The sequence below is a fragment of the Capra hircus genome, chromosome 24 (assembly GCF_001704415.2).
Source record: "Capra hircus breed San Clemente chromosome 24, ASM170441v1, whole genome shotgun sequence".
NCBI lineage: Eukaryota > Metazoa > Chordata > Mammalia > Artiodactyla > Bovidae > Capra > Capra hircus.
The window spans coordinates 25,536,882-25,672,358 of NC_030831.1; the positions used below are offsets into that span (position 1 = coordinate 25,536,882).

Consider the following 135,477-nt stretch of genomic DNA (forward strand, 5'->3'; position numbering starts at 1 on the left):
AGCTGGAAGATAAAATGGTGGAAATAACTTCTGAAGAGTAGAATAAAGTAAAAAGAATGAAAAGAACTGAGGATAGACTCAGAGACCTCTGGGACAATATCAAATGTACCAACATTCAAATTATAGGGGTCCTACAAGAAGAAGAGAAAAAGAAAGTGTATGAGAAAATTCTTGAAGAGATTATAGTTGAAAATTTCCCCAACATGGAAAAGGAAATAGCCAATTAAGTCCAGGAGGCACAAAGAGTCCCACACAGGATAAACCCAAGGAGAAATGTGCCAGGACACATACTAATCAAACTAATAAAGACTAAACACAAAGAAAGAACAGTAAAAGCAGCAAGGGAGAAACAACAAGTAACATACAAGGGAAACCCCATACGCTTAACAGCTCATCTTACAGTCAGCAGAAACTCTGCAGGCCAGAAGGGAAAGGCAGGATATATTTAAAGTACTGAAAGGGAAAAATCTACAACCAAGATTACTGTACCCAGCAAGGATTTTATTCAGAATTGATGGAGAAATCAAAAGCTTTTCAGACAAGCAAAAGTTATGAGAATTCAGTACCACCAAATCAGCTTTATAACAAACATTAAACGGACTTATATAGTCAAGAAATACAGGAGAAGCAAAAAGATCTACAAAAGCAACTCCAAACAATTAAGAAAATGGCAATAGGAACATATATATCAACAATTACTTTAAATGTAAATGGATTAAATGCTCCAACCAAAAGACACAGACTGACTGAATGGATATAAAACATGACCCATATATATGCTGTCTACAAGAAACCCACTTTAGACCTCAAGACACATATAGACTGAAAGTGAGAGGATGGAAAAATATATTCCATGCAAAAAGGAAGCAAAAGAAAGCTGGAGTAGCAATCCTCATATCAGACAAAATAGACCTTAAAATAAAGAAGATTATAAGAGATAAGGAAGGATACTACATAATGATCAAGGGATCAATCCAAGAGGAAGACACAACAATTGTAAATATGTATGCATTCAACTTATGAGCAGCTCAATACATAAGACAAACACTAACAGATATAAAAGGAGAAACTGACAGTAACACAATAATATTAGGAGACTTTTAAAATCCCACTCACAACAATGGACAGATCATCAAAACAAGAAAATTAATAAGGTAACACAAGTATTAAATGATACATTAGATGAGATGGACCTCATTGATATCTCCAGGACATTCCATCCAAATGCAGTAGAATACACCTTCTTCTCAAGTGCACATGGAATACTCTCCATGTGGATAGACTACATCTTGGGTCACAAATCAAATTTCAGTAAATTTCAGAAAACTGAAATTGTATCAAACATCTCTGAGCACAATGCTATGAGACTAGATATCAATTACAAGAAAAAAACTGTAAGAAACACAAATACATGGAGATTAAACAGCACATTTCTAAATAACCAACAGGTTACTGAAGAAATCAAAAGGGAAATCAAACAATTTCTAGAAACAAATGACAATGAAAACATAACAACTCAAAACCTATGGGATGTGGCAAAAGCAGTCCTAAGAGGCAAGTTTATAGCACTACAATCCTACCTCAAGAAACAAGAAAAACATCTAACAGACAGCCTAACTTTACACCTAAAACAACTGGAAAAAGAAGAAGAAGAAGAACAACAAAATTAGTATAAGGAAAGAAATCATAAAGATCCAAGCAGAAGTAAATGAAAAAGAAAAGAAAGAAGCAATAGTAAAGATTAATAAAACTAAAGCTGGTTCTTTGAAAAGATAAACAAAATTGACAAGGCTTTAGCCAGACTTATCAAGAGAAAAAGAGAAAAGAATCAAATCAACAAAATTAGAAATGAAAAAGGAGAGGTTACAACAGACAATGCAGAAATACAAAGGATTATAAGAGATTATTATGAACAATTATATGGCAATAAAATGGATAACCTAGAAGAAATGGAAAGATTCTTAGAAAAGTTCAATCTTCCAAGACTGAACCAGGAAGAAATAGAAATTATGAGCAACCCAATTATAAGCAATGAAATTGAAGCTGTGATCAAAAATATCCCAAAAACCAAAAGCCCAAGACCAGATAGCTTCATAGAATTCTATCAAATATTTAGAGAAGAGCTAATGCCTATCCTTCTAAAATGCTCTCAAAAAATTGCAGAGGAAGGAACACTTCCAAACTCAATCTATGAGGCCATCATCACCCTGATATCAAAACCAGACAAAGATAACACACACCAAAAAAACTATAGGCCAATATCATTGATGAACATAAATGCAAAAATCCTCAACAAAATTTTAGCAAACAGAATTCAGCAACACATCAAAAAGCTCATACACCATGATAAAGTTGGGTTTATTCCAGGAATGCAAGGATTCTTCAATATACGCAAATCAATCAATGTAATACACTGTATTAACAAACTTAAAGATAAAAACCATATGATAATCTCAGTAGATACAGAAAAAGCCTTTGACAAAATTCAGCACCCATTTATGATGAAAACTCTTCAAAATGGGCATATAAGGAACCTACCTCAACATAGTAAAGGCTATTTATGATAAGCCTACAGCAAACATTATTCTCAATGATGAGAAACTGAAAGCATTCCCCCTAAGATCAGGAACAAGACAGGGGTGTCCACTTTCATCACTGTTATTCAACATAGTTCTGGAAGTCCTAGCTACAGCAATCAGAGAAGAAAAAGAAATAAAAGGCATCCAGATCAGAAAAGAAAAAGTAAAGCTCTCACTCTTTGCAGATGACATGATACTGTTCATAGAAAACCCTAAAGGTAGTATCAGAAAATTACTAATCAGTGAATTTAGGAAAGTTGCAAGATACAAAATCAATACACAGAAATCATTTGCATTTCTACATACTAACAAAGAAAAATCAGAAAGAGAAATTAAGGAATCAACCCCATTCACCATTGCAACAAAAATAATTAAATGTCTAGGAATAAACTTACCCATGGAAACAGAAGAATTGTACACAGAAAATTATAAGACACTAATGAAAGAAATCAAAGATGATATAAACAGATGGAGAGATATTCCATATTTCTGGTTAGGAAGAATCAATAGTATGAAAATGACTATACTATCAAACACAATCTACAGATTCAATGTGATCCCTATCAAATTTCCAGTGGCATTTTTCACAGAACTAGAACAAAAAATTTCACAATCCATATGGAAACAGAAAAGACCCTGACTAGCCAAAGCAGTCTTGAGAAAGAAGAATAGAGCTGGAAGAATCAACCTTCCTGATTTCGGATTATACTATAAAGCTACAGTCATCAAGACAGTATGGTACTGGCACAAAAACAGAAATATAGACCAATGAAACCAGACAGAAAGCCCAGAAATAAACCCATGCCCCTATGGGTACTTGATTTTTGATAAAGGAGGCAAAAATACACAATGGGGCAAAGACAATCTTTTCAATAAACGGTGCTGGGAAAACTGGACAGCTACATATAAAAGAATGAAATTAGAACACTTCCTAACACCACACACAAAGATAAACTCAAAATGGATTAAAGACCTAACTATAAGACCAGAAACTATAAAACTCTTAGAGGAAAACATAGGCAGAACACTTGATGACATAAATCAAAGCAAGATCCTCTATGACCCAACTCCTAGAGTAACAGAAGTAAAAACAAAAGTAAACAAGTGGGACTTGATTAAACTTAAAAGCCTTTGCACAGCAAAGGAAACTATAAGCAAGGTGAAAAGACAACCCTTGGAATGGGAGAAAATAACAGCAAATGAAACAACTGACAAAGGATTAATTTCCAAAATATACAAGCAGCTCATACAACTCAATACCAGGAAAACAACCCACCCAATCAAAAAGTGGGAAAAAGACCTAAACAGACATTTCTCCAAAGAAGACATACAGATGGCTAACAAACACATGAAAAGATGTGCAACACTGCTCATTATTAGAGAAATGCAAATGAAATCTACAATGAGATATCACCTCACACCAGTCGAATGGCCATCATCAAAAAGTCTACAAAGAATAAATGCTGGAGAGAGTGTGGAGAAAAGGGAATGCTCTTGCACTGTTAGTGGGAATGTAAACTGATACAGCCACGATGGAAAATGGTATGGAGATTCCTTAAAAAACTAGGAATGAAAACAACCATATGACCCAGCAATCCCACTCTTAAGCATATAACCTAGGAAACCAGGGTTGAAAAAGACAATGTATCCCAATGTTCATTGCAGCACTACGAACATGGAAGCAACCTAGATGTCCATCAACAGATGAATGGATAAAGAAGCTGTGGTACATATACACAGTGGAATATTACTCAGCCATAAAAAAGAATGCATTTGAGTCACTTCTGATGAGGTAGATGAACCTAGAACCTATTATATAGTGAAGTGAGTCAGAAAAAGAAAGATAAATACCATATTCCAATGCAAATATACAGAATCTAGAATAATGGTTCTGAAGAATTTATATACAGGGCAGCAATGAGAAAGAGACATAGAGAACAGACTTATGGACATGGGGAGAGGGGAGGAGAGGGTAAGATGTATGGAAAGGGTAACATGGAAACTTACATTACCATGTGTAAAATAGATAGCCAACGGGAATTTGCTGTATGGCTAAGGAAACTCAAACAGGGGCTCTGTATCAACCTAGAGGGGTTGGATGGGGTGGGAGATGGGAGGGAGGTTCAAAAGGGAGGGGATATATGTATACCTATGGCTGATTCATGTTGAGGTTTGACAGAAAACAAGTTTGACAGAAAACAACAAAATTCTATACAGCAATAGGCTGCTACAATTATCCTTCAATAAAAAAATAAATTAAAAAAAAAAGAGTATTTGTCACCATGGTTGTGAACTAAGCCAATAACTATCTTAACTGACATTGAAAGAACACAACACCTCATAAATACAGATTTCTTTTCCCCAACTGTATCTTTTTAAAATTAAGTAATTAATTTATTTTTGGCTGTGCTGGGTCTTTGTTGCTGTGTGGGCTTTCTCTAGTTGGGGCAAGTGGGGATACTCTTCAATGTGGTATGTGGGCTCTTGTTGCGGAGCGCAGGCTCTAGTGTGCACGGACTGCAGTAGTTGCAGCTCCATGCTCTAGAGCACAGGCTCAGTAATTGTGGTTCACAGGCCTAGTAGCTCTGCAGCATGTGGGATCTTCCCAGATCAGGGATCAAACCCAGATCTCCTGCACTGGAAGGCAGATTCTTTACTACTGAGTCACCAGCGAAGCCCCTCAATTGTACTTTTTAAATTTTCAAATTTCCTTTAAAATTTATGTTGACTAATGGATATTGACTCAAAGATGCAGACTACTTTAAAAAAGCTAATGAAAAAAGCCATAATCATGTAGAATATGTTATTTCACTACAACAGGATTAAGTTAAGAATCATGAAAGAGGCATCTTTCATGTAATGAAATATGTAATAGGCTGCTACATGTAATAGGCTGCTACAACAAAATACCACAGCCTATATGCTAAAAGTGCTGAAGGGGAAAAAACTCTGGAAAAACTGTCCTACAAAAATAAGAGTGAACAATCATAAAAACTAGCATTACTATAAATTAAAAAAAAACAAACACAGCATAGGTGGCTTAGGCAACATAAATTAATTGTTTCCCAGTTCTGGAGGCTGGAAGTCTAAGATCAAGGCATCAAGTTAGTTTCTCATGAGTGCTTACTTAGTGGCTTGAAGACAGTCACTTTCATGTCACTATGTTTTCTCATGGTCTTTTCATGGTGGGTGCATGAGAGGGGAGAGAGAACGAACTCTGATATTACCATTTATAAGGACACTAATCCCCATTTGTTGTTCAGTCGCTAAGTCGTGTCTGATTCTGCAACCTCATAGTCTGCAGCATGCCAGGCTTCCCTGTCCTTCACTATCTCCCAGAGTTGGTTCAAACTCATGTCCATTGAGTCGGTGATGCCATCCAACCATCTCATCCTCTGTTGTCCCCTTCTCCTCCTGCCTTCAATCTTTCCCAGCATCAGGGTCTTTTCCAATGAGTCAGTTCTTAGCATCAGGTGGCCAAAGTATTGGAGCTTCAGCTTCAGCATCAGTCTTTTCAGTGAATACTCAGGGTTGATTTCCTATGATCTTATTTAAACTTAATTACTTCCTTAGAGACTCCAACTTCAAATACAGGCACACTGGCATCTAGGGTCTTCAACATATCAATTTTGGTGGGGCACAATCAGTTCATAACATGTGGAAAACTTCAAATATTTAGAAGTAAACTTCTAAGTATCCGTAGGTCAAATGAGAAATAACAGGGAAAATTGGAAAAATATTTCAAACTAATGACAACAAAAATACAAGATATCCATTTTATGATGGATGCAACCAAGGCAGTGCTCAGATAAAAATTTATAGCTTTAAATTCTTAATAAATTAAATAGAAGAAAGTTTTAAGATCAGTGATCAGAGATTCTACCTTAATAAACTTTAAAAATGAGCAAGGTAAACCTCTAAATGTAGAAGGCAGGAAATAAAGCTAAAAGCAGAAATCAACATAATAGAAAACATCAAACACTAGAGAAAATTAATAAATGTAAGAGCTGATTTTCATATTATTTACAAATTATCCTATAAAGATTAGCACAATTAGTAAAACTTTAGAAAAACTAATCAAGGGGGAAAAACCCCCACATATTACCAAGGAGTTAAAACCACAAATCCTAGAAATATTAAAATAATAAAAGATATTATTAAAACATTTCACCAATTTGATACATTACATGAAATAGAAAACTTCCTAGAAAAATATAACATATTAAAATTGGTAAAGATGAAACAAAATCTGAATAGCCCTGTACCTATTCAAGAAACTGATTTTTAAAGTTTTTTGGCTGCATGGTGAGGCATGTGAGATCTTAGTTCCTTCCCCAGGGATCAAACCTGCACCCCCAGCACTGGAAGGGGAAGTCTTAATCACTGAACCACCAGGGAAGTCCCAGAAACTGATTTTTAAACCAGATACATTTTGATGGAAAAAAAACCCAGTTTCAATGCTAAATAATCAAATATTTTAGTTATAAATAGCACCAACCTTGCATAAACTCTTTCAGAAATAGAGACAAAAAAACTGCCAGCTATGTGACCAACATAGCTACAAACCAGAAAAATATATTAAATACAAATAATTTAAATTACAGACATTAGTATGGCTCATGAGCATAGACTCAAAAATTAAAAATATTAGTAAATCAAATCCAACAATATATGTAAAATGGAAAATATATCATGATAAAGTAGGATTTTACCCTGGAATGCAAAGCTGATGAAACATTTGAAAATCAATCAGTGTTCACCATAATAACTGAATAGAAAATAAAAGAAACATGCCTTTTTAATAGATGCAGAAAAAGTGTTAGACAAATCTCTATACCCACTCATGATTCAGTTAACACCTAAATCATGAGCATAATCAATGGTGAAATGTTCAATGTTTTCTTTCTAAAGTTCAGGTCCAAGTAAAAGACACTCGAACAATTTTTTTAAAGTATAGTTGAGTTAAAATGCTGTGTTAGTTTCAGGTGTATAGCAAAGTGATTTAGTTATACACCTCTCTCTCTATATATATATATTTATTTCAGATTATTTTTCATTATAAGTTATTATAAGCTATTGAATATTCCGTGGCATACAGTAGGTCCTTGTTGTTTAAGGATACCCATGGTAATATTTTTATTCAACCTTGTAAATAGTCATTGCAATAAAAAAGAAAAATAAATGCAAAGCATAAAAATAAAAAAGGAATAATCCTATGTACTTGCAGATGATGTATAAAAATGCTGCGCCATGCTATGCTTAGTCATTCAGTCACGTCCTCCTCTTTGCGACTCCATGGACTGTAGCTCACCAGGCTCCTCTGCTCATGGGGATTCTCTAGGTAGGAATACTGGAGTAAGTTACCATGCCCTCCTCCAGGGGAGTCTTTCCAACTCAGGGATCAAACCCAGGTCTCCCGCCTTGCAGGCGGATTCTTTACTGTCTGAGCCACCAGGGAGCTTTTAACCTGGTTCCCAGGAAACCAGGCAGGATTTCTACTTGAGCCTAAATTTTATTAATATGACCTCTGATCATGTAACCCAGCATAAATTTCTGACTGCAAATAAAAATATTAGAGCTCAGTCTAATAAAATGTTAGAAATGATAAAATGCTAGAAACCAACTGCTAGAAATAAAGAATTTAAGCAAGATCAAAAGGTACAAGGTCAATATACAAGTCATTATATTTTTATACACTGGTAGCAAACAATTGGAAATAAAAAAGATTCCATTTACAATATTACACAAAATGTTAAATACCTAGGAATAAATTTAACAAAAAACATATTAAATTTCTTTTCCGAAAAGTACAAAACATTGCTGAGAGAAATGAAAGGACTAAGTAAATGGTGAAATACACTATGTTCATGGGTTAGAACATTCAATATTGCTAATATCTCAGTTCTCCCCAAATTGATTTATAGATGCATCACAATCCCAATGATCATTCTAGTGGGGTTATTTTTGTAGAAATTGATGAGCTCATTCTAAAGTTTATTTTAGATGTGACCTAGAGTAGCCAAATAATATTTGAAGTTGCTCATTCAAGAAATATTTATTGGTAGATGATATAAGATGATTTAAAATAATTTTAAAGCAAGAACAAATTTAGAAGACTTGACCTGATTTCAAGACCTACTGTAAAGCTATAGTGATCAAGATGGTGCAGTGCTGGCAGAAGGATAGACATAGATCACTGGAGCAGAATAAAAAATACAGAAATAGACCTTCAGCTATAGGGTAAATTTTCTAAGAGGTGCCAAGGCAATTCAATGGGAGTGAAAGTTCTTATAACAAATGATGCTATGATAACTTGATATCTGTATTAAAAAATTAATGTCAACTCAGTCTCAAATCACTTACAAAATTAACTTGAAATGGATAATAAATCTCAATCCTAAAACTATAAAACTTCAAGAGAAAACAGAAAAATATCTATGGCACCTTGAGGTTTTCTGAGGGGAGGCAAATTTTAAAAATTAAGGCACAAAATATTAATATAAGTGTACAAATGTAAAACTTACAGATCACTGAACTTTTATAAATGAATACATCTACGCAACCACTCCCAAGATCAACGTCTAGAGTGTTACCAGTGCCACAGAAATCTCAAGCTCCTTACCAGTCAATATTCCTTCACCAAAGTTAACACTATCCTGACATATCATTATAGCTTAACTTGCTTGTTTTATTTTGCTACTTGGAATCATATAGCCTATCTTTCCACATGTAGCACTGGTTTACTCTCTTTGAATAGTATTCTATGAACATACTCTAATTTATCCACTCTATTGTCAACAGGGTTTTTCTAGTTTCGAGCTATTGTCAATAAACTGCTATGAACTTTCTTGTACAAATCTTTTGGGGCATATATAGTATATGTGTTAAGTGTGTATTTGAGTGGAATTGCTGGGTCCATAAAAGATTGTTTGGCTTTAATAGGTAACTGAGATGTGACTTATTTGTGTTTCTGAGAGTCTTGGTGTACGTAAGGAAGCCAGTAATGGGTTTATTTAGTTCCCAGGATTCTAGTGTAAAGAGTAGCTGAAGCCAATTGGACTGAATCATTTTAAACTTCCACCAGCAGCATATGAGAATTCCTGCTGCTCCACACTTTTGCCAACACTAAGTATCAGCAGTGCCATAAATTTAGCCATTATGTTGGGGGATAAATGACGTGGAACACACTTACATATGCTTATTAGGCATCTGGATGTTTCCTTTTGTGAAGTACTACTACATGTCATTTGCCTACTTAAAAATTGCAGTTTGTCTTTTTCTGATTGATTTGTAGAAGTTACAAATATATTCTGGATACAATTTTTATCATATATGTATATTGCAAATATCATCTCTTATTCTGTGACTTACCTTTTCATTGTCTTAAGAGTATATTTGTTAAATAAAAATTTAAATTTTAGTCAAGTCCAATTCAGCGATCTCTTTCATTATGTATCTTGTGTTATGTTCAGAAAGTCTTTACATATTCTAAAGTCTTTGACACATTCTCCTATGTTATATTTTTAAAGTCTTTTTTTTCCCCTTTCATATTTAAGTCTATGAGCATCTGGCATAGAATTTTGGTGTCTGTTTTTGAAATTTTTATTCTTTTCCACTGATCCATTTGTCTGCACTTGAATCAATAGCACATTGATTTTGTACTTTATTTAGAAATGTTTTGGTATCTGATAGTGTGAAACTCGGGCTTCCCTGATCTCAGTGGTAAAGAATCCACCTGCCAAGCAGGAGATGCAGGTTTGGTCCCTGGGTTGGGAAGATCCCCAGGAGAAGGAAATGACAACTAAGGAAGTCCCTTAGACAGAGGAGCCCGGTGGACTACAGTTCATGGGGCCACAAAACAGTTGGACATGACTAGTGACTAAACAACACCACCAGTGTAAACTTTCAGCTTTGTCCTTTTTTTTCAATATTGAATTTGTTATTCTTATTCTTTTACAGTTTGACATAAATTTTAGATCAGTTTCACTAAATTCTCAATTTCCGCAAAAAAGTTTTTTTCAATATGGGAAGACTCATCATCTTTAAAATGCTGAATCCTCAAGACTTCTCTGGTGGTCCACTGGTTGAGGATGCCACAGGTTTGATCTCTGGTCCAGAAGGATTCCACATGCCTCAGAGCAACTAATCCCGTGCGCCACAATTATTGAGCCCAAGCACCCTAAAGCTCATTGTTGTTCAGTAACTCAGTGTCCAAATCTTTGCAACCCAATGGACTGCAGCACACTAGGCTTCCTTGTCCCTTACCATCGCCTGGAGCTTGCTCAAATTCATGTCCATTAAGTCGGTGATGCCATCCAAATATCTCGTCCTCTGTCACCCTCTTATCCTCCTGCCTTCAATCTATTCCAGCATCAGGGGCTTTTTTAATGAGTCAGTTCTTCACATCAGGGCTAAAGCAGCTTCAGCATCAGTCCCTCCAATGGACATTTAGGGTTGATTTCCATTAGGATTGACTGGTTTGATCCCCTTGCTGTCCAAGGGACTCTCAAGAGTCTTCCCCAACACCACAGTTCAAAAGCATCAAATCTTTGGCCCTCAACTTTCTTTATGGTCCAACTCTCACATCCAAACATGACTACTGGAAAAACCATAGCTTTGACTATATGGCCCTTTGCCAGCAAAGTAATGTTTCTGCTTTTTAATACGCTGTCTAGGTTGGTCATGGCTGTCCTTCCAAGGAACAAGCATCTTTTAATTTCATGGTCACCATCTGCAGTGATTTTGGAGCCCAAGAAAATAAAGCCTGTCACTGTTTCCATTGATTCCCCATCTATTTGCCATAAGCTTGTAATCTAAAACAACAGAAGCCACTGCAATGAGAAGTCTGCACATCACAACAAAGAGTAGCCTCCACTCATTGCAACTAGAGAAAAGTCGCACAGCAATGAAGACTAAGTGCAGCCAAAAATAAAGATATAAAATTTTAAAAAGCACCACTGAATCCTCAAATCCATGGACATGGCATACACCTTAATTTACTTGGGTCTTCTCTAATTTTTCTCAGTAATATATTGTTGCTTTCTGAGTACAGATCTTACATATCTTTTATTAATTTTTTCCTTAGGTATTTGATGTCTGTCAATGTTGTTATAAGCTATATTGTTTTAACTTTTATTCTCTATTTTTTTCTAGTGATTTTAAAAAATATACTGATTTTATATGCAGTGACATTACTAAATTCACTTACTGATCCTAGTGGTTGATCCAGACTCTCAAAATGGCTATACCTTTGTAATGATCTCCATTCCTCTGTCTTCTACATTTCTTTCTTAACAGTCTGTCTTCCCTACTCTGTTTCACAACTCTGGTGTCAGCTTACACAGGCGATATTAGTGAACTAAACTTACGTCTTGGTGGGCAAGAATCGTTCAGAACCATGGAGAGCAGCCCACATGGTTCAAACTTTTCTTAGTCTTCATATGACAGCTCTTTGTGGGCTTTGTTCTAAACTCTGGAGTTTAGAGTATTGTCTAGTCTATAAAAAGTAGTCAATAAGTATTTAGTGAATGAAATGAATCTTCCATGGTGAAATCAAATTCATGTAAGACTATAAACATTTTCATAGCTCTTGATGTGCTGTGCTAAGTCACTTCAGTCATGTCTGACTCTTTGTGACCTTGTGGACTGTAGTTGGCCAGGCTCCTCTGTCCATGGGATTCTCCAGGCAAGAATACTGGAGTGGGCTGCCATGCCCTCTTCCAGGGCATCTTCCCAATCCAGGAATCAAACCTGCATCTCTTTTGTCTTCTGCATACTTCCCTGGTGGTTCAGATGGTAAATAATAAGAGATTTTTCTTTCTGATCTATAAACCACATATATCTTTTTTCTTGTCTTATCATGTTATCTAGGACTCCAGTATGATGCTGAATAAGAGGAGTAACTGACATTCTTAAGTAAAAGAGTTCATTCAAGAGAATTTAGCAATACTAAATTTAATGTACTTAATGAGGAACCTCAAATTACATGAAGCAAAAATTGATAAGAGCTGAACTGAGAGATAGACACATCTCCAGTTATTTCTATACTTCTCTCAATAATTAATAGTAGTACACCAAAAATTTTAGTCAAAATTTTAATCTAAAGATATAGAGGGATATCCTTCTATGAGAAGGGATCTAAGGATATAAAGCTAGATATAAGAATGGTGTCATAGGGAAGTTCCCTAGGATTCCAGGCTTTTGCTACCGTGGCCTGGAGAGAGTTCAATCCCAGGTCAGGGATCTGAGGTCCTGCAAGATTCAAGCAAGACATGGACAAGAAAAAAAGAATAGTACTGTAGTTGAATCGTCCCCCTGAAAAGATATGCTGAATTCCTAATCCCTATGACTATAAATGTGACCTTATTTGAAAACAGGGCATTTGGAGAAGTAATCAAGTTAAGTAAGATGAAATTCTACAGGCTTAGAGTGGGCCCTAAATACAAGGATTGGTGTCCTTCTAAGGACAGAGAGAGAGATTTGAAGATACAGACACACAGGAAGCAAGCCAAACAACAACAAGCAGATACTGGAGCTTCCACAAGCCAAGGAAGGCCAAGATTTGTTAGTATTCACCACAAGGTGGAAGCGGGAAGAGGATTCTTCCCTAGAGCCTTCTTAAGAAGATAGTTTGATATTTTGCTGATATTTTTATTTGGGGCTTCTAGAATCCAAAACTATGAGAAAAGAAATTTCGGTTGTTTTAAGCTCCTCAACTTATCACCAATTTGTTAGAGCAGCCCTAAGAAACCAATGCCTCAGCAGTAAAGAGTCCATCTGCCAATGCAGGAGATGCAGGTTTGATACCTGGTATTATAGAATTCATCACTGTTTTTTCAAACATGCAAAGAGCATTTACCAAGAGAGACCATATTCTTAAACCAACTCTCAATAAACTTAAAATAATCCAGTTATATCAAGTACCTTCTGATCACAGTGGAATTATAAATCAGTAACAGAAACATATTTGAAAAATCCCACGTTTGAGAAATGAATAACAAGCTTCTAAACAATCTGTAGGTACAAAAAGAAATAGCAAAGAGAATTTGGAAAGTATTTTGAACCAAACAAAAATGAAAAACAAACATATCAAGTTTTGTGGGATGCATTTAAAATAGTGCTTATTAGGAATTTAACTTATTGTAGCATCTTTACAGGAGCATCTAAGGGATTTTACTTTTGTCATCTGTGGCTGTTAAAATTTTCATGGGTTGAGATAATCTACTAAGTCAGGAGAATGGATTTGAATGTGTACCTTTAAAAATATTTTGTAATTGAATTATTCTTGTTCATTGCTACTGACTTTATGAATTTAGAATTCTTTATTGAGTACTTTTTATTAATTTTCATGTTTTCAGCAAATTTGTCTGGCCTTTCTGAATGGATCTGAATGTGTACCTTTAAAAATATTTTGTAATTGAATTATTCTTGTTCATTGCTACTGACTTTATGAATTTAGAATTCTTTATTGAGTACTTTTTATTAATTCTCATGTTTTCAGCAAATTTGTCTGGCCTTTCTGAGTACATAATAATCTCCTTTTCTTTTCCAATACTTATTTTTATTTCATTAGCCCCAAATTTCAGAATTAGGATGAAATAGTAATAGCAATTATTAGTATCAATGCCTTATTTATGATTTTCACCAGAGTGCTTCTGATGTTTATCAACTTCTCAAAGAGATCTGTGCCTGGAGAATCCCAAGGATGGCGGAGCCTGGTGGGCTGCAGTCTATGGGGTTGCACAGACCGACTGAAGTGACTTAGCAGCAGCAGCAGCAGCAAAATCTGTAATTCTGAAAATTAAGAACCATTGTTTAGAATCCTGGGTTATTAGCATTCATACAATATTCTATAAGTGATGATTCTTGAGATCAGAAAGTTTAAATGACTAGTTCCAAGGTCTTAAAGTAGGCAGTGGAAGAACCATGACTAGAATTCTCTTTCATTTATGGTTTTGTTATCAAACCTTACAACACAATTGTAAAAGTTTTCCTCATCTCTGATTTTTTAAAAATTGAAAACATTGCATTTGTATCCTTTTTGGTAACAAATTTATTGAGATACAATTCACATACAATTCACACATTTAAATGATATAGTTCCTGGCTTTTAGCTCATTTACCAAGCTATACATCATCATCACAATCATTACTAGGATATCTCCATTACTCCAAAAGAAACCTTCCAACTCTTCCATTCCTCCTGTCTCACTCTTTACCTCTAGGCCTAGGCAAGCACTCATCTGTTTTCTGTCACTATGATGTACCTACTCTTAATATTTTTATACAAATGGAACCATATGTGGTCCTTTGTGACTGGCTCTTTCACCTGGCATGTTTCATTGTTTATCCATGTTGTGGAATGTATCAGTACTTCATTTCTTGTTATTGCCAAATACTATTCTATTGCACACCTATAAAGTGAAAGTGAAGTCACTCAGTCACATCTGACTCTTTGTGACTCCACGAACTGTAAGCCTATCAGGCTCACCTGTCCATGGGATTTTCCAGGCAAGGACACTGGAGTGGGTCGCCATTTCCTTCTCCAGGAGACCTTCCCGACCTAGAGATTGAATCTGGGTCTCCCACATTACAGGCAGACGCTTTATCATCTGAGCCACCAGGGAATTCCATTGCATACCTATAGCACTTATTTATCAGTTGATGAATATTTGGATTGTTTCCACATTTGGCTATTATGAATCTCCTGTTATGAACATTCAGGTGCAAATTTTTGTGTGCACACGTTGTCATTTCTCTTAGGAGTGAAACTGCTGCATCATATGGTAACTCTATGTTTAACATAGTTAAACACAGGAAAACAGCTTGCCTTCCAAACCAGCCGCACCACTTTACATGCACACCAGTGGTACATGAAGCTTCAAATTTCTCTACATTCTTGTCACATTTGTCATTGTTTTTGGATTACAGCCATTCAGTGGGTGTTCAGTGGTATTTTATTATGGCTTTGATTTTCATTTCCATGTTGGTTAATAATGGTGAACACCTTTCCATGTGCTTACTGCCTATTTGTATATATATATATATATATTTTTTTTTTTGAGAACCATCTATACCCATTGCTCATTTTTTAAAACTTTGAGAATATTTAAAAGTATATTGATCATTCAAATTTCCTCTTTTGTGAATTTCTGTCACTTGCATAGTACTGTGTTGCAGTCTGGCACTTATACAGTATCAACTGTATTATTGCCTTTTTCCTTATTAACTATAGGAGCTCTTTAGGGTAGAGATGTTTCTTTGTACATTTGTAGCTTGAATTTTCACTACTTTGTGATCTCCTGATAAAAGACCTTAAATTTAATATTTTCTGTTCAATTATCAATCTTTTCTGCTACCGTTTGCAATATTTGAATCTTGTTTAAGAAATATGTCCTTATATCCTTCATGAAAGGCAGGCAGTGTAGTGTACTGGTTAAAAGGGAGACTCAGGATTTCCCTTGTAGTCCAGTGGCTAAGACTCCCACCTCCCAATACAGGGGGCCCAGGATTGATCCCTGATCAGGAAACCAGATCCCACATGCTATAACTAAGACCTGGCACAGTCAAACAATTAATTAATTAAAAATAAATAATAAAACAGGAACTCAAGACGCAGTTTCAGTCAGTTCAGTCGCTCAGTCGTGTCCAACTCTTTGCAACCCCATGAATTGCAGCACGCCAGGCCTCCCTGTCCATCATCAACTTCCAGAGTTCACCCAAACTCATGGCCATCCAGTCGGTGATGCCATCCAGCCATCTCATCCTCTGTCGTCCCCTTCTCCTGCCCCCAATCCCTCCCAGCATCAGAGTCTTTTCCAATGAGTCAACTCTTTGCATGAGGTGGCCAAAGTATTGGAGTTGCAGCTTCAACATCAGTCCTTCCAAAGAACACCCAGGACTGATCTCCTTTAGAATGGACTGGTTGGATCTCCTTGCAGTCCAAGGGGCTCTCAAGAGTCTTCTCCAACACCACAGTCCAAAAGCATCAATTCTTCGGCGCTCAGCTTTCTTCACAGTCCAATTCTCACATCCATACATGACCAATGGAAAAACCATAGCCTTGACTAGACAGACCTTAGTTGGCAAAGTAATGTCTCTGCTTTTGAATATGCTATCTAGGTTGGTCATAACTTTCCTTCCAAGGAGTAAGCATCTTTTAATTTCATGGCTGCAATCACCATCTGCAGTGATTTTGGAGCCCCCAAAAGTAAAGTCTGACACTGTTTCCACTGTTTCCCCATCTATTTCCCATGAAGTGATGGGACCGTATGCTGTGATCTTAGTTTTCTGAATGTTGAGCTTTAAGCCAACTTTTTCACTCTCCTCTTTCACCTTCATCAAGAGGCTCTTTAGTTCCTCTTCACTTTCTGCCATAAGGGTGGTGTCATCTGCATATCTGAGGTTACTGATATTTCTCTTGGGAATCTTGATTCCAGCTGTGTTTCTTCCAGCCCAGCATTTCTCCTGATGTACTCTGCATAGAAGTTAAATAAGCAGGGTGACAATATACAGCCTTGACGGACTCCTTTTCCTATTTGGAACCAGTCTGTTGTTAAATGTCCAGTTCTAACTGTTGCTTCCTGACCTGCATACAGGTTTCTCAAGAGGCAGGTCAGGTGGTCTGGTATTCCCATCTCTTTCAGAATTTTCCACAGTTTATTGTGATCCACACAGTCAAAGGCTTTGGCACAGTCAAGAAAGCAGAAATAGATGTTTTTCTGGAACTCTCTTGCTTTTTTGATGATCCAGCGGATGCTGGCAATTTGATCTCTAGTTCCTCTGCCTTTTCTAAAACCAGCTTGAACATCAGGAAGTTCATGGTTCACATATTGCTGAAGCCTGGCTTGGAGGATTTTGAGCATTACTTATACTAGCGTGTGAGATGAGTGCAAGTATGCAGTAGTTTGAGCATCCTTTGGCATTGCTTTTCTTTGGGATTAGAATGAAAACTGACCTTTTCCAGTCCTGTGGCCACTGCTGAGTTTTCCAAATTTGCTGGCATATTGAGTGCAGCACTTTCACAGCATCATCTTTCAGGATCTGAAATAGCTCCACTGGAATTCCATCACCTCCACTAGCTTTGTTCGTAGTGATGCTTTCTAAGGCCCACTTGACTTCACATTCCAGGATGTCTGGCTCTAGGTGAGTGATCACACCATCGTGATTATCTGGGTCGTGAAGCTCTTTTCTGTACAGTTCTTCTGTGTATTCTTGCCACCTCTTCTTAATATCTTCTGCTTGTTAGGTCCATACCATTTCTGTCCTTTATTGAGCCCATCTTTACATGAAATGTTCCCTTGGTGTCTCTAATTTTCTTGAAGAGATCTCTAATCTTTCCCATTCTGTTGTTTTCCTCTATTTCTTTGCATTGATCGCTAAGTAAGGCTTTCTAATCTCTCTCTGCTATTCTTTGGAACTCTGCATTCAGATGCTTGTATCTTTCCTTTTCTCCTTTGCTTTTTGCTTCTCTTCTTTTCACAGCTTTTTGTAAGGCCTCCCCAGACAGTCATTTTGCTTTTTCGCATTTCTTTTCCATGCAGTAATTGGATGCAATCTCAAAAACGACAGAATGATCTGTTCATTTCCAAGGCGAACCATTGAATATCACAGTAATCCAAGTCTATGCTCCAACCAGTAATGCTGAAGAAGCTGAAGTTGAATGGTTCTATGAAGATCTACAAGACCTTTTAGAACACCCCCAAAAGATGTCCTTTTCATTATAGGGGACTGGAATGCAAAAGTAGGAAGTCAAGAAACACCTGGGGTAACAGGCAATTTTGGCCTTGGAATACAGAATGAAGCAGGGCAAAGGCTAATAGAGTTCTGCCAAGAGAACACACTGATCATAGCAAATACCCTCTTCCAACAACACAAGAGAAGACTCTACACATGGACATCACCAGATGGTCACCAAAATCAGATTGATTATATTCTTTGCAGCCAAAGATGGAGAAGCTCTAAACAGTCAGCAAAAACAAGACCGGGAGCTGACCGTGGCTCAGATCATGAACTCCTTATTGCCAAATTCAGACTTATATTAAAGAAAGTAGGGAAAACCACTAGACCATTCAGGTATCACCTAAATCGAATTCCTTATGATTATACAGTGGAAGTGAGAAATAGATTTAAGGGACTAGATCTGATAGAGTGCCTGATGAACTACGGACGGAGGTTCATGACATTGTACAGGAGACAGGGATCAAGACCATCCCCATGGAAAAGAAAAGACGCAGTTTACCAGAGTACAAATCATAGCTCTTCTACTTTATGGTACTGTGGCCTGGGGAAACTTAGTTAACCTCTTTTGCCTGAGTTTCCTCATCTATAAAATGGAAGTGATATTAGTAGTACTTACTTCACAGGGTTGTTATGAGGACTAATTGGGATATGTAAAATGCTTAAAATTGTATCAGCACATAATAAACATCAGGTAGTGTTATTACTGTTTGCATCTTTATTCCACGTGACCTGATTAATTTTGCTGGGATGTAGAAAACTGATTGGACTTTTGTTCCATATAGATAACCAATTCTTGAAGCACTGTTTATTGAATAATCTGTCCTTTCTGCATTTTTTTGCTCATGTTTCAAGTTGGTCTGTCCCACACCTCTCCATTTTATTCCATTGGGTTATTTGTCTCTTCCTGACTTTTAAAAACTTTAACATACCTTGCTTGCTGTTCAAATTCCTCTACCTTTTAATTCATCTTCAAAATTATCAACTATTCTTACACCTTTGCTCTTAAGTATGAATTTTAGGTTTACTCTGTCAAATTCCATAAAATCTTTGTGGCTATTTTGATTGTAACTGCACTGGATCTCTGGTTAAATGCTGGTGGAACTGATAGGTTTATGGTGCCTCTGTCACTACCAATGAGAGCATAACTGAAAGCTCCCCAAAGCGTTTCCTCACATAACTGACTATCAGATAGGATTCTTGCACATATGTCTAGCTGACAAAACCCACAACAAACGATGATGTCTTAGGTATAAGAGATGGTGAAAACATGAATTCTGTCTCCTAATTTGGGGAGGGCAACTGAAGAGATGGAGAGTTACACAGATATGATAAAAGTGCTCTCTCTAGAATTTCTAAATAAGTAGTTTTGTTCTTTTTGAAATCTTGAAATTTTATTTTTCTTCTCCAGCTGCTTTTGTAAGGAAACTACAATATTATTGAATAGAAAGAGTGATAATGAGACAAGATAATTTTTGTCTCAATCTGATTTTAAAGGGAATGATTCTTACATTTAATTATTAAGTGTAATATTATGAATCTTTGTTACATAACCTTTAATTGATTAAGTTTCCTTTTATTTAGCTATAATTGACATAAAATAGTATATTACTTCCAGGTGTATACGGTAATGATTCAGTGTATATTGTGAAAGGTCACCACAAAAAGTCTAAAAAATGTCTATACATTTAAAAGTTGCTGAGAGAAGAGGTGTGAAAAGTTCTCATCACAGGAAGAAACAATTTTTGTAACTATATTATGGTGATAGATGTTACCTAGATGTTACACATTTTTGATTGGATAATTTATCCTTTTTATTGAGTTATAATAGTTCTTTACATATCCTAGTTTCTTCCCCTTGTATCACTATACTTTGGGTATCCAAATCCTGTTTTTAGCCATATTTACGTTTATCATATTTTCACCAAATCATTTTAGATATGTGATTTGCAAAAAACTTCTCCTATACTGTTGGTTGTCTTTTCACTTTCTTAATAGTGTCCTTTGAAGCACAGTTTTTAAAATTTGGTGATGTTCAGTTTGTGTCTTTTTGTAGTTGTTTCTTCTGCTTTTGCTGTTACAGCTAAGCAACCATTGCCTAATTCCAGGTTATGAACCTTCATGCCTATGTTTTCTTCTATGGGTTTTATTGTTTTAGATCTTACATTTAGGTCTTTGAGTTAATTTTTATGTATATGGTGCGAGGTGGGGGTCCAACATTATTCTTTTGCATGCAGATGAATTGATGTGTTTGAACTGTGGTGTTGGAGAAGACTCTTCAGAGTCCTTTGGACTGCAAGGAGATCCAGCCAGTCCATTCTGAAGGAGATCAGCCCTGGGATTTCTTTGGAAGGAATGATGCTAAAGCTGAAACTTCAGTACTTTGGCCACCTCATGTGAAGAGTTGACTCATTGGAAAAGACTTTGATGCTGGGAGGGATTGGGGGCAGGAGAAGAAGGGGACGACCAAGGATGACATGGCTGGCTGGCATCACTGACTCAGTGGACGTGAGTCTGAGTGAACTCCGGGAGTTGGTGATGGACAGGGAGGCCTGGCGTGCTGCGATTTATGGGGTCGCAAAGAGTCAGACACAACTGAGCGACTGAACTGAACCAGCTGACCCAGGACCATTTGTTGAAAAGACTATTTTATTTTCCTTTAATTGCCTTGGTGCCCTTCAAGAAAATCAATTGCCCTTAAAAGATGAGGCCTTATCCTGGGACTCTCATTTCTATTCCATTGACCTACATGTCTATTCTTATGCCCATTATCACACAGTCTTGGTTACTGTAGCTTTGCAGTAAGTTTGTAATTAGTTGGTCTGAGTCCTTCAACTTTGTTTTTTAAAGATTATTTTGGCTATTCTGGCTCCCTTGAATTTTGCCAAACTTTACCATCAGCTTGCCAATTCCTACAAAGAGGGCAGTTGGTAATTTGATATGAATCTACAGAACAATTTGAGAAGTGTTGACATCTTAATCCTAAGTCTTTTGATCCATGAACATGTCCTTTCATGTGTTCAGGTCTTCAATTTCTTTCAAACTCAGTCATGTCTGACTCTTTGCAACCCCATGAACCACAGCACACCAGGGTTCCCTGTCTTATCACCAACTCCCAGAGTCCACCTAAACCCGTATCCATTGAGTTGGTGATGCCATCCAACCATCTCATCCTCTGTTGTCCCCTTCTCCTCCTGCCCTCAATCTTTCCCAGTATCAGAGTCTTTTCAAATGAGTCAGCTCTTTGCATCAGGTGGCCAGAGTACTGGAGTTGCAGCTTCAACATCAGTCCTTCCAATGAACACCCAGGACTGATCTCCTTTAGAATGGACTGGCTGGATCTCCTTGCAGTCCAAGGGACTCTCAAGAGTCTTCTCCAACACCACAGTTCAAAAGCATCAATTCTTTGGCACTCAGTCTTCTTTATAGTCCAACTCTCAAATCCATACATGACCACTGGAAAAACCATAGCCTTGACTAGACAGACCTTTGTTGACAAAGTAATGTCTCTGCTTTTGAATATGCTATCTAGGTTAGTCTTAACTTTCCTTCCAAGGAGTAAGCATCTTTTAATTTCATGGCTGCAATCACCATCTGCAGTGATTTTGGAGCCCGAAAAAATAAAGTCCGACATTGTTTCCACTGTTTCCCCATCTATTTCCCATGAAGTGATGGGACCAGATGCCATGATCTTTGTTTTCTGAATGTTGAGCTTTAAGCCAACTTTTTCACTCTCCTCTTTCACTTTCATCAAGAGGCTCTTTAGTTCTTCACTTCCTGCTGTTAAGGGTGGTGTCATCTGCGCATCTGAGGTTATTGATAGTTCTCCTGACAATCTTGATTCCAGCTTGTGCTTCCTCCAGCCCAGCGTTTCTCATGATGCATTCTGCATATAAGTTAAATAAGCAGGGTGACAATATATAGCCTTGACGCACACCTTTTCCTATTTGGAACCAGTTTGTTGTTCCATGGCCAGTTCTAACCTGCTTCCTGACCTGCATACAGGTTTCTCAAGAGGCAGGTCAGGTGGTCTGGTATTCCCATCTCTTTCAGAATTTTCCACAGTTTATTGTGATCCACACAGTCAAAGGCTTTGGCATAGTCAAGAAAGCAGAAATAGATGTTTTTCTGGAACTCTCTTGCTTTTTTGATGATCCAGCGGATGTTGGCAATTTGATCTCTGGTTCCTCTGCCTTTTCTAAAACCAGCTTGAACATCTGGAAGTTCACGTTTCACATCTTGCTGAAGCCTGGCTTGGAGAATTTTGAGCATTACTTTACAAATTAGCTAACAAGTATTCATTCATGGCATTTGAGGACTGCTTAGCAGCTGTAACTATTCCTTTTATTTTTATGTAAAATCATTGTAATGTGTTGAAATTAAAAGAACTTATAAAGATGTATGAAAACAATATATGTTACATTAAATAATTTCTGAAATAAGCAAGGGCAAGTAAGTAAAAATCTTTTCGTTAATATATAAACTACGGAAGTATAATGAAACATGTTTGAGACTGAAAGTCAGGAAATTGGGAAGCTTTTTCCAGCTCTGTGGTTAACTAAGCATATGACCTTGGGGAAATTATATCTCTAAGATTGTTTCTTCACATTTAAAATGATATTGTGATTTTTCCTAAATGGAAAGTCATGGGTCTATGCAACCAATCTACAACATAGCATGCAAATTATTTTTAGCCTAAATCTTGAGGATTAATGTTTATAGAATTGTTTGGAGTTGAGATCTTCAACATTCCCATCCACTGCTTCCCCCATCTATATTTTTCTTATCCAAATCCAGTTGTTTTTAGAAGTATTTACACATGATTTAATACCAGGTACTAATAGTATTCCTTATCTTAGAAGCCTAAAGGAGAAAATATGTATAAAAGATTTTTACTTGTTGCAGATTAAATTAGAGGAGGATTTATATGGGGCTTAAATACCTATAATAAGTATAAAATAGAATTACGAGCAATATTGTGGCTATGATTCATCATTAAAATAACCAGGAAATGGATGTCATCTGTTTTAGTCAGAATTTTAATGATAATAAGCCTACTTAAAATATCCAGTACAGTAAATAAGATAACAAGTGTGGGCCAATATGTGGATTATATATTTAAACCTTTCTTTTTTTAGGGTTTGAAAGTATCCTAGCATAAAATTCTTTAAGAAACTTTTTTAAAAAGTAAAGTATCTTTAATACTGTGTTAGTTTCAGGTATACAACATAGTGATTGGATTTTGCAGATTATATTTCTTTATAAGTTATTACAAGATATTGCGTATAACTTATGTATATAGTAAATCCTTGTTGCTTATTTGTTTTACATAGTTTGTATCTGTTACTGCTATACTCCTAATATGTCCCTCCTTCTCCCCACTCTCATAGCCGTAAGTTTGGTTTCTATGTCTGAGTCTGTTTTTGTTTTGTATATACATCCATTTTTTTTTAGACTCTACATAAGCCTAGGAAACTTTTAAAGCACCACTTTTCTCAGCATCCCTGGACCTCCAATTATCTCCCATGTGAGATCCTGTATTGTACTCAGGAATTGTTTCAGTGGCTAATTAGAACCAGTTTTTTAATTGGCTTTTGAAGCCAATACTCAATAGCACCATCTACTGTTAACACAGTGAAATTTAATAATAGTGAAAAGATCTTCACATTGGAATGAATACAAGAAAGCATCTAGTTCCAACTTCATAAGCTCACAGGTAAAGAATGTGAGGCTCAGAAGACGCATAACTTGTTAAGTCACAGATTTATTGCTAAAACCGTACTGCAAGCTATTGCAAGTTAAAATTTCTGTAGGTGCTCTCCAAGTAAGGAAACACATGGAAAAGCAATTTATCCTAGTGATCAAGTCTCTACGGTTAAGAATCAAGCTGGTTCTGCACCAGTGTTATCCTGGGACAAGCTAATTAACTTCTCTGTGCTTCAGGTGCCATATCTGGTAACTGGCTACACATGTGCTTCTCAGGTTTGTGTAAGAAGCAGAAGTAGTAGTCAGTATACATAAAGTGTCATGCTTGCTTGATGTATGGTGATGGACAATGGTGATACGACTTTTATGCACAAGTGGTGGAGATACGTTTGAGTCCAGGCCTCTCTGATTTCAGTGTCCATGTTTCTGATCACAGCAGATATCAGAAGAGACTGGCCACTATTTTACATACAAAAGAATTCATGGGCATTTGATAACACACTATTTCAAAATATATGCCTACTGGCATAGCATATGTTTTATGGGATTCTTTGATTTTGGGAGTCTAAAAAGTTGGGTCTCATCTTCAGTACTTGGAAAAGAGATCCTTAGTTGTTTGTGTTATTATCATTTGGCCCAGCAAGCTTCCTCTCTTTTAGTGATAGATCTTATCCTCCTGGCCTTGAGGGTTCTGCAGAAAGTAAATGGTTCAGAGGACAAGTGATGGAAAAAGGGTCCATGTCCAGGGGAGTCAGAGAAATCAGAGAAGTGTCATATCTTAGAATTCAGGCAAATACATCTTGCGGGGTACCTCATTCCTAATCAAGTGGGGAGGAGAAACTTGCCCTGTCATCCCACTTTCATTCTCTTCATTTAGCAACAGAACTCTCAGGCCTACACTTTCTAGTCTCCTTTGGAGACACTAGAGCCAGTGATATAAGAGTGAAATTGCTGGATGCCATTTTTAAATTTGATCTGAAATCATAAGTCATTTACTTTTCCATTCTCCTTTCCCCATTCCTGTAGGCTGAAATGCAAATATGGCAGTGACTCAGCTTTAATCTATACGGAAAGAAAATACCTTAGAAGATGAACATGTGAGGTAGTTTAGGATAGACTAGGAAATAGATATTAACAGTGCAGTCACTCACTGGAAACTGTGCATGTGGTGTTAGATAGTAAATTCAATGCATAAGCTAACAATCCATTTACGCTTAAAGAGGAATGACATACTGATTCATGCTACGATATGGATGAGCCTTGAACATTACTCCAAGTGAAAGAAGTCAGACACCGAAGGCCATGTATTGTATGATTCAATTTATGTGAAATGTTCAGAATAGGTAAATCCATAGAGACATAAAATAGACGAGAGATTTCCAGGGGCTTAGAGGGGTGCTCTAGGGACTTCTCTGGTAGCTCAGACGGTAAGCAGTCAGCCTGCAATGTGGGAGCTGCTGCTGCTGCTAAGTTGCTTCAGTCATGTCCGATTCTGTGCGACCCCATAGACGGCAGCCCACCAGGCTCCCCCATCTCTGGAATTCTACCAGGTTCAATTCCTGGGTTGGGAAGATCTCCTGTAGAAGGAAATGGCAACCCACTCCAGTATGCTTGCCTGGAAAAATCCCATGGCTGGAAGTACCTGGCAGGCTACAGTCCACAGGGTTGCAAACAGTCGCACACGACTGAGCGACTTCACTTTAGAGGGGTGCTGGGGTGCAGAGTGACTGATAGTGGGCAATAAGCTTCTTTGGGGGGTGATGAAAGTGTTCCAGGATTACCAGTAATGATTGTGCAACTTTCTGAATACAGTAAAAACCACTGAACTGTACACTTTATAGGAGTGAATTTTATGATACGTGAAGTCTATCTCCAAATATCCATTTAGAGTAAATTACACTTGAGAGTCCTTCTCCCTGAGTCTAATACAGTTAGTTTACCTCCAATGTAAAAAACAAGTTGCCTTTTTAACTTCTGAGTTGAGAGCTAAAGTAGCATGCTTGCACTGAGGCGCCCTGTTACAAAAAATGTATCTTATAACTTGAGTCACCCGCAGTTACATAAGATTCTCACATTATAAAGCGTAAGGGACATATCAAAGGTATTCAAAAGGGAGTATGTATACTCCAAGGGATAAAAGACTTTCCAAGAGGTTCTCAGGCACAGATGGTTCTAAGGAAATGAATTTCCAGATCCCCAACTTGCATGTGTAATAGTTTCTAGACTGATCTGTGGCTAAGTTGCCATGTCATTAAGTTCCTATTGCCCTTTCCTACTTCCCATTTTTCAATTTATAGGAGAAAGGCATACTTACCTGTCATGAATTCTTACCATGGTGGAAACTTCAGGGTGCCAAACAATCCGACAGTTTGAGATACTCTTGTTTGGGGAATGTGCTTAGTCGCTCGGTCATGTCTGACTCTTTGCGACCCCATGGACTGTAGCCGGCCAGCATCCTCTGTCCAAGCCATCTCCTGTGTCTCCTGCATTGCAGGTGGATTCCTTTACCCACTAAGCCATCAGGGAAGACCCCTTGCTTGGAGAAGCCTCCTTTAAACCATGGACCATAAAGCCATGATACGGAGTTGCAGTTTTCTGTCTTGTATTTTTGACATACGACTCAGAATAAGTCCAATCAGTTGAATATTTTAGTAAAATTCCTTTCATTCACTTCTACACGTTTAGAAGAAAAATCTATAAAAATGAAAGCTAGGAAGAGAAGAAGCCAATTCAGGTCTTCATTCGGTACATGATTACTGGCTTCCCACACCTTCATCCCTAGGAAGTAATTTTTCCAGCAGAGTGTGAAAAGGAAGCGCCCGAGGATGATGAAAAGGTCGGGAGCCAAGGCTTTCCCTGAGACCAACGAAAATGCAGGAGTTTCTCTTACACTGGTTAACTGCCACATATTTACGTGCCACAACGGCACATACTTAGGCCCGCTGGTTGAGTCCACCTTCGTAGCAGCCCTTTCTAAATGGTTGTGTTCAAACGGTACGTGGGCGGTTTAAACCGGCTCCAGACAAACCTCCAAGAATCCGGCCGGCAGCTAGCTTTCTACGGAGACCTGCCCCTAGTCATTCCACCAGAAGCGTGGGAAAGGCGGGGCGAGATGGCCGGAAGCTGCGAGAACAGCCACACAAGGTTTGTCCACCGTTTCCAGGGAGGACCAACTCGGCGTGGAAGGCGAATGGGCACCTCCCCACTGTGACAGCACCGACCACGAGCGTCATCCTATCTACTCCCTCGTCACACCTCTCTGGTCTACGCGCTGAGAGAACCAGGCCGAACGTCGCGTGCCTACCGGCCTGGCTCCGCCCACCACGCTCGTAGCCCCGCCCCAGACCCGCCCAACAGGAGGTCCGCCTATCGCACTTCCGGCATCAGCCGGCCGACCAGCCTCCTTCCCTCTTCCAGGCTCTCTTCTCCCGCCCCTATCGACTTTAACACTGTCACGTGAGGGGCGAACGCGGGGGCTGCCGGGATAAGTACGCCGGTGGGTCAGGGTTCGGCCTCAATATGGCGGTTCCAGTCCGGCAGTGACCAAGGCTTTGCCGTCGAGAGGACTAACTGGCGACTGCCGGCGTCTCCACCTATCAGGGTGGAATGCGAGGACGCCAGGGCGAGCGTTGAGGAGCGGCGGTGACGGGGAGGGGTCGGTGGCGGGTGCTCTGGGAGCCAAGGCGGCAGCGTCTGTTCGTTCTATTGGTCTCAAGGCTTCAGCGCCCGGCCCCGCCCGGCCGGGCCAGGCCGGCGGGCGGCGGCGGTAGCTGCTGCAGCCGCAGGATCAGCCTCCGAGAGTGGGCCGGAGGGCGGACGCCGCCGCTGCCTCTGCCGCGGTGATGGCCCAGTGTGTACAATCAGTGCAGGAGCTCATCCCGGACTCCTTCGTCCCCTGTGTGGCCGCGCTGTGTAGCGACGAAGCCGAGCGGCTTACTCGTCTCAATCACCTTAGCTTCGCGGAGTTGCTTAAGCCCTTTTCTCGCCTCACTTCCGAGGGTATGTGCTCTCCCCTTTGCACTGAGCTCCTGCAAAGCCGGGGCCGGGAGAGGGAAGTTGGGGGCGGGCGGGGAAGAGAAGGGCGGTGTTTACATCTTGGGAGCCGGGAGAGTGGCGTCGGGCTGGGGCCCCGCGGTGTCTTTAGTGGCCGCAGGAGGAGGTTCCGTAAAAGAGATGGTCAAGACAGCAGCGTGGTTCTGACGTCCAGTTTTTCGGGCACTTCCCGGAAAAACCAGACTGTTGGGTAATTAAACGTGAGCCGCAGAGAAGGGCATTGAGCCTGTTCTCAAGGGCCGTAGGGAGGGAATTAGGAAGTTGCAAGGAGGTCAGGCTAAGAAGATGCTCGTTGTTAGACCAATGAGGTCTTAGTAAAGAAGACGAATCGTCTTCCCCTGAGAGTTAAACTGGGTTTTCAAAGTTGCCTTAAGTATTATATTTAGCAGTGAGGCGTATCCCTTTCAAGACTTAACGTTTACTTTAGTTTTTTCTTTTGAAAATATTTCTCTAGGTATCCAGAATTTTACTTTACCTCTCAAGCAAATAAAAGGTATTATAAAAGTAGTGAAACTTGGAACAGCCTTTTATTTGGTCTGATGGATGAGGAAATAAGGACAAGTTGTAGTTATAATTTAATCGAGTTAGTGGCAGTTATCTAGATTTATAGGGTTGGAAAAGTCCTGAAGTCTGTGGGTGTTTTTTTTTTTTCAGATAAAAATTTAATCAACAGAAGAAATATCTTTTATTGAAGAGTTGCCTGTTTTCTCCAGCTTTAGATTTTTATTAGGGAAAAGTAAGCGTAATAATAGTATAGTGTGTTTAATCAGTATCTTTACCTGTACTTTGCAAACAGAACATTGAAAAATATGGGTAAGATTTTTTTGTTACAGACTTTAAAAAGGTTCTATAATAAAGGTTGTCAAGACAACGACCATGATGTTTATTTGGTTATGATGACTTCTTCACACACACAAATGCTGTGCCATAAGTTTTATGCATTTACAGGCCACACGTGTGTATTCTTTGGGAGAATACCTCCATTATAAGTTCACTTTTGTATTTAAAGGAGACAAGGAGCTATCCAAAATAAACAGGTTGAGAACTCTTGAATTTCCTTCAGCCTGTACCTTAGCCATCCATCTCATCTCCTGCAGTATTTTTTACTAACTCAACAAAAACGACAAAGTGCTCTACATTCTTAAATATTAAAAAACAAAACAGAGGAGCAAGTTTGCCTGTGATTGGAGTGCTCTTTCCTTCTCTGTTAATAAAGAATAGTAACACTAACTGATGTATATACTTAGCGTTTCTCTTTTAGTCTGTCTTGAGTCCTATGAGAAAGGTACTATTAACACCATTTTAAATTTGAGGACATCCAGGCATGGAGATACTAACTTGGTCAGTCCTGGACAGGTGGGAAAGATTTAAAAACAGGCAGTGTGATTCAAGACAAGGTGTTCTTAGTCAGATCATCTTATCTCCTGATAATATTTAAAATCACTTGTTCACAGGCAGGAGCGGTGCCATCCAGTAGTAACAATGTGACTCACATGCATAACTTGAAGTTACTTTGTAGTCACATTGTAAAAAGATAAAAAGAAATTGGTGAAGGAGCTTAAATAATATTTTATTTAATCCAGTATTTCCAAACTTGTCATTTCAGCAGGTAATAAGTATAAAAAACTTAATGAGATAATTTGCATTCTTTTTTTATCGCTAAGTCTTTGAAAGTTGGTGTGCATCTTACACATATATCAACACCTAAGTTTGGACTAGATGTATTTGAAGTGCTCTGTAGACACTTGTGCCTGGTGCCTCCTGTATTGGACAGTGCAGTGAATAGAGGCTGAAATCTACTTTTTTCCTTGTGTAGACTGCAAAAGATTTAGGGATGGAGTATAATGAGATAGACTTGAATAGGTAGATGTTGGTGGAATGGAAGAGGATGAGCATTCGCTTTTGAGAACAGAGATGAGGTTAGAATGGTATGGACTAAGGTAGAAATGATAATTGAGTGGTCGGGGAACAGTGGGAAAACTCCCTTTTCAGTACAGGGTAGTAAGGAAAAAGGCCTAGATAAGGAAGGATCTTGAATTCTGGGAAAGGAATTTTTTATTTTCTATCTTGTGGATATGTGATAGTCAAAAGATTTCTTGAGCAAGGGCATGGAGTTTGGGGGAAGTTGTGTGGTTTGTAAGCAACTGAGGTTTTCTTTTTTAATAACAGTAAAGTTTTATGTGTTGTGTAAAGATAAAAGATGTCATTATTTTTCAAAATACATTCTGTAGAACACCAGTTATGTATGTTTCCTGAAAAAAATTTGTGATCGAGTTTGCTTAAAAAGCATGTATTTGGGAGAATTAGTGTCATTTAGTGTATTAAGAGCTCTGGGAACACCTACTACTGTCAAGAGACCTTTTAAAAGTGTAATCTAGTTTCCCAAATTTATTTGAACATGAAGTTGAGTTTTCAGAAACAGTTGTCTTGAGCAGCCAGTAATCTGTGGGCAGCACGTACTGGGGAATGTTGCTTCAAGGAGCTATATGTGGCAGTCTATAAAAGTAAGGCAGTGGTGGAGCCGAATTTCACCCTGAAATTGAGATGTTATATGCCATATAAAGTCACCTTTTGTGACGTTATAATCTTAATAAAGCCTTAATATAATTATTTAATTTTGAAGCTTTTGGATTTTTTGTGTGTGTGATTTAAGAGCTTTTGTCAGTCATTCTTAATTCTTGCCTTTCTCTTTATTAAGCTGATTTTGTGCTACTCCAGTGTATACGTATCAATTGTTATGTAATAAATTGCCCTGAAACTTAGCACCTTAAAGGCATTTTTAAAAATTAATTTTATTTACTTATTTTTGGCTCTGATGGGTCTTGGATGCTGGGTGGGCTTTTCTGTAGTTGTGGCAGGGGGCTACTGCTGTTACAGCGCAGGCTTCAATAGTCACGGCTCCTGGGCTCAAGGGCACACACTCAACAGTTGTGGCACACCGGCCCAGCTACTCTGTGGCACGTGAGATCTTCCTGGATTAGGGATCGAACCTGTGTCTCCACTGGCAGGCAGATTCTTTACCACTGAGCCACCAGGGAAGCCCCCAAAGCATCTTGTATCCCTCAGTTTCTCAGGGGTCTGGGAGTGGCTTAACTGGACTATTGTCTCTTGAGGTTGCCCTGGAGCTGTCAGCAGGGACTGTGGTCATCTAGGGCTGGAGGATCCACTTGCAAGCTCACTCCTACAGTTGTTGTTTCACCTCTTCACTGGGTGTTGACCTGAGACCCCAGTTCTCTGCCATATGGGCCTCTCTGGAGGTTCCTTGAGTGTCTTTATAACCTGGCAGTAAATTTCTCCTAGAGGGAGTGATCAGAGAGAGAACCCAAGATGGAAGCCATACTCTTAAAACCTTATCTCAGTAACCTTATCTCTTATAACCTTACCGCAGTAGTTTTTGCTGTGTTCCAGTGGTCACACGTGGACTTCCCAGGTGGCTCTAGTAACATATCCACCTGCAATGCAGGAAACATGGATTCGAATCCTGGGTCAGGAAGATCCTCTGGAGAAGGAAATGGCAACCCACTCCAGTATTCTTGGCTGAGAAATCCCATGGACTGCAGAGCCTGGTAGGCTACAGTCCATGGGGTCCCAAAGGAATCAGATATGACCTAGCAACTAAACAATAAGAACATTGGTCACACATATCCATCCTGGGATGTGGGAGAGCATATACTGGGAAATATCAGATCATCAGGTGCCATTTCAGAGGCTGGCTGCCACACATTGACTCATTTCTGGATTATTGATAAGATTACCCAATAACTAATGACCCATTCTGAATATAAGACACAACTCTTAGTAGAATAACTTTTTTGTGTTAACACTTAAGAATACCAGAGTCAATTTAAAATTTTAAGAGAGGTTTAATATACATAATAGTTGCTTATATTATTTGACAATTAGGGATCAACTTCAAGGAAACTGCTTGTATCCTAAAAATACCAGAAATGTGTCATAGTATTTTGATGTTTTTTTGGTTTCTCTGTTTCATAGACCAGCTGAGAAGTTTAATTAAGGAGTTTGTTTATTTAAATCATTTAGAAAACAAGCAATTACAGATGAGTGCAGAAGAATGCAAGAAGCATCCAGCTCGCCACTACCTAGAGCCAGCGAATCTTGTCATATTTGCTTTGTATCTTTTTCTTTGCTTTAAGAAACGAAGTTGAATTCACCTTTTTACCCTTCCTTAGTCCCATTTCTTTCCTGCTTTTACCATAGGTAGTCATTATAATGGAATTTGTGTGTATACTTTCTGTACATATATTTAGTTTTAAAAGTACACATATTCATGTCATGTATTTTTTAAAGCTTTTTGTCTTATATTTTTTAATTGAAAATTTAGACGTCAGCTGAGAGAATACACTGGAAATTTAGGAAGACAGTTTTTAATGGATGTAACTTTATTTAAGACATAGGCGGACCTGAACTTAAACATTTATTAAAAAGCATGTCCCATTAGGAGGAAATGTCATGTTTTAGTGGGTAGGTACGCAAAGTCAGTTTTCTAAGAATTGCCCTGTGTTGGTGTATGATGATTCATGACGTACTTGAAACAGAAGATGTTCTGTGTGCTGCCACCATCCTAACTACTCGTGTGTTAGGCCTGTGCTGAGTGCTTTGCACTTACTATGTCTTCTAACAATATCTCATCTAAATTCTTAAAATAACCCTGTGAAGTAGGTTATTTCCTTCATATGTTATAGGTGAAGAAAAAAAAATGAAGCTGGAAAAGGTTAAAAGTTATTTAGGATAACCCAGTTAAAAGTAGTGGGTTAGTATTTCAAGTAAAGTCTGACTCCAGGATTTGGATCCTTAATCTATACAATGAATTGCTTCTAGTGCTACCATGGAAGCTAATCATCTTATCTGATTATAAGAAAAAAATATACTTACATTTCCTACTGTGCACCATGAGCCCTGTCTTACTACAGTTGCCTGAGAACCTCTTGCCTGGCCTTGACGCTCTGAGCCCTGGTTATAAATCATCTAGACTGAGACAAAGCCTGTAGTAGGGAGGAGACCAGAGGTATTGATTAGGTTAGGAGAAGGACTATGGGCACTGATTTTTATTTTCTTCCTTTTTACTAGACTTTGTTGTTTAGAGCCGTATTAGATTCACAGCAGAATTGAGCGGAAAATAGAGTTCTCGTATACCTCCTGTTAGGATATATGTGTACAGCATCACCTACTATCAGCATCCCACACTAGAGTGGGCATTGATCTTTATGATAGTAGAACAGGGGCCGAGAATGCAGGCATCTCTGTCAGGGAACCAGAGGAACCCTGCGTGCAGCATTTAATGCCTTTTCTTCCCTGATTTTCAGTTTTGATAACCATAGATCTCACACTGCCTTGGACCAGCTTTAAGGTAAAGTGAGAATCAAGAGATTTGGTATGGATGGTGGTTGGGCTTCCCAGGTGGCTTAGTGGTACAGAATCCGCCTGCCAAGCAGGAGATGGGGGTTTGATCCCTGGGTTGGAAAGATCCCCTGGAAAAGGAGATGGCAACCCATTCCAGTGTTCTTGCCTGGAGAATCCCATAGAGGAGCCTGGTGGGCTGCCGTCTATGGGGTCGCACTGAGTTGGACATGACTGAAGCGACTTAGCAGCAGCAGCAGCCAGTATTCATGCCTGGAAAATCCCATGGACAGAGGAGCCTGGCCGTCTAAGTCGGAACCAACTTAGCAACTGAACCACCACCGTGTGGATGGTGGTTATGTACTGCGTGGTCAGTCGCTTCAGTCATGTCCATCTGTGACCCTGTGGACTGTTGCCCGCCAGGCTTCTCTGTCTATGGGGATTCTTCAGGCATGAATACTGGAATGGGTTGCCATGCCCTCCCTCCTCCAGGGGATATTCTCAACCCAGGATTGAACCCACATCTCTTGTCTCCTGCATTGGCAGGAGTTCTTTACCTGCTGGTGGATTCTTTACCGCTAGCCACCTGAGACACCCTCCCTGTCAATTCCAAAGGTAAGAGGAAGGAAAAGACCTATGGTAGAGTAGCTGTGAGCAGTAGCGTTACTGGAGAGGAAGGATAGACTGTCTAGCTAACCCTTTGGTGTGTAATGGAATGTTGTGTTGTTCCTTTGCTAAGTCCTCTTTGGGACCCTGTGGACTGCAGCACACTATAAGTCAGTTGTATTTTGGAAGACTTGTTACACTTGGAATTTCTGATTTCCAAATTGAGCATCCTTTGTAAATCATTAACCCAAGTTTTTTTCTTTTTAATTGTCATTATAATTGTTGGCTTGTTATACTTTGTGTAGAATTAATTTCAAGTGTTTTTTTCTTTTTTTAAGTTCATATGAGAGATCCCAATAATCAGCTTCACGTAATTAAAAACTTGAAGATAGCTGTAAGCAACATTACCACCCAACCACCTCAGCCTGGAGCCATTCGGAAACTCTTGAATGATGTGGTTTCTGGCAGTCAGCCTGCAGAAGGATTAGTAGCTAATGTGATAACGGCAGGAGATTATGACCTCAACCTCAGTGGTATGTAATAAGGTTTATTATTATTTTTAAAATGATATTTCTTTTGTTAGAAAAGGTAATTCTGTAACTTGGAAATCATTCAACACACACTTAAGTACTTGCTGAGTGCTCAAGCCTGAGAATACAATGTGGAAGACAAGTCCTTGCTTTTTAGGAGATTGCAATCAAGTAAGCAGGCAGCCATTCAAATAACTACGAAATATGTGATTTCACTTTTTCATAATGAAAAAATTTTTTGTAGTTCTACTTGTAAAGTTAATGCCTAGAACACGTGCATAATATTTCTTGAATGAAAGAGCCAACAGTAGACAAAACTATTCTTTTGTGGCATTAGTAATACAATGATTATGTAAAAGCATTCAGTTTTATTGTATCTTTTATCTTGCTTAGTGTTAAATAGAGGAAATGTTTATAGTATGTAAATAAATACTTATCCTAATCTGATGTGACTCGTAAATGTTTTCATAATAAAATTGTTAGGTGAAACTATGTAATAATATGTAAAGTGAGTTAGCAGTATTTGGTGTGACTCTTTGCCAGTGTAGAAAAGACTTGATGGGGGGACATAGGATAGATTTTTAGAGGGCAAAGATGAAAAGTACATCATCTAGGGATTTTCTGGTGGTCCAGTGGTTAGGACTTCAGCTTCCACTGCAGAGAGGCATGAGTTTGATCCTTGGGCAGGGAACTTAGCTCCTGCATGCTCCATACATCATCTAATTAGGCTATTTTAGCTACCTAATAATCATCTCAGATCAGTGTAACTTATCATCTATTATATTAATGCCTCCTAATTGCATAGTTGAAACATACAAAGAGAAATTAAGAGGTATGTTTTAGATCATGAAGTTACTTGGTTGCACTTGTATAGCTAAAAATATTTGTAGATTTACTTTGTTTAAAAATTAACAATTTTTCTTGTTTTCTATGTCATTTTAATTCCAACAAGATAAGTTACCTTGATAAGATTAAGTTTAGAAAATTTTGATTATCTTTAAATCAAAGGAATCCATTTCAGGATATGTACTTTAAGCAGTTCCTGGCATAACTTATTTTCATGAGGTGAGATTTGCATATTTTTGGGAGAAAGTGATGGAGTTTGAATTATTTCTCTCATCAGTGGAAAATTTGAAGTGTGAAAGGCACTGAATCTAATGCCAGAGTGTCCAGGTTTTTATATTACCACTGCCAGGGTTAGTTATAGTTAGTTGGATAATCTGAATAAGTTACTTACTCAGAATCAGTTCTGTTCTCTGAAGATGAGAGAATTTGACTAGATTACTTCTTAAGGCCTCTTCTAGACCTTTAATCCTGTGATTCTGTTTTACAGGGACTTTAACGTTTTTATTACTCATGCAACAAATATTTATTGATTTCTTACTATTATGCTTTGCACTGAGATAAGATGCTATTTGTAACTTCATAACCTGATCAATAATTAGACATTCTAATTTATAGTATCTTAAAATACGTTATAATAGAGATATAGCATATCTAATATGCCAGAGTGCTGAGGGGCACAGAGAGAGGAATAAACTATCATATTTTTTCAAAATTATCTTTTTTTATAGTGCAGATAGTTTCCTGACCTCCAAAGCTCGTATACCTTTTATTTTAAAAAAATTTGTTAAAATGATACATGCACAGAAAAAAAGCAAAAGTGTCAGTCAGTCGTCCAGGCTCCTCTGTCCGTGGTATTTTCCAGGCCAGAATACTGGAGTGACTTGCCATTTCTTTCTCCAGGGGATCTTCCCAACCCAGGGATTGAACTCTCATCTCTTCTGTCTGCCGCATTACATGCAGAATCTTTACTGTCTGAGCCACCAGGGAAGCCCAATAGAGAGATAATGCTGAACAGACTTAAGAGAAAAAAGCAACAGTAATCTGCTCTCTGTACCCCTGCCCCACCAACTTTTAGTGGTTTTCTCTGGTATTCATTTTGTGTTTCTAAGTAATATTTTTATGTGGTTGTTTATGGCAATGGCACCCCACTCTAGTACTCTTGCCTGGAAAATCCCATGGGCAGAGGAGCCTGCTGGCCTGCAGTCATTGGGGTTGCTAGAGTCGGACACGACTGAGCGACTTCACTTTCACTTTTCAATTTCATGCATTGGAGAAGGAAATGGCAACCTACTCCAGTGTTCTTGCCTGGAGAATCCCAGGGATGGGGGAGCCTGTGGGCTGCCGTCTATGGGGTCGCACAGAGTCGGACACGACTGAAGCGACTTAGCAGCAGCAGCATGGCTTAATTAAAATTATTATTTATTGATTTCTCATAATTGATGAAGATTTAGCTTAAGTACTCCCCTTCTTCCATCTCCCTAATGTGGTTTTTTATAATTTTTGGTTAATACTCACTGTTGGCAATACTGAGTATTCACTTCTTCACTGCTGAGCCAAATATTGGGCTTTCAGTTCATTTTTATACAGCATTTTGTTTTTTTTCAGGATTTAGTTAATCACCTTTTAAAAAACAACTTGCCCAGAGTTCTTCGTATTTTTTGCTAGTTTCTCAAACTTCCAATAGCCTCTCAGTAAGATTTTCCCCTTGATAGATTAATTTATGAGATAATACATTTATTAAGACCTTCCTAACGTCTTCTCTCTTTCTACTCCACACATTCTCAGTAGGGAATGATAAGTATCCTTCAAGGGGGTGAAAACTTGGTAGTTGGGGGACAAAAAGTATACAAAAGCAGCAGCAGCAGCATTCTGTGGGGAGAAGGAACAGTTGCTGCTGCTGCTAAGTCGCTTCAGTCGTGTCTGACTCTGTGCGACCCCATAGACGGTAGCCCACCAGGCTTCCCCGTCCCTGGGATTCTCCAGGCAAGAACACTTGGAGTGGGTTGCCATTTCCTTCTCCAATGCATGAAAGTGAGATGTGAAAAGTCGCTCAGTCGTGTCCGACTCCTAGCGACCCCATGGACTGCAGCCCACCAGGCTCCTCCGTCCCTGGGATTTTCCAGGCAAGAGTACTGGAGTGGGGTGCCATTGCCTTCTCCGGAAGGAACAGTTAGAAGGATATTTTAAAAAGTGTACCAGGCGGGGTTGAGGGGTTGGAGGGGAGAGGGAATATAATGAAATGGAAGTTTCAAACACTGTTCTACTCTGTCATGGTTTGGCTGTACTCCAAAACCTGCTCCATAGCTGCCATCCTGGAGATTTCCTCCCCTTCTCTGTAGCCTCTCATTCATATCTTTAGGTATATTTCATTGATTTGGTAAAGGACATCTCCAGTATTTTCCTAAAAAAAGATTTATGGTTTGGAAGGTAAAATTTTTGAGGAATGAATGTCTGAAACTCCTTAGTGAAGTGAAATCACTCAGTCATGTCCGACTCTTTGCGACCCCATGGACTGTAAGCTACCAGGTTCCTCCATCCATAGGATTCTCCAGGCAAGAGTACTGGAGGGGGTTGCCATTTCCTTCTCTAGGGGATCTTCCCGACCTAGGGATTGAACCGGGTCTCCTGCACTGCAGGCAGACGCTTTACCATCTGAGTAGGCAGACTTTAAAAAAGAATCTCAAGTGGTTAGGACAAGCTTCAGAAGAAAACAGTTTCTTTAGCTTCTTTCTCTGCTACTTAAGGCACTTCCCTGTAGCTTTATTGTTTTGTTGGTCTTGAAGACTGAGAATGTGAGATGCTGAAGTACTGAATTTATTTTAATAAAATTATGTTAGAATAATACTCTGGAGATTTGAGAATGTGAGATGATGAAGTACTGAATTCATTTTAATAAAATTCTGTTAGAATAATACTCTTCGGAGATTTGAGTGGTTTTATCCATTTTAAGTAAGATTAATTCTTTGTCTAGAAATACTCTCGTTTTACCATTAATGTGAGTCATCATACTTTTCACTCATTCTGTTTATGAAATACATGTTAGATACTTCACTCATAAGCCTAGCTTTCACCGTGCAATTTCTTCATCAGATTGGTCAGTTAAAGCTAGTGTTCCTTCATACAGTAATTGGAGAGACATAATGATGGAATTGAAAGAATCCTCATTATATACAGGTATTTCCTCTGGTGGTCTCAGTTTTCCAGATTGTTCACAAGCTACTCCTTGTCTATTACTTTTTTTTCTACTCAACTACTACTTTTTTGTATTTGTTTCAGTTAACACGTCTGTTTAATTTTTCTAAAACGGAGATAACTTTTGTAATCTCTTATCTATTACCTGTTGTATTTACTCTTGATTTACAGTATTATCTGCTAAACTCAGGCATTGACCTTGAAAAGTATGATTTGGGCTGCACCTTGTTTTGGTAAGAAGGAAGAACATGTTTTCCACCCTTTTTCAGTATGTAGTATACTTTTTTTCTGATTGCCTTTATGTTAACTACTAATACTCTGTAAGATACCATGAGACTTCAGTGAATAGTGAAGTGTAAACAGTGTTTTAGGAGATTGTTTAAATATTCTTTAATGTCTTTCCAAAGATTTTTACTTAAAAGCATGAAGAACCCTTTAAAAAAGTGGTTATTATTTAAAATGTGAGTAGTGCCAATTAGGAAATTATTGTTCTTATTTTTCTAGTATCTTGAAGTATTTTTCTGTTTTTCGTCCTGGGAATTGTTTATCAATACCAGTTACTTTGAACCATGAGAAAGTCCAGAAATAATGAAATTCTCTAGGATGATGCAATAGTGAACAAAATCACTGTCATATCATCCTTCAGTTTGAAATTTTGTATTGCCCTAAGTTCTAAATCTTCTTTCAGGAAGTTATGAAAGAAGTTTGGAGACAACATCTTCATAGTCGTCATCTTTATCTTTTTTTTTTTCTCCATTAAACACAGCTGAGACTTGGGGATTTTTAGTCCATTTTGACAAAGAAAAGAAAATTGACAGTGGAATACATAATTTTTCACCGTTACTAGACAAATTAGAAGATGAATGCAGTGACATATGGCAGTTCAGACTAACTCTATCTAGTAGAAATAAATGAGCCACTTAGGTTATTTTCCATGTTCTGTAGCTACAATAAGGAATTAAGAATAGGAAATTCCCTGGCCGCCCAGTGCTAGGACTCTGTGCTTTCACTGCCAGGGGACCCAAGTTCAATCCTTGGTCAGGGAACTAGATCTCACAGACTTTGTCACATTGCCATGAGGGGAGAAAAAAGAATGTAGAAAGAAATGAGTGAAATTAATTTTAATAATATGTTTAATTTTAACCTAAATATTACCATTTCAAATGTAATCAATGGAAAATTTCTTTTGTATTATCTTCAAAATTTTATGTGTATTTTATACTTAACAGCACACCTCAATTCAGACAAGCCACATTTCAAGTGCCCAAGAGCCGCATATGGCTAGTGGTTACTTACCTTATTGGACTCTGATGACAGTGGTGAAATTGATCATATATAGAAATCCTAGTCTTCTGAGTCTTCAGATGACAGTATCTAGGACAGTTGTCTTCAAACTCAGGAGTTGATGAATGAGCAATGTATTTCTAAAAACAAAAAGAAAATATAGTATTTCACCCAATTTAACAGGAAGGACTTAATTTAACAGGTAGGGCTTCATATAATATTTTGAAATGCTAACCTAGACCATTCCATTTTGTTAAAGGACATGTGACCATATTCTTTCATCTTTTATGATGTTTGTGTAAATTTACTTAATATAGTTTGTTAGTGTCAGGCATGTGTATGAAGGTAATTGGAAGGAATCAGATGATGTAGAAATGAAAATTCATTAACTTAATCATTGTGTTTGCTGTTTAGAAGTCTAAAGAATGAAAATGCTTTGCAGTGATGGAGAAAAATAAAATGACCTTTTTGTTTTCAGCAAAATTTTGAGCCATCACGTTTTTCCAAAATGTTGCACCTTGGCTGTGCAAGAAAAACCAGAAATAATCATAAACTAGAAGTTGTTAGACATGTGTTTAAATCTGGAATCAGTATTTACACTGTGAATGTGTTCTAGGTTTGTGCATAATAGTTGATGGACATTCAAAAAACATTGCCTAATTGAGGCACATATATTTGAAACTGGAAATAGATGGAATACAATTTGAGATTGCTTTATTAAAATTTATAAAAAGCTTGTTTAGGTTTTATTCTTAATTCTGTGAATAATTTACAAAATGAATTAGAAATACAATAAAATATCAGGCGTCAATTAAATCCAGATAGTAAATGCAATGACTATTTTTCTTGATTTTCATGAGGGTTAAAAGGAATATAGTTTCAGAAAAGAATGATCTGTTTTTAAAAAAAATCTGGTGTATGAGAAATTTAATTATTGGGCATAAGTAATCATGGCTTTCACCTCTTTAGAATACTTTGATTTTTGCTGATTTTTTTTTTTAGAAAACACTTGATTAGAAATAGTCTCTTCAAGGATAGTTCTCAAGGGTGTTGTTAAAATGCAAGGTTAGTATTTCTTAGCTCTTCATATTATTTAAGATTATTTGATTTACAAAATGCTTATAAATTTTATATAAAAGTTCTGGTTTTAGTTTTTTGGAGCTTTTGTTGAAGTCTTCTGAATTAAACCATATATTTTGATAATCACTGTTATAAGTGTTAAGTATTTTTGACTTGAGACTCTTATTGAATTACATAATTATACATCTGATTATCATATTTCTTTCCCTTGAATATTTTCATTCGGGAAGATATTATTTTGCGACTACTGTTTATCAAAAGTTAAAGTCTTAAGTGCCAACGTTATGTGGAATTTGTAATATTTCTTAGTGCCTTTTTCTTTAGTCTGAGTGGTGGTTTTCTGGTACTTTCAACGTTTGTGAATGATTAGAGAGGGAAAATATGTGATTTACGGGTAATGTTTATGTTTAGGGTAGCCAGTCTTTTTCACTTGCAGGTTTGGGATCACTGATGATAGTATTTGGTTTCAATAGAAAGAAGACCAGAGTTGCTGTAGGTCTATCTCACTGCCTGCAGCCCTTGTTAGATATGTATTTGAACACTAATAACTTCGGCTTCCCAGGTGGCACATTAGTAAAGAATCCACCTGCCAGTGCACGAGACGCAAGAGACACGGGTTCAATTCCTGTATCCGGAAGATCCCCTGGAGTTGGAAATGGCAACTCATTTCAGTATTCTTGCCTAGGAAATTCCGTGGACAGAAGGGCCTGGTGGGCTACAGTCTATGGGGTTGCAAAGAGCTGGACACGACTAAGCATGCACACACAACTCTGTTTGCCAAGTTACTGGCACTAAGAAGGGAACAAAGAAGAAATGGGGATAGAGAGAGAGGGCTGCCTTTTGTAGAGTGGAGGATAGAGCATTACATTTTTTTTTTTTTTACTTCTTGGCTGCCTTCTTTCCTTTCTTACCAGGGGAAGAGTACATTCTACATAGAGAAACTTTAACTGGTAGGATATCATGGTTGCTGTTTCAGTTCCAAACAAAGAACATGTAGAGAGGGAAAGGAATGTGAGCAAAATACTAATTTCATCCCAAAACATGTACAAGAGAATTTTTAAGGGATGAGAAGTGTCACTAAATGTTAGTCTTATGTTAACATTAAAAAAACCAAACACCTTTTTTCCTGCTACGTTCTGCAAAAATGTTGCTTGAAAAAGCAGAAAGAGAACGATGCCCTAGTCAATTAGCCCTTCAAGGAAGCATGTGGCTGAAGGAAAAAGTTACCTCATCAACCTGAATGTGACCCACTTGAAGGATAAAACCCACTTCTGCCATATATATTTAGAAAAGTTTCCTTTGTTCCTATATTCTTTGTTGAGTACACAGTGTTTTCTTGTACCAGTATTTAGAAAGTATTATTTTAGTTTAAGAACTCCTACATGTGTATGCATGCTTTTTTCTTGTTTTTGATTTATTTTTTGTTAGGTCTTGTTATCTGGAACATACAGTTGCAGAGTCAAAACTGTAAAAGAAGGTGCATTCACAGAGGCCTAGCTTCTCTTCGAGCCCTTCCCCTTTCTCATCTCTTTTTTGTCTTACACATGGTGGCATTTGTTAGATTCATCCTGTCATTTCTCTTTGACAGAGTAAACTAATACACGTGTGGCTCTCTTTCTTTTTTCCTTTCTTTCACAAAATTGTATACTTTTCTGCTGTTGTCTTTTTTCACTTAATATATCCTGGGGGCACTTCATAGTAATCATGTGGAGATTTTCCCCTGTCTCTTAAAACTCCATAGCACATCCAGTGTGTGTACCATAGTTTACTTAACCAGTCCCCTCCTGGTGGACACGTGCATTTTCTAGTCTTTTATTACAGGAAATGTTGCAATGAATAGCTATTTTGGAAGGTCTAATTTGTTTATTCAGAACTCCCCAACCCACTGTGAAACAGACCCCTTGTCATATGTCTACAACTTACCTGTTATTTGTTAAATTTAAGCATGGTTGAAGCAACAAGGAAAATAGAAAAATAAAGTTGATAAGGTCATTTCTCCCACCATCTGTGGTGATTTCTTATCTAACCAAATTTTTCATTATTATTTCTATTTTATTTTCTCTTCATTGGTACTGAGTGAAAATAAAAACTAATTTTCAAGGTAGAGACTCATTTTGACTGATTTAGGGGAAAGATATGTTTACTGGTTAGTAAGAAAATTGGTTTCCTGTTGTAACAGACTAGTCTGTGTCATTCTCCAATTATGCCACTTTTCGTGTATGTATGTATGTGTGTGTGTATATATATTGTACTATTTCTGGGAATGTTTTTCCTCTTCTGTAGCAAGAAAACATGAAATTTTTGTAGTACTAATCCTCCTAAACAATATGTGGGTTATTCTCATAATCCATTTGTTGGAATTAAAGTTTTTTTGTATATATGATACTGGGTTGGATATGCTACTTGGTTAAGAGGAATAGTTTATTATTTCACCCTTCCCAGTTTAATGTGTATTACAGTGTAAACAGAAAATATACTTGCTATGCTTTCAGTGATTCTAAGAATAAAACAAAAAGTACATAAGGTTTTATAGTCAACATAAGTAACTAGGAATACAGTGTCCTTTTAGTAAAACTGTGATTTAGATTAAACCTAATGAAATGACCAAGTTTAAGAAAATTCAAGTTTTTAACAAGTTAGAATAGTTGTAATGTAAAATGCTTAGCATGGAGTGAGAAAGATTTGACATTTTAAGAATCACATCACATACATGTATACAAAAAGTAAAAATACACGTCTTTGTATTTGATTGTGAGGTAAGCCTGTTTTGAAATTCCATTTGGAGAGGTTTAGTTGCTGTCTTACTCGAGTAATCAAATTATAAAGTAAGGTTTGTCAGCCTCACCACTGTTGATGTTTTGAGCGGGGTAATTCTTTGCTGGTGTTGAAGAGGGGTGTGTGTGGGGTATTCTTAATCCTGTTTTCCTAAGTGTAGGATGTTCTCATTATTCCATCGTTCCTGACCTGTTTCCCTAGATGCCAGTAGCACACCTCCTTGTTCCTATTTGTGACAACTCACAGTATCACCAGACAGTGCCAGATGTTTCCTGGGGGTCATGATTGCTCTTGGTTGAGGACTGCTGTTCAGAAATAATGCCATTTATGAGAAAGAGCTACTTATAACAGCGTGACTAGTGGAAGGGAAAACTATAGTTCTAAAATCTGGTTGTTCACATAGGTAATATTGAAAGCATTAATAAATAAACTGTGGTATCATTGTGTAGGTTGGGAATAGGTCAGTTTTATTTTTGCAAGTACATGTACTGCCATCTATGAATATATTTATGTGTATGGCTCATGTATGTATTTCAATATATATATTAATTAAAGCACATGTGAAAAATGCTTGTTTATTGCTAGAAATGATGTTTTATACCTTTCAGGAATATGAACTTGAAATGTGGTCTGTTGTAAACTAATTCTACTGAACAGTTTTAACTTTTTCTTTATTAATTTTAGCTACTACGCCATGGTTTGAGTCTTACAGAGAGACCTTTCTTCAGTCGATGCCAGCGTCAGATCATGAATTTCTGAACCACTATTTAGCATGTATCCTTTGACTTTTATGTTCTCTTAAAATATGTGGAAGTTACTAATCTCAGAAAGAGTTACATAAACGCAAAATTGTTGAGAGGATGTAAAAATTATTTTTTATTGATATGCTTCAGATTTTCTTGTCCTTGTTAAATGGCATCCTAGATTCAAGACTGGTAGAGCTAAGTTTTGATTAAAAAATAAGAATACTAAGAGCCTGCTTAGTTTTTGTCATCCAACTTGCACATTTCATGCTTAATATGTTTTTAAGCTATTTTAGGAAGAAAAAATGTAAACTGTCAGTGTTAACTGCTTTTGCTGATTGTCTCAAAATTCCCTGGTGGTTCAGATACTAAAGAATCTGCCTGCAATGCAAGAGACCCAGGTTTGATCCCTGGATCAGGAGAATCCCATGGAGAAGGGAATGGCTACCCACTCCAATATTGTTGCCTGGAGAATTCCGTGGCCAGAGGAGCCTGGCGAGCTACAGTCTATGGGGTCTCAAAAGAGTGGGACACAACTGAGCGACTAACCCTTTTACTTTCAAAATTAACTGCTTATGCAAAAGCTCAGATTTAGAAACAGCTTTCCACCCTTTAGTAACATGTTTTATAGCTGTTAACCTCCTTTCACAGTTGTGACTTTAATTTTTTTTAACGTGGTTACAGAGAAAAGTTGAGAAAGGGACAGAGTATGAAATTTCACTGAGATGGAATGGAGAGGATCAAGACTCAGCAGAAGTTTTCACGATGTTGATAGTTGAACAGTTTTCATATTGTCCTTTTTTATGTTCATGGATTTCCTTATTGTATATATAAGTGATCTAAACAGCTGTCAACAAGATATCTTTAGTACTTAGAATCTTGAATTACTTAGAAATTTCGAAGAAATTATTTTATGCTTGCAGGAAAAACTGTAAAAATCAGATTTTGTTTGTTTTAGCTTATAAAATACCTCCCTAAATTTATTTTTAAAGAATAATATTAATTATTGGACTTCCTAGATGGCACAGTGGTAAAGAATCACCTGCCAGTTCAGGAGATGCAAGAGACACAGGTTCGACCTTTGAGTTGGAAAGATTACTCTGGAGAAGGAAATGGCATCCCACTCCAGTATTCTTGCCTGGGAGATCTCATGGACAGAGGAACCTGGCGGGTTGCAAAGAATTGGACACTACTGAGTGTGCACGCATGCTTGCAGTTTATTTTAACAGGATAATAGTTACTATTAAATGATAAGTGATAATTACCTTAATGTGGTTTACAAGGTATGTTGGTGGCATCCTCTGGTGAAGCTGAACCTGTGGAACAGTTTTCAAAATTGTCACAAGAACAACATCGAATTCAGCACAATAATGACTATTCCTACCCCAAATGGTTTATACCAAATACACTTAAATATTATGTACTTTTACATGATGTAAGTGCAGGAGATGAACAGAGGTAAGTTTATTTTTTTTAATTTTAAAATATTTCCTGTCAAATGAGTTAACATTTTGACATGGCTTAAGTTTTTGATATATTTTTCATCTAAGAAAGTAAAAGTTTATTAATAAAATAGCTCGATCTTTTATTTGAAGTTATATTCAGCAGCTACATCATTTTATTTCATATGCTTATCCAAACTTTTCCTTCAATGTATATGTCTATTAATCTTTGTTCACGAGTACTTGCCATTTTATATTTATAGATCTTAGCTGTATTTCTTAGCTGTATCTTACTTTGTATATTATTGCTCATTTTTTTCTCTTGTCCCTTTCCTGGTTTTCCTGTAACTTTTCGTTTCCTGGTTTATAGGCACTTCTTTTTTCACTCTTCACTCTTATCATTTTATATTTTTAAACTTGATGTTTTTCACAGTCTCAAAAAACATCCAAACACTTAATTTCTTATGTCCCCTTTAATGTTCTTTGTTAGTGATTTACCCTAGTCCTTTTATTTGGGATAAGAGAATAGCTTATCATTAAAGATGAGTTCTTGGAAAAAGATAATATTAAAACAGTTTTACTTTTGTGGCTTTTTCTGGCCAGTGCGGACTGGGGAGAAGATGGGACACCTGATACTTTTTTGTTAAGAGGGAAACTTAAATGTCCAAAAAAGGTTAAAAATAAATGCATTAAGACTTTTTCCTGCTTTGCAGTTTATTTTGATTTTTGGTTCAAGATATTGATCAAAATTAATCTTTTGTTTCAAACTATTGTTCTCTTATGTCAGTGCTGTTTAGAATATGCAGTTAAATAATTGTTTTTGTCCTTGTCCTGAGCACATGCCATTGTTTTAAAATAAAGTTTTCTTGATAAAACCAAAGAATTGTTCTGAGGATTACTAACCTTTATAATTTTTTTGATATCATAAATAATCTGTAAAGTGTATTTTATAAATAGAAATAATTTGAACTGGCTTTTATTAGTTTCAGTCATTTGAATATGGATACCTTCCATATTAAATGGTTATAACGTGGATATTTAAGTGGTAATTAAAGTATTAGATCAGTGGTTCTTATGCTTAAGTGTCATTGGTAAAGCAAGTAGATGTTTAGTTTATTGTATGTGAGTAAATATACACACACATATACTTTATGTGTTTATACAAATTTATAACTGTTTTACTTAACCAGCCTTAATTTTACAGTGTGTAATAAGATTTAATTATTCGTTAGGTTTGTCATTTGTATAGTATTAGTATCTGCATTTGAATGGGCTATATCCACATGTTTTTTGACACCAGATAGCTGATGAGTTTAGGGAGAAAATCTAATTAGGTTAGTTCTATGTACCAAAATTTCATTTCCATTAGAATGATTCTTAGGTTGACTTATTTGAATTATCTTATCTCTTTACCAACTAGCAAGTCTAGTTAACTAAAAGTAAGGAAATCACCTGCTTTTTGTTGCATCTGAGATTAGCTTATGGGTCCAGCTGATAATAAACTTAGCAAAAAAGTTGGATTTTTATATAATAAGTATTTTGACTGCTTTTCTTGTGTTTTCTATTTTTTTCCCCTTCTTCTTCTAAACTGTTTTCTTTGGAGACTGCTTAGGGAAGGGTAAACTGTAGCAGTAAAAGATGATTTTTGGGGGCGGATGCTACAGTTATCTATTTTAGCAATTATATTTTTTGGTAAGTTATCTGTTATCTAAGGCAGAATTTCCCAAAGTTGTAATTCCTGAAGGCTAGTCCACATAGTTGAGTTTCTGATTTATAAGTTTGAAGCCACTCTTTGGAAATTCACTATACACAGTAGCAAATGGAAGACTCAGAGGTGGTCTGCTGCAAAGAAACTGGTTGGCTTGATTACTGTAGTTCCCCAAACTAGTTTGACCACTGAAACTTTCTTTTTTAACAACATGGGTATTTTTGCAAAATTTATTCCATGAGACGTACTTTGATAACTGTACTTTAAGGTGATAACCAAGCTAGCTAAACTTCAGTTAGAATCATGAACTTCGTTGTAATTTTTAAAATTATGCTACTTCTAATGTCTTTTTTGGGAACTATCTTTTTTCATGGTTTTTGTATTATTTTAATATCTGTTATTGTCTAAGATCCTGTCTTCGTTGGCTACAAACATTTCCATTTTTTATTTTAGAGCTGAGTCAATTTATGAAGAAATGAAACAGAAATATGGAACTCAGGGTTGCTATCTACTTAAAATTAATTCTCGAACATCTAATCGAGCATCAGATGAACAGATACCAGATCCTTGGAGTCAGTATCTCCAGAAAAATAGTATTCAAAACCAGGTATATGTAAAAAACAACAATGAAGCAAACCACAAAAGCTGTATTTCAGTTTTATGGCTAATGGCATCACTGTAGAATTTGTAGAATTACTAATAGTTATTTTATGGAATCTGGCTAGTTTTGATGCACTACTATGTGAGCTCTTAATGTTTCAAAAGCTGTTTTTAACTGCAGTAATCCCTTCTTCGTATACCTTTCAGGTATAAATATCAGTGTTAATTGTTTTCTTGAAAGAAAAGTGGAGACTTCCCTGACAGTCCAGTGGTTAAGACTCTGCGCCTCCACTGAGTGGGGAACTAAGATCCCACAAGGCGCATGGTGTGGCAAAAAAAAGATGAAAAGTGAATTATACCTTAAGAATTGAATTAGATTGACTAAACACGTAGATAATAGAATTTTTGGCTTGCACATTAAATTCATTATGAATGCTTACAGTCAATTCTTTATTATCCACATGCTCTGGGGGTTGCCTTCCTTCATTTTCAACATGCTGTTCTTATGGCCACCTTTTGGAGCTCACACTTTTTAGGTGGGTGGGCTTTTTTCCCTAACTTTCCTTTGATTTCCTTTTCTTTTGAATTTCCAGGAAGTTTTGTTTCTTCCTAATCAACGTTTCTAATGTTGATTTCTAGACTAATGTTAATTGCTGTCTGTTGGCTGGTGTGTGGTGGGTGTAATGTTTTACGTTCTGTCCAACTTTTAAGATAGAATTTTATGCCACTTGGTGCTAGTCGAATGCCAGGTTATACGCTTAGTTCAGGTAATCAAGAGTTGACTATTTTTTGTTTAGAAGGAAGATTTCCAAAGTAAATGGAAAATATATTTTGTATAATTAAGCTGCATTATATACTTTATGTGATACTATTTAAAAATATGAATTAGAAAGTATATACATTTTGATGTTCTAATAGAAATAGTTTAATCTGTTTATATATGAAATTTTAAATCCAGTTTTACTCACTTTAATTTTATAATGCTGGGGAAAAATGTCTGAAGAGAAAACGAACCAGTTGGAGGTAGAAGAGCTTTAAATAGTGTTTCAGGGTCATTCTCAGAATAGGAATAGTATTGAAGTACTCAGTTTAAAATCTAACCATCTAAGGTTGGGAAAGGGAACATAATAGGTCAGATTGTGCAGTTGGAGAACTTTTAACAGAAGACAGAGTTATAGATATTCTACAGCTTAGAATTCTAGAAGTCCAGGATTGGAGGATAGTTTAAAGGTTGGCAGATCCAGTCGTTGTCGTGATGCTTTCAGTTCAGTCGCTCAGTCGTGTCCGGCTCTTTGAGACCCCATGAATCGCAGCATGCCAGGCCTCCCTGTCCATCACCAACTCCTGGAGTTCACTCAGATTCACGTCCATCGAGTCTGTGATGCCATCCAGCCATCTCATCCTCTGTGGTCCCCTTCTCCTCCTGCCCCCAATACCTCCCAGCATCAGTCTTTTCCAATGAGTCAACTTTCCTCATGAGGTGGCCAAAGTATTGGAGTTTCAGCTTTAGCATCATTCCCTCCAAAGAAATCCCAGGGCTGATCTCCTTCAGAATGGACTGGTTGGATCTCCTTGCAGTCCAAGGGACTCTCAAGAGTCTTCTCCAACACCACAGTGCAAAAGCATCAATTCTTCGGCGCTCAGCCTTCTTCACAGTCCAACTCTCACATCCATACAACACTACTGGAAAAACCATAGCCTTGACTAGACGGACCTTAGTTGGCAAAGTAATGTCTCTGGTTTTGAATATACTATCTAGGTTGCTCATAACTTTTCTTCCAAGGAGTAAGCGTCTTTTAATTTCATGGCTGCAATCACCATCTGCAGTGATTTTAGAGCCCAAAAAAATAAAGTCTGACACTGTTTCCACTGTTTCCCCATCTATTTCCCATGAAGTGATGGGACCAGATGCCATGATCTTCGTTTTCTGAATGTTGAGCTTTACGCCAACTTTTTCACTCTCCTCTTTCACTTTCATCAAGAGGCTTTTTAGTTCCTCTTCACTTCTGCCATAAGGGTGGTGTCATCTGCATATCTGAGGTTATTGATATTTCTCCCAGCAATCTTGATTCCAGCTTGTGTTTCTTCCAGCCCAGCGTTTCTCATGATGTACTCTGCATAGAAGTTAAATAAGTAGGGTGACAATATACAGCCTTGACGTACTCCTTTTCCTATTTGGAACCAGTCTGTTGTTCCATGTCTAGTTCTAACTGTTGCTTCCTGACCTTCATACAGATTTCTCAAGAGGCAGGTCAGGTGGTCTGGTGTTCCCATCTCTTTCAGAATTTTCCACAGTTTATTGTGATCCACACAGTCAAAGGCTTTGGCATAGTCAACAAAGCAGAAATAGATGTTTTTCTGGATCTCTCTTGCTTTTTTGATGATCCAGCAGCTGTTGGCAATTTGATCTGTGGTTCCTCTGCCTTTTCTAAAACCAGCTTGAACATCAGGAAATTCACGGTTCACGTATTGTTGAAGCCTGACGTGGAGAATTTTGAGCATTACTTTACTAGTGTGTGAGATGAGTGCAGTTGTACGGCAGTTTGAGCATTCTTTGGGATTGCCTTTCTTTGGGATTGGAATGAAAAGTGACCTTTTCCAGTCTTGTGGCCACTGCTGAGTTTTCCAAATGTGCTGGCATATTGAGTGCAGCACTTTCACAGCATCATCTTTCAGGATTTGAAACAGCTCAACTGGAATTCCATCACTTCCACTAGCTTTGTTCATAGTGATGCTTTCTAAGGCCCACTTGACTTCACATTCCAGGATGTCTGGCTCTAGATGAGTGATCACACCATAGTGATTATCCGAGTTGTGAAGATATTTTTTGTACAGTTCTTCCATGTATTCTTGCCACCTCTTCTTAGTATCTTCTGCTTCTGTTAGGTCGTGATGCTTTAATTTCCTTTAAATCTATGAGTGACCTCATCTATTGAAAGTACTTACTGTGTTTTTAGGTGACCTGCTCTATGTTTAAGCAGCTTGAGGATCAAGCTTGTACTCAATCCTATAGGGATCATGTCAGTTTTTCGTTAAAATGACTTTCAGAATATAGAACATAACTCTCATGTCTTTTTGAAATATTTTTCTAGGCTAAATGTACCAGTTTTCAGCTCTTTCTTAAATGTTGTTTTTAGTCAATTTCTTGTCCTGATCACCTTTCCCTTATTAAGTTCTAAGTTATATATTTTTCTCAAAGTCTGGCACTCAGAATAATACCTCATGATATTAGTGGGCTCATGGAGTAGTCTGGACATTTTTTAAAGTTGTTTTGGTGGCTGAAACCAATACCCTTTGTACAAGTAAGCATTGCATTGGATATTTTCCCAAAACTTCTGTGTATTCAGAATGCACTCCAGCCTATTAATACTGCGTCCATGAGCCAGGGGATTCCATACCATCCTTTTTTTAACCCCTCCAGTAGTCCATCTGTCTTGCCATTATTCCTTACATAGTTGCATATACAGGGATTCATATAGGCATATGCATATCACATATAAATAGATAAACTGAGATAGAAGTAACTTGAATTCAGAAGAATTAGGGTAGTGTGCATGTGAAACAATAGAAGGATATAGTAGGTGTGGATTTAAGTGATAGAATATGATACATGGAAGAAGTTAAGAATTTGGAGAATTAGACATTTTTTGCTGTAGCAAAAAAAATGAGGTTTACTGTAGTTGATAAATTTGGTGATATCTTAAATATGATTAAGTATAACTATTAATATTTTTTATATTTTATTTTGATAGGAATCATATGAAGATGGCCCTTGTACTATAACTTCCAATAAGAATTCTGATAGTAACTTGCTTTCATTGGATGGATTAGATAACGAAGTCAAAGGTCTTGATATACTTTCTCTTAAGTTTGGGTCTTTTGATCGAAAATAGCACTCTTGTTAAAGCATGCTAATCTTTATATGTAAAAGATGGGGGAAATTTTCATAGTGAAAAGAGATAATGGTCAGATTAGCTTTTCCTTTGAAGATTTTATTGAGTTATTTGAGTTGATGTTTTTTGAGATTTAAAAATTTGTTTTATAAGAGTAATAAGTCAAACTTCATAAAAATTTTTTTGGTAGAGCGCAAGGGACAGTATGATATGTAGCATTAATTAATCCCCTGTTCACGTGATTTTAAGAGTTTTATTTTTGTATTTTAAATAACAATTTGGATAGTGATAGCTTTAAAATTTTTGCTATAATTTTTCTCATTGGTTGTGCTATTTAAAAATAATTTTTGTATTTAACACTATTTTTCTTCATTTATTTACATGAATTAAAAATTTTCTATTACATGTAATAAGTATTAACCCAAGTACTGATTTTAGGGGGAGATTTGAATGCTGTTGTCTTAGACTTCTAAGACATACAGTAAGAGAAAGGGTTCCAATACTGTTTCTTTTCTTTAGCAGTATAGTAGTAATGCCACAATTTTCTGTTGCTTTCTGGGTAAAAGAAAGATTTGTTTTTCAGTAGATGGCTTACCAAATAACTTTAGAGCTCACCCACTTCAATTGGACCCCTCCAGTGACTCTTCTAATAGCATTGATGGCCCAGATCATGTAAAATCCACTTCATCATTACACGAAACAAAGAAAGCAAATGCTGGAATTATTCATGGTGCATGTTTAACCCTTACTGATCATGATAGAATTCGACAGTTTATACAAGAGTTCACATTTCGGGGCCTTTTGCCACATATAGAGAAAACGATTCGGCAGTTAAATGATCAGGTAAGATTTAATTATTTGCATTAGTATTTTTTAAAATTTCAGGAAATAGTAAACTTGGGAATATAGTAGTATAACTTTAAGAGTGTATGTTTTTATTTTTAAAATAGACCAATATTAGTATTTATTAACTTATTATCAGTGATGAAATTCTAGTAAATCCTAGAAGAGGCTTATTTATTTTTATTAGGGATTTTGGATAATTTTCTTTAAATCATTGTTATTAAAGTACACATTTGCTTACTCTTAAAACTTTTTAGTTATTTAGACTTTTTTCTTTTCTATGTAAATAAAGAAAACTAAACTCATGTTTGTCAACATATTTCATTTGTTTTCTTAGCTAATATCAAGAAAAGGTTTGAGTCGATCTCTATTTTCTGCAACTAAAAAATGGTTTAGTGGCAGTAAAGTTCCAGAAAAGAGTGTTAATGAGCTAAAAAATACATCTGGATTGCTGTGAGTAAAATATCACTGTTTTTAGTTTTCCTGTATTTAACTCTGATTAATGTTTAACTAATGATGTTCTGCAAAAAATGACTATATCTCTAGTTTCTTAGTTTCACTTTGGTCAAAACTCCAGTAGATAAGAATTGTGACCATAAATAAGTTATATTAAATTTTAAAAAAACCTATAAGTAATTGATATCTAAAAATAAATAAGATCACAGGGAGGTCACATTATTGGGTCTGTTTTCCTTAAAAAGATGAGTTGGATTGGGTATTCATTGGTAACTCTTCTTTATTAAAGTACTGAGGTCTAGTAATTCTAAGACATAGCATGTATTTAGAAATTTTCTCTAAAATCTGGTTTTAAGGGAAAATAAAATTCATTTTAGATTTTTTTTTTTTGACTACATAAAGGTGAGTCACCTGGAATTGATCATTTGCTTCCTAATTTGACCATGGAGAAAGTGCTTGCCTTCTGCTGAGAAGTTCTCAATATAGGGACATAAATTATATAGATACTGATGTAACAGTCTGTTTCCAGATATCTTTGAGAAATTCGACCTCCTTGGAGGTAGAATTTTTATAAGACAGGATCAGGTTTTCGTATGTTTTGGACAATTGGGCATCTTTTTAGACATTTTGTAATATTTAATGGCTTAGCGATCATAGATTCTGAATTCCATTTTTTGTTTTGTATCTACAGGTATCCACCAGAAGCGCCAGAGCTTCAGATCAGGAAAATGGCTGACCTGTGCTTTTTGGTGCAGCACTATGATTTGGCGTACAGTTGCTATCATACTGCAAAGAAAGATTTTCTTAATGATCAAGCAATGCTTTATGCAGCTGGTGCCTTGGTTGGTATTCTGTAGTACTATAATTTCTTGTTCCTGCTACCATGAATGACTTAGACATTTTTCTTCATGAAATGGCAAGCAGAATTTTCCCTAGGGATAAAGTTGTACTCAGGGAGCACATAATGCTTTATAGATTTTGAATTAATTGATGATAACTTGATGGATTTCTATTAAATTAGTATCTTCAAACATGGTCATACATGAGAGTTTCTTAGATTTGATTAATACTTTCTATTTAATTTGAATTATAGTTTGTACTGTAGTCCCAGTATAAGAACTTCTCTTTTTTAGAGGATTCTTTTTTATGTTTTGAAAAATGTTTTAAAATTGTTCAAAATGTTTTTTTCTGATCTAAGTCCATTTATTGGTTAAGAACTTGTATTTTGGTGTGTGACAAACTTTCATCTTAGGCAAGTTACTGAACATCTCTAAGCCTTAGTTTTCTCATCTGTGGAATGTGAATCCTAAATATGGTTAGACGAGGTACAAGGTTTGTAAAGTGTCTGGCACACTACCTTATATTTAGGCTGTCAATAGGCATTGGCAATGTTAGTTTTGTAATTGATATAAAACCTAGGTGTTTCAGAAAGTATTTTCTGCGCTGCCTTATAAACTTTTACTGTATTTGAAAAGTTGTCATAAATATGTTTGTAATCTACTTTCTGTGCTTAGAAAAGAGTAAACTAGCATGGTTACTTTCTACATAGTCTATTTAAACAACAGGACACATGACTTAAAGGGAAACTAGGATTCATTTCTTTTAGGGTAATTTATCCCACATAAGGACAGATTGCCCTGCATGTAACAGCTGCATATAGAAAAGTTATAAAAATTGTTCTTGGTTTTGAATGATAAATGAAAAACATTAAAATATTCCAATTGGATAAGGTATGCAAGGATTTTTATGTTCTTTTTTTATTAGAACAAAGTGAGTTGCTGGAATATAAAAATATGAGCTGAAAGAGCATGCCACTAATGGAGAAAAGGGAAAGGGATATTTTCAGAGAACCAGTATTTTTCCCCATCTCATCTCCATTTGATGTTGAACAAAGCATACCATTGGCCATTTGATTTAAAAAATAATGCAATGTGCTTGTGCACAGACACCAGTTACTTTATGTTCAGTTAAAGAATGGGGAAGGGGAAAAGGAAAGAACAGAGAAACTATAGTAGTAGTCAGGATGTGGTGGAACCAAATTGCAGCGTTCTAACTGAGAATATCTTCTTGGTCTGGAGGAACAGAATTCTGGAGTTAAGTAGCAGGTTCCCTCTTTGGTAGAAACCTCTTGTCTTCCACTGGAACACATCAGTTGTATCTTCAGCCTCCATTTCCAACTGTGCAGGTGTGTCTGTTTCATTGATTGGCATCCAGACAAATGGGAATCTGGTCTGGCTCCTTGACAAAGCCTGTTGTTCACAGTAGGCTTCCATTAGTTTACTAAGTGGTGTGTGCCTCTTGATCTTAAACTGCGCCACAGAGTCCTTCTGTCCTGCCCCCTTCACATGACTAGGATCATCATTCTCAGTCTTGACTTCTCCCTTGGGCTTTTCATTGGCCATGGCATGTGCAGGAGTCTCCTCAGCTGTTGCTTCAAAAAAGCGGTGCCAGGTCCACACCAAAGGGGCATATGAGCGAGTGGCAGCAGGAGGCGGCAGCAGTGGTGGCAGAGGCAAAGAGCACAAGTCATGTGCTCCCTTCCCCACTCTGCGTGCCTGTGTAGTCTTCTTAAAAACATGTAAGCTATAAACATCAGTGTGAAGAATAGAAATACATAAGAACTCTACTTCATTGATAATTACCATGTAGATAACCTGTTTAATAACTGCCATCTATTTTGCATTTATTTTAATACTGTATCTTTAAAAATAAGATAATTTTAACAAGTAAAGCTAAATTAGCAAAAAGTCATCCAACTTTTAAAAAACCTTTAAGAATTGAAAATGTTGATGAATAAAAGTATTTGAAAAAGTATATGGATTGTCCTTGGCTAGACAGCCTGTAGTCTGTGGTTAACTAACATAAGCTAATAGAAAATCACAAACACCTAAATGTTATTTCATCAATACTTTATAACATAAATTCATAATTTCAAAATTGTGCATAATGTATCTGCAAATTGAAAGTTTGGAAAAATCTTATGGCACAAAATTTGTATGATTTTATCGTATTTAAGCTTTTTCATTTCTGTCTACAATCTGATTAATACTGCATTTAAACCATTTAGATGGAGGCAAATTAGTGGCATATTGAGCATATTAGTAGAGGTATATGAAGGAAAAATAATTGAACACTGGAAAGTAAAGGCATAGCTACTATAATATATGCACACCTAAAAATCATTGTAGTCTATAATTACCCTAAAAATCATAAGCCTTAGAGAAAAATTGATCTGGTAGAGTCCTCATAAAAGCTATGTATCTTTGTAACCAGAGAATAAGATGTTGTGTGAGGCAGCTTAGCATGGTGGAAGTTATCCCAAGAAATAAAAAAAGTACACAAAACCAGTTTGTGAACCCTGGAGTGGGGAAAAGAACTCGTAACCAGTGGAATTGTCGTGAACGTAAGCATGGAAAGAAGTGCAGCCTGCCTTGAGCAAGAGCTGTGCAAGGCTGGGAGTATACATCTCTAGAGAGACGCCCCTTGCTCCCCAGTCACACACATAACAAGGAGTAGGCATTCATTTTTTATTTTCTTAAAGCACAGATTACAAAAGCTCCTGCTTGGGCAACAGCTAAGTTCAGAGCTTTTTCCTTTCTTGCTGAAGGTTATAAGTCTATATTTGCTATTTTTGATCCCCTTGCCTAAGAAAAACTATTTTGAATGAATGAATAAAAATTCTGTTTGTTTTGATACCACCTTCCTATTTACCATTCACATAATAGATAATTGATCACAAACTATATTGCCTGCCCTTTTTGATGAAAATTAAGATACTTAATTATTTTTAACTATAAAGGTAACTAAAAGGTACATCACAGAAAACCAAAAAAAATTTTTTGGAGAAATACAGTTTATTTTGTAGTTTAATTTGTCATAACAGCTGAAGGTTAAGCAGGTCATTCCAGTTCTTGACTAAAGTCTTTGTAAAATGTGTTAACCCATTACTGTATACTGTAAGAAATGATTTAATGGTTGATTATTGAAGATCATACAGTTTCTTGGGGGTGATCATTCTGAATGTTCTCATTGTATTCTTAGAAATTGTTAGCTTGTATGTATATTGACTAGTGATTTCTTGTAGAATTAAATTAGAAAGTGACTTAGAATTCGAAGCCTATTTTTCTTACAGAAATTTTTCCTTAGTACACTTTTATTGGTGTATGTGTGTGTGTGTGTGTGTTTGTATGTAGTATATATAGTGCATATGTAGCAAATATAATGTATTTTTATATAGTATTATACAATATATGTGGGGCTTCCCTGGTGGCTCAGGTGGTTAAGAATCTGCCTGCAGTGCAGGAGACCTGGGTTCAAGGTTGGGAAGATCCCTAGAGAAGGGAATGGCTACCCACTCCAGTATTCTTGCCTCAAGAATTCCATGAACAGAGAAGTCTGGTGGGCTACAGTTCATGGTATTTCAAAAAGTCAGGCATGACTGAGTGACTAACATTTCCACTTTCAAGCTATATATGTAATGTATTTTAGTTTTTTTGTGTAATATAGAACCCTATGTGTATTCATTATATTTATTAGTTAAAATATAAGCTAGTTAAGAAAACATGATGTTTCAGAGCCATAGAAAATTTTGTCACATGGAGATCACATATTTTCATTCAATTTCTTCAATAAATTTTTGCGCTGGATGCTGAGGATACAGATATTCTGAAACAGGTAGGGTTCATACTGTCATGGATCTTAAACAGTCTGTCAGGTTAAAGGCTTTAATCATATCCCAATTTTTACATAAATTATTTTTGTGTTTTTTCCTCTATTTTAAAAACTGTTGCAAAAAAGTGTTTATTCATCCTAAAAGTAGGTTGACATTAGCAAATTTCCCCCCGATTTATGGAAGTTTCATTTATTTCTAGTTAAATTTTTATTAAAAGTTGGTCTATATGAGACTACAAGTATGAATGTAATATAGTATTTTACTAAGAGTCCAAAACCTTCATTTTTATTTTCATTTCTTTTCTCTGTTTTGGCTGCACAGTGAGGCATGCAGGATCCCAGTTCCCCACTAGGGATGGAACCCGTGCCTCCTGCACTGGGAGCACGGAGTCTTAACCACTGGACTGCCAGGGAAGCCCCTCACCTTCATTTTTAAATCCTTTAGCACCATTGTATATTATTTGAATTATTAACAATGGAATGGGTCTTTGAAGTAAGGAGTCCTAAACAGTTGACAGATCGGTTTCAGAAATGATTTCTGTGCCTTCTGATACAGAATATGAACCCTAGAGTTTGTAAGAGGTGAAAGGTATATAGTACAAGTTGTTATGAGCTCTGTTTTCAACTATCAAAGCCAGTAGATTGGAAACAGATGCAGTCTGTTTCTCTCTCTATGGTCCTATCATTGGTCCGTTCTCTAGTCTCTAAGGAGCAGGCAGTCACGAGGAGGTGGCAGCAGAAATCTTACTTGATAGTTACAGGCCATGACCAAAAGTGTTTACTAGGTCTTCTTGCAAAACACTCACTTAAATAGTGACAGACTTTGGAATGTGATTGGAGAACTTTAAAACTGAAAGCATATAAATGTAATTATTTCCAAGTCTGCACTAGGCTATCAAATTTATATATGTGGCTACATAAAAAAACTCAGTGAACTGCATTCCAAATTTTATTAGACTCTGAATGCTAAACTGACGGCAAGAATTTTCTCGTTTTGAAATACTGTGATGTCTTTTCCTCTAGGAAATGGCAGCTGTGTCAGCTTTTCTTCAGCCAGGAGCACCCAGGCCATACCCTGCACATTATATGGATACAGCAATTCAGACATACAGGGATATCTGCAAGTAGGTGACTAGAATATTTATGTTCTATCCCTTTAGAGATAAACTTGACATTTATATTGTAACTAAATATAAGTGGTTCTTTGTTTTTTTATGTTTTAATCTTAAGCTCCCAAATCAAGTTAATATATAAATGAGGTGATCATTTAAAACTAGTGTTTTACTACATTTTCCTTTCCTGGAAGGATTTATAGTTAGGAATTAGTTAAATGTAATGTTGAACTTACTTGTTTCATTGAGGGTGATTTGTGTTTTGAGAACATTTTTAACTTTACTACTATAAAACCAGGAATTAGCTAGTTTGAACTTTTCCTTGTTAAATAGGCAGATACAGAGAGGTAGATAATGGCCTCAGGAAGAAAATGAGAAACGTTTTGTACGTGTAGTGAGTTCTGTTGAAACTCCATGGAAGTTAGAACTCTCCACCTGTAAAGGAGACTATGAAAGTTGGTCCAGAGAGGGTTTCATGGTATGTTTGAGGAATAGACCTTTAAAGAAAGGTGGTTGGGATTTGAGAACCATAAAGATATTTCAGGAATTTTGGTTGGCAGGAACAGTATTTTGGATGTAACATTATTGGAGAAAAGGAAGAGAGCCTGGGCTAGATTAGAGGGTTTTGTGTATATGGAAAGGTGTTTTTAGAGAAATCAGTGTGGGAGAACCTTAACTCTCATTTATCACTATTTTTAAGCTGTGGTTAAGATTTGTGTTTAATAAATGGGGAGTTACTGAATATTTGAGTAGAGCTTTGACATGGTTATTTTTCAGAAAGATTAATTCTAGCCTTTTCTATGTAGAATGGAAAAATTAAAAGATGAGGACACGAAGGCCGCTTTGTCTGCTATAGTGTTGAAGTAGTAGTAGTAGTCATAATAATGTGTTTGGAATACAGCACTGGTAATAAAGATTAACACTGTTAGCACTCAGCGTTTACCACTGTGCCAAAGTAACTTATATGCTCATTTAATCTTTACAACAAATGTATGAAATGGTGCATACTGTTATTACTGCATTCTACAAGCAAGGAGATTGAAACAAAAGAGTTTAACTTGCGGAATGGGTGAATTTAACTCAGATGATCATTGTATCTACTACTGTGGGCAATAATCCCTTAGAGGAAATGGAGTAAACTTCATAGTCAGCAAAAGAGTCTGAAATGCAGTATTTGGATACAATTTCAAAAACGACAGAATGATCTCTGTTTGTTTCTAAAGCAAACCATTCAATATCATGGTAATCCAAGTCTATGCCCCAACCAGTAACTCTGAAAAAGCTAAAGTTGAACGGTTCTATGAAGATCTACAAGACCTAGAACTAACACCCAAAAAAGATGTCCTTTTCATTATAGGGGACTAGAATGCAAAAGTAGGAGGTTAAGAAACACCTGGAGTAACAGGCAAATTTGGCCTCGGAGTACAGAATGAAGCAAGGCAAAGGCTAATAGAGTTCTGCCAAGAGAATGCACTGGTCATAGCAAACACCCTCTTCCAGCAACACAAGAGAAGACGCTACACGTGGACATCACCAGATGGTCAACACTGAAATCAGATTGATTATATTCTTTGTAGCCAAAGATGGAGACTCTCTGGACAGTTAGCACAAACAAGACCGGGAGCTGACTGTGGCTCATATCATGAATTCCTTATAGCCAAATTCAGAGTTAAATTGAAGAAAGTAGGGAGAACCACTAGACTATTTGGATATGACCTAAATCAAATTCCTTATGATTATACAGTGGAAGTGAGAAATAGATTCAAAGGATTAGATCTGATAGACAGAGTGCCTGAGGAACTATGGATGGAGGTTCATGACATTAAGAAATGTAAAAAAGCCAAATGGTTGTCTGATGAGGCCTTAAAAATAGCTGTGAAAAGAAGAGAAGTGAAAAACAAAGGAGAAAAGGAAAGATATACCCACTTGAATGCAGAGTTCCAAAGAATAGCAAGGAGAGAGAAGAGAGCCTTCCTAAGCTATCAATGCAAAGAAATAGAGGAAAACAATAGAATGGGAAAGACTAGAGATCTCTTCAAGAAAACTAGAGATTCCAGGGGAACATTTCATGCAAAGATGGGCTCGATAAAGGACAGAAATGGTATGCACCTAAGAGAAGCAGGAGATATTAAAAAGAGGTGGCAAGAATACACAGACGAACTATACAAAAAAGATCTTCATGACCCAGATAATCACAAAGGTATGGTCACTCACCTAGAGCCAGACATCCTGGAATGCAAAGTCAAGTGGGCCTTAGGAAGCATCACTATGAACAAAGCTAGTGGAGGTGATGATATTCCAGTTGAGTTATTTCAAATCGTAAAAGATGATGCTGTGAAAGTGCTGTACTCAGTATGCCAGCAAATTTGGAAAACTCAGCAGTGGCCACAGGACTGGAAAAGATCACTTTTCATTCCAATCCCAAAGAATGCCCAAAGTACTGCACAATTGCACTCATCTCACATGCTAGTAAAATATTGCTCAAAATTCTCCAGGCCAGACTTCAACAGTATGTGAACCATGAACTTCCAGATGTTCAAGCTGGTTTTAGAAAAGACAGAGGAACCAGAGATCAAATTGCCAACATCCATTGGATTATTGAAAAAGCAAGAGAGTTTCAGAAAAACATCTGCTTTATCGACTATGCCAAAGCCTTTGACTGCATGGATCACTACAAACTCTGGAAAATTCTTCAAAAATGGGAATACCAGACCACCTGACTTGCCTCTTGAGAAATCTGTATGCAGGTCAGGAAGCAGCAGTTAGAACTGGACATGGAACAACAGACTGGTTCCAAATTGGGGAAGGAGTATTGTCACCTTGCTTATTTAACTTACATGCAGAGTACATCATGAGAAACGCTGGGCTGGATGCAGCATAGGCTGAAATCAAGATTGCCGGGAGAAATATCAATAACCTCAGATATGCAATTGACACCACCCATATGGCAGAAAGGGAAGAAGAACTTAAGAGCCTTTTGATAAAAGTGAAAGAGGAGAGTGAAAAAGTTGGCTTAGAGTTCAACATTCAGAAAACGAAGATCATGGCATCTGGTCCTATCACTTCATGGGAAATCGATGGGGAAACAGTGGAAACAATGAAAGTCTTTATTTTGAGGAGCTCCAAAATCACTGCAGATGGTGACTGCAGCCATGAAATTAAAAGACACTTGCTCCTTGGAAGAAAAGTTATGAGCAACCTAGACAGCATATTAAAAAGCAGACATTACTTTGCCAACAAAAGTCTGTTGAGTCAAGGCTGTGGTGGTTTTTCCAATCGACATGTATGGATGCAGAGAAGGCAATGGCACCCCACTCCAGTACTCTTGGCCTGGAAAATCCCATGGACGGAGGAGCCTGGTAGGCTGCAGTCCATGGGGTCGCTACGAGTCAGACATAACTGAGCTACTTCACTTTCACTTTCATGCATTGGAGAAGGAAATGGCAGCCCACTCCAGTGTTCTTGCCTGGAGAATCCCAGGGACCGGGGAGCCTGGTGGGCTGCCGTCTATGGGGTTGCAGAGTCAGACATGACTGAAGTGACTAAGCAGCAGCAGCAGCATGTATGGATGTGAAGAGTTGGACTATAAAGAAAGCTGAGCTCTGAAGAATGGATGCTTTTGAACTGTGATGTTGGAGAAGACTCTTGAGAGTCCTTTGGACTGCAAGGAGATCCGACCAGTCCATTCTAAAGGAAATCAGTCCTGAATATTCAATGGAAAGACTGATGTTGAAGCTGAAACTCCAATACTTTGGCCACCTGATGCAAAGAACTGACTCATCTGAAAACACCCTGATGCTGGGAAAGATTGAAGGCAGGAGGAGAAGGGGATGACAGAGGATGAGATGGTTGGATGACATCATTGACTCAGTGAACATAAGTTTGAATAAGCTCTGGGAGTTGGTGATGGACAGGGATGCCTGGCATGCTGCAGTCTATGGGGTCACAAAGAGTTGAAAACGACTGAGCAACTGAACTGAAGGGCATGCAGTTAATAAATGGTTGAGCCAGTGTCAAATCTTGCCCTTTTTATAATTGTTTGAGAATATATTGGAAGTTTCTGGCAGAAGAAACAGCCTTCTGTCAAAGAGGAACCTTTGAAGAATTTTGAAAGAGTTTCAGAAGGTGGAAGAACTATGAGAGGGAGGCAGTAAGGAAGCCTGAAGTCCTTTAAATTCCTTTAAAGTCCTTTCTCCACAAAGGGCTAGAATTCTCATAAAGTCCCATAAAGTCCTTTCTCTGAGATGATTTTCTTTGTCTTCATGAAGCCCAGAGCTTTTAGGGAGATTCATGTAGAATGATGCAAGACAAAAGTGAAAATATCCATTGACCCAGATAGCTATATGACAATCTGGTTTTGTCCTCCTGTTCACAACAGATTGTATGCTTTTTCTAAATACACTCTTAACTGTCATGCATTTACCATATAATCCTCCTCCTAAGTTACCATGATTGGTAAGGTTTATCATAAACGTAATAGATATTTGGGGATAAATTAGAAACACTACATTAGTTATACATATCAATTTTAAGAATCTCCCCGATCTGAGAAATATTAAAATATAAATAAATTTTCTTAAAATACAGGAAATACAGTGTACTTTACCAGTGCCCTTAGAATACCACACACCACTTTTTAACTGATGCAGTCCTATTTATTTGGATAAATTTCTTATGAAACTTTCCCTTCCCTCCTTTATCTCTCGTATCATAATGAAAATTAGTTGTACTCTATTCATTATCTTTCTTACGTCAGTTTCTGCTTTTAGATAGGAATTGTGTTTTAGAAACGCTTGCCTCTGTAGCACTTCCACTGCCTGACACACTGAGTTTAAAATGTTGCTTAAAGAAACAGTACAGTCCTAGACTTGTGGTAGCCTTCTGACTTCATAACTGATCATATGGGGGAATATGTGAAGACAAAAATAAAACAATTGCGTTAGATTTACAAAGTTGACTAAAGATTCTCTAAGAACTGAGCGTTTTGAGCGTGTTGTACTATATGTAAGTTGTTGTTTAGTTGTTAAGTTATGTCCGACTCTTTGTGACCCCATGGACTGTAGCCTACCAGGCACCTCTGTCCATGGGATTTCCCAGGAAAGAATACTTGAGTGGGTTGCCATTTTTTTCTCCAAGGGATCTTCCCAGCCCAGGGATTGAACCCATGTCTCCTATGTCTTCTATATTGGCGGGCGGATTCTTAACCACTGAGCCACCTGGGAAGCCCAAAACATAAATACCAACCCTCTAAGAAATATCATGGTTTGTAGAAGGTTTATGGCAGATCACTACAGTAATTTTGGAAGCAATGAATTGTTTTTTAAAAGTATAACTGTTCAGAATGGCCTTCAAGTTAGTGATCTTTGGTTGTAATTTTAAGGTCAAGTGGTATTTTCATTAAGGATTAGAATGTAAAATGAGAAGAACTTTGCGGCTTCAGTTGACCCTTGATCAAAATGGGTTTGAACTCTGTGGGTCCAACTTATACATGTATTTTTTCACAAAATATGTACTACAGTAGTACTACACAATTCTAAGTTGGTTGAATCCATGGATGTGTAACTGTGGGTACTGAGGGCCAACCGCATATGTTTGACTACACTGGGCAGTCAGCAACCCCACCCCCCGACTTGTTCTAGGGTCAGCTGTATTTCTGAACAAAAGGATTCCATCTTGAAATTTCTCAGTTTTCATTTATTTTTATTCAAGAATAAATAATCCAGTTCTAGATTTTTGATGGTAGAAGTCCGTGAGAAAAATCAGCTGATTTCATATTTTCAAAAAGAAGATTTTGGTCAGGAACAGCTAGACAGCACTAGCTCCTCGATATCTCCAGGTGAAACATCCTGATGGTACTACCCCAGAGAAAATGTCTCATTATTCCTAAAAGTAATCAGTAAAATGAAATACACATAACCAGAGTTTACAGTAAGGAAAGAAAAGAAATCTGGGTGAAATGTGTACCTTCCTTTATGTCTGAAAGCAGGTTTTGTTTACTAACTGCTGGTTCTGGTTATGTTCTAGCATTTTTCATATAGGAAATGTGACTTTGTATTGTGTTCTTCTTTTTTCTTTAAACATTTGTTTATTTGACTGTGCCAGGTTTTAGTGGTGGCACATGGCGTCTTTAGTTGAGACATGTGAGGTCTAGTTCCCTGACCAAGGATTACACCTGGGCCCCCTGCATTGGGAGTGCAGTATCTTAGCCACTAGACCACCAGGGAAGCTTCCTTATATAATTATACAGTGATACAAAGTCTTGATGAGTTAAGAGAATTCTTTGAAGTTGTTTTATTTAACCATTTTTGGTAAGTGGAAAGGAAGGATACGGATTTCTTTTAGAATTGGAAATTTTTGTTGAACTCATGGTTACTGTGATATACTAAAATATCATTGTAATGCTAATTATATTTTTCTTGACTTTTTTTCTTTAGGAATATGGTATTGGCTGAAAGATGTGTATTGCTTAGTGCTGAAATCTTAAAAAGCCAAGGCAAATATTCAGAGGCTGCAGCTCTCCTAATACGGTTGACCAGTGAGGTACTAAAACTGTGTAGTACTTGTTTTAATTTGTATTGTTTCATATTTTTAAAAATATTTTCTTTCTTCTTGAGAAGGTTATGCAGAACAAAATTAAAGGGGGACCTCTTTTTTGGAATTTATAACCAGGCTACTTTAGTAATTTCTAGAATTAATTTTAAATGCAATGTTTTGTAAACAGGATTTATTTTATTTACACATTTTAAGTCTACATGATTATTAACCACAACCATCCATTGTATGTCTTCTGTGAATTAGGTTTTGACTTATGGATAACGGTATTTAAAGCAACATGCATATACATCATTCCTGATGTAAAATCAGTACTTAAGAATATTCGGGAATTTTAAATTTTGTTTTTATTCATATGAACTTGTTAAATCATCCTAAACGTTTTAAAAATTCTATATTATGAATATTTCAAAAGGAGGAAAAACCTGCTCATAGCTGCTATTTCAGGTTTCCAACAATATTAAATTGCATTGACTATAGGCTTGTAAAGAATGGCAGTAATATGATTAAAGACATGTTTTTTTAGATGAGTGCTCAAGAACAGAAAAAACAAACACCTTTGTTTGCCCCTTAAATATTAACTTAACCTAGGGTTTTAACCCTTGGACCTTTGTACCTTTTTACTTTTGTGTAATCTATTTACAGTTATGATTTTCACTCTCAAATCTCTCCAGCCCTGGAGCTTTAGATTTGAATGGCCTGGAGCTTTAGATCTGAATGACCAACTGTCTTTTAGACTCACCTACTCAAGTGTTTCCAATGCACCTTTGAGTCCACATGTCAATAACTAAACTTAATAGTTTGTAGATCATGATTTTAAATTATAGCCAAGCAGCTCCTAATTTGCTCAAGGCAGAAACTATTTGAGATGCTCCTGTAGTCTTCTATACTGTTAGTGACACAGAAGATGTTTTAACTTCTTAAATATGTGTTCTTTTTATAACTTAAAATATTTCACTTATCTTTCTCTTTTTAAAATCCCTCCTATTACTATCCTGGTTCGTGTCCTTAATGTCCTTCCATTTCATCTTTTCTTCACCTCAGTTCAGTGGTTCCAATGTCAGTCAGATCCTTCAGATAGTACCCAGGTTGTCTTCAGTGTGTTTGTTGTGCCCTCTTATATGCCATATCATATATTGAAAATTTATAAGCTGTTAGCTTCTTGAGGATAGGAAACTTGCTTTCAACGTTATTTTTCCCTAGTGCCTAACACTGGGTTTGAAACATGGTATATGATTTACAGATGTTTGTTAAGCTGAACCACTAATTATTCTAAAAAGTTTCTTTGGAATACAACTAAGTAGGCTAAGGGATGATATTAAAAATATTTTATAATTGATACTGTGTGGACACTGACCAATACGAACAGTTGTCAGACATTAAACTGTTTGGTAGAGCTGAGTATAGGTTCTTGAGTGTGTTGATGTTCTGTCTATTAATAAATAATCTTAACTTAGGTTTGAATATGTTGGCCATGTTTTTCAGCCTAGGAATTATCAGTGACTGTAAAAGGAGTTTATGGTTTAGAAGCTTGGAATAAAATTTCTTTTATTAGAGCAGATTCTTGTGTCTCATTGTAACATTATTTTTTTTCACTGTTTTTTCTTTCCAACTCTTTTTTTTTTTTTAACCCTTTTTCAAACCTGGATGATTTATTTCATCATGAAATTCTAGAAAATTTATCATTGTCTTTTACTGCTTTGGGGTGAAAGATGGGGGTGAATGTGTGTATTTTCCTGGAAGCTGTGATTTTTAGTGGCCTTTTCTACTGTGCTTTTCAGGTATTTCTTTGAAGTAACTTGAAAGTAGAGACTGCTAGGCATAATGTGTCTAAGATTATTAAATTTTAGCTAATAATTTATATTTATTGTACTTTTGTTTACTGGAAAAGCTGTATAAAATGAGAAGTGCATTTATCCTGAGGATAGAGAACTGAGTCACATAGTCTTGACACTCAGGAATTGTTTTTCCTAGTTTTTTGTTAATACCATTATAGCACTTGACAGCTGTGAGGCCTGGATGAAAAGAGTTGAGCTCTGAATTTGTTGTTTGCACTGTAAGTCTGTGGGCAAGTGGACCTTATTCTCGGGTCGTGTTCTGGGATTTTCAGCATGGCAGAGCAAATGCGGCTTAATGATAAAACATGGCACATTTATCAGCACATAGGTAGTATGTCTAAATTTGGTGCTTTAAAGCATGATGCTTTCCCTCTACTTGTGTCTGTATTTCTGTGTTGAACATTTATTTTGGTCGTGTAATGCTTTTTGTGTGTTACTCCCATTTAAATGCAAATAAATCAGCTTATCAGAGGTATAGTAATAGCAGCAGTTTTTTTTTTATAAGTTTCTCCAGCTTGGGAGGAACTGTTCTGTTTCTCTGGTAAGTTGATCAGCTGTTAGCACCTTTCCTGTTAATTTCACAATTATGCAAAGGAAAAAAATCTTAGTGCCATGCCATCCTTGAGATCTGATTCACTGAAGTTTGTTGTCTTTATCAACTGTGTTTTTATGGCAGTTTTTACTGAAGCCTCTACCCCAAATGATTTTATAGCTGGTTGTGGGCAAAGTTCACAGACTGGAGTTCTTGCTGAAGTGGCACCATGGGTTTTTTCTTTTCTCAGCTCCTCAGAGAGCATGCATGATGGCCTTGTCATAGCATGGTTGTGAACTGCCACTGAAGTAAAATCGTATACTTCAAACATTCAAAGCCCCTGCTTTCTGGATAAAACTATCCCTCTGTGACATTCTGCCATTTTTCTTCTGTCAACACTGATGATAGTTAGCATTCTTTTCTGGGCCATTTTTTGGCTTCAAAGCATTGTTTTCCTACTTAGGTGTCTCTGTAAGACAGGAACCAAGCAAAGAACAAAGTTGCAGTGACATATAAGTGCAGTGTTTGGCCCTGCAGATCAACTCTCAGCAGCTTTACTGAACGCAGGAGGCACATTTTGCTTCAGCTAAGTTAATATATGCTGTGGACTTTGCAGGTCTTTCTTGAATTGGTCAATCCAGTTAAAGTGGAGACTGCTGAGGGTTTACTGTCCTGGTTCTCAGTTGATGTACAATCTTAATAGAATCATTACACACCACCACAATTATCTAGTGTATATTCCTTATTTTAATCAGAATGTCCAGGATTGCTGCCCACCAAGTTTTGCAGGATAATGAAGCTTTGTAGAGAATTAAGATGTTTTTATGCTGTGTGTGTGCATGTATGTGTGTGTGTGTGTGTGTGTGTGGATGTGTGTGCATTGCTGGGAATAAACTTGAGAAATTTATCGGACTTAAACTGACTCCATTGAGAAACCTAAATTCCAAAATAGAATTAGAGGGTATCTACCTGTTCTAGATATTAATGATAAAGTAATAGAATAGAATGAGAATTTAAATGCTACATATGATTGGCTGTCATTGTGTCATATTAGTGGGAAATGTTAGATTATTCACTGAATGGTATTGTGACACCTGATTAGCTGATTCCTGTCTTATTCATTGCATAATATAATTATAGCTTGATTAAAATATGAAAAAACAAAACAACCTTGAAGAAAATATGGAGCTTCGCAGGTGGCACAGTGGTAAAGAATCTGCCTGCCACTGTAGGAAATGCAAGAGACATGCGTTTGGTCCCTGGGTCAGGAAGATCCCTGGAGTAGGAAATGGCAACCATTCTTTGCCTGGAAAATTCCGTGAACAGTGGAACCTGGTGGGCTGCAGTCCGTAGGGTCACAAAGAGGCGGACATGACTGCATGACTGAACATACAGATGCACACCCAAAGAAGAGAATATGGAAGAGCATTTTTTAAATTTAGGGATGATAACATTCTTTCTTAGCTTGATGCAGTATTTTGAAGCCATAAAAGTGAAGATAGTGTTTGACTACTAAAGAATAGACTCTTTTATAGTAAAACTGGGAAATACCATTTGCAAATGTATGACAAAGGCTTAATATTGATTAAGTGTACAAAGGGTTCTTACAAACTAGATAATCACAAAAACTCATTCACACATGGGCATAACAGGCAGTTTGCAGAAAAAGTACAAAGACCCTTAAACCTATGTTAGATGAACAGCCTTACTATTAAAGAAGTCTAAGTTGAGGAACTAAGTATTATTTTTCTTTTATGGAAAAGGTCAAAAATCTTAAAATTTATTTTTGACTGGGTAGAGTAGAAAATAAACTCTTACTCTCTGAGAGTTTTTTACTGATATGACCTTTTTGTACCAATATACATTATATATTGATTGGAATTTGAAGTATATGCATAGCTTTCATTAACTCAGCACTTCTATTTCCAAACACTTGTCTAATAAAAATATTTGTCTGTACAGTTATTAAAAAATATTTTTAAAAGATGTTTATGGAAGAGTTTTTTTTTGTAGTAGTAAAAATTTGTGGCAATATTGAATCAATCAAGTGGAGACTATATTAATAAATTATGCATTTATATAATAGAATACAGTGTGGCTTTAAAAGAAATGACAGATGTAGGTGTTTTGGAAGGATGTCGATGATCCTAAGGTAAAAAGTGAGATAATACTCTGTGTAATACTGTTTCTGTATAAGAAAGTATGAGTATCAAAGCTGTGGCATTTGACATATAAGTGCATACCTATTTAGAAGGAGAGAAGTGACACAGGCCGGTGCCATGCTGGTAATGGCAGTTATCCCGGAGTCAGATGAGGCATGAAGTAGGGAAGAAAGATGCTTCCTTTTTTTCTTCAAACATTCATTCTTAAAGGGAAAAATAAAGAGGCCATATTTAATAATTTTTTAAGAAGAAAGCATTTTCCTAAAAAAAATAGAGAAGTAAGCGCCCTGTCTTCCCCAAGTAATTCTGATGCCTTGGTTAACAACTGCTTGTTAATTGTACATTCCTAATTTTCCCACTCACTAGCTTTTGGATCTAATTAAGAAAATCATCTGATCATTTAGCTTTTGTTATGAGGGGGTCTGAAATAGATAGTATCTACCATTTACTGAATGCTTTTCCTCAGATGCTTCCGCTCTGGTATAATTTTATGATTGCTACGGAGATAGTTGCAGTAATCAATAGTCTATGAACACTTTTTGATGTGACTATAATTTGTTGAAATTGTTGCATTTAAAGTCAATGTTTTCTGTTTTCAACTTTCCCTGGGGAAAATAATGGCAGCAGAACACATGGAAGGGCATGGTAAGTTCAGCTTGAGAATAGCTGAAAAGTTAGAGAAAGTTTGGTGAAAGTGTTGTTGATGCTTAATCAGCAACCTTCAGTACTTTCTCAGTTATTTGTCAAGTGATGATGGCTCTGTCAGTTGAAAGATTGTCCTTATGGGCGAGGCTATAAATGTACAATGTGGTTTTTGTAGACTCTGTCGTGAGTCAGTTGCAGTGGAAACTAATTTGAGTTGTACCATTTACTAATATACTAATAGTAGGTGATAATCTTTGAAGGGGAAACCTTCTGGATGTTTTAATGAAAAGCATTTTCTTTGGCTGTTTTAAACTAGAGCAAAACTGAGAATTCCTTTTAAGTATAGTTAACCTTTATAGAAGATAAAATAACAGATTTGATTATTTAATGATCTGCACACATTCTGTTTTGGCTTTCCTCTTTTATTGGATGAATAGAAATAGGCTATTGTATGTCACAGATCCGTTTCCAGAAGAAATTAAATATGAATCTGTTTTTCTGTACTCTGTTTTCTGGTTCAAGTGTGTATACCTGTATTAAATTCTCAGTTTATAATCTTTTTTTGCCATTTGAAAAGGGATCGCATTTCTTCACAGATTTATTACATGGTGCATATCACAACCAGACTTTTGGCTTTATGTAAAGCGAAAGAAAATATTTCATGGTAGAGACTTTTTTGAACTTTTTTTAAAAATTTGTGCTTATTGGAAGAAAGAATCATCAAGACTGGATTGTCTCTTGATCTCTGTCCTCAGATACTACTAATTTATATTGGATACGCTGTATATTATTTTAAGGAAGAAAATGTTTTTTCACTAATTAACTATAATTTTTGTGAAATTAACCTTTTTCTTTAAACATTCAATAGGATTCTGATCTTCGAAGTGCACTTCTTTTGGAACAGGCGGCACATTGCTTTATAAACATGAAGAGTCCCATGGTTAGAAAATATGCGTTTCATATGATATTGGCAGGCCACCGGTTCAGTAAAGCAGGGCAGGTGAGTGCGTTTGCTTTAAAAAGAAGATAATTTGTTATTTATTTTAATTTTTATTTGTTGTAACTTGTTTATTTTATAAATGTATGTTATTTGTCAATTTTTTGATTTAAAATTTTTAAAATAAAACTAAATTTTGTTCTGAGGTAATGTGTTATATTGGTAAGGACATGAGATTTGGCTTTAAACAAATCTGAGTTTAAATCTTGATCTTGTGCTCACAGCTTAACTTTTTAAAGTTATGTCTTTGAGCCTTTTTTTTTTAAATTTGTGATTTGCCCAAGTTTCTATGAGGCTAATGATATATGTGAAGGCTAGATATACTTCCCTTAAGTAACTTCAATTCTTCTTAAAGGTGATTGAACCTTCCCTACTTCAACTCTGGTCTTCTGTTGTTTCTCAGAGTATCTCTTAATGGTATTTGCTAAATATTTAATGGGTAGAAGTCATCTATCTCTTCTCTCTGGGAGCAGCTGGGTTGGAAGAGATCTTTATTAATATGGAGCTATTCTCTGGTCCCCAATAGTCCTTTTAAACATTAGCTGAAGGGAGCTTTCTTGAGGCAGAGAATGGTAATAGCGCCTGAGATATGGTCATTTGAGTCTGTGTGTGCTCAGTTGTTTCTGACTTTCTGCAGCCCCATGGACTGCATGACTGTGACCCCTGCCAGGCTTCTCTGTTCATGGTGGTTTACTATAAGTATACGTAAAAATGTGGGCTGAATAATCATCTGTATATTCCAAGCACTCTGCCAGGAGCTGAGCTTACACTTGTAAAACTAACATGCTCTTGTCTCTTAAGGAATTTTTTAATCTAGTCAGGGAGTATGAGGATTTTTTTTTTCTTTAATTAATATGAATTTTTATGAACGTTAAAGTCTGTGATAACCAAAACATGCCAGTGTTAATTCACAGATGTAAAGAAGGAAAGGTGTTCAAAATTACTCTAAATTTCATGGAAGAATGTCATGATTTTTAAAAATCAACTTTTCAAGATTGAGTTCCTCTACTTTTGGAAAATGGGAAGTTAGAAAATATGTGAACTTGCTTTATATTAAATACAAAATTGTAAAAATATTTATGAAATTAAGTCTGTATAATAATTTTATGTACTTTATGATTAGAATTTCTCAGGTTCTGAAGTGAGGGGGAAAAAAGCTGATTTTTCACAGCCCATTTTCCATAGTTGGTACAAATGAAGCATCTGAAACGTACTATCCCATTGTTTATCTTTGCTTTAAGTGTTCTATTAAAGAAATCTACAAAATGTGTTAGGCAGAAGAAAAATTATATGCCCCACTAGAAATGGTTCTGTCATTTTTCCACATCTTTTGTCCACTTTTGTGAATGATTTCGTTTGTGGTTATGCTGTCACTGGATCTTGTATTTACCTTCTAAAGGTACAGGGCATATTGCCTCTAGGAAGTGCATGGCAGGTTAAAAATGCTACATTCTGGTAGGTTGAGATACATTTGCTGTCTGGCCTAATAGTCATCTTTAACTGTAGTTATCTTGCGGAATTAATGATTCCAAAGTAGCTGGTTTGCTGTTTTGTGACCTATATACCTTGAACCCAGAGGATCACTTTCTCAAATAGTAGAAATCTGAAATATGCAGACCTGTTAGAAAAGCAAACATATGTCCCATTGAAGTTGGTCAAGAACAGTGTCTTCCTTGGAAGATAAGGTGCTCATCGTGCACATAATTCTGACTCGGGCCAAGTTGTTTCTGAGAAGCTCCAAAACTTTTCATGACATTTCATTAAAAACAGATGTGGCTATTGACAGAGATGAGTGTGGAGCATAAGAGGAGATTACATATGTATACAGTGTTGTCATTTTTCAGTCCTCTGTGATTGCAAGTTCATGCTGAATTGCATATCTTGTCCCCAGAAATTGTTTATAGTTCCATTTTTTCCATTAAGAATATTAACAAGTAAAAGGTATTTAAAAAGAGAACCGACATAATCAGGATTAAAAAAAATTAAAGTCTGAAGAAGGTGTTCTGATTATGCCCAGTATACCCTGGTTGATCTATTACTTTAAAAGGCAGACTTTAAATCCCTCTTACCTCTTAAATCTCTCTAGATGCTTTTCCAAGAGATCCTAAAAAATGCACTTGAACTTGATACTTTTAGACACATTTTATTGTTTCTCTGTATCTCTCAGTTTTTAAGATTCAGTATTTGTGTTCCTTTACTAAATGCAATATGGAGATGGGGATTGTTTTGTTTTGTTTTGTTTTTAAGAAACATCACTTAAAAATTGAGATGATCTCAAACCGATAAAACAGTTTCAAGTACAGTTCAGAAACTTTGGTTTACCTGAGCCATTTGGGAGTTAAGTTGTCTACCTGGTGCCCCAGTACCCTCCCAATACTTTAGGATATATTGCCTCTTTCTTAGAAACAAAATTCTTTTCTCCTCTACAGCAGTAAAACCACCAGTCGAGAACTTAGCACTTAATACAGTATTATTGTCTAATCCTCAGACCCTCTTCAAGTTTTGATGGTTGTATAGTGAAGGATCCTGTTAGAAGGGTACTTTGACGTTTATGATGTTGACACTTCTGATGACTATAGGCCAATCATTATTGTAGAGATGTGCCTCCATTTAGGCTTGTTGAGCGTTTCCTCATCCTGAGATTCAAATTGGGTATATTTGTAGGAGTATCACAAAGAAGAGACTGTTCTCACTGCACGCTATCAAGTGGCAGATGATTTTGATTTGCCTTTATTACCACTTGATCAAGAAAACATTTCCAAAAAAAACTGACCAATTCTGGTTGAAAATGATACAGATTTTGTTAGTCTACCTTGGAAGATGGTGGGTATAAGAATTTACTCTGAAGGAAAAGGTTTAGCGGAGAGAAACCTTTTTCTTGGTGAAAAAGTGAAAAAAAGTTAGTTGCTCAGTCAGGTCTGATTCTTTGTGACCCCATGGACTGTAGCCCTCCAGGCTCCTCTGTCCATGGGATTCTTCAGGCAAGAATACTGGAGTATGTAGCCATTTGCTTCTCCAGGGGATCTTTGTGACCGAGGGATTGAACCTAGGTCTCCTGCATTGCAGGCGGGATCTTGAGCTGCCAGGAATACCAAATCCCGTGTTTAGAATGGAGGTTGTCTGAGTTCAGAGGGTGGCATTAATATGTAATTAAAGCCTAACATACACTTAAGGGTGTGGTAGGATGCAGCCTTAGGCAGAAGAAAAGAATACCAAACTCTGTCACTATCAAAGACCAACAAATACATGTAGACACATATACCTTCATACTCATACATGTAGAATTAGAACACACTTTACCGCTCAGTCCAGGGCAGTGGTATAATGACTAACCAGATTTAAGCTTCGCAAGATAGCTCTCAGCTACAAGTTAACAGCAAGTCTCTCACTGATCTCCACGTGCTGCTGCTCTGGAAATTCCCAGATGGTTTTTCACAAAGTCAGTATTATCCCTGACTTCTCAGACTTCTTACCCTTGGACAGAGCAGCTGCTTGTCTGCTTCAGGACCTCCTGGTTTTTAGCGATCATTGCGAAGTTTAGTTTCATTTTCTTCATGATCCCAGTCTCTGTTAGAAGAACTCATTACTAGTTACTTGATTTGTGTGTGTGTGTGTGTTTGTCCAGTCCCAGAGAAATTTGGATTGTAATACTTTGCTTTATATATTTTCTTACAGAAAAAACATGCTTTACGCTGCTATTGTCAAGCCATGCAAGTTTACAAAGGAAAAGGCTGGTCTCTTGCAGAGGATCATATTAACTTCACCATTGGGCGACAGTCCTACACTCTCAGGCAACTGGACAATGCTGTGTCTGCTTTCAGGCATATTTTAATCAATGAAAGTAAACAATCTGCTGCTCAACAAGGGGCCTTCCTCAGAGAATATCTTTATGTTTACAAGGTGAATACTTATTCTCAGAAGTGGATATTAAAATTACATTTGTCATTATTTTCAGAAAAACTCATTTTCAGTACTATCTAGTAAGAATCTTATAAGTGGTTTTATTAGACTATATATAATTATCTTTCATAATAAAGTGCAACAGACTAGGCTTTTTGGTCATAAATCTGAGTTACATTGCCCTTCTACAGTTCTCATAAAAGAGAATTGATTTGTGGCTGTATTTGGAATCTAAAAAAAAAAAAAAATACCATGAGCTTTTGGGACTGTTTTCTTCATTATGTATTTTTGAATTAAAACTGGTTTTACAGCATTTGGGTTATCGTCCCATTCTTTGGAAAAGTACATTCCTCTCTGTTTCCTATGAAAGATGAGTAGATATGGATCTGTGAGAGGTAGACATTACTTTGATGAAAGGCAGAAAAATTAATAGGAAGAAAAAATATTTCACTGAGACAGGAGGATACCAAATTTAAAGCATTATTTTGTGGACAAAATGGAAAGTTGTAATTTTTTCCTCAAGGTCCATGAATAGTAAATATTTTATCTGTCCTGCAGAATATAATTACCCGTTTTTACTTTAGTAATTTGAAATCATATGGGTAAGAATTTTGTCAGATAGAATGCTATAATGAGTCTAGGAAGTAAAATACATATAGAAATAATATTTGGAGCTTTAGCATCCAGAGAGAACTAACTTGCCGAGTAACCGTAAGGAGATTCTCTTGGACCAAAATAAATATATCTAAAGTTCTTCCTTGTAAAATTTTATGACTCATATATTAAGTAAAACTAGTGATTCTTAATATTCTTTCTTAACATGCCTTTAATAACTTATGTATTAAAAATAAGGACAGATAAGCGTTCTCTCAAAAATTCTTTTTGTCTTTTGTATGTCTCTTAGAATGTAAGTCAGCTCTCACCAGATGGCCCTTTACCGCAGCTTCCTTTACCGTATATTAACAGTTCAGCAACCCGAGTTTTCTTTGGCCATGACAGACGACCAGCAGATGGTTAGTAAAGTTTAATTTGGCTTTGTTACCTAGTGACTTTTTCTTTGAAGTTATTTCATCTTTTTCCACTAAAAAATATTGTGTAATTGTTAAAGAATATTTGAAAGTAAACAACTGTACCATATCATCTATCATCCTGCCACTTGAACCTACTACTTCAGTGCTTTTCCTTCCAGCTTTAAAATATAAAAACAGTAACAACAAAATAGCTGTACGTATAATGACTTTTCTCACATAATATGAAGAAATTCTCATACTATAAAGATTATATAATCTTGATAAACATTTTTAATGGTTGTAATTCATTCAATGGATATAAAGTATTTTAATATTTGCTATATGGTGTCCATCTTTTTTGATTATGTGACATCTAAGTTGTATTGGACATCTTTGTGGATGAATGTTGTCTTGACATTTTATTATGGAAAATTTCAAATGTACACAGATGCAACGAACAGTTGCCAATATAATTGCTGTTCTTATTATGAGACTTTTTAAAAATTCAGTATTATTTCTTTAGCATTGAGCTTTAGAATGGCAATACTGGGCCAAAAGTTTAAATATATTAAAGGTCTTTATGCATGTTAAACTTCGTAATTTTAAGTCTTTTTAATTGGAGCTTAGTATGTTTCTTTTTGAGAGCTAATTTAGTCTTTTATTTAAAATATTATCAGGGTACTTGTAGAAGCATTGTTTTTAGTAGCAAAAAAAATGAAACAGAATGAATTGATAGATTTTGGTACCTTCATATATTGGTTTCATGGTGTAGGACATGAGTGAATGAGCTCTATATATTTCAATGTGGATAATACCCGCAACATAAAGTTGAGTGAAAAAAGTTGCAGAAGGATGGATCAAAAGTTATTCCATTTATATAAATTTCAAACATATACACTAGTTCTGTGAGTTGTTTATATATACACTCATTTGATAAAGTAAAACAAAAATTATGAATGTGCATGCTATACTTTAACTTTGGAATAGCTCTGGGAAGAATTGGTACCAATGGAAGAGATGAAGGAGAGAGAATTAGGGAAGGTGAGATAGAGGAAATCAGCTCCACCTGTAACATTTATTGTATTTTTTTAAATAAAATTTGGTTTCTTATAACAAAGTTGACATTTCTTAATTTTGATACACAAGTATTTTTTATATTATTTTCCATATTTTGTCTGTATATTTGAAGTATTCATATAAAATTGTGGACACTAAGAGAATATATTCTGTCAGAGTCAGAAGGAGAAGAGCATCAGTATTACAAGTTGAGTTCCAATTAGGCTAGAATTAGTAAGAGAATATTTTTCTCTCAGATAAAATTGAAAATAGGCAAGAATGGTATATGTATGTATTTGGATACCTTCAATTTTAGTATTGATACCTTCAATTTAAAGTATATTTCCTTTGAGGGCAGGTATTAATAAATATGTGTATTTAATAGTGACACTTTTTCTTTAGGTGAAAAGCAAGCAGCTACTCATGTAAGTCTTGATCAAGAATATGACTCTGAATCCTCTCAGCAGTGGCGAGAACTTGAGGAACAAGTGGTGTCTGTGGTCAATAGAGGAGTCCTTCCGTCCAACTTCCATCCCACGCAGTATTGTTTGAACAGCTATTCAGATAACTCAAGGTTTCCCCTTGCAGTTGTGGAAGGTAATTAATACACTTGAATTTTTATTCCCCGGTTTTTTACTTGTTTGTTTTGCTTACAGCGTATTCATGGTAATTTTTTGCATGCCAAATATGACTGGAGGCTGAGGATACAAAAGTAAATTGAGTACTAGTGAGCTGCATTTATAAAACCAAGCAGTGGGGACTTTAATACAGGAATATTCAACGTGCTTTTGGAATGTAGAAGAGAGAATGACAGAGTACAGAAAAATTCTGGGGGAAATCTTCTAAGGAAGGTAATTTCAAAAAATCCTGAATAAAGGCACATTTACAAAGTGATAAAGGACAGTCTAGGCAGAAATGCAGAGCTTTGAAAGCAAGATATATTCGGAGAATTGAAGCATATGGTGATGTGTGGGGTTTATTAAAATTACTAACTTAGGCCTTTCTTTTACAGAACCAATAACAGTGGAAGTAGCCTTTAGAAATCCTTTGAAAGTTCCACTTTTGTTGACTGATTTGTCATTGCTGTGGAAGTTTCAACCTAAATATGTCAGTGGAAAGGATAATGAAGAAGTTAAAGAACTAGTAAGTTGTTAAAAGGTATTTGTAATAAGCATGTTTCAGTAATAGTCTAACAGATGCTGTAATAACATTTCAGCAGTTTCTGTAAAGGGACCTGAACTTACTCTTTTCTTATGCTTATTTTCCCTCATTACAATATGTATGATAATGTGCTTGCTGCTGCTGCTGCTAAGTCGGTTCAGTCGTGTCCGACTCTGTGCGACCCCATAGATGGCAGCCCACCAGGCTTCCCCATCCCTGGGATTCTCCAGGCAAGAACACTGGAGTGGGTTGCCATTGCCTTCTCCAGTGCATGAAAGTGAAAAGTGAAAGTGAAGTCGCTCAGTCGTGCCCAACTCTTCGCGACCCCATGGACTGCAGCCTACCCGGCTCCTCCGTCCATGGGATTTTCCAGGCACATTACTGGAGTGGGGTGCCATTGCCTTCTCCGGATAATACGCTTATTGTTGAAAATTAAAAGTATAGAATTTTTCCGTGTGATGAGAACACTTAAGATTTTCTCTCAACAACTTTCTTATAACATGCAGCAGTATTAATTATATTTATTATGCTTTACATTGTTTCTTATATGTTATAACTGGGAGTTTATAACTTTTCATTGCTTTTATCCAGTTGCCCCTCTTCCCACTTCCTGCCTCTAATAACCACACATCAGTCTCTTTTTCCATGAGGTTGTTCATTTGTTCTGTTTTTTGAAGCATAGCTGACTTACAACACTACATTAGTTCCTGATACACAACCCAGTGATTCACTATTTCTGTGCATTTCAAAAAGATCACCATAAGTCTAGTTGTCGTCTGTCACCATTCAAAGATGTTACAGAGTTATTGACTATATTCCCCACTTTGTACACTTCTTGTGACTCATTTACTTTGTAAGTGAAGGTTTGTACTCTTAAATCGCATTCACCTATTTCTTTCTTCCCCCCAGCCCCTCCCCTCTGACAACTATCTGTTTCTTCTCTGTATCTATAACTGTTTTCTGTTTTGTTATGTTGTTCACTTTGTATATTGCTTAGCACATAGTAAAAACCTAATAAATGCTAACTATAGCTATTGTCATTGTTGCTAAGTATTGATATGTAGCAGTGTTAATAATCTGATACTTTATTCGTTTGAATGTATATTTTACATAATTTACTTTTCAGGTAAAAGGTGAACCTGAAATGATTGGAACTGAAGTTATTTCAGAATTCTTAATTAATAGTGAAGAATCTAAAGTGGTAATTACTTTATTATTTTTCTGTCATATCTTTCTAAAAGTAAGATGACAACAGATTTTAAAAGCCTGCTTATTCAGTTTGTTTTCCAGTTTCCTTAAAAATTAAAATTTATCATCTTAAGAAACTGGAATTACATAGAAGAAAATAGGTTGGGAAAGTAGGTTTGCAGTGGTTTTTAGTTTGTTAATTTCCTAAGAAGCCTGGTGAAAACAGATTTTGCTTTCTTCTTGGGTTGAGTGTTGTAATTTCATATGATACTTCGTTGGCCAGAATATCTTGGTTTTTATTAAAAGTTGTGATGCCTATAATTATTGAGTTTAGAAAGTTTCTTTCGAAGAAAATGCTTTCCAGTAGGGTAAATCGAGAATTAAATAAATTTAGGTCTGAGCTTTTATCTCTGTAACATTACAGAATTTAGGTATTGCGCTATTTAAGATATTGTGAAAACAGATAATAAGAGTGACTTAAATATCTCCACAGGCAAGGCTAAAGCTCTTTCCCCACCACATAGGGGAGCTGCATATTCTGGGAGTTGTGTATAACCTTGGCACCATTCAGGGCTCCGTGGCAGTAGATGGCATTGGTGCTCTTCCTGGATGTCACACAGGTAAAGCTATAGCATTACTGAACAATTAGAAGCTAATAAGTAAATCTCCTTAGAATAAATTGAGAAATATTTTTAAATTAGGTTTAAAGTACCTTTAATAAAGACATTTAATCAGATGAAAGAATGAATAATTTGAATTATTTTTAACTCTGCCATTGGTTAAAAAAAACAACTTTATTCCCTTCTGATGTATTTTTGATAATTCTGTGGTTCTACCCTATGTATTTTTCTTCTTTGTTACTGATCCACATTTAGTAAATTCTAAATTAACGTATTCTAACCATTGGTTGAGATGTCTGCTGCCAGTACAAAGGTTGACTTAGGATAGTCTCTTTTCCTGAATATTTATAAAAACATAGAGTGAACTAAGGACCAGTGCTTTCACATCATTGAATGTGAAATGACATAAATTCTGTCATCTGTTTTGTAAAAAGAGAAGGATTTAGAGTTAAGCTGGTATTCTTGGTTCCCCAGAATTGATAAATTTTACAAAGTTTTGAAAAGTAAAACTACCAGATACATATTTAACACAGCTTGCCTTTTTTTTTTTTCCTTTAATTTCAGGAAACCATTCTCATTTTGTAATAATATGTTGCTATTTGAGTTTAAGTTGACAAGACTAGAGAGAATTTACTATAAAATACCTCTCTTCAGTCTCTTCATTTTAATAGCTATTTTTAACAAATTAATAGTCAGCAGACCTGAATTTAGCATTTATAAAAGCTGATTATTAATATTGAGAAATCTTTTGGGACCACTTGGAAAATTTGTTGGTTCTTTTAAACTTCAGTTTGAAATTTCTACTTGCTTACATATCTAGGGTAATTTAGTAAAACATTTTTTTGGAACGTATACTGAAATGGAATGAATCCATAAGAATTCAAAAATTATAAAACAAAAAATTGCCACTAAAAGTATAGTATTCTGCAGTTTAATACTACGTGTATAATTCTTGGTTGACAAACACCAGAGGAGATTCTTCTGCAAATAATATTGCTAGTTTTTAAATATTTTAAGTAAGTTAGCTGAGTGTTAAAAACTTTTTGAAGCTTCTTTACTTTCCCACTAGCCTATGATTTTAATTTTGTACCACAAAGTTATGATTGTCAATAAATTATAGCTAATTACTTCATTCAAGGTACCAAATATATGCATTAATAAATCATTTATAAATTTTTTATGGTGTTAGTTGGAGAAGACCCTGAATTAACTATTAAAATAAATTGTACCGTATAGTAGAATTTGAATGAAGTTTTAGTGTTAAATGCTAACAGGGATCTGGGTCAAATGAGGTAATGGAAATGTTACATTATATGTCTAGTCTGGGCATATCACAGTGAGCTTCAGCATATTAAAGGTTCTAAGTATTCCTGCTAAGAGGAAAATGGCAACCCACTCTAGTATGCTTGCCTGGAAAATCTCATGGACAGAGGAGTTGGTAGGCTACAGTCCATGGGGTCACAAAGAGTTTGACATGACTGGACGATAGGTCTTAAGTATTCCTGCAGGAAATACAGTTGTCTGCCTTTGCTATTTTCACACCTATGTGCAGTGTGTGGAAGCTTTTGGGGAAAAGCTCATATGCATATTAATTTTTTTTTTTTGGTTCATTTTATTTTATTTATTTTTTTTTTAATTTTTTTTTTTTAATTTTAAAATCTTTAATTCTTACATGCATTCCCAAACATGAACCCCCCCTCCCACCTCCCTCCCCATAACATCTCTCTGGGTCATCCCCATGCACCAGCCCCAAGCATGCTGTATCCTTCACATGCATATTAAATGAGTTTAATTTTGAGAAAGCTATGTATATTATAATTTTCATTGTGTAGTCTATTGAGAAGGTACAGTTAAGTCTGTTGAAAAAGTATAGTTATTTATAATCCAGAAATAATTGAAATTAGTATATATATTTGAATATGAGTAGCTATTCTGTCAGATAGATCTTTCTGGTTAATTATAGGTTTCAGAAACTTCCCATTTGATGATGTGCAGTCCTTCTGCAAAGTAGGTAAATCCTAATAAAGTGAGAAATTAAGCAGCATGCTATAGTAGATGTGGTTAAACATGAACATAAAATATGCTTAGTTCTTTGCTTAACCATGTTAATTGGTAATTGTCTATAGAGTTCTTCTAGAAATAATCTGAAACAGACAGTACTCATATATTCAGGCTAACTTGATGTCAGTTAACTTATCAAATTATTTTAGGGCATTGATTGTTTTTTATTTCAGGAAAACATTCCTTGAGTATGTCAGTCCGAGGGAGACAGGATTTAGAAATTCAAGGTCCTCGACTTAACAACACAAAAGAAGAGAAAACATCTATTAAATATGGTCCTGATCGACGTCTAGATCCCATAATCACTGAGGAAATGCCACTATTGGAGGTATTTCACTTTTTAAAATTTCATGGGCTTAATAGTTTATCTCCAAGGTGAGGATGATAATTTGGATAGATTAATTTTAGACTTTGAGATTGTTGATATATTGAAGTGCAGTTTTAAATTCTTGGTAAGCTAATGTTAAATAGATGTAATTCATAAAGACAAGATAATCATGCAAATTGGCATTAAGTCACAGTCAGGTTATAAGATATAATCCTCAAAATATTAATAGAAGTTGGGAAAAAGCTTCTAAAAGAACACTTTGGTTGTTATTAAAATCAGTGGCTCTTTCTGGGTAAGATATAAAAATAACACAGGAGTTAATTTTTATAAAATGTTTAAGCAATATAGATAGGTGTATGAATAAAAGCAATATTCACTTTCTTTGTGTCCCACACTGTCATGCCTTCATGCTGCTGCTAAGTCGCTTCAGTCGTGTCCGACTCTGTGTGACCCCATAGACGGCAGCCCACCAGGCTCCTTCTTCATCCCTGGAATTTTCCAGGCAAGAACACTGGAGTGGGTTGCCATTGCCTTCTCCAGTGCATGAAAGTGAAAAGTGAAAGTGAAGTCGCTCAGTCGTGTCCGACTCTTAGCGATCCCATGGACTGCAGCCTACCAGGCTCCTCCATCCATGGGATTTTCCAGGCAAGAGTACTGGAGTGGATTGCCATGCAGTCTTTTAGCTGCAAAAGATAGAAATTGATGCTAGGTAGTATTAAACCCGCTGCTGCCCGCTCCCCCCGACTATTATTTCTTCAAAGGATTTTGGAATAACCTCATGGAAACTATAAAGCATCATAGAACAGTAAGCTCAAGAAAGAATAAGGACTCAGCAGCTCTGGGAAATTTGTAAAACCTTTAGAAAGCATTACTTTCTAAATAACTTTTTATTTTTATATTGGAGTATAGTCAGTTAACAATATTGTGATAGTTTCAGGTGGTCAGTAAAGGGACTCAGCCATACACATACATGTATCCGTTCTCTTCCAAATTCCCCTCCCACAGCCTACTACATAATGTTGAGCAGAGTTCCACATGTATATAGGAGTAGCAGTGTGTACATGTCCATCCCAAACTCCTATTTTGATACAACTTTATTAGTCGTACAACTTCTGGTCTTTGTGCCACTTCATTATAAGATATATCAAGTGTCTAGGAGAGAACACCTTGAATCTAGGTGGCCCACCTTGAATCAGCTGTCTACCTGAGAGGCAGGCCACTGGCACGGCCATGGAGTGCAAATGTGAACCCTGGAAGGAGGTTCTTCCTCCTGTATCCTCAGATTTCCCTGGAAGGGGGGTTAGAAGCTTAGTCATTCACCTACAGCCAGTGATACCAAACTGATGTTTCTCTTTTCAGACCTTTCCTTGTATATTTGTATATATTTTTAGTAATCATACTGCACATTTTATTCTGTGACTTGCTTTTTGCCTTTATCAACAAAACCTGATCTTTGTTCTCATTCAGTAAAAATTATTTCACAGCTGCATAAGGTTTGCCTTTATTTAGACATATGATACTGTATTTTAGTCATTTATGTATCGATGGGTATGGTTCTGGCTTTTCATCGTTACTGACAGTTCTGCGGTAAACATTATGTATATATTTTGTCCATGCTCTAGTTCAGGCTGTAGACTTTTAGAAATGGAATTGTTGGATCAGTTGTGCAATGTACCACAGAATTACCTTTAGCAAGCCTCTCGGAATTGACAGATTTCCTTCAGAATGAGAGTGCCATTGCCTCCTGTCAGTGCCATACTGGATACTGTCATGTTTTTATTTATTTATTTATTTATTTTAACTTTTGTAAATCAGACTAGTGAAAATTGGCATTTCTTTGATAACTGATGAGGTTGGTTAGTCTTCATTTTTTTTGTCCATGTGATTTTTTTCTTCTGTAAGTCCATATGATGGCCTTTAATTGGATGTTACTTCCTTTTTTCTCATTGGATGATTTTATGGGTACTAATCCTATACTTGCTCCCCTGGTGGCTCATACGGTTAAGCGTCTGTCTACAATGTGGGAGACCCGGGTTTGATCCCTGGGTTGGGAAGATCCCCTGGAGAAGGAAATGGCAACCCACTCCAGTACTCTTGCCTGGAGAATCCCATGGAGGGAGGAGACTGGTAGACTACAGTCCATGGGGTCGCAAAGAGTAGGACACGATTGAGCGACTTCACTCACTAATCCTATACTTAATAGTGGTGGGATAGGTAACATGCTCATGAAAATGGTGCTGTTTGTGTTGAGCAAAAGGTATTGTTGAGCTGTATATTTTCTGCCCAGATTTTACACTTGCTTAATTATGTTGCAGACTTCCCAGGTGGCTCAGTGGTAAAGAGTCCACCACCCAAGTATGAGAACACGGGTTCGATCCCTGGGTTGGGAAGATCCCCTGGAGAATGAAATGGCAAGCCACTCCAGTATTCTTGCCTGGAGAATCCCATGGACAGAGGAGCCTGACAGGCTGCAGTCCATGGAGTCTCAGAAGAGTCAGACATGACTTAGTGACTAAACAGCAACAACAACTGCGTTGCATTTAAAGAGCTGTATGGGGGATTCCCTGGTGGCTCTGTGGTGAAGAATCCGCCTGTCAATGCAGGAGACACAATAATAATCATAATCATAATCATAATCATAAATAGTTGTGCGGGGCAAGTAGAAGACGTACAGACTGATGTCAGTGCTCATTTCTGGTTAGTAAATACTTGCACATACTTTATCTTTCATCTGGCAGTTTTCATCATTTAAGATTTTTAACTTGGTTAAGAGAACTTTTATTATATTTGGATGAGTAATAGTATACCTTAATATTAGTAAAAAATTCATAGAATATTTTCATTCCTAATATCGTATGTCAGAAATATTTTGTAGAGTTTGAAGTATTTAAGGGAGTAGTGAAAGAAGTAATCAGTCTACAACATCTGATGAAATAGTCTCTTAATCAAAACAAGAGTGAGCATGAAAATTACTGAAGCTGAGAAAAGATGAAAATTAAAGTGTCGTGTGTTAACTGTCACATGTGTGGGTAGCATACTGAAAGCATACAGCTGTGAGCTGTATCTACTGATTAGAAATGTTTAGGTTTTAAGTTCTGTTGGGGAAAAAATGGTGTCATTGCAAAACTTTTTCTTCCCTTATTAATTTTTTTTACATTTCATTAGAAAAAAGTTTTACATAGAAAAGTAGAAGAGCAGACCCTTCAGGTTCTCACTGTAGGCAGTATCTTGTGTATATGACATTTATTCAACCAGACTTGCCTATCATGTCAGATCACTTGATGTTACAGATGAAATCACAATGTAGCCTTACGTGTATCATTTTTACTCTATATGCCTATCACACATCTTGAGGATTAATTAGTGGAAGTGAAAGTCCTGGTTCTCGGTCTTACTTTCCATTAAAATTTGAAGCTGTCTAAAACATCAACTTTTTATGAGGACTTCTAGCAGAAATGCATTTGAAGTAAAGGCTAGATGTACTGGTTCTCCTTAGAGTCAACATAGTATATTTAGTAAAACCTTATTCTGAAGGTACATACACAGTATCCTACGTATGGTTTATCACTGGTCCTATCCCATCAGCCTTCCCGTTCTGCCAGTTCTGTTGCCTTACCCGTGGTATCTGGGTGTCTCTACAGCACTCTTATTTCACTGGTTACTCATGCGGTTGTTTTTGATGTAACAACTCAAAATTGATAGTCCTTCACAAATTTTAGCTTTTTTGGCTAAGCTTACTTGATACTGGCTAATTAGTACATTATCTGTGTTTTCAGTATGATGTTATGCTTAGTTTATTTTTTCCTAACTTCTTAACTTGTGTTTTGGATTTCTGTGTTAATCCCTTATTTTCTCATGTCCATTTCTGAAGCTTCTCATTTTATCTGATTTCTTAAGAATTTGGCCAGAAAGAAGTCTTATTCAAACTTAGATTGACAGACACAGATATTTCCACTGGACTTTGGTTAACTCCTTTGGGACAGCCGGCTGTACCTTTACTCCTCATACTCTTACCCTCTTATCCCTCCTTCCTGTGATTCTGTCAGAGTACTTCTGACATTTATGCTTTGGATCTTTTACATGCGAATGACTTACTGGATGATTTGGTTAGTCCATATTCCCAGCTCTTTAGTACAGGTCGACAGTCCCTATCTGAAATCCTGAGGTCAGGCAGGTGTTGAAAGTCTTTTTTTTTTTTTTTTTTAAGAAATCACGCATATACATGTGTGTTTTTATCTTCCACATTTTGTGACCCTTGTTGGGTTTGTGGCAGCACCAGTTATCAAACACATTAACATAGCTTGAATGAACCACATGAATATAGCACTAAATGGGAACGTCTATAAAAAGTCTCTGTTAGTCAGATCAGGTTTCCCTCACACGTTGGGTTATGGGAACCCTGAGCATATTCAGAGATACCAGGTTTAAAAATTATGTATATGGATTCATGCTTCTGTATGTTCTCCTCTTTTCAGACCTATTGTGCATCACTTCATTTTAATGATGTATAAATAAATAGATGCGCTACTTTTTAAGTTGACAGTGTTAAGGGCCCTTCGGCTGATAACTGTTCATGTAATCATGTTCAATGACTTAATAACTTGTCTTAACCATAATCTACACAGTTGTGAAAATTTTGCGGTGACCCTCTAGTTGTTGACATTGTACCTTTAATATGTAACTCTGAAATCTGCTACTGAGTAACATTGGTCTCTGTCTTACCCTCTCTTTAAAAATGGAGTTCTTAGTAACCACATACACAGGGAGATATCAAAGAGAATGAATAAAATACTTGCAACCCTGTAGTAAAGAAATAACAGCATCTTAAAGTGTTATTCAGTAGAGGTTCAGAATTTTTAACAGACAATATAATAATATTTTTTCCCTCCAATGCAGGTGTTCTTTATACATTTTCCTACAGGGCTCCTCTGTGGAGAAATCCGAAAAGCCTATGTAGAATTTGTCAATGTCAGCAAATGTCCTCTTACTGGATTGAAGGTTGTTTCTAAGCGTCCAGAGTTCTTTACCTTTGGCGGTAACACAGCTGTTCTAACACCGCTGAGTCCCTCGGCTTCAGAGAACTGTAGTGCTTAAAGACTGTTGTGACAGATTCCACCTCTGTGTGTACAGCACTAGTGTCGTCAGCTTCTTCTGTGGACTTTGGCATCGGCATAGGAAGTCAGCCAGAGGTGATTTCTGTTCCCCTTCCTGACACTGTTCTTCTACCTGGAGCTTCAGTTCAGCTACCAATGTGGTTACGTGGGCCAGATGCAGAAGGTGTCCATGAAATTAACTTTCTGTTTTACTATGAAAGTGTTAAAAAGCAGCCTAAAATACGGTGAGTATTATAAAATGTTTTAGATTTAACCTCTGCGTTAAGGATACGTATATATGAAAAAAAGTGAAAGGGTTAGTTGCTCAGTGGTGTCCAACTCTTTGCAACCCTATGGACTGTATGTAGCCTGCCAGGCTCCTTTGTCCATGGAATTCTCCAGGCGTGAAAACTGGGTAGCCATTCCCTTTTCTAGGGGATCTTCCTGACCCAGAGATCTAACTTGGGTCTCTTACATTGCAGGCAGATTCTTTATCATCTGAGCCACCAGGAAAGTGTATATCCATTCAAATAAACATTTTATTATTTGTTAACCTATGTCATTGTTTACTAAGAAATTACCCTTAACCAAATTATGCATGAAGTTTGTATCTGAGGTTGTCCCTAATCTGAGTAGCCAAAAGTGGAAAAAAATTAAGCTACATTAATCTTTTTCATGCTTCTTTCTGTAAACTTCATGGCTTTTTGATACAGCTAAGTACTGTGGTCAGTTACCACATAATAATGAAATTCACAGGTACCATGAATTAAGAGTGTCATTAGTATATGAAGACAGGTTGCCTACAGTCATCCTTTTTAAAGGAAATTATTTAACTTTTCCTTTTCTCTAGTGCCCTCCCCTGCCTCCCCAAATTTATGTGTTTGCAGAGCAAGTAATTTGGGTGGTGTTATGGATATCTCTGAAGAAATCAAAACACAAGGAGCCGTAGCTTGTATATTTGCATGAGAGTATTTCATGCTAATCCCATTGTCATTTTTACAGAATTAACTTGGAATAATTGTGCTACTTTTTAAAATTTATTTGACTATTTAAAATATCGTAAAAGGCTGACTGTGAGAACAAAAAGATGCAATACTTGTAAGGAAAAGTATGTTGTAGGTCCTCCGTAAATGTTAATTCCCCTTGAGAAGATGAGTCTTCTGGCCAAAGCAATTCATTAAGGCTTTGTGGAATGTAGTAGTGGTGAAATGAGCTTCCAAAGAAAGTAAAGATTTCAGAATTTGAATGTCAAAGGGTATAGGCAAAAGAGTAGTGGGTATTCCAGGAAGTAGCTGTATTTATGGATAACTATTGACAAGTTAGGAGATACAAACTGAATATAGTTAGTTTGGCTACAGTGTAAAATGTATAAAATGGGAATAAAGATTGAATTGTAAAGCTTTGCTGTGGAAAGCCTTGAATGCCAGGTGAAAGTGTGTAATTTATCAGTGCTTGGTAGGCATACAGTAACTTTGGAACTGTTATCAGAAGAGTCATAATCAAGACGTAACTATATGATGATTATTTTCAGGTCTGTTCTATGGATGAGTTTGAGCAGGGGAAAAGGAAAACTAATAGTTTTCTTTCAAACTGGGTGTAAAGAATTGAACTAAAGTTAGGCTGACTAGTTACTCTTACATTATTGTATTTGTCTTTGTTTTTTTAATAGTATAAATGGTCCTGAGAGTGAATAGGTTTTAAAAACTTTATTTGGAATTAGAGAATCATAATGCTGGGAGAGGTTCTTAGATTAAATTTGTAATTTTTACTTCTTTAGTCACAGAATATTAAGACATACTGCAGTCATTTGTACCAGTCGATCTTTGAATGTGCGAGCCACTGTCTGCAGAAGTAATTCTCTTGAAGATGAGGAGGGCAGAGGAGGCAATATGCTAGTCTTTGTGGATGTGGAAAACACCAATACTGTAAGTTAGTTTAAAAATAAACTTTGTTTTTAATAATGAATTTTTTTCCTTCACAAGACAGCATAAGCTAGGAATTTAGGGAGTATTCATTTTGAATAAAATATAAAAAATCCTACTTCTCAATTTGCTTTTGTGGTTTTATCCTTTAGTGCTTCAAATAAAAGGATCTAGTGGTATTAATATGCTGCATGCTGCTGCTGCTGCTAAGTCGATTCGGTCATGTCCGACTCTGTGTGACCCCATGGACGGCAGCCCACTGGGCTCCACCGTCCCTGGGCTTCTCCAGGCAAGAACTAGTCGTGTGGTATATAGCCATGCTGCTGCTGCTGCTGCTAAGTCACTCAGTCGTGTCCAGCTCTGTGCAAGCCCATGGACTGCAGCCTACCAGGCTCCTCCGTCCATGGGATTTTCCAGGCGAGAGTACTGGAGTGGGGTGCCATTGCCTTCTCCGTATATAGCCATACATACCAGTAATTCAACCCAAAAGAGATCTTATAAAATGCTTCCTAGTCTCACCATTGAGAACATCTTTTGATGTGATTAAATTTACAAAGTTCTATTAGGATTTCACATTCAATCATAACTTGATAACCCCTCACTTACACATTGCCAACAGTACCATTTCCTTTATATAAAGCATTTCAAACATTTTATTTACCATTCCTGTTTATGTACTCTAAAGATCAAAATGAAAATTCTTGAAGGAAGGGAATGTGATCTTATTAAAATAGAATCTTAGCTTCAGATTGATGCTGTTTAGCTACCTATTTGAATTGTTATTAATTCTGTAATGTTCTTTTTCTTTCAACTCCGTAAATTTATAAAGTCATTTTGTTTGGTGATCTTCCCAAAAATCAGTATTTGTAATAGGAAAAACGTCTGAATAATTTCAAATTAGTTCTTATTAAGGAGAATACAAAAATTGCATGCAGTTTAAATAAATGTAGTTGATTGTATTTGGAGGTTCTGTTCTTTGTTGCTGTTTTGCCTTAATAAGAATGTGATAGAAACATGAGAAAAAATAAAATGAAAGTGCTATGGTTTTGGTTAAAAATTGACAAATAATTTTTGATAAATAACTCACTATGATAGATTCTAATAACTGAATGCCTTTCAAAATTAGCCACCAGAAGTATAATTAAATCTGTTTCTTGGATAGATGATGACTTACCTGTTTTAAGAATGTTTGTGGAGGAATTTAAATAATTGCCATTCCTGAAATATGTAGTGTTAATTTATTTCAGAATAAAAATTGCATCTTATGTTAACTGACAGTGACTTTGGTAGCAGTGTCCTTCTCAGTAGAATATACTAAGTTAGTGCTTCTAAATCCTGAATGATTCTCTTACTTCTTTTTGATAGAGTGAAGCAGGTGTGAAGGAATTCCATATAGTACAAGTATCAAGTAGTAGTAAACACTGGAAGTTACAGAAGTCTGTAAATCTCTCTGAAAACAAAGGTTTGTGCTTTTTCCTTCTTCAGAATAAATTCTGCTATCTTTATTAGTTTACTTTTCTTCAGAACAGTACCAGAATATAATAAGATTATTGGTGCCTTTCTTATAATTAACTTTTTTAAGCATTAAATTGTGCATTCATTACATTGCATGATTTTTAAGGAAACTACCCATCTTAATCAATGATTTCCCATCTTTTTATTCCACATCTTTTCTATTTGTATATTCTTTTTTTAAAAATTCAGTTGTGGGACTTCCCTGGTGGTCTAGTGGTTAAGACTTCACCTTCCAATGCAGTGGGTGCAGGTTCGATCCCTGATTAGGGAGCTAAGATCCCACATGCCTCATGGCTAAAAAGCTAAAACATAAAACTGAAGCAGTACTGTAACAAATTCGATAGCGACTTTTAAAAATGATCTACCAAAAAAAAATTCAGTTATAAAATTAGTGCTTGAATACATGGTCACAGTCAAAATTCCAAATAGTACAGAAGCATACAGACTAGTTTCTCTTTGTTTCCTTTACTGTTGGTAAGCTGGTTTTTCTGTGTATAATCATACTTGTATGTTGATTGGCTTTTCTGTGTATTTCCAAACCCATATAACACTTAAAAGAACATGCACACTTGTGATACGTATTGTCTAATTGTTTTCCAAAATATTTCTATCATTTTATCATCTTGCCAGTAGTATGAGAGTGCTTAGTGCTTGTCAGAATAGATTGAAGCTGGCAAAATGATATTCTTTCTAGAAATAATTGTACATGTATTTTAAAAGATTAAAAAATGTTTTAAACCCTTACGTAGCCTCACAGTAATCCTTATTTTTGGAATTTATACAAAGGAATTAATTCAAAAATATAAGAAGATCCGTATATTCAGAGCAGTTTATTTCAGGGTTATGTTTAATAGGGAAAAATTGAATGTATCTTTAATGTGAATTAAGCTATAACTCATCTTGTCATTAAAATATATAAGCTTTTAAAATGTGTCTGTAATATAGTGGGAAAATGTATCATAGCAAACTCTGTGCATATAATAATATTGATATAAATTATCCACATGAAAAAATACTGATAGGAAATGGAACGATAGAGTGGTGGGGTTGTGTACCCCGTGGCTCCCAAATTCTAAGTTTTCAAAATTTCTGTTTATCTGTATGAACATGAATTTCAGGAAAATTTAATCTTACCCTTTTAAAGAATTGAATGAGATTTGCTTCATTGAGAGAAAAGCAAAAATGTTTTTCAGTCAGTTCAGTTGCTCAGTCGTGTCCGACTCTTTGCGACCCCATAGACTGCAGTATGCCAGGCTTCACCGTCCATCACCAGCTCCCAGAGCTTGCTCAAACTCTTGTCCATCGAGTCGGTGATACCATCCAACCATCTCATCCTCTGTCGCCCCTTTCTTCTCCTGCCTTCAATCTTTCCCAGCATCAGGGTCTTTTCCAGTCAGTCAGTTCTTCGCATCAGGTAGCCAAAGTATTGGAGTTTCAGTTTCAACATCAGTCCTTCCAATGAATATTCAAGACTGATTCCCTTTAGGTTTGACTGGTTAGATCTTGCAGTCCAAGGGACTCTCAAGTGTCTTCTCTAACACTGCAATTCAAAAGCATCAGTTCTTTGGCACTCAGCTTTCTTTATAGTCCAGGTCTCACATCCATACATGACTACTGGAAAAACCATAGCTTTGACTCTTCGGACCTTTGTTGGCAAAGTAATGTCTCTGCTTTTTAATATGCTGTCTAATGGTTGATCATAGGTTTTATTCCAAGGAGCAAGCATCTTTTAATTTCATGGCTGCAGTCACCATCTGCAGTGATTTGGAGCCCACGAAAATAGTCTCTCAGTGTTTCCGTGGTTTCTCTGTTTGCCATGAAGTGATAGGACCAGATTCCATTAAACATTATTTCTAACGATGAAATGTTTTCCAGTTTGACTATAGAAGTCTGAGTAATGAACTAGGTTTTACCATGTTACAAACGGAGAAAGATCTTTGAAATTTACTCTCTTCTTTTCCTAGACGCCAAACTTGCCAGTAGGGAGAAGGGAAAGTTTTGTTTCAAGGCAACACAATGTAAAGAAGAAGAAGGTAAATTCATTTTATTTATTTTTTAATTTTTTTAAGTATGTTTATTTATTGGTAAATTCATTTTAGTGTCACACTTTCTTAAATGGTCATTTTCTATTTCGTGCCAAGGACATGATTAGTTTGTTCTCCTCCATTTTTTAGTTGCTACAGAGGCCTCAGAAAAATACACCTTTGCAGATATCATCTTTGGAAATGAACAGGTATGCAAGTAAACCTAATAGCATTTGATATTTAAAGTTGTAATTCTGGAGTATCTTGACTGTTTTGGCAAAAATGTTAACTCTGCTAATCTCTAAATTCTTTGGTGGATGAACGTATCAGCTTTGTTGAGTTTTGCAACTGTTGTCATGCCCCAAAGCAAATAAAAATGCTATGTGTAGTATGCCATTTTAATTAGTAATTTAAAATTAGCTTTCTTTTAGATTGTAAGATACTCAGGAGATAAATTTAGCCCCTGGCATTAAAAAAAGAAACAGGATTAAATGAAAGAACCTATCTATTTGGAAAAGTGGTCACAGTGGAACATACAGATGATGATCCCCTGGATTTAGGAATATCAAATGGTTCTGAGACCCAAATAATAAGCTGTTCATTTTTTTTTTTTTTTTTTGGTAATGAGATAACTGTGAAAATTTTTTGTAATTTTTGTTATGAACGAACTATGTGAACAGTGAAAAAAGTTCATGTCTGAGGGGGTAAATCTTACTTATTTATTAATATTTAATAATTAACTTGGAAGCTTAACATCTACTTAACAGAATTTATAATATAGGAAATTAAGTGTCAAGATTCTACAGTGAAACACACTATTCTATTAACTAGGGGAAATTCTGTAGTTCTAAGTCTGTTTAAAAATCTTTTCTCTTATTCTCTCCCTTCAAGTGTAAAAGCCAAGTTAATGCCGGTAACTTCATTTGAGTTGTGTTTCATTGGGTATCACCTAGTCTTCCAAGTATTTGATTGGGAAATACTTGTTATTTTAAATAGTAAAACAAATTTTCAATAGGAAAAAATAATTAAAAATTTTTCTTTTTAACAATTTACTTTTTTAAAACTGAAGAATGGTTTACAATATTTTGTTAGTTTCAAGTGTACAGCAAATTGATTCAGTTATATATACATATTTATATATATGTTGTTCTTCAGATTCTCAACAGTTAACTTCCTATTTTCTTTGAATACTCATTTGTCTTCCCTGGATACTTGGAAGGTCCAAGTTAATGTCATTGCCATCTGGATTTAAGATTCAGGGTAATTTGTACCAAATATTTAGGGTGTTAAAGCATTAGGGTGGCCTTCTTATATTCAACCAAGTTGGTAAGAAATATGTAAGTTGTAGAAATACAAATTTTGGCAGGGTATATCTAATTGAAAACACATAGAAGACAAATGATTTTCTTTTAACAGATAGTAAGTTCAGCAAGCCCATGTGCAGACTTCTTCTATAGGAGTTTATCCTCTGAATTGAAGAAACCACAAGCCCAGTCTTCGATGCATACAGAAAAACAGTCAGTAGAGGATGTTATGAGATTAATCCAGAAGTGCAATGAGGTGGATTTGAATATTGTGGTGTTGTGGAAGGTATGTGTTGTTAAATTATTTCAGCAAGCCTTATTTATACTGGATTCTTAAGCTAAACAGTAAATGTAAGCTACTGTGTATATTTTTTTCTGCTTAAGTTTTCCAGTTTGAGTTTGAAAGCTGTTTTATAACTTTTTGTTAACAGTTCCAGATGACTTTTTATTTTTTTGCCTAAAAGAAAAAAAATTCATTCAAATTAAATAACTTTGTTCTGTTACTTATTACTTACAAGAGCTACTGAGAATATTGTAAAACATGATAAGCTCCATGAAAGCAAAGTGGTATTATTAAACTCTTTATTGTGGGCATTTTCAAACTCTGTAAAAGGGAAAATAACACCACATAACTCTAGGTACCCATTACTCAGACTCCAGCAGCCACTAATTCGCTGCTGTTCTTTTTCCACCTGTATTCCATTAGCTCCTTTACTTTATTTTTACCTTTATTTTTTATGCTGTACTGTATATTTTTAATGACGTAATATTTCACCTGTAAAAGCATTTTGTAAACTGCTTTTCTAGCAGATGACTTTCTTGTTTAATATAACCCTGCCATATGATTATCTCACTCTAATTAACAAAAATTCTTTATAATTACCTAATGGTTGATCTCTGAAATCTTTCAGATTGTTTGAAAATACCATTTTAATTAAAAAAACAGATTCAGATGCCATCTACACATACATATGGCAGACTAGAATGAGGTAATTTAGGCATTGGTCTCCCCTAACTGAGGGTTCCATCCTGGGGTTGGGAAGTTCCCCTGGAGGAGGGCATGGCATGCAACCCGTTCCATTGTTCTTGCCTAGAGAATCCCTACGGACAGAGAAGCCTGGCAAGCTACAGTCCATTGGGTTGCAAAGAGTTGGACATGATGGAAGTGACTTAGCATGCATGCAAAGTTAACTTAAACTATAATACAGAGATTTATTTTTCACAGTATACACTTTTGTATCTTAAGTATGTGTCTTTAGAAATGATTCTACACTGAAATATAGGATCTTGCCTAGGGATATTCACCTGAAGTATGTGAAGAGGTTTTATTTTGTGTTGTCTAGTACAGAGGCCTAACACTGGGACATGTTCATGGTAGATGATTGGAACATGCATTTTAAATTGGTTCAAATGTTCTAGCGTGTTCTTTTTACTAAGCTGTACATTTTTAAATAAACTTACCTGAAACCAAGCTAGCTTTACATGAGTTCCAATAAAAGTACTTAAGCAAATTGACTTTTGTTGATTATAGAAGGTGAAGATGCTTAATGCTAAAAGGATAAATTACACATTGTTATCTTGAAATCAAATGTCCTTGAAGCTTTGAGTCAAGCAAATTCTATTTTTAGCCTCAGTAGCATTGCCCCTTTATGTAAACCAACCATCCATTAAATGTATAATAGACCTTATGCATTTGTAGCTGTCACTCCACAAATGCCTGCCATGTAACAATTATAATATATCCAAGACAGGATCTTGAGTAATGTATGCTGTACTTTGTACTTATTGTTGAGCCCACAGTAACCTTGGTTGGAGGGGTGAGTTATCATTTTAAAAATCACCCTGAATGAAAATCAACTACTACTATTGCTGATCCCATTAAGAAGAAGAAAACTACCCAAGATTGTGATGCTCCTTAGTTAGGAAATGGAAGTTTGAATAGATTAAAGGATGAGATATTGTCTGGTAGTGGCTAGTCTGTGATAAGTTTATGATTCAGCACATTTGAGAAAGTGACTAGTAGATTTTCCTCAGTGAGGGCTCTGGATAATACACAAAGTATCCCCTTGACTGAAAGAAAACTTGGCAATTCATTTAAGTTGTGGAGTGGATGCTTAGGGAACATAGCACGCTAATAAAATATGATTCAGAAGAAAACTAAGACCTTGGACAACATTTTTGTTTTAACAAAATTAGTTGTAAGGGGATATAATTGAAAATGTGAAAGTGTTACTTACTCAGTTGTGTCCAACTATGCAACTTCATGGAATGTAGCCCCCCAGGCTCCTCTGCCCATGGGATTTTCCAGACAATACTGGAGTGGGTTGCCATGCGCTTCTCCAGGCAATCTTCCCAACCCAGGGACTGAACCCGGGTCTCCTGCATGGCAGGCAAATTCTTTACCATCTGAGCCACCAGGGAAAGCCCAAAGGGGTGTAATACAGCTTCTAATTATTCTTTGTTTTTTCTTCTTCTTTTTTTTTAATTTACTGTATTGGTTTTGGCATACATTGACCAAAAATAAAGGTTTGTTTTGAAAAACGAAGACTTTGTGCAGGAGAGACTGCATTGTAGGGTTATCATGATTTTTTTTTTTTTTTTTTGATCCCTACAAGACTGCTGAAAGAGATGTATGTCCTGTGTCAGGACTTTATCCATTGTCATCCTCTTGATTAAAGGTCACTTCATCAAGTATTGATTTAACTCCTGCATTTCTCAGTTGTGCGTGGATGGATGCTAAGTAGGCCTTGGGCCTGCCTGGGCCTTAGTGCAGCAGTTCTCCAAGTGTGATCAATGGATGGCAAATTGCCACACGTGATAAGTATAGAAATTGAAAATAAACATTTTTGGAATGTTTATAGCATTTGACTAAGTAATTTTGAATCTGTTGAGTCTAATAGTTAAAAAACATTGGACTTGTCAAAAAAAAATAATAGTAATTTATCTGTATTTGCGTAATGTGATGTTAAGTGTATCAGAGCCATTTAGAGATTTTATTTTCTCCAGGATAGAAGTTGTTAAAGAAGAAGAATTACATGTTGGAATAAGTTTTAATATAGATTAAATCAGGTCATTATACAGTTTTCTTCTTATACAAGAAGAAAAAAAAAGCCTTTTTTTTTTTCTTTTTTTTAAGCTTACATACTTAAATTTAAGATCTCCAAGGACCTGGCATTTCCACTTATAGGATTTACAATTATACTCACTGATTTTGCTCTACTATGTGATAACTCTGGTGCATCTTAGAAGCACAAGTATAAGAAAAACCCTTTTGCCCATATATTGTCAGTCCAGTAAAGAAAAAAGCTTGTGTTATGGAATAGCACTGTTCTTTTTGGGCTAGGTTCTTAAGCACTCTAGAGAAAATTGGGAAAGGTTTCAAGATTTGTTTCTCCAATATCCAGGCCAGCTGTTTTATATTGAGGCAGAGCAGATTTTGACAGATACTCCATTGATTGAAGGAATGAATAAAAGTTAGAAATGCTGGCAAAGTCATGAGTATTGGTATTTGATAGATATTAGCTGTAATACCTCAAGTTTCCAGCAGATTTTGCCTTGGTTACTTTTGAGGTTACTGCCAAGCAGGGGTAACAATTTTGTGTTTTGTTCTTCTTAGGCTTATGTAGTGGAAGACAGTAAGCAGCTTATTTTGGAAGGTCAGCACCATGTCGTTCTTCGCACTATAGGAAAAGAAGCTTTTTCATATCCTCAGAAACAGGTAATGACATGCTTTGGGGCCTCCTGTGAACTTGTAGGGGTTTTTGTTTGGTTGTTTTGTATTTTTGAAGGTGTCTGATTTCTGCAAGCTTATATACTGAGATTTGAGTTGGGGGTTGGTGGCAGAAAGCTGATTAAAATTAAAAATGAACGTAAATTGATTTTGAAGTTCACTAGCCCTTAATAAGACAATTAAGATGCATTTGTGATCCTGGAGTTTCCTAAGATATACTTTTTATTGAACCTAGAACTCATAGTTATAAAAAGAGTTGACTTGTATGAGAGGAAGGAACCATATCCTCTATCTTACCTTGCTTATTGTTCAGTAGGCCCACACCATTGCAAAACTCAACAGGGCTGGTCATATAGTATAAAGGAGGGCCTCTGAAGTTGCACAGCAGCTGATAGTACTGTTTGTTTTCTTATTTCTCCTAAAATACTGTTTAATCTTATCAAAAGTTCTCATCATATATAAGTAAAATTTAAGCATATTAGTCCTGTGATTCAAAGTAAGTTGCAGACATCTGCCTATCTGCCCTCAAATACTTGACTTGAGTATTCCTGAAGACAAAGACAGTCTTCTCCATAATCACAGAAACCGTTATTAATTCAGGAAGCTTAATATTGATGCAGTATTCATATACACTCTAAATTCAGATGTCATCAATGGTCTTAGTTGTAAGACTTGGTTTGCTTTTTCCCATTCAGAATTCAGTCCTGGATCGCACATTGTGTTTACTTGTCTCTTCAGTCTCTCTCAGTCTGGAATATTTTCTGAACCTTTATTTTTCAGTTATGTAAACATTTTTGAAGAGCCTTGGCCAGTTATTTTAATGTAGAATAATACTTTGAATATTTCTTATGATCAAATTAAAATTACACATTTTTGATTGAAATACTTCCTAAGTGATGTTATATCCCTGTCAGTGTATTATATCAGAAGGCACATGAGGGTCTCCCCTGATGGTCCAGCAGTTAAGACTTTGCCTTTCAGTGCAAGAGGTTGGTTTGATCCCTGGTTGGGGAGCTGAGATCCCACATGCCTCAGGGCCGAAAAACCAAAACGTAAAATAAAGTCAATATTGTAACAAATTCAATAGAGACTTTAAAAATGGTCCACGTCAAAAAATCTTAAAAAAAAAAAGGCACGTGATATTAATTTGTGCCGTTATAGGTGATGGATCATTTGATTAAGATATTACCTGCCATGTTTCTCCACAGTATTACTATTTTTTCTTCTTATTTATAAGAAGAAGTAATTTGGGGAGATGATGTGGGACTGTGTAAATGTGATTTCTCATCAGAGTTAGGTATACTAGCTTTACATTCCATTGGTAATAATATAATTTGAATTGATTTTTACTTTAGTGATGACTAATGGTAGTTTTCTGTTAGGTTTAATGAAGATATATTTAACCCCAAATCTGTTTCGTACTTTAAGAAAGTTGTTTTTCTCAAACTGATTTGAGTAATTAAAAACCTAATTTTATTTATAAATTGTCACATTTTGATAATTTGGAACATCTCAAGGCAAGATTTTCATTTATTAAATGAAACAAAGTGTTCTCTATAAAATTTACTCATAGTCCCATTTTACAAAAATACTGGCTAAGGCATATTGTTTTTATTTCTCTGTATTTCACCTTTGAAATATTTAACATGATTAGCTGAGTTGGAAGATGTGGCATGTTCATCTTACTGAGTTGAGAATAATATATATGGAGCTCAGAGACTTTAAGATTGATGACCTAGTGCAATTTACTTGCATAACTTGATAAACTTTAGCTTACTTATAAAACAAGGAGTATTTTATATCTTGCCTCTCTTATGATGGAACTCTGTCTTGGGGTATAACTGTCTGTCAACCTTATTGGAAAAAACTATTGTACAAATTGTCCAGCAATCATTGTGAAACTTGTTGCTGCTTTTAAGCTGAGAGAGAGGGACACTTTTATCAGTATTCCCTCAGTAAATTAGCTTTAGGTTTTTGGTATCCTTTTATGGCTGTTGTTCATGTGTTTGCCTCCTGGTAAGTGGTATGTAGAGATTCAATATAGTTTAGAAGTCTCAAAAGCAGCTTGTTTATCTTAGATGATTATATTATGTTAAACAATAGGATATTTTTTAAACTTTTTATTAAAGTTTAACAGAAATGCAGAAGAGTGACTTTTCACAAATTGAAGAACACTCCAGTATAAGCAGGAACCAGATTAAGAAAGGGAACTTCAGAAGTTCGGCTCCTTCTGGCTTCCAGGCACAAGTTTTTCTTCCTCCAGAGTGAACCTTTACAGTCACTTTCCTCTCATTCATAAGTCAAAAACAAATTTGAATATTACTTTTGCAGCTGTATAAATCAAGGGTCAGCAAACTTTTTCTGAGGAAAGCTGGATAATAAACATTTCTGACTTTGCTGGCCAGAAGGTTTTTGTCAGAATTATTCATCTCTGTTGTTTAGAGTCCAAAAGCAGCCATAGCCAGTATGGAAACAAATGGATGTGGCTCTGTTTCCATAAAACTCTCTTTACAAAAGCCCCAGAAGTAAGCTGGCTTTGGCCCATGGGCTGTGGTTCACCAGTCCTGGGTGTAGATCAGATTCCAACTAGGCTACCAGGAAATTAAAAAATCAAAATTTTCTGATGGAAAAGGAAAATGGAGAAAAAATTAATCAAGGAAGAAGACTTCCATGGTGGTCCAGTGGTGGGGAGTCTGCCTGTCAGTGCAGAGGACATGGGTTTGATCCTCGGTCTGGGAAGATACCACATGCCTGGGGACAGCTAGGCTGGTGAGCCACAACTACTGAAGCCCGTGCGCCTAGAGCCTGTGCTCCTCAGCAAGAGAGCCCACACAGTGAGAGGCCTGTGCACCGCAGCTAGAGAGCAGCCCCCGCTCGCTGCGATAGAGAGCGCACACCCGCAGCAAGGAAGACCCAGTGCAGCCACAAATAGATGGGGAGAATATTTTTAAAAACTCTTGAAGCAGGTGATACACAATTGAATGTCTACAGCCTAAGTACTAAGCAGTTTTATTAGATGAGAAACACAGCAACTTTTGAAATTATTATTATTGTGAACCCATTTTTACGTATGAGGAAATTGTCTTGAAGTAATAAATAACTTACCCAGGATCATAGAACTATTATGTGAGGTGGTTGGGTAGCAAGTTAACACTAGCACATAATAGAGAATGAATAAATGATTACAGATCCTAGTTTTTATCCTAGGTTGTATTGCACATGATTCCTACTGTTAGTTTGTTCGTTTTTACAGCAGAAAAAGTATTGTACATGCTTTACTTTATTTCCACTGGTTTTAGCTTCTTTTTTTTGTATCTGTTACACCTTATTTTAAGAAGGCAGTGTTTTCATTGTCGTATTTTTTCTTTTTTCAGGAACCACCAGAAATGGAACTATTAAAATTTTTCAGGCCAGAAAACACTACAGTTTCCTCAAGACCATCAGCAGAGCAGCTTTCTAATCTTATTAAAACAAGTCTTCACTATCCAGAATCATTTAATCATCCCTTTCATCAAAAAAGGTTTGAGATGTATTTTTGTTAAAATTTTTCTGCAATATACACACCTGTATATGCATGCACACACATCCACACATTTATTAATAGCATTAACACAAATGCTGAAGAAGAAATCTAGAATAATATTGAGTCTACAGAAATTGCCATCAAGTAATTTACCCCTTACTGTGGTTATTATGTGTTGCTACTGTAATTAACAGATGGATATTTCCTCAGCCAGTTAGTTGTCAAAAGTTTTCTTTTGATGAACATATTTATCATTAAGTCAAAAAGAAAGGAAAAATAGTGTATCATTTTGTTTTTGTTTTAGATACAGAATAAACCTAAGACCATGACTATGATATAGATTCATCAAACAGTTTAAATTTAGACAGCATCATTGACTTAAGGTTTACCAAGTGTTAAACTTTTGAGGGGATGATGTATTTATAATTTTGATAAATAGCTTGATTACATAAATTTGAGGTTCTAAAATAAAAGGTCCTAAGTCAGGTGATACTCAAAAAGGCGCTGGTTTGCAGATATAAAACAAGATGAAGTAAAGTCTGTTAGCGGCAGTCTGTAAATCAGAATTGAAGGTGTAAGTTTTGGTGAAGTCACCGTGGGTAGGAGTAGGGAAGAGTTGGGATAGAACAAAAGAGAATGGTGACCCATAGAACAGTGGTACTGGAGAGATGAGCTAAGGAAAAAGGAGTCCATCAAGAAGCCTGGTTGAGAAGTAGCAGTCCAAGAATTAGGAAGACAAGACCAGTGAGTAGAAAGTGGGATCACGGAGGTGGAGTGAGAGCAGTTCAAGGAGAGGAAAGTGGCTACCACTTTTAAGTGCTGCAGAAAAGTCGTTTCACTGGTTCTGATGATAAAGAAATCGTTCCTGATTTTGAGAAGACTCTTAACTGTATGGAGGGTAGAAGCATGACACAGTAGGTTTTGAGGAGAGATAGAGGTGGGAAGGAAGTAAGGATACTGGTGTAGACCACCAGCCTTTCAAGAAGCCTGGCTGTGAACAGGGATCAGGGAATACCCTTCAGTATTACTGGTTTCTTACTTAGAAGATATGGATTGTATTTATGGTCTTGAAGGAAATGATGGGACGCAAGAAGGGCAACAAAACCCTTAATAGATGAAAAGGTAACACTGAAAAGTGGCAGGATTAGCTTTGGACAGAAAGGTGAAAAGTAGGGAGAAATTTTAACAAGTTTGCACATGCCTCCCTTTTAGAGAGTTTGTAGGAGCAAGGTTAAGTACTCAGAGTACTCTAGGAAATAAAGAGGAGAAAGGGTACAGAATTTTTAAAAGTGAAATTTGAGGATAACTACTGAGAGGAATGAGAAGCCGGCTGAGAACACACAGAGTGCTGGGCAAAATGAAGACCTTCACAGAGACTTAGGAGCATCAGAAGTATCTAAAAAGTAACTTGAATGGTGCTAACCATTTTTAAACCTTCTTATTGTGAAATATAGCACATAAAAAGTGAAGTCGCTCAGTTGTGTCTGACTCTTTGTGACCCCATGGACTGTAGCCCACCAGGCTCCTCCATCCGTGGGATTTTGCAGGCAAGAGTGCTGGAGTGGGTTGCCATTTCCTTCTCCAGGAGATCTTCCCCATCCAGGAATCGAACCCAGGTCTCCCGCGTTTTAGGCAGACGCTTTACCATCTGAGCCACCAGGAAAGTATAACATAGAAAAGTTCTCAAAACTGAAAATGTGTGGCCATAGTGATTCTTTTTCACAAAACTAATACCCAAAAAATCATCTCTAGGGAAGAAATTTTAAATTGCTAGCAATCTGAGAAGCCCCTTGTGTACTTGCCATCCATCCCCAGTATTAGCAGTCATTTCTTTATAATTTTCCAACCAAGTTTACATCTCCGTATTTTGATTTTCGTGGGGTTTTTGAACTTTTTTGTGTAAGTGGTATTATACAGAGTTTATTCTTTTTATGCCCACTTTCTTTCAAACTAGTTTTACTAATTAGTACATCCCCACTAGTAGTATGTGGGAGTTCCTTCTGTTGATACCTTCACCAACACTTTCTGTTGTCAGACTTTAAAAAATTTTAGCCATTTAAGTTATTTTTAAATACTTTTGGTCTTAAATCTTGTCTAGGTCTTAATTGCTTGGTACTCAGTCTGTGTGCCTTTGACTGACAGAGGCATGCTGGGATCACTTGCGGAAATTAAAAAAAAAATACAGATGCTTTGATCCTACTCCCAGAGATTGCCGTTTGATTGGCCGAGGGTGGGGGCAGGACATCCAGAGCTCCTGAAGTTCTCCAGGTGATTCTAATGTGCAGCCAAAGCTGAGGAAAGCAATGTTTTCTCTCTACTGAACCTGTCTTGACTTTACATGCTTCCATAGACAGTTTTGATTCCATAATATTTCATTTTACCTCACGATTCTACTTGTCCCTGTTTATCAAATCCTGTCCTGCTTCATGTATTTCCTGAACATCTTAGATTCCATGGTGCTGCTTAGTGGTTAAAACCTGGGCTGTGTGTTAGAGGCTGGAACATGAAGGACTTCTCCATGTGAATTTGTTAGGGTTGAAAAGCATCATAGAAACTTGGCGGTGCAGAGAAGTATGTAAAACAGGACAGATTTGATCAAACTAAAGCAGAACAGTGAGCTAAAATAAAGCACCACAGAATTCAAACTGTGCATGGAAGTATGTGAAAACAAGGAAGGGTTGAGAAGGATAAGATATGGCAGTTTCTTCCAACTTGGCTGCACATTAGAATCACCTGGAGAATTTTTAAAATCCTGATATTCAGGCCAATTAAATCAGAACCTCTGAGAGTAGGACCCAGGTGTCTGTATATTTTAAATAAATCCTCAGATTGCCACAATAATGCTTTGTGAGATACCACTCCAGAATTCAGCAGCTTACAGGGCATTTATTCCCACGCTCATGGGTCTGCAGAGCATCGACAATTTCGATTCTCCTTCAGGCTGTGGGTTGGTTGGATTCACATCTATGTACATGTATTTTAGGGGTCAGTCCAAATGTGCAGCAACTAGCTATTATTATTCTCATGGCATGTCTCTGAAGTACAGAAAGTGAGCCACGTTGCAGTAGCACATTTAAAGCTTCTGCTTGCGTCCGTCATTATTACTCCACTGGCCAAATAGCCTCTCCTTCACAGTCAACAAGACGATCCCCCATCACACAGCTGGAAGGTGAGGGGAGTGAATAATTGTTAAACAATAATCACCATTACCACAGTAATCAGGGTTGAGAATGGGTGAAGTAGAGGGTCAAATGATTGGACATTCCTGTGAAGCTGAAGATCAGAAGCATAGTTGAGTGAGAGAGCTGGCGATTGTGGTCAGTGAGTGGAAAAGCTGAGGAGTATTTCAGAGGTAATTATTTTTGGTGACTGAAAAAAAATTCACAGTTAAGTCATGAAAGATAGATGACTGAGTTTTGAATACTCCTGGTGGTTATGGAGGTGATAGATCAAGGGTTTGAGAAGGAGCTGAATAAATTGTCTACCTAACTGTAGATGGTGACTGCAGCCATGAAATTAAAAGACACTTACTCCTTGGAAGAAAAGTTATGATCAACCTAGATAGCATATTGAAAAGCAGAGACATTACTTTGCCAACAAAGGTCCGTCTAGTCAAGGCTGTGGTTTTTCCAGAGGTCATGTATGGATGTGAGAGTTGGACTGTGAAGAAGGCTGAGCGCCGAAGAATTGATGCTTTTGAACTGTGGTGTTGGAGAAGACTCCTGAGAGTCCTTTGGACTGCAAGGAGATCCAACCAGCCCATTCTGAAGGAGATCAGTCCTGGGTGTTCTTTGGAAGGAATGGTGCTAAAGCTGAAACTCCAGTACTTTGGCCACCTGATGTGAAGAGTTGATTCATTGGAAAAGACTCTGATGCTGGGAGGGATTGGGGGCAGGAAGAGAAGGGGACGACCGAGGATGAGATGGCTGGATGGCATCACGGATTCAATGGACGTGAGTCTGAGTGAACTCTGGGAGTTGGTGATGGACAGGGAGGCCTAGCATGCTGCAATTCATGGGGTGGAAAAGTCGGACACGACTGAGCAACTGAACTGAACTGAACTGAAACAGTGAAGTTCACCAAAAAGATGACAAAATTCAGGATTGAAAAGAAGAAAGCAAACTCATGCAGAAGCTTTTAATAAATGAAACCAGTAAGATGGTGTGGAAGAAGCCTGTGCAGCGCTTTCTGTCTAGGTGGCAGGCCTCTGCTTGACCCGCATAGTAAATCAAGGGTGGGGTGGGGTGAAGCAGATGCTTCCCTCATCTTTACCTCAGATATTTCAAAATGCTTATCCCTTCCCCTGCCCCAAGGAATCTCTGTTGCACTGAGTTACAGTCACTGGTTTAGTTTGTCAGTTTGAGGGCAAAGAAAAAGAATAAAAACCTTGGAGTAGTTAATGACGAAAGTGGAGGTGTTTTTATAGGAGAGAGAGGAGGAAGAACTCGACAAGTGGTATTGACCACATTAATGAGACATTCTGGCCTGAGATGCAGAAGATGCTGGAAGATAAACAGCATCTGTTATGGCAAAGCCTGTAGAGGCAGCTGTGTCCTCAGCCAGAGTTCAGTTAAAGTGAGGTGTGGACACATAAAGAGAAGAGACTGAGGATCTGGAGGAGTGTTCTTAAAGCCATGGGAAGTGGGGAGGGGCGCGACAGGAGGCACCTTGGTCACGGCAGTGGGACGCGGGGCAGCAGAAGAATGAGAATATGAGAAACAACAAAGCGTCACACTGGGCTTAGCTGCCATTGCTCCTCACAGTAAGAAGTCGTGTTACATAGTGTTTGTGAAGCTTTTGAACTTGTGCTAGGCATTATTGTCAGCGCTTAGCATATTTGATCTTACCAGCCACCACAAGAAACTCGAGAGATGGGTAGAGTTATTATTCCTAGGTTACAGTTGAGGAAGCTGAGAAACAGAATTGTTGAGCTGACATGTGACTTCTAGCAGTCTGACTCTAGAACTCATGCCTTTAATAATACCAGATTTTAGTGGTGGGGGAATGCCTGTTAGCAGTTTGGTCTCTAGGCACTGTTTTTGGCTCATCAGATGAGCGTTTTAGAAAGGCTGTTGTGTGAAGCAGTGAGTTTTGAAAGGTGGTCCCAGAGCAGCAGCAGTTGGGAACTTACTAGAAATGCAGATTTGGGGCCCACCCAGCCCTTCTGAATGAGGAACTCTGGGGATGGAGCCCAGCAGTCTCTTTTACCAAGCCCTCCCATGACTGTGGTGCACGTTGTAGTGGAATGATCACACGTCAGGTATGAGAAACACCCAGTTGAAGATTGGTTTACATCAGAACACTAATTCAGAGGTGATTAGTAAACCAAGAGATGGAGTGACTTGAACTCGTAAGGAATGTGAATTTTGAATGAAGTCACCAGCCTCCAGAGCTGTGTGGGAAACAGAATTGATAGGAATTTGTGACGAATAGTAGAAAGTTGAGAATGGGGGGCTAATGAGGCAGTAGCCCCCATTCCCACTTTAAAAAAAAACCACTTGGGATGATGCCCAAGCTTTGCGGGGGAGATGAGAGTGCTGTTCACTGAGACAGTGATGGAGGAAGAAGAGGAATGAAGATAATGACTTTGGGGTTAGGAAGCGTCCAGATGTTCTTATTTCTTCTTTCACTGGAGGCATTTAGATAGAGAATGACAGATTTGAGGCTCAAGTGGTAACACTACTAGAGTTCCTGAGGTTTTGCTTTGGGTTACAAGTTACATGGCTTGAATTTAACTTAATGAGGGGCTCTAGACTGAACCCCTGTTCATTAGTCTAGGTTGTCCTCCATTCCTGTGAGAAGTTTGTGGGGAAGGTAAGGGTGTAGCACCAGTATAATCTAAGGATGAGTTTTTGAAATTATCCTAGTATTTGTCTAGGGAAATCTCTTATTTGCAGTGTGGTTTAGGAAGCATTTCTTTGTAAAGGGATATAAAATTTCTGAGAGCATAAAATATATTATCTGAGCAGAATTTTAATATTGTGTGAGCTCATAAGATTTTTTTTTACTATCTCTTTACTATTGTTCTTTATGTTAATAGGATAAAATATTTTAAATAATACTATGTAACCAGGCTTCATAGTTCATCAGGCACTCTATCTATCAGATCTAGGCCCTTAAATCTATTTCTCACTTCCACTGAGTAAGGGATTTGATTTAGGTCATACCTGAATGGTCTAGCGGTTCATCATGATGATGTGATCACTAATCTAGAGCCAGACATCTTGGAAAGTGAAGTCAAGTGGGCCTTAGAAAGCATCACTATGAACAAAGCTAGTGGAGGTGATGGAATTCCAGTTGAGCTGTTTCAAATCCTGAAAGATGATGCTGTGAAAGTGCTGCACTCAATATGCCAGCACATTTGGAAAACTCAGCAGTGGCCACAGGACTGGAAAACGTCAGTTTTCATTCCAGTTCCAAAGAAAGGCAATGCCAAAGAATGCTCAAACTACCGCAGAATTGCACTCATCTCACATACTAGTAAAGTAATGCTCAAAATTCTCCAAGCCAGGCTTCAGCAATATGTGAACCGTGAACTCCCTGATGTTCAAGCTGGTTTAAGAAAAGGCAGAGAAACCAGAGATCAAATTGCCAACATCCGCTGGATCATGGAAAAAGCAAGAGAGTTCCAGAAAAACATCTATTTCTGCTTTCTTGACTATGCCAAAGCCTTTGACTGTGTGGATCACAATAAACTGTGGAAAATTCTGAAAGAGATGGGAATACCAAACCACCTTACCTGCCTCTTGAGAAATCTGTATGCAGGTCAGGAAGCAACAGTTAGAACTGGACATGGAACAATAGACTGGTTCCAAATAGGAAAAGGAGTACGTCAAGGCTGTATATTGTCACCCTACTTATTTAACCTCTATGCAGAGTACATCATGAGAAACGCTGGACTGGAAGAAACACAAGCTGGAATCAAGATTGCCAGGAGAAATATCAATAACCTCAGATATGCAGATGACACCACCCTTATGGCAGAAAGTGAAGAGGAATTAAAAAGCCTCTTGATGAAAGTGAAAGTGGAGAGTGAAAAAGTTGGCCTAAAACTCAACATTCAGAAAATGAAGATCATTGCATCCGGTCCCATCACTTCATGGGAAATAGATGGGGAAACAGTGGAAACAGTGTCAGACTTTATTTTTTTGGGCTCCAAAATCACTGCAGATGGTGATTGCAGCCATGAAATTAAAAGATGCTTAGTCCTTGGAAGAAAAGTTATGACCAACCTAGATAGTATATTCAAAAGCAGAGACATTACTTTGCCGACTAAAGTCCATCTAGTCAAGGCTATGGTTTTTCCTGTGGTCATGTATGGATGTGAGAGTTGGACTGTGAAGAAGGCTGAGCGCCGAAGAATTGATGCTTTTGAACTGTGGTGTTGGGGAAGACTCTCTGAGAGTCCCTTGGACTGCAAGGAGATCTAACCAGTCCATTCTGAAGGAGATCAACCCTGAGATTGCTTTGGAAGGAGTGATGCTAAAGCTGAAACTCCAATACTTTGGCCACCTCATGAGAAGAGTTGACTCATTGGAAAAGACTCTGATGCTCGGAGGGATTGGGGGCAGGAGGAGAACGGGACGACCGAGGATGAGATGGCTGGATGGCGTCACGGATTCAATGGACGTGAGTCTGAGTGAACTCTGGGAGTTGGTGATGGACAGGGAGGCCTGGCGTGCTGTGATTCATCGGGTCGCAAAGAGTCAGACACGACTGAGTGACTGGACTGAACTGAACTGAACTGAGGCTTCATTTGTGCCTAGAGTGTGTTCATTTATTATGTTCTTAATAAGAACTCTGCACCAGTCTGTTCTTAGGTCCTCTTCTCTCACTCCCTGTCGTTTCTCCTGTGCTAAGTGAGATCAGAAACTAGGTTAAGTGAGCAAATATGTCTACTTGAAAGGGCTTTTCTCATAACTTGTTATACAAAAATAATTCTCATAGTCTCCCAAACATGATGGCTTCTGTGCAGATTTGATAGGATAGCAAATGTAAATCTAGGCCAAGTTCTCAAAGTTAAGTAATTTTTGAGAAACACAAAGAACAGCATTGGTTGTTGGCATTTTCATGATATCTTTTCCCCTCCATTTGTCTTTCTTAGTTGCAGTTGTTTCCTTCTTTTTTTCATTTTGGGAACTAACAACCTAGAAACATTCTGGTTATTTTTAAAGATTAGCTTTAATAAAAGGAAATAAAAATGGTTTTGTGAATGTATATATTCTAATATTTAGTATTCAAGCATTGTATTAATACGTTTTACTTCTTATTTATGCAACTCATTTGGCTCGAGTGATTTTAGAACTCAATTTTTTTCCTTACTTGAATGTAATTGTTTTTCAGGATCTTATGCTGTAAGGTAACTGTAAGTTTTATTTTCAAGAAAGTGTTTTTGTTTTCAATACCCCACTAATCTTTTTTTGGTTTTTCTTTTCCACAGCCTTTGTTTAGTACCAGTGACCCTTTTACTTTCCAATTGTTCCAAGGCCAACGTTGATGTAATAGTTGATCTTCGGCATAAAACAACAAGGTAAAGATTTATTTAGGGCAGGTTTATTTTGTAGTTAAAGATTGAGTTGAAAGTAGTTTAATATTCTGAAATTATGCAAATAATTATCTAATATAGATAGAGTTTACTCAGGCATCCCCTTTTTTGTTTGGTATTAATAAGTGTTAGCAAAGGGACTTGCTGACTCTGTGCTCTGAAGGCAGGCATCCCAGGTTCGATCCCTGGTTGGGGAACTAGATCCCATATGCCACAGCTAAGATTGAAGATCCTGTGTGCTGCAACTAAGACTTGGCACAGCCAAATAAAAAAAGAAGTGTTAGAGAAGAGTTACAGAGAGTTTTCTTAGCATTTCAGTAGTCGCAAATGAAAACTGGTTTCCAGAAGCAGCAATTCTGGCCAGAGGTGACAATTTTTATAAAAGCTTGTTGGTGATAAAGAATTCTAAACTTGAAAATCAGTAAGTTCATGATAGAAGTTTTTTTAGTCTTGTTTTCTGATTTATAAAACAGTGCTTAACAGCAAAAAAAAAAAAATGCAAGTCTATATTGGCACTCCTAAGAGCTAGGTGCTTTTCAGAATTCAGAAAATTTGGGATCTTTAGAAAAGCAGTGTGAAGCATATGCTGATTATTAATCATGGTATAACACTGCAAACAGGATCTGGGTCAGCTCTCTGAAATCTGAACACATTTTGTGTATCATAAATTAATTAACTAATGTCTTTTTGGTAGACACTGGGTTGCTCTCCATGTTTCAATATTATAAACAGTCTCAATATTATACCCATTCTTATATATACATTTATTTTTATGTATGGAGAACCAGGTGGTTAAAAGCTCAGGTTTGAAATCAGGTTCCCTATTTACTGGCTGCTGTTGTGAGTGTTAAATGAGATAATTCATTCTTAGCATTATGTCTAGAACATAATAACTGTTACTAAATGTTAGTTATTATAGAAATAGTAATATTAGTTATTGCTGTTGATGTTATTATTAATAAACAGTTGGCATCATAAATAATTTCTAGAATTAGAGTTGCTGGATGAAAGGGATATGTTACTGGGGCTTTGGGAAAAAATTCCTGAAGAAAAAATATCCTCCAACTTACCATTTTCCTCCTCCCTTAGCCCAGAAGCTTTGGAAATCCATGGATCATTTACATGGCTGGGACAAACACAGTATAAACTTCAGCTTAAAAGCCAGGAGATACACAGTTTGCAGCTGAAAGCATGCTTTGTCCACACAGGTGTTTATAACCTTGGAACTCCGAGGGTATTTGCCAAGTTATCGGACCAAGTCACGGTGTTTGAAACAAGTCAGCAGAGCTCCATGCCTGCCCTGATCATCATCAATAATGTGTGACAACTTACAGATTTGTACTGAAATGCACAGGAATCAGTTTTATTTTACTGAATGGGTTTTACAGCAGTATTTGAAATGCCTAACTTGTTCGGGAGGTTGGTGTCGGATCACCACAGAATACTTTTGGTTTGTCTATTTGTTGATGATGCAAAGCACGTAGGACTGAGAATACTTAAATTCTTTTTTTGTATTTCTTTAAACCCTGGTAATAATTTACATGCTCATAATACAGAATTTCAGCATATCCATGCACCTTATTAAGCCCCATCTTAAAACCAGTGTCTGAGTCTGCTGTTACAACTTACTGATGGTATGTGAACATTAGGAGATGATCTGAGAAAGAAAAGGCCTTGTTGGCAATCCTCCTGTTAAGCCATTAGTCTATAAATTCCAGCTTTACTGTGAAGTTCTATAGAGTGGCAGATACATGGTTTCTTGTCTTACTTCACACAATTCTCTAAAATCAGTTTTGAATTTTGGTTATGAGTCTTCATACTTCAGTATCTGGTCGTTCCTATGGCTTATACATAACTTTGTAAAAAGAAAAAAATTTTTTTCTGATGCTTTGAATATAGTTTTGAAAGGAGTTTGACTTCCCCCCCCATTCATCTCAGCATAGAGTGCACTATTTCACAAATGAGATTTTTGTCATTTAAATTATCATATTCTTTATTATGTAACTTTAACAATTGAGTTGATCTGTTTAAAATATAAATCTACTCAAGTTAATTAAAAATAAGCTTTTCAAAAATGTATTATATTTATAACAAATGTACTGTAAATAGAATAAAGACATGCTATTCACTGTATAGATTGATTAGATGCCTTTTTAAAAAAAATTCTGAGAACTTAATATATTCTTTATTCAGAATCAGCACCAACCATATTACTATAGCAGGTAGCAGATCAGTTTCCTGAGAAAGTGTTACCTTTGTTTCCAAAAGTGAAGAACAGTCTTTGTTCTTACAGTCCTTGCTGGCTGTGTTATAAATGAGCAAATGCATTTTGTTTTCAATGTGTCATGTCTGATACCTAGTTACAACTTTGATAATCCTTTCATATCTTGGGAGAAAGGAAGATCAATGCTTCTTAACACTGTTGTGTCAATAACCACGGTGCAGACTCTGATGCTGGTTACGGAGGACTAGGTAATGTAGCTCTCCTGCTGAAGAAAAGCAAAACGTCAGAACAAAATCAAAGACTATGTTTTACTGCTAAAAACAAAGCATTGTCAATATAGTTTGTTATTAGAAGACCGGAATCCAAGAGAAGAAGTCTAGAGAGATGGGACTTGGGCCTACTTTGCCTTGGGAGGTTGCCCACGTAGCAAGAGGCAGCTGAGAAGTGGAGTCTACAGTTGACTTACTTTAAGACAAGAAGTATAGGTCAGGAGGACTATTTGAAACTGAAGGAAGAAGAGAAAAAGGTTGGAAAGTAGGCCCCCAAAAGATAAGAAACCTATTGGGTTCTGTAAGAAAGTCTTATATATTTATCTGGAGTCTGAGAAAGGGGAGAGGATAGGGCAGGAGCAGTATAGGATTTGAGAATTTTCCGAGATGGATAAGTTACGGCTTCAAGTAGTTCAGTAAATCCCAGACAACATAAATAAAAAGGAACCTGTATCCAGAAGCATCATAGTGAAACCGCTGGAATTTAAAGACAAGAGGAGAACCTGTCCTGAGTACAGAAGACAAAACTTACATGAGCGAATGGTAGCAGTAATTCAGCTGATAGCAGACTTCTGAACAAAAATAGTGAAAGACAGAAGATAGTTCCTTTCAGTCCTTTGAAGATACCCTATTAATTGCTAAGCCTGAATTCTAAACAACAAGGATACCTGTTAAGGGAAGTGAAACAAAGATATTTTCAGACAAAACCAGAGAGTTTACTTCCTTCCTGGTGACTGAGGATAATCGTGTGTGTGTGTGTGTGTGTGTGTGTGTGTGTGTGTGTGTATGTGTGTGTGTACCTGCATGCACACATGCTCCATCATGTCTGACTCTTTGCACCCCCTTGGACTGTATCCCACCAGGTGCTTCTGTCCATGGGATTTTCCAGGCAAGAATACTGAAGTGGGTTGCTATTTCCTCCTCCAGGGGATCTTCCCAACCCAGCCATCAAACCTGCGTCTCTTGCAACTCCTGCATCGGCAGGCAGAGTTTTAACCACCAAGCCACCTAGAAAACCCTGTGGTGTCTGCCTAAATCTAAATCTTTGCACTCATTCTCCAAATGAAGTATACACATCAACAAGAGCAAATGAAACCATGCCTACCTTGTGCTTTTAGCATAACTAGACAGAATACTAACTTCAGACTATCTGCACATAATCTGAAAATGTAGCCTTAAGTTCCAGCTGCCTATCTTGAGAATCTGTGGCAAATCTTTGTAGAATGGATGGATGTAAGGAAGACAGGAATCTGGAAAGACACTGTGGAAGGGAGATAAGAGAACTGGGCTTAAGAGTGAGCCTAAATCACTCAACAAAGAGAAAGTCATCCTGACTGTTAAAAGTACGAGGCAGACTGGAGCTCTTGTGACAGGCAAGGCTCTTGAAGCTTTGCAGTGGGGCATTGTAGGAGCAGGGGGGGGAGAGCAGGGTCTGTCCATCACATGGCTAAGGAAGTGCTTCCTGGTAGGAATTAGAGTGTTGAGTATTTTGAGGCTTGTGCAGCTCAAATCAAGTGAAATTGTTCCATTAAAGATTCGGACCCTTTGGCCTGAGTTCCAGAAGACTCCATTAAAATAACCTAGAAGGCTGGGATAGGATGGGGAGGGAGGTTCAAGAAGGAGGAGACATGTATACCTATGGCTGATCTGTGTTGATACATGGCAAAAATCAACCCAATATTGTAAGGCAATGACCCTTCAATTAAAACGTAAAATGCAAAATATTCAAAAATGCAAATACCTGTAGGTACCCTGAAACCACCACCACCCCACATCAGTCTTTAAAATGTAAGATTTTTCAGGCATCCTATAAGAGGGCAGTGAGACTTGGAATGGGACACAGAACAGTGTCTAGAGGTGGGAGAAGCAGAAACTGGGGAGAGGAGGAGCAAGGGATAGGATGCCGAAGGAAAGAAAGCTTGATCTATTTCACGATTTTGCTTAGGGTCAATCCTATTTGGTGTTTCTCACCTCAGGATAAAAGTTTGGGTGTCCTGTGTTATTCCTCCCCATGTTTTTGTTTTGATTTTTAAACTGTGATTGACAAACTTTTCTAAAACTTGTTAGCAGTTCTCAGTTCCTTACCTACTTGAATTAATTACTCTGTACTTGATGACAGGAAAGGACACATCTGATAATTGGATATTTGTGAAAGGCAAAAAGCAAATGTTCATTTTCACATATGAATGAATAGTTCATTAGTTAACTGAATATTCTACCAGGAGATGGTGTATAAAACCATCTGAAATCTTTTAAGACTTAGCAATCTTGCTTAGAAAGTCGGCTCTCAAAATAACTTTTTGGGACTTCCCTGGTGGTCCAGTGGTAAGGAATTCGCCTGCCGATGCAGGGGACATGGGTTCAATCCCTGATCTGGGAACATTCCATATGCCGCAGGGCAATTAAGCCCATGAGCTGTAACTACTGAGCCCACTCCCCCTAGAATCCATGCTCCACAATAGGAGAAACCCGGGCATCACAACTGGAGAGTAGCCCCTGCTCACAGCAGTGAAGATCAAGCGCAGCCAAAAACCAATTTAAAGAAACAAAAAATTTATAACTTTTTGAACTGAAAAGAGGCATTTGGCTGCAAGAGGCAAACAATAGGGAATTTTAACGCAAAGGGCAGAGGAAGAGGAGGAGGGTGGTTGGAAGGGAGCTTTCATCCTTGAAGAAGAAGGACTATGGCTGAGCCAGGGTGGCTGTACTAGGGCAAGTGAACCCAACCCTGCTGCCACTAGACAGCAGATTGTCCCAGTCTATTTTCCAGCGGCCCTCTGGAGGAGCCGCACAGAAGTGAGGAGAGATCAATAACCACATTTTCCAAGTTCAGAAAGACTGAGCCTCCTGAGAGCAAAGCTGCTGATCCATGCTGCCATCTCGTGCGGGCATCTCATCTACCCCACCACACCTGCCTGAATTCTAGGTGCAGGTGTGTGGCAAGGTGGAGAGGAAAGTCACCTCTGGAAACCTGTATTTCCTTCTTGGAAGTTAAGGGCCATGAGCTGCAGGAAAAAAAAAAAAAAGCAAATTTGAGTATGAGAGGGAGATGTAGTAAATAGGTGTGAAACCACACACCTCAGATGGGACTGGAACCCACAGTTTTCCAACTGGCAGAAACACTCAATTCAGATGTGATGATGGGTGACAAGATTCAGCTAATCTTCAGATTGGATGGAATCAGGAGGTAGAGTCAGCTGATGACTTAGTACCTGGAACAAGGACTGAATTTTAGCCCTGGGCCAAGAATGCCACTGCAATGAGAATAGGTTACTGGCCCAGCTAGATTCCTAAACTCCAGTGTGGAGGAGCTTTACAATATTTTTAGCCAAGACACGTAGCTTTTAACTCCACTTACATCTCCTTTACGTTGGTTTCCAATGCTGGTTAATGTCTGCTGGGAGAGCTGATATTTGAAAGGCTTTTGGTAGCCACTTCTGGATTTGTGGACTGACCAATTTTTCAAAGGCTAAATAACCATCCCCGGGTTAGATACTTGAAAGTGTCTTTTTTACTACTCCTAGGTGGTTAAGTTAACATATTTAACAAATATGTTAAATACATATTTGCCACACTGTCTTTGGTAAAATATTTTAAAGTAAATTATACTCAATATAACATTTGATTCCCAAGGCACAATGTTCAAGACAGAATTTACTTTTAGATTGATAAGTGTGAAAGTGAAGTTGCTCAGTCGTGTTGGACTCTTTGTGACCTCATGGACTGTAGCCTACCAGGCTCCTCAGTCCATGGGATTTTCCAGGCAGGAATACTGGAGTGGGTTGCCATTTTCTTCTCCAGGGGATCTTCCCAACCCAGGGATCAAACCCGGGTCTCCCGCATTGTAGGCAGACACTTTACTGTCTAAGCTACAGAGCTCTAAGGTTGATAAGAAGTGTAATAAGACTTAAGTCTTAAACTTAAGCACAATATTATAAACTTGAATTTCCCAAATTGTCTTCCACTGAATAGGGTGTTAATAGGTATTAGATGAAAAAGTAGGGAAATATGGAATTAAACTAAAAAGTTATCTTTATTGCTCATGTGTATTTTGAGTTTCCCAAACATATTGATAGGCCTTACTAACCAAAGCATTTTTTAGAACTAATGATATGCTCATAGACTAGAGATTGGCACCCTTTTTCTGCAAAGTGGCAAGATAGTTTAGGTTTTGTGGATCATACAGCCTGTTGCAACTACTCAGTTCTTCCCATTGTAGTGCAAAAGCAGTCAAACACAAAATGTAAATGAATGATTGTGACTATTTTTGTAAATACACACCTGTTTCTGTAAATAAAGTTATATTAGCTTTGACACTGAGGGATACTGTCAGCGTATCTTGGGAACCTGGACAAGGCTAGAGGAGAGAGGAGAAAGGAGAAAGGACTACCTTGTTGTTCTTGTTTAGTTGCTAAGTCGTGTCCGACTCTTGCGACCCCATGGACTGTAACCCACCAGGTTCCTCTGTCCATGGGATTCCCCAGGTAAGAGAACCGGAGCGTGTTGCTATGACCTCTCCCAGGGGATCTTCCAGATGGACCCAGGGATTGAACCCAAGTCTCCTGCCATTTCTGCATTGCGGGCAGATTCTTTACTTCTGAGCCACCAGGAAAGTCCTTTTCCTAGGGCATTTTTTCTATTAAAACATAACAAGTGGGTCCTGAAACCAACTATCCACTAGAGGGCAGCAGAGGTGCAGTTTTGCCTCAGTGCCATTCTTACTGCTGCTGCTGCTGCTAAGTCGCTTCAGTCGTGTCTGACTGTGCAACCCCATAGACAGCAGCCCACCAGGCTCCCCTGTCCCTGGGATTCTCCAGACAAGAGCAGTGGAGTGGGTTGCCATTTCCTTCTCCAATGCGTGAAAGTGAAAGTGAAGTCACTCAGTCGTGTCCGACTCTTCGCAACCCCATGGACTGCAGCCTACCAGGCTCTCCGTCCATGGGATTTTCTAGGCAAGAGTACTGGAGTGGGGTGCCATTGCCTTCTCCAGCCATCCTTACTACTTGCCTTTAAAATGTTGGGATTAGCATTTTATGAGATAGCACTTGGTAGAGTTGGGTATCACATCAAACATTTTATCCTCTACTGTAGAGAATTAATCAAATTAATGATAGTACCAACCTAAAGTTACAGTAGCAAGGCGCGGTAGCGTAGTGGTTAGGCCGGCAGGCAGGCTAGGGTCCGGAGGGGACGACCGAGGATGAGATGGCTGGATGGCAACACGGACTCGATGGACCTGAGTCTGAGTGAACTCCAGGAGATGCTGATGGACGGGGAGGCCTGGCGTGCTGCAATTCATGGGGTCGCAAAGAGTCGGACACGACTGAGCAACTGAACTGAACTGACTGAAAGTTACAGTATTAACTCAGAAAATACTTCATAATTAAAGCTGTTGCTGCTTTTTTAGTAGTCTTTATTTCAGAGAATCAAGATAGATGGGTTTTCTTGAAACAGTATTTTAAGACACTTTAAAGTTTTATTGATCAAAAGTCTTTAATTTGTCATTGCACAATCTAAAATCAAGGCTAAAATGGAAAATTGTTAATGAAACCTCTGATAAAATACATGGATGAGACTTCTTCCATCCCCGTTTATTAGCTGTGGACAAACCTCTTAATGTCTTTGTTTCCTTATAACACAAGATTGATTCTTGAGATAATGAGTTTTTGAAGTTCTTAGAGCTTGGTTGGTATCCAGTGCATGCTGGCTAAGTCAAATCATGCATCGGTGAGCTACTGGAAAATTCCTTCCAGCAGGATATGACATTACAGGGCAAGATGACTTACACCAGAAGAACTTGCAGGCCATGTGGAGAGCAAGAAAACTTATCAGCTTGATTCAGTCTTTTTTATTTTATTTTTAAAAGTACTTATTTGGTTGAGGCATGCACGATCTTTAGTGGCAGCATGTGGGATCTAGTTCGCTCCCCCTACTTGGGGAGCTCGGAGTCACTGGACCACCAGGGAAGTCCCTGGGCAGCTTTTTTAAAGTATCTCACCGTTACCCAAAAGTCATAATCTGGGGCTAAGAAGAAGTTAGCATGCATAATCTTTCACATTTCGAAATAGAAGTTACAGTATTATAAACTAAAACATTGATTTCAAAATTGTATTAAGATTGAGGTATCAAGTATAATACTTAAATATTTTAGATATTTAAAGGGAAGTTGTAATATTTCCTAAGCAAAAATGGAAGGGACTATGATTTGGGGCATATGAGTTTACTTGTGGATAACCAATCATAATCTCCGCAAACAAGACTACCTTGGAAGAGCTAGTACAGATGACTCCTAAGTCTACATGGATTGGAAACCAAGGCATTGCTCCTTCAAACATGAGACCTTGGGAAAGTAAAAATAACTGAACCACCCACATTAGTCTTCTCATTCATACAGTGTGACAACAATAGTTCCCCTCTCACTGGGTCATTGTGGTGATCAAATGACAAAGTTTCATAAATTTATTAGTTTACTACTGGCAATGAAGACTCAATGATCTGTTATTTTTAAACATGATTTACTTAAATCCCATTTGAGAATACCCATTGTAAGTTCCTCTAATAGATGCCATTTCAAATGACTATGAACCATAAACCCATAATCAATTCTATCTATAGCAGCCACTGCACTATTTTAAGTTTCCAGTTTTGCTCATGATTATAAGCTTTATTTGGATTACTGGCTTGGGCCTCATGCTCATCGCCTTGAGCCTCATGAAGGAAGCAAAAAGATTTGCTAGAAATTCTTGTTGAGTTGAACCAAAGACTTGGTTAAATTACCTTTTGTCTATTACAAGTAGAAGGCATTGTGTGATTAGCAGTGCCAGTGGGCAACAGTTCTTCAGTGGCTTTATTTAACATATGTATAATGCCTTTTTAAAAAATGTTTATTTGTGTTTGACTGTGCTGGGGGCTTTTCTCTAGTTGTGGCAAGCGAGGGCTACTCTCTAGCTGAGGTGTGCAGGCTCCTCATTGCAATAGCTTCTCTTGTTGCAGAGCATAGGCTCTCTGGTGCACGGGCTACAGTAGTTGTACTACGTGGGCTCAGTAGCTGTGGCTCCCAGGCTCTAGAACACAACCTTGGTAGTTGTGGTGCACAGGCTTAGTTGCTCCATGGCACGTGGGATCTTCCCAGATCAGGGATCAAACCCATGTCTCTTACACTGACAGGCAGATTCTTTACCACTGAGCCACCAGGGAAGCCCTTTACCATGCTTTATAGATGAGAAATATTCATAATCCTGGCACTTAGTTTGATAAAAATGAGTTTTTAAAACTGAATTCACATACTTGGATTCATTTTCCTGTTAAGAAAATAGAAGAAAACAATAACTAGTCTTTTATCCATGACAAAAGTTTAAGAATTGTAGGGAATTGGAAACACTGGGTTTGCTTCTGTATTTGCTTGTTTTGCTGACATTTTCACTAAAAGTGACTTCAAGTATAGGAGTTCTAATGGATCATTCATTCAATAGTTATGAATGTAGTTTTGCCTTGGCCCTGTTTTAGGTGCTAGAAACCCCATCCTAGGCATTGGCTGCAGTAATAGCTAATACTGAATTAAAGATACTAACTTTTGGGGACTTCCCTGGTGGTTAAGTGGCTAAGATTCCACGCTCCCAATGCAGGGCCCAGGCAGGGTTCAATCCCTGGTGGGGGAACTGGATCCCACATGCAGCAACTAAGACCTGGTGCAGCCAAATAGATGTCGGTCAGGTCACTCGCTCAGTCATGTCCTACTCTTTGCAGCCCCATGAACTGCAGCACGCCAGGCTTCCCTGTCCATTGACAACTCCCAGAGCATGCTCAAACTCATGTCCATCGAGTTGTGATGCCATCCAACCATCTCATCCTCTATCATCCCCTTCTGCTTTCAATCTTTCCCAGGCTCTTTTCCAATGAGTCAGTTCTTTGCGTCAGGTGGCCAAAATATTGGAGTTTCAGCTTCAGTATCAGTCTTTCCAATGAATATTCAGGACTGATTTCCTTTAGAATTGACTGGTTGGATCTCCTTGCAGTCCAACGGACCCTCAAGAGTCTTCTCCAACACCATAGTTCAAAAGCATCAATTCTTCGGCCCTCAGCTTGCTTTATGGTCCAACTCACATCCATACATGGCTACTGGAAAAACCACAGCTTTCACTAGACAGATGGTAAGGTAATGTCTCTTGCTTTTTAATATGTTGTCTAGGTTGGTCATAGCTTTTTTTCCAAGGAGCAAGCATCTTTTAATTTCATGGTTACAGTCACCATCTGCAAGTGATTTTGGAGCCCAAGAAAATAAAGTCTATCACTGTTTCCATTGGTTCCCCATCTATTTGCCATGAAGTGATAGGTCCGGATGCCATGATCTTCGTTTTTTGAATGTTGAGTTTTAATCCAGCATTTTCACTCTCCTTTTCCACTTTCATCAAGAGGTTCTTTAGTTCCTCTTCCCTTTCTGCCATAAGGGTGGTGTCATCTGCATATCTGAGGTTATTGATATTTCTCCCGGCAATCTTGATTCCAGCTTGTGCTTCATCCAGCCTAGCATTTCACATGATGTACTCTGTGAAGTACATATAAGTTAAATGAGCAGGGTGACAATATACAGCCTTGATGTACTCCTTTATCAATTTGGAACCAGCCAAATAGATACATAAATTTAAAACAAATACATTAATTTTTTTACCTTAAATGTGGCACGCTTCAGACAACAGCTATATAAGTAGTACATTTGTGAAGAATCAGAATTTCATCTTTGAAAGTTACAGGAAAATATTTTGCTATGTGAATTTACTAAACCAGGCAATGAAATCTTTTGTTTACATTTTTCTAGTCACAACCCTTAACGTTTTTGCTTACTTTATTTACATACTGTAAATGCATTCCTTCTGATGTACGCTTTTGAGTTTTGACACATACATATAATCATGTGACTGCCATCATGAGTTACTTACAGAAGAGCTCATCACACCCCCCATATCCCCTCGTGCTGCCTCTGTCGTTTCCTGGGGCTGCTGCAATAAAGACCATAAAGACCGCAAACTGGCTGAATCGCACAACAGAAATTAATTTCACATTGGTTCTGGAGGCCAGAGTCCAAGATCAAAGCTGGCAGAGCTGGTTCCTTCGAAAGCTGTGAGCCCTTTTCGGCCCCTCTCCCCTCCCTTTGGTTGGTTTGCTGGCGGTTGTTGGTGTGTGGAATCACCATCCTATCTCTGCCCTCGTCTTCTCCTGGGGTTCTCTGTGTGGATGTCTATGTCACATTTCTCTCTGTCTTTTTTTTTTTTTCATAAAGACACCAGTCATTTTGAAGGAAGGGCCCATCCTACTCCAGCAAGACTTCAGCTTAATACATCTGCAATGACCCCATTTCCAAATAAGGCCAAATTTTGAGGTACTGGGGAATTAGGACCTTATATGAATTGATTTAGGGGGTGGGGACACAATTCAACTCATAACAATAGCCAGCCACTACCCCAACTGTCATCCCTGGCAGCCGCTGACCTCTGTTTTCAGGTCCATAATTGTTCCTTTTTCAGAATGTCATGTAAGTAGAATTGCGCAGTAGAGACTCTTGTCTCTGGCTTCTTTCATTTAGCATACTGCATTAGAGATTCGTACACATTGTTGCCTGTGTCAGTAGCTTATATCCCTTTTTATTGCTATGGAGTATTCCATTCAATGGATGTACCAAGTTTGCTTATCCATTCACCAGCTGCAGGATATTTGAGTTAATGTCAGTTTTTGAAGATCATAAATAAGCTTGCTATTAACATTCACATTCATGTGTTTATATGGCTGTAGTTTTGATTTTTTTTTTCCTGGTGAATTCCTAGGAATGGAATTACTATGTCACATATACGCAGGTAGAGTATGTTTAACTGGATAAGAAATTCCCTAATTTTTTCTAAGGTGACTCTACCTGTTGCATTCTCACCAGCAATGAATGAGAATTTTTGTTTCTCTGCATTCTTTCCAGCAATTAGTATTTATTTTCAAAACATTTTAGCTATTGTAATGTAGCTGTTGTATTGTATGTAATAGGTACATTAATTCTTAGCATTTCTTTTTTTTTTTCTTTTTGGCCACACCACATGGCTTGTGGGATGTTAGTTCCCTGAGCAGGGCTTGAACCCATGCCCCTTGCAATGGAAGTGTGAAGTCTTAACCACTGGACCACCAAGGAATTCCCCTCTTAGTTGTCTTAATTAGCATTTCTCTAATAGATATTACTTAAAAATTTTTTTAATATGGTGGGTATCTACTGTTCATACTGTACTTGTTATGCTATGTAAATCCTGTCCTCTCTTGATATTTGAGGACTCTCTTTGTATCTTTTTCTTAGAAGGAAAATCACTTTGTTTTCATTATAGGTTTTAAACCTTGTTGTAATATATTAATTAGCATGTGACTTAATGAGCTTTCCCTGATGGCTCAGCAGGGAAAGAATCTGCCTGCAGTGCAGGAGAGACAGGAGATGTGGGTTTGATCCCTGGGTTGGAAAGACCCCCTGCAGGAGGAAAATGGCAACCCACTCCAGTATTCTTGCCTGAAAAATCCCATGGACAGAGGAGCCTGGTGGGCTACAGTCCATGGGGTCACAAAGGACTTGACTGAGCAACTGAGCAAGCAAGCAAAAGTGTTGCAAGTATTACTGCCTATTAAGAAAATTAGCTTACAAACATGCTTTCTAAAATGTGAATAGGTTATAACCTCCAAGCACACAAAAGTTGATGATTGTGGCTGTTATTTAAATACACATTTTGAAAAATGCATGATTTTTAGACTATATTTCTGGAAGGTTACAGAAGAACCCAATTATGGTGGTTGCCTCTGGACTGGAAAGTTGTTAACAGTGGGACAAGAGTGGAAAGGAAACTTGTTTTTCACTCTTTATTTCAAACTAGGCAAATATCTTTCTTTTAAAAATTGAAATAACTACAAACAAATAGCTTAAAAGCTAATTTCCAGCTTTTAATTAAGCAGCTCTGAGTAGGGAATCATAAATTTATAAATTTAACAACAAAAATGTTAACTTGTTAGGTTTCCTTAAGAATTTGTTGTTATGAATGTCATGACAGAATGTAGAATTCTCTCCTGAAGGAATGCATAGCATCAATATTTACCAGTTTTTGCTGGTAATTACTACAGTTTTCACATTAACTAGACTCATAATAATCTAGTTTCTCTTTGTCTCTAAATGATGTTTTTGGATCCATTCCCCTTGATGACAAAGAACGGGCATGTTCCCACAGAGATTCTCACGAGTTATTTTACATCACTCATGGGGCAAAACACATCTTATTTCCTCACATGATGCTCAGTTTCATTCTCTAAAGAACCAGTGACCCAAATTTCGTGTGTAACAGGAGCTTGAAGTTTTGTGGCATCAGAGGACTTTGATCTTGAAGCCAGCCCAACAGCAAATGGAAACCAGTCTTCCAAGTCAAAGTCCTTCAATGACCCTTATCCTTGGGCATCATTTCCCACTCACCTACTTCCTACAGTTTCCATCTTATCATCTGGCTTCCAGACCTCACTGTCTCCCCTTTGGACTGCCTCCAGACCTGCAATCTTCTGTCTTTGCAGCTTGGAAAGAGCAGGACTCTGTAGGAGTGAAACAGAAAGGCTTCTATTCTTCTCCACCCCCCACCCACCCCAATTACACACCCCCAACGCACCCAGGCATATTGATTGAAATGTCAGTAACTCTTTCAACATCCTCCTGTCACTCTAAATCTTAACAACAGCCTCAATTCTATCACTAAATTTTCAAAACACTTCAACAGCCAGCATTCTGAATGTCATAATGTTAAAGCTCTAGTTTTCTGCTGGGAAGCCTTAAATTGGGCAGGGGGCAGTGTGGCCAACTTCTCCCTTTTTGTAATGTACGCTTCTCCCCTTCTGTCTTGATATGCCTGGCTGCCTCCAAATCTCCCAGAATTTGTCCTCTCTCCCTGAGGCAGTGGGAATCTGGCACTGACGTCCTCTGGGCACTTTGAGCTTGGTAACTATTTAAATCTCATTCTCCACATCTTGTCCTTGAGATTCTGTATCTTGTGCTCTTGCTATGTAGAGGGGTTTGGTTCATTAAGTGTCTGTTTTTTTATCTGATGGCTGTATCTTTGGTTATATATTCTGCCTGCTCTGTGTCAATGTTACTCTGATAATTTCTCTCGTTCTTCCTTTTTCCTTGTGGTATTCCATATATGTGTGTTTGTATATATTTATATATTGTTGTTGTGAAAGTCACTCAGTCGTGTCCAACTTTGCAACCCCATGGACTATAGAGTCCATGGAATTCTCCAGGCCAGAATACTGGAGTAGGTAGCCGTTCCCTTCTCCAGGGGATCTTCCCAACCCAGGGATCGTACCCAGGTCTCCCACATTGCAAGCGGATTCTTTACCAGCTGAGCACCAGGGAAGCCCATATATATATACATATATAGTGGTGGTGGTTTGGTCACTCAGTCATGCAGTCATGTCCGACTCTTTTGTGACCCCATGGACTGTAGGGGTCCATGGGATTTCCCAGGCAAGAATACTGGAGTGGGCATTTCCTTCTCCAGGGAATCTTTCAGACCCAGGGATCAAACCCGGGTCTCTGCATTGCAGGCAGATTCCTTACCTACTGAGCCACCAGCGAAGCCCAAATACTCATTTATAATACATATTCTAGTACAGTTTCTAAAACCCATCTTTAAAAGAAATGAGTTCCTTGATCTATTGTTCCTATTTGCAAGAGGTCCTTGGAGAGAAGGTTGTATGTAGTTGATAATGTTGTATCCCAGTAATTTTTCTTATGATTGAAGGTTTTTTAGATACACATACATCTATAATTTTAGCCTTTGCTGCTTTTTAGCCAACTGAGATTAATAGCTGTAGAAACTGCTGCGGGATGTTTTGCCTCCACTCTGCCTCACTGCAAGGTTTTTTTATTTTCTCACAGAAATGGCTTGTCAGTGTAATTTCTTGCTCAGCCCTGCCTTCACTGCTTTTCTTCAGATTCAGACTCAAACAGGAGAGACTGTCCCCTTGACATTTTATGACAGAACACACTTCTGGTTTTCCTCAGACACATCTGGTGCTTCTTTTGTGTCTCCTTTTTAAGCTTATTTTCCTTTCTTCAGCCACCAACAGGTAGTCTGAATTGTTTAATGATTGCTCGTGGCTGTGCCGGATCTTCGTCGCTGTACTCGGGCTTTCTCTAGTCGCGGCGCGCGGGGGCTGCTCTCTGGTGTGGCGCTCAGGCTGACTGCGGAGGCTTCTCTTGTTGCTGAGTATGGCCTCTAGGCGCTCCGGCTTCAGTGCTTGCGGCTCCCGGGCTCTGGAGCAATGGCTCAGAAGTTGTGGAGCATGGGCTTGGTTGCTCTGAGGCACTGGGATTTTCCTGGACCAGGGATCGAACCCGTGTCCACTGCACCCCCAAGGAAGTCCCTGGTTGTTTCTTAAAGAGTGAGCTGCTTGAGGCACAGAGTGAAGTTTCCATTAAAAGGGGCATTTGATTCTGCTCCTAATTTTTATTTTCACACTTCTCTGAGATTGGGGGTTAATATGCTCACGGAATCATAGGGAAAGTGACCTTCCTCCTGAATTTCTCGGGTGCCAAATTAAGCATTTAAAAATTAACGGTGCTCATGGACTAGATGAATTAATAAAAAGGACAACAGAGAAATAGTTTTATAATAGAAAAAAAATTCCAGAGAAATGAGGTAAAATGAATTTTTAAAATATTCTGATATAATAAATGCTATTCTTTAGAAAGTTATTCTTTTATTATGAAACCCAGAATCATAGGCTCAAGGAAAGTTAATTAAAATCTAGGAAATGTCTGTTAATCTAAAATGAATTGCAGTTTGGGGAGATCGAAACTTGTTAAGTTTAATATATTAAAAATTGGGACTATCTGCCTAGCAGTTAAATTTTTTATGCTGTATGTTTTGAATCAATCAGAAAATGGATAACTGCAAATCAGATGTGATTTATGAAATAAATGATTACTGCTAATGCCATAATTAATCTAATTAATGTAACATAATAATTCCTTTATTTTTTTATATAGGAACTTGGAAGGGGCAGCTTTACATAAACACTCATCTGCCTATTTACAATTATTTTAAAATGTAAATTTAGGTGTACCATACAGTGTCAGACTTTATTTTGGGGGGCTCCAAAATCACTGCAGATGGTGATTACAGCCATGAAATTAAAAGACACTCCTTGGAAGGAAAGTTATGACCAACCTAGATAGCATATTCAAAAGCAGAGATAGTACTTTGCCAACAAAGGTCCATCTAGTCAAGGTTATGGTTTTTCCAGTGGTCATATATGGATGTGAGTTGGACTGTGAAGAAAGCTGAGCACCAAAGAATTGATGCTTTTGAACTGTGGAGTTGGAGAAGACTCTTGAGAGTCCGTTGGACTGCAAGGAGGTCCAACCAGGACATCCTAAAAGAGTTCAGTCCTGGGTGTTCATTGGAAGGACTGATGCTAAAGCGGAAACTCCAAATACTTTGGCCACCTCATGCGAAGAGTTGATTCATTGGAAAAGACCCTGATGCTGGGATTGGGGGCAGGAGGAGAAGAGGACGACAGAGAATGAGATGGCTGGATGGCATCACCAACTCGATGGACATGAGTTTGAGTGAACTCCGGGAGTTGGTGATGGACAGGGAGGCCTGCGTGCTGTGATTCATGAGGTCACAAAGAGTCAGACACAGCTGAGCGACTGAACTAACTGAACTGACAGGAATTTGGAATTGGGTACTTTTCACAAACATATACCTTTATTTGTCAGTTATAATTCATTTAAAATTTAAGCCTAGGGACTTTCCTGGCGGTCTAGTGGTTTAGACTTCGCCTTCCAAGGTAGGGGGCGAATCCTGGTTGGGAAGCTAAGATTCCACATGCCAAAACACAAAACAGAAACAATATTGTAACAAATTCAATAAAGACTTTAAAAATGGTCCACTTAAAAAAAAAAAAGACTTTAAAAATGTAAACTTAGGTCCACCATTTGAACATGTTGATCAATCTCAGATTTGTATCTTCAGCCAAAATTTCTCTCTGAGCCTTAGCCCCAGACATTTGACCTCAGTGTGTTCTGAGCTCCCCTACCCTCCCCAACGTGATGCTTCTATCAACTTCCTTGTCTCAAGAGATGGCATTACCATCAGCCACACCCAAGCCATGACACACAGACTTGTTCCCAACCTCATCTTCTCCCTCATTCTCTACGTCCAATGAACTGCTGTGTCCTCTCAATACTGTCTCCTCCACATGAATTTGTCTTCTTTCTCCTTTTGCCCTGATACTTCCAGAACTCCAGACTGCTCTGGTGGCTAGTCTGGTTTACCACAAAAATGATCTCATGGGTCTAACCCTTGTGCGACCTCACCTCCAACTGAGTTGCCACACTACAGTCAGAGTTTCCATCTAAGCATTGACATACATACACTGCTGTGTGGCACAAGGAGCTGAGCTTGGTGCTCTCTGTTGACCTAAATGGGGTAGGGGAGGCGAGGGAGATTCCAGAGGGAGGAGACATGTATACATGTAGCTGATTCACTGTGCTGCATGCAGAAACTAACACAACATTGTAATTATACTCCAATTTAAAAAAAAAAAAAGGTTTTAAGAAGAAGAAGAAACTAATAGAAAAATTATCCAAAGTAAGTTCTGTCATCAATCAGAATTTTGCCAAGTCTTGATCAAAGTTGTGATCTAAAGCTCGATTATCATAGACTCTCAGAAGTCGGTCAGAAGCAAAAAGCAATTAATCTTAACCCATGGGGGAAAACAATAAGAGTAAAATGCAAAGCTGTTCAAGTTGTTTCCCCGTTGGCCCCTCTTTTCCCCCCAAAGAAAGTCTAAACTCCCAGCAAGCTCTTCATTCTGAATTTTATTTTAGACTCATCTCCCACTTGCCTTAACCCTGCACTCTGAGTTCGGCTTTCAACAGGACCACGGGCTTCTCCAGTGCTTTGTGCTTTCTCTCACATCTGAGTCTTTATATGAACTGCCCTCTGCCTGGAATGTCCCCTCCCACACATGCCTTCAGGACAAGCCTAGACTGTCCTTCAGGATTCCAGCTAGCTCTCTTCCCCGAAGCCCCCCTGAACCCCCCCGAAGCCTGGAAGTTGCTCCTGTAGCTCACAGGGCACTGCCTACTGTATTGTGTTATACAAGCTATGGGTGGAGATTGATTGCTGATTATCTCATGATACCCATTCTCTCCTCCTTTCACATAATAGAGCCCCACATCTTTAGCTGCCACGTGAAAGTGAAGTTGTGTCCAACTCTTTGCGACCCCACAGAAGTCTACCAGGCTTCTCCATTCATGGATTTTCCAGGCAAGAGTACTGGAGTGGGTTGCCATTTCCTGCTCCTAGAGATCTCCCCAACCCAGGTATCATACCTGAGTTTCCTGCATTGCAGGCGGCTCCTTCACCGACTACACCAGGGAGGAGGAAGGTGGAAGAAGGAAGTTTATCTCCTAAGACAGGCTGCTTAATGCAGATGTACCAGACGCACTGGAAGGGAGGGAGGAGGCCTATCTGGGCAGAGAAAAATTTTATGTTAAATTTTTCTTGTCTTGCCATAAAATATGAATTTTATTTCATCATTTGTAAGATACTTTTTTATAATGAGCTATAAATCCAACTTGCCTGCACTTCACTGCAGAGGGTGTTGTTAGCTAGTTTTTCCCCAGTCCTATCTTCCAAGACTGTTTACTACACAAAACATCCTGAAAAGGGTGGTCTGCTACCAAGGGCCAGAGAAAGGCTTAGCTTACAGTTCAGTTCAGTCGCTCAGTTGTGTCCAACTCTTTGCGACCCCATGAATCACAGCATGCCAGGCCTCCCTGTCCATCACCATCTCCTGGAGTTCACTCAGACTCAAGTCCATCGAATCCGTGATGCCATCCAGCCATCTCATCCTCGGTCGTCCCCTTCTCCTCCTGCCCCCAGTCCCTCCCAGCATCAGAGTCTTTTCCAGTGAGTCAACTCTTCTCATGAGGTGGCCAAAGTACTGGAGTTTCAGCTTTAGCATCATTCCTTTCAAAGAAATCCCAGGGTTGATCTCCTTCAGAATGGACTGGTTAGATCTCTTTGCAGTCCAAGGGACTCTCAAAGAGTCTTCTCCAACACCACAGTTCAAAAGCATCAATTCTTTGGTGCTCAGCCTTCTTCACAGTCCAACTCTCACATCCATACATGACCACTGGAAAAACCATAGCCTTGACTAGACAGACTTTAGTTGGCAAAGCAATGTCTCTGCTTTTGAATATATACTATCTAGGTTGATCATAACTTTTCTTCCAAGGAGTAAGTGTCTTTTAATTTCATGGCTGCAATCACCATCTGCAGTGATTTTGGAGCCCAAAAAATAAAGTCTGACACTGTTTCCACTGTTTCCCCACCTATTTCCCATGAAGTGATGGGACTGGATGCCATGATCTTCGTTTTCTGAATGTTGAGCTTTAAGCCAACTTTTTCGCTCTCCTCTTTCACTTTCATCAAGAGGCTCTTTAGTTCCTCTTCACTTTCTGCCTTAAGGGTGGTGTCATCTGCATATCTGAGGTTATTGCTGTTTCTCCTGGCAATCTTGATTCCAGCTTGTGTTTCTTCCAGTCCAGCGTTTCTCATGATGTACTCTGCATATAAGTTAAATAAGCAGTTAATTAGCTTACAAGACAAGCAGAAAAGCAGAAGCCCCATGGAGAACTGTCTCCCAAGAGATAGCAGTATTCTGTCCCTTGAGGCTACTTGAATATTAAGAACTTTCCAGAGTAATGATAAGACTGGAGAAACACTTTTATACCTCAGCGTGTAATCTGAGGGCTTCCCTGGTACCTCAGTTGGTAAAGAATCCTCCTGCAGTGCCGGTCACTCGGGTTTGAACCCTGATTTGGGAAGATGCCCTGGAATAGGAAATGGCAACCCACTCCCTGGCAACCCACTCCAGTATTCTTGCCTGGGAAATTCCATGGACAGAGGAGCCTGGTAGGCTATAGTCCATGGAGTCACAAAGATTTGGACACGACTGAGGGACTAACACTTTGGCTTTGATAAGTGGTTAAGACCCTGCCCTTCTAATTCAGGGAGTGTGGGTTCAACCCCTGGTTGGGCAACTAAGAGCTCATGAGCCTTGTGTCATGGCCCAAAAATGAAAGAAATTGTTGGAATTGCTAGCCAAGAATCAGGGAATTTGGATAGCCTTAGAAACCATATCTATACCTTCTACTATTTGTTGTGGTCTGGGCGTGGGTTGGAAAAGAATTTCCAGACATGAGGCAGAATGAGAGGGAAATAGAGTTTATTAGAGTGGGAGATGCTGTTAGAACAACGAGCCAGCTCAAGGGAGAAGTGACATTGAACAGGGGTCCTTAGTCCCTAGTACCCAAGGTACAAGGAGTGGGATAGGGGTCTTACAGGTCATTTGCTGATTGGATGAGGCACGTATACTGGGCTGTGGGAAGAGTAAGGCAAATACCTTCTCTCTTTGGGGTAGGAGGGGAGACAGGTTATGCTGCTCAGGAGGACCTGAAATCCATTAAAAGTTACAGTATGGGGGAGGGAAGGACGATAAGGGTCTGGTTTTTCTGTTCCTACATTCTAAGACCCTCCTTGGTTTTATCTGCTCTGATGTTGGAAAAGATTGAGGGCAGGAGAAGTGGGTGATAGAAGATGAGATGGTTGGATGGTATCACTGACTCAATGGACATGAGTTTGAGCAAACTCTAGGAGATAGTGAGGACAGAGGAGCCTGGCGTTCTGAGTCCATGGGGTTACAGAGTCAGACATGACTTGGAGACTGTACAACAACAAAAGAAAGTGGAAAACCCAACAGATGGAGCAGAAGTAGTCGAAGGCAATTAGCTGGGACCGGCAGGAGCCACAGAGGATAGTCATTATGCAAATACAAGACCATGAAATGCCAGTTTTCCTTGCAGAGATAACCTCAGAACTGGTTTTACACCAAAAGGAAAGGAAGATAAACGCATAATGTTTTCTTTCAGCACAATTCACCCATTCAGATCAAGTTGTCACCATTAAACAAGCTAATAGATTTTGCTTAACAGTTAAAACTGGCAGATGGTTTCTGATGTAAATGAAGTTCTTACATTCCGGCTTGGTCTCCTTTTGGCATCTCTCTTCTCAACTTTGAAGGTTTTCTCCTAAGTTTTAGGGCCAAGGACACACAAGAAAATAAACAAGGAAATTAATCTTTTAAAAATGTAGTAGTCCATTTCACACTAATTTTGCATCTCATGGGCTGTAACATGTATTTGCAGAGGCAAAGAATATCTGTTTTATTTTCACCTCTTAATCCAGATGGTGATAAATGGCTTTTTCTTCTCACAATCTCTTTCTAGAACCCACCCAGGTTAGTGTTACCTTGCCTAAGGCACCTTATAGGAAACATTCAAGGACCTTAAATGATTAGGATGCGTGCAGGACCTGCACCCAAGTACTGCATTTTGGACTCTTGTTGACTATTATGGCTACTCCATTTCTTCTAAGGGATTCCTGCCCACAATAGTAGATAAAATGGTCATCTGAGTTAAATTCACCCATTCCAGTTCATTTCAGTTTGCCGATTCCTAAAATGTCAATGTTCACTCTTGCCATCTCCTGCTTGACCACTTCCAATTTGCCTTGATTCATGGACCTAACATTCCAGATTCCTATGCAATATTGCTCTTTACAGCATCAGACTTTGCTTTCATCACCAGTCATATCCACAACTGGGTGTTGTTTTTGCTTTGGCTCCGTCTCTTCATTCTTTCTGAAGTTATTTCTCTACTCTTCTCAGGCAGCATATTGGGCACCTACTGACCTGGGGAGTTCCTCTTTCAGTATCCTATCTTTTTGCCTTTTCATACTGTTCATGGGGTTCTCAAGGCAAGAATACTGACGTGGTTTGCTATTCCTTTCTCCAGTGGACCATGTTTTGTCAAAGTAATGCTCAAAATTCTCCAAGCCAGGCTTCAACAGTACATGAACTGTGAACTTCCAGATGTTCAAGCTGGATTTAGAAAAGGCAGAGGAGCCAAAGATCAAGTTGCCAACATCTGTTGGATCATTGAAAAAGCAAGAGAGTTCCAGAAAAACATCTATTTCTGCTTTGTTGGCTATGCCAGAACCTTTGACTGTGTGGATCACAACAAACTGGAAAAGTCTTCAAGAGATGGGAATACCAGACCACTGACCTGCCTCCTGAGAAATCTCTATGCAAGTCCAGAAGCAACATTTAGAACTGAACATGGAAAACAGACTGGTTCCAAATCAGGAAAGCAGTACATCAAGGCTGTATATTTTCACTCTGCTTATTTAACCTATATGCAGAGTACATCATGAGAAACCCTGGACTGGATGAAGCACAACCTGGAGTCAAGGTTGCTGGGAGAAATATCAATAACCTCAGATACTCAGATGACACCACACTTACGGCAGAAAATGAAGAACTAAAGAGCCTCTTGATGAAAGTGAAAGAGGAGAGTGAAAAACTTGGCTTGAAACTCAACATTCAGAAAACTAAGATCACGGCATCTGGTCCCATCACTTCATGGCAAATACATGGGGAAACAATGGAAACAGTGACAGAATTTATTTTGAGGGGCTCCAAAATCACTGCAGATGGTGACTGCAGCCATGAAATTAAAAGACACTTGCTCCTTGGAAGAAAAGTTATGACCAACCTAGATAGCATATTAAAAAGCAGAGATATTACTTTGCTGGCAAAGGTCCATCTAGTCAAGGCTATGGTTTTTCCAGTGATGTGTATAGATGTGAGAGTTGGACTATAAAGAAAGCTGAGTGCTGAAGAATTGATGCTTTTGAACTGTGGTGTTAGAGAAGACTCTTGAGAGTCCTTTGGACAGCAAGGAGATCCAACCAGTCCATCCTAAAGGAAATCAGTCCTGAATATTCATTGGAAGGACTGATGTTGAAGCTGAAACTCCAAAACTTCGGCCACCTGATGCAAAGAACTGATTTATTGGAAAAGACCCCGATGCTGGGAAAGATTGAAGGCAGGAGAAGAAGGGAATGACAGAGGATGAGATGGTTACATGGTATCACCAACTTGATGGACATGAGTTTGAGTAAACTCCAGGAGTTGGTGATGGACAGGGAAGCCTGGTGTGCCGCAGTCCATGGGGTTGCAAAGAGTTGGATATGACTGAGCAACTGAACTGAGGACATGCACTCATTTAATCGGGTCTCAGGCTATTCCTTAATGAGCTTCTCTGGTTCCTTTATTCTGACCTCAGTTGATCTTCTCTGTAATAAAAAATGCTAACTCCATTTGTTGAGGGTTGTGGTTCTGTAAGAGTCGGACACGACTGAGTGACTAAACTGAACTGTGGTTCTGTAAAGAGCTCAAATATATTAGTATGTGTATCCCTTGAGGGGGAACCAGGACCCTGCCTAATGGGGTCCTCTTGGCTGCTCCTCTCTTGTCTCTGCATCCCCTCCCTTCCCTGATTAGCAACTCTTGGAATCTGCCCTTTAGGACTCAGGAAAGATCATGGCGTCTGGAGTCTGTTCCCTACAAACAAGGAATGGGGAACATGGAAAGGCCCTGTGGCCCCTCGAGTCCTGCTTAGTTTCCTAAAGTTGGGAGCTGGGAGACACTCAGAGAAAGTTCAGAGAAGGAAAGAAAACTCTTTGATTGGCTATCGCCTAGCGCCCAGGTGGCTGTTTGTGACCTGCTGTCCTTGGCATTTTGATTTGTCACCTTGAGGCATGTACATCACACTGGTTTCTAATGCAGGAAGGCAGGACATCTGAGACACCTCTGTCTAATGGCCTCCTTGTTTAATTTAACAAGAGTCACAGGCCAAAGAGAGCTGGGGGTCCCCCCTGGGAAATGAGGGAACTGCTTTCCTCTGTTCTCTTCTTGCTTCTCCAGCCTGCATCCCTTCTTCTCCATCAACCATGGCCTCCAGTTCAATTCAGTTCAGTTGCTCAGTCGTGTCCGACTTCTTCTGACCCCATGGATGGGAGCACTCCAGGTTTTCCTGTGCATCACCAATTCCCGGAGCTTGCTCAAACTCATGTCTATCGAGTCAATG

At 37.6% G+C, this 135,477-nt stretch overlaps 1 protein-coding gene and 1 pseudogene across 1 annotated transcript; one reads left to right on the forward strand and one right to left on the reverse strand.

The window, feature by feature from the left end:
* On the forward strand, positions 27,473-113,054 carry TRAPPC8 (trafficking protein particle complex 8). The gene is given in 30 exon segments (XM_005697009.3): positions 27,473-28,022; positions 34,379-34,573; positions 44,432-44,521; positions 45,774-45,948; positions 48,094-48,247; positions 51,993-52,086; positions 52,720-52,976; positions 53,314-53,429; positions 54,124-54,274; positions 59,127-59,227; positions 65,650-65,755; positions 71,813-71,944; positions 75,617-75,841; positions 76,746-76,854; positions 78,310-78,504; positions 78,920-79,050; positions 80,195-80,269; positions 80,750-80,876; positions 83,111-83,265; positions 88,162-88,354; positions 88,357-88,603; positions 90,136-90,283; positions 91,646-91,742; positions 93,760-93,828; positions 93,970-94,028; positions 95,236-95,409; positions 98,740-98,841; positions 102,228-102,373; positions 110,817-110,906; positions 112,011-113,054. Coding segments are annotated over 30 exon segments (4,305 nt in total). The 5' UTR covers positions 27,473-27,865; the 3' UTR covers positions 112,246-113,054.
* Positions 55,435-56,070, reverse strand: LOC102176656 (annotated as a pseudogene).